This window comes from Crocodylus siamensis, chromosome 9 (assembly GCF_052110815.1).
Source record: "Crocodylus siamensis isolate JL-2025a chromosome 9, ASM5211081v1, whole genome shotgun sequence".
Lineage (NCBI taxonomy): Eukaryota > Metazoa > Chordata > Crocodylia > Crocodylidae > Crocodylus > Crocodylus siamensis.
In genome coordinates, this window is record NC_143403.1 from 57,902,084 (window position 1) to 58,044,346 (window position 142,263).

At 48.8% G+C, this 142,263-nt stretch overlaps 4 protein-coding genes and 1 pseudogene across 6 annotated transcripts; 4 read left to right on the top strand and 1 right to left on the bottom strand.

The window, feature by feature from the left end:
- Positions 1-18,091: 18,091 nt before the first annotated feature.
- On the top strand, positions 18,092-21,944 carry CHCHD10 (coiled-coil-helix-coiled-coil-helix domain containing 10). The gene is made up of 4 exons (XM_090063309.1): positions 18,092-18,251; positions 18,892-19,105; positions 20,945-21,092; positions 21,712-21,944. Exons 1-4 carry the CDS (start codon positions 18,202-18,204, stop codon positions 21,729-21,731), a joined length of 432 nt encoding a protein of 143 aa, XP_089919435.1. The 5' UTR covers positions 18,092-18,201; the 3' UTR covers positions 21,732-21,944.
- Positions 19,116-29,312, bottom strand: C9H22orf15 (chromosome 9 C22orf15 homolog). Of its 3 annotated transcripts, none has more exons than XM_090063305.1 (5): positions 29,178-29,312; positions 27,301-27,387; positions 26,449-26,574; positions 25,257-25,331; positions 19,116-20,377 (listed from the first exon to the last, which is right to left on the bottom strand). In XM_090063305.1, exons 1-5 carry the CDS (start codon positions 29,200-29,202, stop codon positions 20,289-20,291), a joined length of 402 nt encoding a protein of 133 aa, XP_089919431.1. In that variant the 5' UTR covers positions 29,203-29,312; the 3' UTR covers positions 19,116-20,288. The 3 variants fall into 3 exon arrangements, with proteins under 3 accessions (XP_089919431.1, XP_089919430.1, XP_089919432.1); XM_090063304.1 differs by lacking the exon at positions 19,116-20,377 and adding an exon at positions 21,966-24,663; XM_090063306.1 differs by lacking the exons at positions 19,116-20,377; positions 27,301-27,387 and adding an exon at positions 21,966-24,663 and having other exon boundaries at positions 29,178-29,308.
- A 3,976-nt stretch (positions 29,313-33,288) lies between these two features.
- Positions 33,289-40,399, top strand: LOC149857679 (uncharacterized). Its single transcript, XM_090063956.1, has 4 exons — positions 33,289-33,397; positions 34,849-35,229; positions 38,449-38,802; positions 40,311-40,399. The coding sequence occupies exons 1-4, from the start codon at positions 33,337-33,339 to the stop codon at positions 40,397-40,399; spliced, it is 885 nt and encodes a 294-aa protein (XP_089920082.1). The 5' UTR covers positions 33,289-33,336.
- An 11,930-nt stretch (positions 40,400-52,329) lies between these two features.
- LOC149857680 (pre-B lymphocyte protein 3-like) lies at positions 52,330-53,288 on the top strand. Its single transcript, XM_090063200.1, has 2 exons — positions 52,330-52,378; positions 52,634-53,288. Exons 1-2 carry the CDS (start codon positions 52,330-52,332, stop codon positions 52,960-52,962), a joined length of 378 nt encoding a protein of 125 aa, XP_089919326.1. The 3' UTR covers positions 52,963-53,288.
- Positions 53,289-98,291: 45,003 nt separating this feature from the next.
- LOC149857681 (uncharacterized) lies at positions 98,292-104,520 on the top strand (annotated as a pseudogene).
- The last annotated feature ends 37,743 nt before the right edge of the window (positions 104,521-142,263 follow it).

A 142,263-nucleotide genomic window follows, 5' to 3' on the forward strand; every position in this document is an offset into this window, starting at 1 on the left:
ATGCTGGTGGAGGGAAGTGACTTCTGTGTTAACCTTTGGATAAAGAAGAAACTTTTAAGATTTGCATTATACAAAACAAACAATTAAGTTACGAAGATGGAGTTTAAATGGATATGAGATGCCTACAGGGACTTTTTTGGAAGTATTACCCTCTGCAGAGCTTTGGTGATCTCAAGATCCTAGCCAAAGTGCCTGTGGTGGATCTCCTCTGACAGGCTTTAAACTAGGCTTGTTGGGGGAAGGGGAAGACGAGGGAGGAGGAAGCCTTGGATTGCTAAACCAAGCAGCACTCACACGTACAGCCCAGCCTAGACTGATGAGCAGAACATATACACAGGTAAGCAACAGGGACCAGGGCAATGCTGTGATTAGGGGGCCAGTGCACACATCTACAGGAGGCCTCATATGCCTCTACACAAATGCTCATAGTATGGGAAACAAGCAGGAGGAACTTCCCCTCCTGCTAGCCGACACCAACCCAGACATAGTGGGGCTCACTGAAACATGGTGGGACCTGACGCATGACTGGGCGGTGAATATCACGGGCTATAGGCTGTACAGGAGGGACAGGACAGGGAGGAAAGGCAGGAGTATGGCACTCTACATCAAGGAGAAATACACATCCTCACCAGGTAGCACAGGGTCAGAGGAGGGGCACTCTGAAGTGCTCTGGGTTAGACTACAAGGCAGTCGAGGGGAAAGAGACTTAATGGTGGGGTCTGCTACAGACCTCCCAACCAAGGGGAAGAGTTAGACCAGGAATTCTTAAGTCAGCTCACGGAGGTAGTTAGGTTGAAGGATGTGGTCATCATGGGGGACCTGAACTTCCCGGACATCTGCTGGGAAGAGCAGTCAGCCAGGTCTGACTGCTCTTGTAGGTTCCTAGCCCGAATGCAGGACCTCCATCTAACTCAGGTGATGCACAGCCCCACCAGGGGAGACACCTTGTTGGACCTGGTGCTGGCCATGGACGGTAAGGGGGCTGCGGTAAGGGGCTGCGGGTGCTCGACCACCTGGGTGACAGTGATCATCGCCTGCTGGGATTCACCATCCAGTGCAAGGTAGCAAAGGCCTGCAGCAAGGCAGCAGCCCTAGATTTCAGGAGGGCAGACTTCAATGAGCTAAGGAAAATAGTCGGGGAAGCACTGAGGTCCCAGAGGGGAGGGGAGGGGAACCAGATGTCCAGGAAAAGTGGTTGCTCCTTAAGGAGACGATCCTCCAAGCCCAAAGAGAGGTAATCCCAACACAGATCAAAGGGGGCAGGAGGGCACATAAGCCCCCATGGCTCACCAAAAGCATCCGGGAATATCTCCTAGCTAGAAGGGAGCCGCACACCCAATGGCAGAGAGGGGCCATCATCAGGGAGGATTATTCTGCGGTTGCTTGGGGATGCGGGAGGGTCAGGAAGGCCAAGGCGGAGATGGGACTGGAACTAGCTTCCTGGATCAAGAACAACAAGAAGTCCTTTTTTAAATACATAGGGTGCAAAAAGAAGGTACCGGGTAACGTGGGGCCCCTGCAAGACACGCTAGGAAATTTGGTTTCCAGATTTCAAAGATTTCCAGATTTGATACCAGATGACAAAGCTAACATATTTAATGACTTCTTTGCCTCCATTTTCCTGAGCAGGGACCGGGTCACCCCCCAACCAGGTCCCCCTCAGGCCCCAGGGTAGGTGCACCCAGGCCAAGGGTCTAGTCAGGGAACTGCTGGAGGGACTGGACGTATTTAAATCAGCTGGTCCGGATGATCTCCAGCCCCGAGTACTGAGGGAATTGGCTGAGGTGACTGCGGGACCCCTGGCACGGCTTTACGAGCACTCGTGGTGCTCTGGTGTGGTGCCAGAGGACTGGAAGTGGGCCAATATGGTTCCCATCTTCAAAAAAGGGGGGAAGGAGGACCCGAGAAACTATAGGCCAGTTAGTCTTACCTCAATCCTGGGTAAGCTTTTTGAGAGAATTATTCCGGCACATGTCCACGAGGGGCCAGCAGGGAGATTATGCTTAGGGGCAACTAACACGGGTTCATAGAGGCAGGTGACCAGGCCTTCTACGACCAGGTCACCAAATCCTTAGATGCAGGGGGAGCAGTGGACAGAGTCTTTCTGCACTTTCGGAAGGCCTTCGACACTGTCTCTTACCCCGTTCTCATTAAGAAACTGGGGGACTGTGGTGTCAACACCCACACAGTCAAATGGGTTGCCAACTGGCTGAAGGGCCGCACCCAGAGAGCGGTGGTGGATGGGTCATTTTCGACTTGGAGGGACGTGGGCAGTGGGGTCCCCCAGGGCTTGGTCCTCGGGCCTGCACTGTTCAACATTTTCATCAGTGACTTGGACGAGGGGTAAAAAGCACCCTGTTCACATTTGCTGATGACACTAAGATGTGGGGAGAAGTGGGCACGCTAGAAAGGAGGAATAGGCTGCAATCAGACCTAGACAGGTTACAGGGATGGGCGGACGAGAACAGGATGGGTTTCAACACTGACAAGTGCAAGGTGATGCACCTGGGGAGGAAGAACCAGCAGCGTACCTACAGGCTGGGGAACTCCCTTCTCGTCAGTGCAGAGGCAGAAAAGGATCTTGGAGTCATCGCTGATGCCAAGATGAACATGGGCCGGCAGTGTGGGGATGCAGTCAGGAAGGCCAACCGCACCTTGTCATGCATTCACAGACGCATCTCGAGCAGGTCCAAGGAGGTGATCCTCCCCTCTATGCGGCACTGGTCAGGCCGTAGCTGGAGTACTGCATCCAGTTCTGGGCGCCGCACTTCAGGAGGGATGTGGACAACATGGAGAGGGTCCAGAGGAGGCCACTTGCATGATCAGGGGACAACAGGGCAGGCCCTACAAGGAGAGGCTCAGGGACCTGAACCTGTTCAGCCTCCACAAGAGAAGGCTGAAGGGGGATCTAGCGGCCTGTTACAAACTAGTCAGGGGGGAGTAGCAGGCATTGGGGAGCCCCTGTTTCCCCGAGCACTGCCAGGAGTGACTAGAAATAACAGTCACAAGCTGGCTGAGGGGAGAGTCAGACTAGACATCAGGAGGCGCGACTTCACTGTCAGGGCGGCTAGGATCTGGAATCAACTTCCAAGCGAAGTGGTGCTGGCTCCTACCCTGGGGGTCTTTAAGACAAGGCTAGACAATCATCTTGCTGGGGTAGTTTGAACCCCGTATTCTTTGCTGCCATGGCAGGGGGTCAGACTGGATGATCTGCTCAGGTCCCTTCCGACTCGCTATGAAGCTATGAAACTCCCTGCCTGAGACTCTGGCACACAGCCAGCTCTGCACCGCTAAGGGGGAAATGGGTGCAATAATTGCTTCTGCAAGAATGAAATCCCAAAGCCCTTATTTAGATTTTTATCAGTCTAAAATCATGCAACCCCCTACCTGCCCTTCCTGACTTTCCCCTTCATTGACCACAGTGGATGTCAACTTGAGTTAAAAATGAACACCAGAGTTTTGCCACTTCCATTCACAGTGGGGGAAACAATTCACAGTCCAGGACACCAGCTCTGGGTGATCTTCATAACACATTATATAATCAGAAAAATTTCAAATGTCCCTTTCCTAGACTGGCAGCTGATCAGCGAATCTCACAGAGAAACTATGGGAGGAAATCAGCACAGTTCTTTGAACAACAGGCATAGATCTCACTGTGTTGTGTATCATACTATTGCCATATAAAATTATTGCATTGGATTAACTAATCTTAAATACGAAAAGTCCCCCTATCATCACCTGTTAGAGTTATCCATAGTGTCTGTACATGCAGGTCATGGCGAACTCTCAGGCAGAACACTACAGGCCTTCACAAGTCCAAAGGAAAAACTGGTTCTTCCCCACCATTTTGGCTTCTTGTTCCAGAAGCTGGGTAACTGCAATGGGTTTCAGTAGGTTTAATAGATTTTGAATAAGGCCATGGAAAAACCCTTTCAGAAATGCAGTTTTCTCTCTGTAATGCCTCTGGACTTTGCTGAAAAAAACTTTGATTTTGGGAGGGGTAAGGAGGTTTTCAGAAGAAATAGAGTGCTGCTCTGGTCAATGATAGAATCTGAGAATAAAACACAAAGCTGTCTGCTCTGGGAATCAGTTCTTTTGCCTAAATATGAAACAAAGGTCACATATTTCATTTCAAATCAATCACCAAGGGAAAACAATTCTGAGACTTCAAAATGGGTTTACATGAATGGGTTAAAAGCCCTTTCATTTGCTTTATGAAATGTATTGAAAACTGCATTGTTCATCTGCTGAAACTTCCCAGCTGTTGAGTTTGCCCTAAGGGAAAACCACATCCAAGACATGGCATGTAAAACTTGGGAGCACAAGACTTTGAATGCAGAAATGCTGCTCTCCATTTGCTGCCTTCTTACCCACTGCACTCATTCCTTCTCAGTCATGCCCAGTGCCCACCTGTCTGTGTCTGCCTGTTTATCACCCCTTCTTCCTTTCTTGGTAGTTTTCTCTTCATTTTTACTAATATCTCTAATTCCTGTCCTTTTACAGTAAAACCCTCAAATGAGATGCAGTCCAGGTAATGGGTAATTTGTGAGCTGAGAAAGTACATTTCACAGAATCTGTACTACAACTATCACAGGCCTCCATATTATTACCACCATGCCATCTAATGTCAAAAAAACACCTGCTGCTAAATCACTACTTTAAGTGATGTGAAAGAAGAAAGCCAAGCTGCCAATGTCTGTGAGATGAAAGAAACCCATGAAAGAAGGGATACTCCCTGCCCCTCTTCCAAATGTGTTCCAATTCCTCTCTTTCTATGGGCACATGTGCGTAAAGGAAGGGATTTAAGGCCCATCGACACAAACAGTAACTCAGGAATGTACTTTTCTGTATAACTCCATGTGTAAAAACTCGTATTCCAGATTTATTCAGAAATAGCTGCTGTTCCTCAGATTTACACACTAACTTAATCCACATGAGCTCAAGAATAGATAAGCCCTAACACTGAAATTTATGGAGAGAAACCAATTTGACAGAGTGGAGCAAGTGGATGTACACACGAGTAATCCAAATTTGGTCTTTAAAAAAGACCAGTTTCAGGGTAAAAATAAGAACCATATCCTGATCCTGAAATTTGTTAGGTGGTGAACCAGTTTTGCAAGGGAAGTGGTGAAAGCCTCACCATAGGCAGTTAGAATCAAAATCAGTAGGAACTAGGGTAAAAACCCAAGCAGGATTTTTAAATAGTTGTTCAAAGTCAAATAATATGCGGTAGGAGCAACTTTATTTTGGCAGGGCTCTGGAAAGGATGACCAGATCCAGCCAGTTCTATCACTGGGAGTCTATGGATGGGAGAAATATGAGTGCAGTCCTAGCGGTGAGCATGGTTAGCTTGTGTGCGTTAAGAGCTGTATGCTAAGGACTTTTTCACATACTCATAATAAACTGGCTTGCAAGTATCCTGGCAGCAACTCTGCTCCTCGGTACAGGGTTTTTCACTTGTAGCTTCTGGCAGATCCAACTGCCTAGAGTCAATTGAAAACCTTGGCTCCTAATAAATCCAATTAAGGAGTCACACAGCTACACCTTAAAGGGATGCTCCTAGCTTGAAATGCCGTCAATCTTAACAGAAAATGGTTTTTCAGTAGTGTGGGGTGCTGCCCCATCAACCGTTTTGGGTTTTGCCATTACAATTTTTTGGTTTTGCATATTTTTTTCTCTTCTCTACTGTGGGGTAAAACATCGTGGTAAACTCTGAAATGTGAACTTTTGCCTTTTTTGGGGAGGGGTGTATTTAGACTCGCTTAGTGCTTGTGAAAACATAGCAGAAGATGCAGGGTAACAGAGAAGTGGGTTCTCTAGATGGCAGGAAGAGGAACGAAGTGGATGATGTTTCTGGAAATTAATTCCACATGGAAAAGAGAGGCAGAAAGTTAAGAAGGCTGATCCTCTTTGGAGGTGAAGTTCTTGTCCCAAGAAATGTAAGAGCCCCATCTCTTACCCTTTTGTATCAATCCATCCCAGTTTTGCAATTAATGGAGTATTTTGTTTTTATGGACGTTTCTTTCTTTCCCTCACTGAAAAAAAGTCAGCTCTGCAAGGACATTTATGCAATAGTTAATTGCCAAACCAGCACTAGCGTAGCGCTTTAATTCCTGCCAGTCACTGAAGCCAGCCAAAGGAGGAGTTTTCATAAGTTATTGAACACATGAACACAGCCCTGGAGCCATCACATAGTTGAGATTTTTTTTTAGGTTGGGCAACCTTCTAATTCTTGTCCATTTTTTAAAACTGCTTTTGCTCCACAGAGTAGAGGAAGCTAGATACGGGCACTGAAGACAAAATGGGCAATAAACTCTGCCCCTCTGGTTCTCAAGGCAGGCATATCATCACAAGTAAGTTCAGAAATCCAGGTCAGGCTCCTGGAATTGTACACACCTTTCCCACCTCTACTTACAATGATTTTGATTTGACTCAGGCCTTTTTCTGGGTCCTCACATCCAAGCTTTACCCTAGCCTTGCAGACTTTTTCTATATCTCATCTCTACCATCTGGCCTTTCCTGCTAAATCTCAGCCAGGCTTTCACCTTCTTGTATCTCAGCTACTGTAATATCTTTTTCTCTGGTCTTGATTAATATCGTCTTGCCCCACTGATGTCCACCTTGGAGGCTGCAGCAAAGATCATTTTCCTAACTTCTTCCTTTAACCACACACACTTTTTTTATGCATCCTGACACGGCTTTTCCTTTTCTGCCAGTGAAACCCAATCTGCTTGTCTCCAATACCAAAGCCCTTCACTGGGTATCTTGACCTGGCCATTCATTCCCCATTTGGTAGCACAGGGCGGTATGTACAGAGGGGGTCTCCAAATGTATGTGAGGATTCATCGATCTCAGGAATTGTTTCTGCAGGGGGTTGAATGGAAACTGATCAGGGAGGGTGGCTGGCACGGGGAGATTCCTGTCTCTATGCCAGTGAAAAGTGCAAAAGCAAGGGCAAGAGAATGAGCAAAGGACCAAAGAAGGAAAGAGGCACAGCAGAACAGAGGTGCTTACCCTCAGGAGAATCTGCTTAGGAAAACGCTTACTGCAACAGGTAGCTTACAAATAAATAAAGATGTTTCTAAACCCATGTAAATCAAAAGCTGTGTTTTATATATACCTTACATGCATTTCTTTAAAACAAGGGTGGCTGTGATCTCAGACTGCAGAGCCTTGCTTTAAACTAAACTGCTTTTTGAGTAACTATGGGACTGGTGGCAGATGCCCTGGAGACCGAAGTTCTGGATTTAGTCACAGAATAAAGCAGAGCAACACAAGCGGCAGTACCACTAATTACTCATTGCCTTGCCAGTAGGCTTCAGTCTGGATCTGGAAATGTTCCTTACCGTAGAGAGTTGTTGTGAAGATAGACCCATACGTACTGTGGTCAGATCGAAGTGCTGGCTTCTTTAGGCTTTCTGAAGCAGTTCGGAGAGCTTTGGAGCCACTTCAGAGATCCAGCCATAGGGTGTAATGGAGAATCAATGAAATATCTATAACTTTGTTGTTTGTTGTCTGATTTGGATGAAACTTGCTGGAATGGTAGCCTCTGCTGAGAGCATGAAGTCTGCCAAGTTTCAAGAAGTTCGGTGTAGGGGTTTGGGGAGAACTGTACCCCAAATTCTTGAAAGCAAAACTCATGTCATGTGTATGTGGTACCTAGCTACTAGCAGCTACTAGATAATGAGTTAATTAGCAAGGATTAACACACCTACAAACCCACAGACTAAGGAAAGGAAATAATCAATACAAACAATCAACTGCCCCAAGACAGAGACAGTCAGTTGCACAAGCCCCCATGGCACGAGTTTTGCCTGTCAGCAGCTAGAGGTGACCCCCTGAACTGATCTCCTTAACACCTGGCAGGCATCATGGCTGCAGCAAGGGCTACCAGGCCTGCAGCTCTCACCCTGTTGAGCCTTAACACTTACCGTGTCACCCACGTTACGAGTTTTGCTTGTCCGCAGCTTCAGGTGCAGTTTCCACCAACCCCCTGCACTTATCTCCTTGAAACCATCCCTGCAGTTTTCAGCCCACTACGCCTTAACACACACAGGGTCATCTATGTCACGAGTTTTGCCTGTCAGCAGCTTGAGGTGCAGTCCCCCCTAAGCCCCTGCACAAATCTTCTTGAAGCTTGGCAGGCTTTGTGGCCTCATCGGGGCCACCACCCCTGCAAGTTTCTTCCAAATCAGACAAGAAACAACAAAGTTATAGTTATTTCATTGATTCCCCGTTATACCCTATGGTCGGATCTCCGAGGCGGCTCTGAAGCTTCAGAGCCGCTTCAGCTGAATCGAAGCGGGAAACCGATCTGGAGCTCCGGATCGGACCCCTGGCATCCGAAGCAGCCGGATCCAAAGCCAAATTGAATAGCTGCCTATTCACACAGGGCTAATAATTACCATATAGCACATTCATTTCTGGGGTGTTCTGGGATTTGTAACTTGTTATCCAGACACCTGTCCAGTAGGAAGTGAAGCTGCCAACTAATTGTATAACATCTATCAAACAGTAATGAGTTTTGTTTATTACTGCTATGACTGGAACTTCAGCTAATGACCTACAGAAGGAAGTCTAAGTATGCATTAACAATCCCCAGCATCAACCTTCTCCCTGGGAGGTGCTTTTTTACTTTGTAGTGAATTTTAGTTCTCCAGAAAGATGGCTAGCAGTGCTTTGAAACAGCTGTAGTTCAGAAAAGCAATGTTCCCAGCCTATGGAGTTTCCTCCATGCACCTCGTTTCTGACCTCTTGTACTCTTTTTATTCCTGTCCTCAGCTTCTGAACAGATAGGAAATACTATTTGATTCCAGGACACTTTTTTGTGGGGGAAGAAGTAAAAAAAAAAAGTTTTTGAAGATTTTAAGATTATGTTTTGCACTCTAAAAGTTTTGCATTGTCTTTGTCAGGCAGTTCTGTGCTGTAGGTACTGAAGTGCAAATTCAAAACAGACCTCACAGTGCAACCTGCATAGTCATTTGCCTTTCCTTCTTAGAGCTGGCTGCCTAATAAGAAGGTAGAGGCAATTAGTGGAGACAGAGGAAAAGCCATGTCATCTCATGGTTGAATTTTACAACTACTGAGATGCTATTTGAAGTACTTTGTGGCAAGGGGGTCAGATAAGCAAAAGGAGTCCATACGTGTGAAGGAGGTACTCAGGTGGTGGGAAGTGGGGTAGACACAACAAAGTTCCCTTTCTGGTTTCTCTAGCAATGTTTGAAGTTGCAGGTGGCCATGACTAGCTCTGACCCCCTGTTCCTGCTGGTAACAATGTATGCAGTATTTGTGATGTGATCTGAGAAAACCATACTAATTGAGAGATAAGGCACAGGACATTTAAAGAAAAAAACCTGAGAAACACTTCAACATCAGAAGAACTAAGATTCAGAGCCCCTTTCAGCTCAGCCCCCACTGATAAGAACAGGGACCAGCTAATTTGTCACCAGAGGGCAAGTATTCAGTGCCCTGAGAGGAGTTTGTGATTCAACCCAGTTCCCAGTGTGCACATTTTTTGGCATTAGCATTTAGTTTGAGGATGTAATGAGCTACTATATCACCAGGTAACCCAGTGTTGTGGTTTGGTGGTAGACGCCTCCTCTGCCACATGGGAGACCTAGGTTTGATTCCCAGACAAGCATGTCACTACGGACTTTGAGAAGTCTGTCTCAAAGGCCTAAATGGGGGATGGAGGGTCTGGGCAACTTCCACTTCTCTGTGCTCCTGCCTAGGTGTATGTGTCAAAGATCCTACTGACATCTCAGGTATACACCATGATTCAGGACTGATGGTTGCCTGCTACTTACTCTATACATCACCAACTGGGTTGTGAGGCAGGAAAGCTTGCGTGCTCACTGCTGGGGCAATGATACATTTCTTAGCATTAAATTCACCTTGGAGATGTTAGAGACAAAACAGCCACCAAACAATGGGCATCTTACAGGAAAAGTGGTCTGACATAGCAGGGCAATGGGGCACTGTCATTATCATTCTCAGGCATTACAAATCAGGTACAAGATTTGACAAGTACAAGCTTCCATGCTGATCTGAACCCACTTTGCTCTGAGCCATGGATTTGCCAATGTGTCTCCTTTTGATGAATATCAGACACCAGTTTAAGACCTTACGTACACAATAGAGGTTCCTAAAAGACCCTTGAATGTTTTACTACCTTGCCAGGTATCCAGGTTGTAGCTGTATTGGTCTAGAGGCAAAAGGAATCAAAACTTGTAGAAGAGGTGATATCTTTTATTAGCCCAACTAAATATTTGCAAACACATTCTTTTATTTATTTGCAAGCTTTCGGGCACACCTGGCATAGGAGAGCAGAGATTGTAAAAGTTCTCATATATGAATTTTCATTTCTACCTAGGAGAACTTTTACAATCTCTGTTCTCTCCTATGCCTGATGAAGGGTGTGTGCACCCAAACGATTGCAAATAAATAAAAATAATTTGTTTGCAAATATCTAGTTGGTTCACTAACTTGCCTGGCTGTTTGCTATTTGGGCTAACCTGAGGCTGCTTCAGCTGCCTCTCTGTAGACAACTGTAGCTCCTGGGCAAGAAACAACAAAAGCCCTTTGCTAAGATCCTCTCTTAATGGTGCATGCAATGATGGAAAGGGGGGCGGTGATTTCCAGACAATAGGGTAGGGGGTATGGAACTCCTCTAATTGGCTTCCAGCAGATGCTGTCTCTTTTCACCTTTCTCTGTTACCCTTTGAGGCTCCTATACCTGAATAAAGTCAGGCTCTCTGCACTGGCTCTGTGTGCACTCACTGTCATGAACCTGCAGCTGTGCTTACAGTACCACCATTTTTTTGCCGTGGTGAACAAGCTCTCTGGAATTTTGTGGTGGAGGTGGTGAGGTTTCATACAGTCCTTCGGTTCTGGTGCCTTCTTTTCATCCCCTCCCACAATAAAAAGGGTTTTGCTTTCAATAGAAATACCTTGATGTCTGCTGCATTTCACTGTCAAAGAGGATGAAGGTGGTTGCGTGGGCTTTGAGATGAAAAGTGGAACACAAATATGCATGGGGCATATTTCATTGTTATTGACCTCTTTGGTGTGTCAGCTCTTCAGCAAGAAGTTAGGGCAGGAAAGCTGTCTTTCCTCTACAAAATGGATCTGAAGTAATACCTACTTACCACTTCTGGAAACAATAGCTTAATTTCATAGATTTCATAGACATTAGGGCTGGAAGGGACCTCAGGAGATCATCGAGTCCAGCCCCCCGCCCAAAGGGCAGGAAGTCAGCTGGGGTCATAGGATCCCAGCAAGATAAGCATCCAATTTACTCCTGAAGGTGTTCAATGTAGGCGCTTGAACCACCTCCGCTGGCAGACTGTTCCAGACCTTGGGGGCTCGGACAGTAAAGAAATTCTTCCTTATGTCCAGCCTGAAACGGTCTTGCAGGAGTTTGTGACCGTTCGACCTCGTCATCCCTTGGGGCGCTCTGGTGAACAAACGTTCCCCCAGATCCTGGTGGTCACCCTTGATAAATTAATAGGTGGCCATCAGATCACCCCTGAGCCTATGCTTTTCCAGGCTAAAGAGTCCCATGGCTCTCAGCCTGTCATCGTAAGATCTGTTTTCCTGACCTCTGATCATGCGTGTGGCTCTCCTCTGGACTCTCTCAAACTTCTCCACATCCTTTTTGAGTTTTGGAGCCCAAAACGGGACTCAGTACTCCAGCTGTGACCTCACCAAGGCCGAGTACAAGGGGAAAATGACGTCCTGGGATTTGCTCGAGAAGCATCTATGGATGCAAGCCAGCGTTTTGGTCGCTTTACTAGCTGCACCATCGCATTGCAGGCTCATGTTCATCTTGTGGTCAATGATGACCCCCAAGTCTCTTTCTTACAAAAAATATGGAATTTATCGCAAAAAATATGGAATTGAGATAGAAACAGATAGAAGTGCCAAAACAGAGAGGAAAAGGGGGAAGATGCTTTCCAGGAGTTTGTCTCTAGCTATTTAGACATACAAAAAACTAGAACTCTTGGTTCCAAAATGATACCTTTTATTAGACCAACTGGAAAATGACAAGAAAACTGTCCTTTTCTGCAAGCTTTTGGGATCAAAGATAAGGCCTGTGCCCATTCTTGTCATTTGTGAGAGCAAGTTGCATAGGCAAGACTCGTTCCTGTGTGTATTGTTTCTCTTGCACTCATGAGCCTCTCATTTTGGTGGGAGGTCATGAAAATTGTTGTGGGGGGAGAGGGAGCAAGGGCTAATCCCTTGGAAGCGTCAGAGTATGAAAGTAGAAAAGCTGATCCCTCTGTTCACTGGAGAGTTAATACAGAGTAGGGGGCCTCAGAAGGCCTTTGAGGATACATCTGTTGGAGCAGCTGTGTCATCACTGATTCTAGGACAAAGTACCAGCTGTCATAAGGTTTGTCTACATGGAGACACTAAGTATGATGAGCAGATATCTGTACAATTATACTCTCAGAGTAAGGTAACCAGGTTAGGCCATACCTCACAGAAAACCCTGCCCTTATGCCAACCCATTTTACAATAGCGATACCAGGAAGGTTCAGGTGAAACAACTAACAGTGTGAAGTCAAAGCACATGAGCTAAATTGCATGAAAAATGTAGGGAGCTAGTTAATTTGCCATAACTTTCCTGAGTATTGCCGCAGAAGAAAGCCCTAGTACGCGCATAGCTCCTGTTGCTGTGAACAGTTTGCTGTCTCTAATAACTTAACAACATCCCTTTGAGGCAAGACAGTATGGTTACCTTCAATTTACAGGTGAAGTCCTAGGTCAAAGAGCAACTATATGACTTGCTCTAGGGCTCTTGCCCCACATTACGTATGTTGTGCATTGGCTGGTTAATCACAGAACACATTTAGACCAGCCACATGTGCAAAGTAATTATCACATAAAACTTACTATCCAGCTATAAAAAAGTCAATCAGCTATAAAGTTAGTGCTTAAAAATGTGTAACACCCCCAGTCACGCTCCCCCTCAACACACACAACCCCCCCACACACCCACATCCCCCCCACACACCCACATCCCCCCCATAAACCCACCGACTCCCACACATCCCTACAAACACCCCCACAAATCCCACACATACATCCACAGTCCCCCACAAACCCCACAGCTACCCACACATACATCCCTACAAACACCCCCACATACACCCCCACCCCCACACACTGTATACCCCCTCACCCCCACCCCCCACAATATACAAGAGTAAGATGTCATTTTGAGCTGTTATGCAATCACCTCTATGTACCTGAGGCAAACACATGCAAATCAGGACAAAAATATTTTTTGAAATAGAATGTGTTATTGTCGATGTTTGATTTTTAGTATATACTTTGGGTATTTTTCTAGTCTCAAGATGGCAAACTCCCTTCCGAAAAGGAATACTTCTGGGGGCAAGGGGAGGGACTTCTGGGGGCAAAGGCTGGGGGTTAGGGACAGCATGTCTGGTCACAAGATGGCGATCAGGGGCGGGGCACCTGTCAAGGGGCGGGGCTGCCCATGTAGTCCTCAACAGCTCACCAAAACTCATTAAGCCGCCCTCCAATATTTGGTCTAGTTCCATCCTCTTTGGAACCCCCTTCAGACAGCTAAAGGCTGCTATTAAATCCCTATTGTTTTCTCTTCTCCAGACTCAGTAAGCCCAGTGTCTTCAGCCTCTTCCCTTAAGTCGTGTCCCGCAGCTCCCAAACCATTTTTGTTGCCCTCCACTTGACTCTCTCCAATTTACCCACATCCTTTCTGGGGGGCCCAAAACTGAACACAGTACTCTAGATGTGGCCTCACCAGTGCAGAATAGAGGGGAAGAATCACTTCCCTCGATCTGCTGACAACACTCCTACCAGTGCAGCCCAGGATGCTGTTAGCTTTCTTTGCAATGAGGGCACACTTCTGGCTCATATCCAGCTTATTGTCCCCTGTAACCCCCTTGAACTGTGTGAGATGCACACTGATTGTGCACTAAATCTGCACATGACAGATTTAGTTCTTTTAGGAACACCCAGGGCAGACCGAGCTGTGCTAGTGACAGTGTCAAAAAATGGCTTTACTGGATACAAAAAATTATTTATTTTTTGGCATGTTAGAAGAGACAATGGAAAGGTTGCAGCATCCTGGGGGTGGGTGGGTACAGGACACTTTCACTGTACTAAAGCCATGGGCCTGTTGCTAAAAGAGATCTGGCAGCACCCTCTGGTGGGGACTGGGCTGTGGGTCCATGCCTGCCTTCAGTGCCTTTTGAGAGAACTTTTGCTCCTTTATTAGGCAGACATCCAAAGGCACTTTAAGGTGTATCAGGGCCCTGGCCAAGCCCAAAATTGGAGATTACCCTCCCACCATGGGAGCTGATCTGCAGGGGTGGGGAGAAGAAAAGGAGCCTCTTCCCCTCCTAGTGCTGGCGAGGGAGGCTGGGTGGACCCTGCCGGGCTGGGGGGCACATGCTTGCCTCTTCTACCTGTTCCCTGGCCCTGCTATGACCAAATGTACACCACATATACACACACACACGTGTGTGTGTGTGGGGCAGACAAGGTCCTTTGGTTAAATCTGATATCTTTTATTAGATCAACTAAATAGTTGGAAAAATGTGTCTTAGCAAGCTTTTGCGTTTAAAAGCTCATTGTCAGGCTGAGGAAGCATCTGCAGTTGGTGTGTGCACACTCTTCCTGGATGGAATGAATAGTAAAGAAGCCAGAGGCTGGTCTGCATGCAAGACAGGCAGTCAGTGAAGATATAAATTGAGTAGTCAGTGGGTGAGAGAATCAGTGGGTGAGAGTCAGTAGGTTTTGTGGAATCAATCCTTAAACCACTTGTCACCCAAAGAGTGAGTTTTGTCCAAGACACTACAGATTTCCTATGAAAACTTTAAAACACAGACCACCTTCCCAGCAACACCCTCCTAGACACCATGGATGTTATCATCTTATATACCAACATCCCACACCAGGATGGTATCTAAGCCTGCTTTACATACCTACAAGAGTAAGATGACAACTCTGAGTATAGACCCAAAGATATTAGTGACCTTATACACTTCATCCCCACATACAACAACTTCACTTTCAATAACCTACACTTCCTCCAGACCATGGGCACAGCTATGGGCACCAAAATGGCCCCACCTTTTTACCAACCTTTTTACAAGCCACCTGGAAGAAGAATTCCTCAAAGACTCTGCCATCAAACCCTTACTATACTTAAGATATATCAATGACATCTTCATCATTTGGACTGAAAACCTGCAATCTCTGATTGAGTTCCATCAGAAATTCAAAAATCATTACCCCTCCATCTGACTATTTTTTCAGTACTCCAGCACCAACATTTCCTTTTTAGACATGATGATCAGTATCCAGAATGGTAAAATACAGACTGCATTATATGAGAAACCCACAGACCAACAAACATATCTATACAGAACCAGCAATCACCCCAAACACAATCAGTAAAGCTATGATATACAGCCAAGCCCTCAGATACCACTGAATTTAGTAGTGGTGGATGGGTCGTACTCAACCTGGCGAGATGTGAGCAGTAGGGTCCCCCAGGCCTTGGTTCTCGGGCCCACACTGTTTAACATCTCCATCAGTGACTTGGACGAGGGGGTGGAAAGCACATTGTCCAAGTTTGCTGATGACACTAAGATGTGGGGTGAGGTAGACACACTTGTAGGGAGAGAGAGGCTGCAACTAGATTTAGACAGACTACAAAAGTGGGCAGATGAGAATAGGATGGGGTTCAGCGTAGACAAATGCAGGGTGCTGCACCTTGGGAGAAGGAATCCACAACATACATACAGGCTGGGGGAGTTCCCCTCTTGAAAGCACAGAGGTGGAAAGGGATCTTGGAGTCATTATTAACTCCAAGATGAACATGAGCTGCCAATGCCAGACCGCAGCCAGCAAGGCCAGCCATTCCTTGTGGCATATCAAAGTTGCATCTCAAGCCAGTCCAGAGAGGTGATACTCCCCCTCCATGTGACTTTGGTCAGGCTGCAATTGGAGTACTGCGGCCAGTACTGCGCACCGCACTTTAAAAAGGATGTGGCCAGCCTGAAGAGGGTTCAGAGGATGGCCACCCGCTTGGTGAGAGGGCAGCAGGACAGGCCCTATGAGGAGAGACTGAGGGACACAAACCTATTCAGCCTTGGCAAGAGGAGGCTGAGGGGGGACCTGGTGGCTGCCTACAAACTCATCAGGGGAGATCAACAGCAAATAGGAAAAGCCCTTTTCTCCCCAGCACCACTTGGGGTGATGAGGAACAATGGTAATAAGCTGATGGAGAATAGGTTTAGGTTAGAGATCAGAAGGCAATACTTTACAGTTAGGGTGGCCAAAATCTGGAACAAGCTTCCCAGGAAAGTAGTCCTCACCCCTACCTTGGGCAAATTCAAAAAGAGGTTAGATCACCTGTCTGGGGTCTTGTGAACCCAGCATTCATTCCTGCCTATGGTGGGGGGTCAGGCTAGATGATCTGTTCTTGCAAACCTCATCACCAGAAGCAAACTTCCTATGGCCCCAAATACACTGAATGGATCTAGACCATGCCATGACAAGAAATGCAAAACCTGCCAATACACCTCCACCACACCAACAATCACAAGAGAACCATCAGCATTCCTGGATCTTATAGCTGCACCTCCAGAAATGTTATACATCTCATCCAGTGCATCAAATGCCCCAATGGAAAATATGTAGGAGACACCAAACAACAACTAGGTGCCAGATCGAGCACACACTGGAAATCTGTTAAAGACAAGAATACCCAATTACCTGTGTGGCACATTTCTGACAAGAAAACCACTCTTTCCAATCTCTCAGTTCTAATCCTCAGAGGGAATTCACAAAACACTTTTCACAGATGAGCCTATGAACGTTAGTCCATCATCCTCCTGGACACAAAAAATCATGGACTAAATACAGACACCGGATTTATGAAACATTATAACCTGCCTGACATCTGACTCCCCAGGTACCTCTCCACTATTTACCTGCTACATTCATCCTGCTCTCTCCAGCCCCACCCCCCAAGTCTGTCTCACCCACTGAGTCCTCAGTTTACATTTTCACTGACTGACTTGCAAGCAGCCCAGCCTCCAGCTGCTTTACTAGTCAGTCCATCAGGAAGACTGCACACACACCAACTGAAGATGCTTCCTAGGCCTGACAGAGGGTTTTTAAACCTGAAAGCTTGCTAAGAATTTAGCAACTACAGGCAGTCCTCAGACTTAGGACACAATGTTATAAATGGGGGATTAGTTCCTGAACCAAGGGCCGATACCCTATTTTCACCAAAAATAACCCAGAACTTTGTACTCAATCAATTATAGATGAGTAATATAGCTACATTAATGTATTTATATATATAATGTATTTATATGTATAATGTAAATAGCAATCATATTGATTTGGAAGGACTTTGAGGTGACTTGGCTGGACTTTTTGAAGGGCTCCTGGTTGGACTTTCTGAAGGGTTGTTGGCTGGAGTCTTGTCTGCTTTCTTAAAGAAAGCGTCCAAGCAAGCGTTGTAAAGACAAAACTGACGTCACAAAGTTGAAACAGGGTGTCAATTTATAAACGTCGTAAATGTCAAATGTTGCAACTCGAAATGTCTTAAGTCGGGGGCTGCCTGTATTTAGTTGGTCTAATAAAAGATACCACATTTATCCAAATAACCTTGTCTTCCCATGTCCTTAGACCAACACGGTCACAACCTATCCCCCCCCATGCACACACCGGTGCACGCACTCTACTCACACTCTCTGCACAGACCCCGCAAATCTAACGACAAGGTGGAGATTACAAACAACGGGGGAGTTGACTTGGGGGGGCCTCAAGGGGCCCAGCCGTGTCCGCCCCCCGCCGCCCCACGCGCATCAGGCGACGGACGCAGCCGCTCTGTTTCTCCCCGCCCGGGGGAGGGGGGGGAGGCGGAGCGGCGCCCGTTTCCCGTAGCAACGGGCAGAAGCCAGCGCGGCTTCCGGAAAGTGCTCGAAGGGCAAAAGCCGGCGGCTGAGGACGCGGGGCAGCGCCGCGCCTGCGCAGAGAGGCGGCCGACAGCTGGCTTCGCTAAGGGCAGCGGCGTCCGCAGCTGGGACTGAGCAGGCGCGCAACGTTGCGCGTGCTCAGTGGGGCCAGCTGTGCGCCGTGAGGGGTGAGCGTTGGTGAGTTCAAGGAGAGTTCGGGCAACACGGCTCAGCCATGCCGAGGGGCAGCAGGAGCAGGACCGCGGCCCGGCCGGCCGCAGCCAGGTAAGGGCGGGGGGCACGCATGGGGCTTGCCCGTGCCCGTGGGGTCCCCGGCTCAGGAGCCTGTGTCCTGCCCTGGCCTCTGTTGCTCCCTGGCTCCTCAGCGGCTTTGGGGCGGACGATGCTGCTCGCGGCTTGGCGGAGGGCTGCTCCAAGGGGGCGGGGAGTTATCCCTTGAATGCGTCCCGTTGGATCCCCTCGGTGCCCTCCCGTCGTGTGCGCCTCTGCCCTGGATCGTCGGCTGGAAGTGGGAAGACTGCGCTGTCCCCTTCGGGGTCGCTTGTGAAAGCTGCCTTGCGCGCTTAGCCTTGCTCGTAGGCCCATGATGGGATCCATGCCTGGCTTCCTGGGCTGGCAGACTTGCATTGTAATGAAGATGCCCTGGATGGATTTGTGCTAAAACCTGCTTGGCTGGCTGGCTGGATCCTTGCTTCATGAGCTGTTAAACTGGATGCTGCTTTGTCCGAATGCATCTCGCAGCAGCTCTCAATCTAACCCCTACGAGGAATGGGTGTAGGAGGCATGGTGGGAGGGCCGGCTCCTGGGTTGCAGAGTTCCCCTGGTAGCTATGTGAAATGTGATGGTCTTACTTTTTTTATTATCAGCCTCTTTCTTCCCACTCTCTTTCTCTTGTACTTGACAGCGCGGCTCCATCTGCTCAGCCACCCGCTCATGCTCCACCTTCAGCTGTTGGGGCCCCGGCCCAGCCTCAGCAGCCTGGCTTGATGGCCCAGATGGCTACCACTGCTGCAGGGGTTGCTGTTGGATCGGCAGTAGGGCATGTGGTTGGCAGTGCTCTCACCGGGGCATTCAGTGGAGATAGCTCTGAGCCAGCAAAACCGGCTAGTACCACCCAGGTAAGGCTGCTTTGATGTTCCTTAGAAAATTATCTTTAGGGATTTGGTGGGGGGGGAGGTCTATGAGTTAGGGATGGTTGTCTGAGGCTGGGGCAAGCTTTTAAGACCCCGAAATAGTGAAATGAAGGCCCACCTCAAGACTTGTTGATAGTCAGAAGGGCTCCTCAAATTGAGGGGTGTGCAGTGTTTCTGTACATACCAGGGTAAGCCTAGCAAGAGAACACATGATATCAAGTACCCTTGGTGGGAAGGAAAATACAGCACGGCTTAAGTCCTATAAACATGTCCCCTGCAACATTGCTGGACTTGAACCGGGGATCTCCTGAACTCTAGCAGAGTACTGCTTGCAGCTTAATGTGATGCCTGTGTTCCATAGTAGAAATGGTTGTTTCAGACTTAGAAAAAATTAAAATCAGGTGTAGGTATCTTGAAACTAAAATTCCAATTCTGAAAGTTGAACTTTGGCTTTAAAAAGCCATGTAGTATAAAGCAGTTGAAACTAGCTTGTGTTTTCTGTCCCTTATAGCTGGACAAGGTGACCCTTGGCTTGGCTGGGGTACAAGACTAGTTTACTTTTTCATTAGGTTTAACAGAGATTCTCCAACTGCTGCTTAATTGAAGCAAATAACCAGCCTAAGCCCACAGAGTCCCGGGCATGTTCTCTCTTCTCAGGTTCCTGCATTTGGGGGACTGGAATATGCTAGATTTTGGCCCTTGCAGCTTTGAGGAAGGGCAAACAAATGACTTTGCAGGACCCCATATTTACTTGAACTGGCCTCAAATCCAAACTGGGAGGCAAGAGGTCTGTTTCTAATCCTGGCCTCGGCAATGCGCTCTCTGGCATTGTTGAGCTGTGCTGCCTCTATATTGTGTCACGTCTGAATTGGAAGCTATGGTGATACTGATGTCTTGCTGGTGTGTTGAGGTGTATAAAGACCTTGTGGAGATGGAAACACACAAGGAATTTGTTTCTTTTAGCTTAGAAGGAATCTCTTCTATGGGTCATGTAGAGTAGAAATTGTTAATGCAATGCAGCTTGGTGTATGACTATTAGATAAAGCAGAATGTGCCCCGAAGATTAGCTAAATCTTAAGGTGCCGGGAAGGCAGGCTGTAATCCTGTTGCTATATATGTAACCTTGGAATCACCTTTTAAAAGGCTTTACCTGCAATGCTGCATACTCTTAAGGATGTATCAGTCCTGGGGAATATTCAGCTACTTCCTCAGTGGTCCATGATGGCTGTTGTTGGAGATGTTGATGCATAATTTTATCTGTGAAGCAAAGAGGCAATGGCATATTTGACTTCTCTGGAGCCTTTAACAATGCCTTTCTCTTGTGGTAGCAATTAAGTGTTGCAAATAAGGGCAAGTGGGCCATAATCCCTGAAACTGAACAAATAAACAGCAGTCCCTGGCCCAGTTAGATGCAAGCTGCAAGACGAGTCAAATAGCTTTAAAATTCCAACTGTTCCACAGGAAGTTGGTATGACTCAATTTAATGGTAGAGCTGGCATTGTAGGCCTCTGAGCTGTAGGTAACTTAAATTGCTCAGTATTGGTGTTCCTATAGAAAGGATAAGTTGTCAGAACAGCTTGTATAGAGAGGACAGTGACTATGGTATGGGGAAACATTTGTTGTAGGTGTTCCCTTTTGTTTGATTGTCACACTGATGCAGCTTAGGACCAGAACTTGAAAACCATGTAAGACATGTCTCAATTCAGAGTTCATGCATGCTTTTGGCAAGCAAATCAAGACAGTACAAGCAGAATACATTTGCTTGTTGTCTTGGTGGTTTAACTTTCTAAAATGATGGGGTGCTTTTCTTCCTGGTGTTCATAGGAGACACGACAGCCTGCATACCAGCAGCCGCAGTATGGACCTTGCCACTATGAGATGAAGCAGTTCCTGGAATGTGCTACCAATCAGACTGACCTGACCTTGTGTGAAGGCTTCAATGAGGCACTTAAGCAATGCAAATATAACAATGGTAAGTAATGCACTTAAGCAATGTAAATATAACAGGCTTAGCCTTGGGGTGTCAAGATGACTGGAAAAAAGTGTTTAGAGGCAGCAGGGTCTCCTGTGTAGGAGGGGCAGGGAAGCTTGGAACAGCAGTGTGGCTGTTGTTGCTCTGAACAAATGTGACAGTACAGATCTGGAAGAGGCTGCTCTTTCTCTCCCCTCCATAGTGCCCTAGAAGTCTAGTGCCTCTGCTGTTCCCACAGCATAATCTTCTCTTATGGGATCAGGGATTTCGGAGAGGGCAAGCAGGATGCCCTGATTCTGATCTGTGGTGAATGCAATGGCTGATGTAAATGGTGCCCTTGGGGAACCTCTCCAGGGACAGGATTCCCAACTACATGGCTCCTTTGGAGAGCCTACTGCTTTCTCCAGACATACCAGCCACTTCCTTTTGTCCCTTTATTCATTTGCCAAAGGGAGACTTCCCTGTCTTGGAGCCATGTATGAAAATAAAAGAACTGGTGATGCACAGTTAGAATAGCACTATGTGCTTGCATGTTTCTGCCAGCCATGAGGAACTAGTTCTGTTCTTCCTAATGCTGAACTCTGATTTTTTGTGTTGTTTAACCTTCTTCCACTTGTAGGTGTTGCTTCCCTCTTGTGAAGAAATCCAGCACTAATGAAGGGAAAACAAGAAGCTGCAGTAGAGCCATGAACCAGAGGGGATGGAAAGAAGTGCTTGTCTGACCTGTCAGAGGAGCTCTTAGTACTAGTTTGCTTCTAGACTAGTAGAAAAGGAGAACAATGATTAGCATTCTGTGGGACTTTTGGAATGCAGATATTAAAATAAATGCATCCCTTTTATTTTAATCTGTAATGAGTTTGTATGTTTCTTCTTTTTATTTCAACTTTAGCTTCACTTATATAAGGGGGAGGGGTGCTCAAATTAAGTTACCCAAGCTGCTTTTTACCCCAAGTCTTACCTCTGCTTATATGGAATAGACATTTCCCTTGATTCTTGCACCCTTGCAACCACAGCACATGCACTATAACTTTGAAATTAATTTTGCCTGAATGACTCAGCAAAACAAAGCCAAGGCTAGGCCTGGGCTTGCCTGGGTGTATACACTGTCCCTATTTTACTACTGTTGGCTTGGAAGGCTAGAGCAGAGAATTCTGATGATAACTTTGCCCTGCAAGTGCTCCAGCAACCTGGATTCTTGTAAATCTCTATCCTCTCAGTGCACAGACGTAGAGAGGCATGGGAAGAAAATGACCTGCTCAGTGCATGACTTGTAATACCGGAGTCTGTTCTTATTTTAGATCTTACTGGCTTATGTAACATGCTGAAGGTCATTAGCACTGGGTTAAGTTCATTGGTATCATCTGCAGCTTCATCCTTACATTAGGGATAAGAGGCCTCATTTGCAACTTAATGAAATACATTAGACAAACTGGAAACATTGTGCAAAGCCCTGGCTTTAGCAGAAGACCAGCACCTCCACACTTTGTTGGCTTTGGAATAATTGGTTACCTTGCACAATCAAAGCTAACATGGAGGTAACAGCCAGAAGGGTCAGCCAGAGATCTTTTGCTTGCAGCACAGCAGGCAAAGAATAAAAACAAAAAATATTTTTTATGGAAACAAAAGGTCCATTTTAAATTCAGGCTTTTGTTGCCACAGCTCTCAGCTGCTGCTGCTCAATATTAGACAACAGTGTCTTTTCCCATTTCTTGTCTGTATTCGTGAGCAAGGCACTAAAACTCTTCCCCCTTCCCTTTCTGCTTCCCCCTGCCCCACTTCTAGGAAAAAAAAAGAATTCTTCCTAGAAGGAAGGGGGTATTGTAGATCTCTTCAAATTTTCATGTTAATGTTTGGCAGTAGTGTCGTCTCAACTGTGCATGGCTTAGAGCAGGGGTGGCCAAAATGTGGGTTGGATGTGGCCTGCCAGGCCATTGTATCCAGCTCATGGGGCCCCTAAAAAATTATGAAAATTAATATTAATCTGCCCCTGGCTGCCTGTCATGTGGCCCTCGATGGCTTGCCAAAACTCAGTAAGCGGCCCTCCACCCAAAATAATTACCAGCCTCTGGCCTAGAGCCAGGTCATCTTGTGCTATGTCCAGGCAAAGACTGCTAAGGAAAAGCTAGTCACTAAAGGCAGTGTGTCCCATCAGAAAGAGATTCTGATCTTGGCTTCAGCTGTGTTAATTTCAGGTCACTAAGTGTCAGAGCTATGCCAAATTTTTCAAGTATGAACTAGATCAAAATTGGACTAACAGTTTATATGTGGACTAGATCATCTGTGAAAGAAACTACTTTCCTGCCGAGTCAAATTACATATGGCAAAATCTCTTGACAAACTTTGTTTTATGGGGGATAGATGCAGCATTCTATAAAAAGGGGTTTGTTAGTCTGGAAAATTTTTTTTTTTTTTAGAAACTGCTGTGCTTAAACCAGACCAAAAGCAACTGATTATTATAGTCTTGATCACAGCTATACAATGGCAACCTGTTCCTGACTGGTGTTGGGGATGTTGAGAGCCTTTCTGCAAAGGCTGGTCGTAATATAGTCTGCAAAAAAGGCATTGAGTTTCCTGTTTTTTTAGATCCAACCTTCATGGGGGGGGGGACCTTGCAATAGAGAGAGAGAGAGAGAGAGAGAGAACGCATCTTGCAGTTGATTTCAAAAGTTGGGTGGAGTGTCTCCTATATTGTGCATCATCAAGAAATAAGATTTTTTTTTTTTTTTTACTAGAATGTAAATAATACTTTGGATGAATTGGAAGAGAAACCCCTCACTTCCCAGACCCCTAATCAGTTTTGCTCTCTTAGATGTTTACTTGTGATGGTAGCAAAGTAAAATAATGGACTTGGTACCAAACATTGCATTTTAAGAGTTTGATTTGCTCTGATTTGAAAGAGAAGAGCTGGATTTCAGATTACAAGAGAAGTATGTTGGTTTAGTATACATCAGTTCTGTGTACTCTCACAGATCAGAAAGCCTTTATCCCTTTTTACTGGGGGTAGTTAGAATATGCTACTCTTTGTAAAACATGCTTCATTTCAGATTAAATGTCTCTTGTTTCAGTGCATTCTGTAGCAAAGACTATAGATGTGGCCCCTTCTTGCAGAAGGAACCTGCTCCACCATAATACTAAACTTTTTTAGCATTAGTTTCTGTTCCACTGCTGGATGGCAGTTGAGGCTCAAAGTTCAGTGGTTGAGGACAGTGTGATGCTGGACACTTTAAGGAGGTTGCAAAGTGTTTCTGGCTGTGATGAGGATGTTGTGTGGGGTTGATGAGCTTTCACCTCTAACTCCTCAGGCTGACTGTTCACCAACAGTACTCTACTTTCTTCCTGCATAGGGTCTCTTCCAAATGAGATGAGACTTCCCCAGCCCTTGCTCCTGCAGGGGAGATAAGTTATCTGTGTGTCCCTGATACGGCAGAGCCCTTCTTACTCTGTGGGGTGCTTCTGAACCTGGCTGGGGAGGCCACAAGGGGTTCCTTGAGTGGTCGAATCTTTCTCTGTATGGAACTCTTCCTCCCATTGTCTTTCAGCTGAGGGTTCACTGACAACTTGTGCAGTCGTTCTGTGAAGCAGACCAGGAAACACCTCCATTACTTCCTTTTCATTCTCCTCTCCACAAACCAAGGATTCTGCCAGCTAGCCTTCACCCACTTAGGCCTGTAGCCTAAGAGTCTAAGGGCAAAGTATGAAGACGGAAGTTCCTGAGTTTTCTAATCTCACTTTTGACCCTTTCTCCTCCTGTATTTTGGCATAAAACATTTCCTCTTTTCCTCTCTGTTATCCCACACATGCAGTGGGCTTCATGACTCATCCACCTGTAGGTAGTACATGATTGTCTATAGTAATCAATATTGTATCATTACGGAAATACTTTCTGATTTGCACTAGATATATTTTGGCTCATCCTCAGTCCTGCTCAATCTTTCACTGGAATTCTTGTTTTATTATCCAGAATAATTGCCACTTCTACCCAGATCAGATGCTGAAAAGCTGCACTAAATAAACTTAAGAGGAAATTTTACAAAAGCTTTGTGAAAGGCAAAAAGTGGTATAATGGCCAAGACAGAGGGACAGGGACTTTCTTGAAAGAAGGTGATGTTCTAAGCCTCCCTCTTTGGGTCTCTAGGCTCCCATTCCTGTTATCCCAGTTCTGACCTGGTAGCTCAGGGTGGTATTGTCCCAGGTTTTCCAGCAAGGATTCATAGTAGATCGGTTCAGAATGATCTCCTCCTGCCAACAAATCGGGATAATCAAATTAGCCTGTTTCTCATCAGAAAGACAGAGATAGCATTAAAGACTCATTAACTGAGACATGCACCAAATAACTCCAAGGAAGTGCTGTCATCTTGGTATGTAACGTTCAAACTGTGGCATCTGGTCGCTAGGTTGGTATGTCATGAGATGTACCTGCTACATGGGACTCTATCTCCCTCCATTAAACTTTGCTGACTGGACTCAAGATCTTTTTTCCTTTTACCTTCTGTCCCTTGGGAATTCCTTACTGGGATGATTTCTGTGGTTTAACTTTGTTCATGAACCCAAATCCCATGGAATAAAGGGATGAAGATCTCTTCTTAATAGGGGCATGTTGCCTGAATGGAGGCACAGCAGCATTGCTACAGAGGGGCTTGGTTAGTCGCTTACAGCAGGCCTGTGCAAATAGGGAAGTATTTGATTCAGATTTGGATTCAGCTGACAGTGATTTGATTCTGATCACTGTCCTGAATCAATTTGGCCAAATCAGCTTTAGATGATTTGGCACTGATTCAGAGAGATTTGGTGTTTCAGCTGTAGACTATAATGGGGAACTACTGAAATACCTATAACTTCTGTCATTTTTGGCTGATTTGGATAAAGATTGCAGGGATAGTAGCCCTTCTGAAGGCATGAGGCCAGCCAAGTTTTATAAGCTATATCCAATCCTTTCCAAGAACAGAAAGTAGCAGGAGATTGACTAGGTAGGAAGCCAAGCCAGTCCAGTAGCTTTCTGACACTGTTGCTCGGGAAGAAGCAGCTCACATATGGCACAGAAAGCCTCCAGACAGAGGCTTGAATGCTGTTTCTACGTCCATCCCCCAGAGTACTGTGATTGGATGGGGACTCAAGGAAAGATCACAGTCACTAGCTAGTTACAGATGTTATTAGCCTCTCCCCCTACCGCTCCCCCTCCCCCTCCCCTTTCCCCCTGAAAGCTTGCCTTCCAGATCTCTGAATCTTTTTTAATCGATTCGGAGGTTTTTTCCTCCTCCTCCTGATTCGATGCAGATTTGGTGATTCGGCCTTTGAATCAGGCTGAATCTTCTCCAAATCGAATTGTGGACTGAAGCTTTGCAAACCCCTAACTTACGGATTGCTCTGACGAGGATATAGCACTGCCTTTCTCGGAGGTATTTACTGGCCAGTTCAGATGCAGGATTTTCTACCTCACTCAGGTTCATCAGGATCCCTGCTTCATCCAGAAGGTCAATGCAATCTGGAGAGAGAGAGGCTGAATCAAGGGTGTAGCCATGTTGGTCTTCTGGCTCCCTTCCATGCCTACCAGGCTCTGGCATCCTGACTATTCATTTCATCCAGGAAGAGCACACACCAACTGCAGGCGCTTCCTCAGTCTGATGAAGGGTTTTTAAATCAGAAAGCTCTCTCAGAAAAAAATGTCCAACTATTTAGTTGGTCTAATAAATAATATCAGATTTACCCAGACTGAATCAAGAAACTTCCATGTACCTGCAAGTGTAAAATTTATACAGACTTAATTCACACTCTATCTGTGAAGCAAACAACTGTGGCCTGGTGCTGCTTCTATTTCACTGAGCTACTCAGATTGTGTCCCCTGTGGGTCACTTCCCTGAGACAGGTGGAATTGAGTTTCTACCTCTTGCACAGGATGCTTACACCAGCACATGCCATGTCAACTTTTTTTTATTTTAAAAGATTAAAAAGCCCAACAAATCATTACTGTCTAGTTTGTCTATTTATTAGTAAAAGACTTGGGACAACACAAGGTGTTGTCCTTAGAGTGGATTCAAGATGGATGGGGCTTTGAGGGAGATGGAGTGACCTCAGCTGCTCCCTTTTTTGCTACTTCTTTAATCCCCTTTTGACTCATCTTTCACTCTTCTTCCTGCTCCTCTAAGAGCAGTGAAGGCTGCCCCTCAGCAGGTACCCTCTGCTTCTGTGTTGGAGGAGGTAGGCCTAGTACCTTCTTGCCTGCACTGGCACTTCCTCTTCAAGTGCGTGGTGAGGTTCAGGATCCGGCAGTGCAAATTGAAAATTGCTTGGCAATCAGCTGTGAAGAAGGGAAAGGGAGTTGAGACAGGCTGATGGTTGCCCCAAGCCCAGGGAGCTGTTCAGCTGAGCAGAGAGTAGCAGCTGGTAGTTCAAGTATAAAGGAGAGAGAAACATTAACTGGTGAACGGGAGGATTGGGCAAACAAAAGGAAGGGTCATTTTACAGCACAAAGGAATGCACTAGCTGGACTGGGAGCTATAGACATGTGCTTCTTTCTTTGTCTTTAGAGCTCAAAAACACTCCAAACTGGAATGCATCCAAAGTATTTTGGTGGCTTTGGCAGCAGGCTTGCTGCTTCCTAAGAGGCCTATCTATTCTTTTGAAATTTATTTTTAAAAAAGGGAAAAATAAAGAAGGAAATTCAGGTCTCTGATCCTCCTTTTCTGCAAACTTATTTCAACCACAGATGAAGGGAGTTTGGGAGCCTCTGCTTAATCACCAGTGGATATATTGTATTGTAGGCAAATATCACTTTATTTAGTGTGATGGGAAAGGCCCAGGTACATGAACTGCAGGGGCAGTAATACTAGCAGTTGTCTGAGGAAGGGGCCAAGAAATAGGAGGGCAGAAGGAGCCACAGTTTAGGACTCTTTGGCAGAGATAACTGAGGGCTTAAAGAGTTTGAATAGCAGAGCTGCACGTTAATACATTTCCTTAATCTAGAAGATATTTGTGGGAGCCCCTACAGTGTGGGATAGCTAGCTGGGGCAGTCTGTAGTAGCTCTCTACAGTGGAAAATTGTCTCTTACTATTACTTCCAATGAACTGTATTACAGTTTATGGACTGTAGATCCTTGACTTGTGAGTCAAGTTATCAAATAGTGCAGTGGCAGTGCTTGTATAATACCTGCTCAGGATATCTCTGGCACACAGCAGAACTTGTCAGCCCTTCATTTTAAAAACCTTCAAAACATTACATCATCTGAACTATCATTAAATATCACTTTCTAAAGGGAGCCATTCCCATACCATGCCAGCTACTCAGAACAGATGATACCACAGTCAGGGGGTCCAGTCACCCGGCTGCTGGAGCTCAGGGTTTTGGGTTCTGGCTTACAGAAACCTTCCTTATCTGGAGTTGTAGAGGTATGAAGTGGGGAAACAAGACCAAGGTGTTACTATGGAAGTTATCAGATGTGACACTCACAAAGCTATTGCAAACTGGTGCCTGTTCTACATGGCCACTTTTCTGAAGGTCTGGGTCACACTTTCAATAAGCAGAGATCCCTCCACCCCTCTCGATTGAATAGGGTTAGTGAAAAGCATGAAACTGTGGTTTTCACATAGTGCTTTTGTTCCAAATGGTCCACAGCCTGAAAACACATAACAGAGTCTGCAACAAGCACCGTCTCAGAAGGATGGGAGGAAAGGTCTTTAATGAGCAGGTGGGAATGATTGCAATAGACCCCAGTAACAGCCCCACCCGTTGGCTTGTCTCAGGTCTAGCTCTACAAATGATATTAGCTATTAGCTAATTTTTAGATGCGATACAGTAGTTTTTGTTTCTGGTTTATCTCTAGGTTTTTTACAAAGAAATTAAATAGCCTCTCCCTTTCACAGCTGGGGAAACTGAAATGCAGAGAGCTCACGCAGCTAGCCAGGAGTCTGCTGACTTTCCTATTCCCTGCCCAGGAGATGCACTATCTCCCAAAGAGCAATATCCCCTGCTAGGAGAAGGCTGAACAGTGGAAGTGCTGTAAGGTAGTAAGAGAAGTGCACAGTACCTGGCAAGAAAAGCCAGCTGAGAGACTGAACCAGGCAGGCAGAGTCAGGATCCCCCTCACTTACCTCCATATCTCACTGTGAAGAACATGGGCCAGACCTTCACAGATCTCTTTGCCAGGATCTCTGCTCTTCTCTGCAGCTCGAACCCCTTCACTGATTTAAAGTTGAAGTGCTCTGGCTACTTACTGTTTTGGGGCAGACTTGCTGAGTTTTGATGACAGAGAGCCTGTTGTTAAGACGGGTGTAATTCAGTAAGGAGGAGGGGTGTGCAGTTCCCTGGCTCAGGCCCTCATTGGCTTCAACAACCAGATTTCCCAGCAACGGGGAAATAACTCCTGTGGCTTCCCAAGCCTCTCAAAGGAGCTGGGCAGGGGGTGGAGCAAGGTCTGTGCTGAAAGGAACAAACTGAAGCATTTTGTTCCATCATTTTAGCATCACAGCTGGTTTCACGGATGAGCAGCCAGGGCTATTGCTTGGGGTCAAAGGGACCCTGCTATGCTAAGTTAGTGTAAGATGTCCAAGGTGCTGGTAGATGAAGGGAGCAAACCACATCTTTGTCTCTGCTCTCATAAGCCTGATGTTGGTTCTGTTGGCATCATATATCAGTCCTAGGTCTTTGCAGACCACGGCACTGTCCTGTCTGCTCCAGCTCATGCCTAGGTGACCTGACACTGGAAGCCAGCAGTGCCACAGAACCAGGCTGAGTGCAGAAGAGGTATGTCTGGTTTCTGAGCATATCATGAGCGCCTTCCTGACTCCACTGTCTTTGTTTGCTGTTTCACCGGCATTTACTGGCATCAGTAACTCCTTCACCATCAGAGAAGGGGCTGAGCAGCTGACCTGGTGCTGAGGACAGGCTTGTTCAGTGGGGCAGGGAGGTCCAAGAGACACTGCACTGCATGAGAACTTAGTGGGGGGGTCTAATCTGAGCTCTGCTACTGTCATGCTGGGTAACCTTGGGCAAATCACTTGGTACCTCAGTGTCTTTATATGCCTAATGAGGATATTCACACTTATATCCAATGTAAACTGCTTAGAGAACAGTGTATGGAGCATGCTGTATTTGAGCTAGATACTAGTACTGCAAGTTGGGCACATAGGATATTTGAATGGCAGGGAGGGTAAATCTGGCAAAGCAAGATGACTACAGGATGTTAGTTAGTGTGTCAGGTTAATATTTCTCCCCCTCCACTTAAAATGGCAATCATTGCTACCTACATAGCAGGTTGCATCTCCCAAGGAATATCCCACCATCATCAAATGTAGACTTCTTCCCAACCACCTGTGCAGTCCATCGGCAAAGTGTCACCACCCCCATTTTGCTGAAGTGATGCTGAAGCACAGAGTTACTGGCCAGTGGCCACTTAGGGGCTTCATGGGGGAGCACAGATTAGGATGGAGGAATTCCTGCACGCAGATCTGGTTAATTAGGACTTCTCGTCAGGCTCTTTTTAATTCTATCTGTTCACTGATTTATTCCTCTTGTCTCATTTTTTTCCTACTGAAATGCTAGTGGCCCCTCACCACCCCTCCCATGGGCCTAGTCATTGTCTTGCTGTTACTGTGGTGTTGTTGTCATGGCGACACAAAATTGGAAGAAATCTGAACTGGAATATTACCCTACATGCAATATTTTCTGCTGCAAACTGTCTCCATAGAGATGGTTGCCAGGCAAGCTGTGAGGTATTCATAGTTTGGTCCCCTGGAACCTTTTAGACAATGTGTTTCTGGCGTCACCCCCTGGCAGACTCTTGGTCACCGTATACGCAGGCCCATAGGTCTCAGCTTCGGGTTTGAAATGTTTTCAGGTCCATGTGTTAGGGGCAGATTTGGGTATGTCGAGAGCCTGGATGCAAAAACCCATGTTAGGCCAACTCCGCTTGCTTTCAGACTGAGCATCAGTGACGGTGAAACAGGCAGAGATGATGGAGACATCTCATCTTGCCAAGCATCCTCTTAGGGGCTATTACAAGACTTGATATGGTGGGCAACATGCTTGTAAAACAGGAGTGTTGATTAGGTATTTGTGGATATCATAGACCTCCATAACTTATCCTAGGACCAGGAACAAAGGACAGTTAATTTAAGAGAAGAGAATATATCCATAAAATAGTCTCAACCTCAGACATTAAAATCTAAGGAAATCATGAGCTACGATCACATGTAGCACACTTCGATATCAGCGTCCTCATGAACAACTAATTCACACACACTCCATAAAAGACACACATTTTTCAGCAATTATAACCTAAAAAGCCTGAATTCTGCCTCTACGTTTGTATTAACATTTTAGTGAATGAGACAACTCCCTCTGATCACAGTGGTTTTCTCAGATGCAGAAGCATAAACCCCCTGAGCCACCACAGGCAGGTAATATCTGTACATCGCCTCACAGGTGATGTACAGACACTCGAAAAGGAGGCAGAATGGATGTAAATTACGCTATTTCCTCTAAGTGACTTAATGTAGACCAGTAGTGAGCAGAACACACATTAGCCTTTCGCAGGGGGTGCAAATCTAAGACCAGTTTCCTCCATTTTAAACATAGTCTACATGGGCCAGACTTCTGTTCTGTTATGGGTATAGACCAGGTTCTGATCACTTATTCTGGTTGAAGTGTAATGTCTGACCCTAGCGACAGACAGCTGCTTGTGGCGTGATCTGGGCAGTCATCACAGGCAGAGCAGGATTGCTTCTGCGTGGTATTTTAATTTGAGGGAACTGGGAGTGCTTCAAGAAGAGGGATTTGTAACTCTGAAGGGGACATGGTTTCCATAGAGTTAGCACCAAAGCCCTTGTTCCAGCATGGCATCAGCAAGCAGTGACCTGTGAGGAGTGCAGGATCTCTGATTGAGGTCTTTAGCACCTGTGCTATTAGAAAATCTCCCCAGTACTTTTTGTAGGAACAGGATTGCTAATGCCTGAATCAGGGTCAAATTTCAGATGTTTGTATCCTTGCATGTGTGCCCTCTTCCTGGCCTGTTCCCTTCTGCTTGTGTCCACGCTCTGTTGCTCCTAAGCTCTGTTACTGGTGTCTCCCCTCTGTTATCTGGACTGGCCTCCTGTACCTTTGTCTGCTGCCTGTTCTGACTACTTCACCCATTGCTACCCATTATTCTGCTTGTTAGGCTCTTGCATTTATCAAGCACATTTCAACTGTCCACCCAATGATTAATATTCTGACTTATCTAACTGCATTGATTTACTGTCTCTCTGGTGAATCTCCTATGCCAGTGTTAGGCAACCAGAATGACCCACATCAGGTTAGAGGTGGGTAGACAGGTGGGTGCTAGGACCTGGCTGCTGCTGCTACTTCTCCCCACCACCAAAAAACCCATATCCACAGGCTGGATCCAGCTCGTGGGCCATAGGTTCCTGACCTCTGCCCTGTACAGACTGCCTCTTTCTTCTTTTCACCTCCTTGCCCACAGGAGGGTTTGGTCTCTACCTTATCTCCCACCCCACTCAACCTCAGATGCTCGCGGAGGCCTGGCTCTTACTGCTTCCACAGCTCCCAAGTGTAGTGACCTTAGCTACAGCATTATCCCATCATGACGCTCTCGTATACCAAGAAAAGAGGAGAGGGTTAGGTTGGGCTATCACTGTCCAGGCCTGCCACTTCTGTCCTTCTTCTTATCCCACTCCCTCATTTACTTGACAGTGGTAATTCTCCTTCATTAGAGTCTCTTCTGGGTAATTTCAGTATCTCTCTCATTTACTTGACAGATCAAGCCAAGAAGAGCTGGAAAATACTTCCAGGGGAATCTGCCATTTTTAAGAGAGGCATCCAAAATACTTGACGAAAAGGTGATATCTTTTATTAGACCAACTAGATAATTGCAAAAAAAAAAAAAATTTCTTTATTTATTGATTGTTAATAGAGGAATCCTATCTGGGAAACAGGTGATCCCTTTCTGTTTGGGGGAAGCAGGAACAGGAACCTTACATCCAGGTAATTGTTGTTCTTTCTTAAAAGGTCAGGATGCTGGGTTTGCATTGATGTGGGACATGTCTCGTATGAAGCACATGTCGCTTTTCTCTGAGACTAGGGGGCAGAACAGGGTCCTAATTAGGTTATTTAGCACACCCTTTCATACCACATGTCTGGCTGAGGTGTGAGAATCAGACTCTCACATTGGCTGCATCCTCTGGTGTCAATTATTGGTGTTTGCAGACTCTGCTAGCAACGTGAGGCTTTGGAGAAGGAGAACACGAGTTAACCATGGCGGTCTCCATTTTGATGATGATGATTTCCTCTTTACTGGGGGAATTCCTTTCCCTAGGTAAGCAGAGTTATACTATCCAATTATTTTTCTGCTTTAGTCTTCTGGGAATGTTGCTCAGTAAAGGAGGTAGATGGGAACCTGCTGTAATGGAGCTGGGGTGGCAGAGATGGGGAAACTGAGAAAGACAAAATATTGTAGATGGTCCTGCAACAAATTCACAGAAAAAAATCATCTTTGACCCTTGGAGAGGCGCAGAATTCACACAACACATCTGTATGCACCATGAGAGTCAAATACCCCCAGGGCTCTGAGGAGCTTAAAACTGGGTTTGAAATGGCCTTTTTGGCTTGTTTCTGTCTCTGTTCATTAAGAAGGTGCTAGTCACACATTGTTCACACATTGTTTGACTAAATTATTTCTGATGTGCCAATGGAGAGCTTTTAAAATGTTGTTTTCTATGGAATTTTACATACACATTATATCAAATCCAGATTAGGAATAAAATATTTGCTAAAAAAGAACCTGTGCTGAAATTCATGGCAGCAAGGAAGGAAAAATTGCCAATCTGAGGAATAGCAAACTTACTTTTATTCTGCCTTGTACTCATATGAACTGTTTTTGTTAATGGCTATCAAAGTGTGTTTTAGTATCCAAATATAACTAATGCTTGCAGAATTAATTGCGATATTAACATGGAGTATGGATTGGACCTGGTTTCTTTTAAATGTAAAAAAAATCTTTTCTTTTACCAAAAGGAAACAAATTTATTGTCTTTAAGTATTTTTTTCAGTAGCATTTCCTTCTGGGGTTCTCCAGAAAGAAGAAATTACTTCTTGGCCTGCATAATAATAGTAGACTGACTAGTACAATGGATAACTAAATCATATCTAAGTAGCATTCAACATTTGGGTAAGCTGGTTTAATAGCTTGGGAGAGTATTGTATAATAAAATACATTGTACTGATCTCCAGAAATTGAATAAAAATGTTTCCAAGTTATTTGACAGTTCCCCTGAGATGAAATATGTATTATGGTAGATATACTGTTTACTCTATTGTTATGTCTACTGTATATAAAGATATTATATAGAAAACAGAGCTAGCATTAGATGGAGGAGTTTTCAATATACTTCATGATATGACTAACTCTATGGATAAAAATAAAAATCACTCCGTATACTGTAATGCGTTTATGTAATAATGCTGAACTTCCAAAGAACTACTTTTGGGCTATGTGGGGATTAGCTGAAGTCAGGGTTGAGGTACATTGTAAATGGATTTGCTAGAAACTTGTAAGCCTGGAAGTGTGTTTACGCTGTGGCTGCTCTGTTGATGAAGAGACATCTGTTCCCAAGGGTGGTCAGTCTTTTACTAGAGTTTAAATTAATAAACATAACAATATTAAAACCAAATAAAATGAATGTAGAATGCAAGAAGGTCATCCCTTGCACAGTAACAGGGTTCAGAGTTGGTTCAAAGTCTGCTTTTAACTCCTACTTTTTGTTGAAGGTGCTGGAGCTCTCAGATGCCCTGGAGTTGCTCCGATAGTCGCTGTGGCTGAAGGGGAACCTGTCTCCTTTGAATGTCCATTTAATGGACACCCCACTCACAACAATACTTTCCATGAGATAATCTGGCTGCATACCCTGAGCCACACAAACCCGTTCAAAAGGATCCTGAGCATTAGGATGACTCGTCCCAACGACAGTGCCACTGTAACAGTAACTGAAGGCCATTTGAGGGGACAGCTGGATTTTGAAAAGCACATAAGTTTTCTCTCAATCCCTGAGGTACGGGTGAATGACAGCGGTCTGTATTACTGTGAAGTAACAATAGTGCCTCCTCACATTTATTCAAAAACAAATGCAACTAATCTAATTGTCCAGAGAGGTGAGTTTCTCTTGTGGTTTTTCCAGCTCCTTTTTCTCCATAGGGACTCTGCAGTGTGTCTATGAAAAAAATCTTAGCACTCTTGCTTGTTATAAAACAGACAAGCCCTAGGATGCAAGCATATTTATGACTGGGAAGTTTCTTTACCATATTATCTTGCAGTGGTTGCAGCACTGTACCTAGACTCCTGGTAGGCTTCTGGGCAAACTTTTAGTATTGGGCTTGCCCTTCACCAGAGATAACGATAATAATAATTTTAAAAATTACCATTTTCGGGCCCCCTTTCTGTCCTGGATCCCGGGCAGCTGCCCAGTTCGTCCCTGCCCATGTCCAGGCTCTGAGTGGTTGGGATTTCATGTGAAGTATTACATTTAAACTATTTTGAGTAGCTTGTCTATCTCATCCCTTCACTTGAACTATTAACCTGAGCATTACCTCAGATTTAAGGTTTATCACTTAGATTTCACTGTCGGCTCTGCTGTGAAGTTGCAGGTCACTGGAACTGGTCTGATGTGTAGACTAGCTGAAACTCCTGACTATATAGATTTCATTTCACAAGTTTGTATTTTTGTGTTTATATATTCACTCATGCACTTTCTTTCTAAAGAATGACCATACCTGTTTTATAAATTAACTAGTAAATTATGATGAAGTTTGGAAACTGAAGAAGATATTTCCAGCACTGATCATTTTAATGGAAGATTGCCCCCTTCCATAAAGCAGAAATTATAGCTATAAATTTTAGTAATTATTCTTACTGTTTTTATTTCTCTCAATTTATAAAGAAGTTTAATACTACAGTTTAATTTGTTCACAGTCACAGTGTTGGTTGCCTAAATTATTATGCATAACCATAAACTATTCATAAAGCTATCCTACTGATTTGCCAGAACTATACCTAAGTGTGTTTTTTAAACATAAAAAAATCCTATTAAAAAAAAAAAGTCCCTGTTATTTGTTATAATACCATGGGTTATTTTAAGAGAGAGTTTTAAAATAGTAATCAACTTAACAAATCAACATTTACTTTGCAGCAATAGAATTTTAGTTATGTTTTACAAGTGAATGACCATATTAAACTAAGCATCAGCATATATTAAAAAAATATCTAAAAAAGCCTACTGATTTTTCTGTCTAATACAAGTTTCCCTCACTTTATGCAGTACATGCATTCCTGGAGAACTGTGCATAAATCAAATTCACATAAAGGGAACCTAGTTTATAAATTAATAAATAGGGAGATGTTCCCACAGTGGTGAGGGAGGAAGGGAGTGAGGCGGGAGCTAGGGAAGAGGCAGGAGAGGGGGAGGGGGATGGCCTTTGTTGCTGTGTGCAAACCGGGAAGGCTGTGGGCTGTGGGCTGCACTAGGCTCTTTCCTGGTGGGGGGGCATGTGCCCCCAGATCTGCACGTGGGATGGGAGTGGGCTGCCGCTGCAGGCTGGGGCTGGCAGTGGCACCGGCCTCTTCCTAGTGCTTGGTGCGGGGAGCAGCCTGCTCCTGTCCCGCATGCAGGTCCAGAGGAACACGCCCCCTGGGTAGAGCCTGGCGCAGCCCTCCAGCCCACAGCACTCCAAGGGTGCGTGTAGCAGCAAGAGCTGCACCCCCCTCCCCCACCCTGCCCCCACTGACAGTTCCCTCCACAGCTGGCATTGGCTGTTCCCGGGGCTGCTGCAGCAGGGGCTGGGGTGAGTGGGAACAAGCGGAGCCCCAGGGGTCAGGGGTCAGCTTGTCCTCGCTCACCCGAGCCCCTGGCGCAGCAGCCCCGGGAGCAGCCGATGCCAGCTTGCTGCACCACAGCACCGCACAGCTCAGGGGCCGGGTTGAGTGGGGACAAGTGGAGCCCTGCGGGGCTCAGGTCACAGCACTTCAATATGCTATTTACTTTAAATTTCTGTAAACAGCCATTTTACTTAATGTCTTTTTTCTTTCCTTCTTGTTGTCTATGTATACACGTACGTATGGGCACTTTGTTGGCTTGGAAATGTCTTTAAATACAGCGTAAGAGCAACTGTTCCATTTTAAAATACAGAAACATAGTTTCGTGTTGTAAGGAGTGTTGACATTATTGACTTCTTGCCTCAGACTATGGCAAAAGTTACGCGTCTTACTGAGAAAGATATTGCAGAATCCCAGAGGTTGTATCTCATTTCGTCTACACCAATGGAAATCAGGAGTAAGTCTACTAAAAGCAATGCAAGTTATTGGCACTGATGTAGAACGGGGGAAAATGAAAGGAGAGCCCAGTCCTTTGGGGTCAGTGTGTCTGTCTTCCATAAATATATTTGCAATAGTTGCCACATGGTCCAGAGGCCCCAGTAACTGCATTGCTCCATTTGACTAAAGTGTCCTTAGACGTTATAATTAAAAAGGCCATTCTGCTATATTTCAAACTAAAATGACTGGTGTAGTAGGAAATGGATATACTGCATGCAGAGGCAATGTACATGCCCTTTTTATGCCAAGGGGCCCAGTCCAGCAGGAATTAAAGTGCTCAGAAGTCACTGTGAGTTGAGGATGCTAAGCATTTCCTAAGAGCCCCTCAGCCTCTGGAGGACTAGGCTCTGTAGTTATGGATACCTTTGCTGGCACTGTTTCATGAGAGGCTGCTAGTCTCCAACACTAGTCTTCCAGCTAGCTGCTGGGTTTTCTTTGAGAATTAAACCATCTGTTATATGTCAGTTGCTTTTTTTTATAAATTCGAAATATAAGTGAATACAAGAACCAATGGCAAAGAAAGGAGTCGAGAGTGGGAAACAGGGGCCATCCCAGCATATCAGTCAAGTGGCAGAGAGTGTATCTCAAACATGGTACCCGTGGGGATGATTCAGGCTCCCCACAGGTAGTACAAAGTGTACGTTCCTGGGGACTTTCTGTTTTCTCTAAGAAAAGGATTTAAAGGTCCTTTGACTTCACTGGCTTTTGCATCAGGCTCTCCGTGCTGCTCCTGACTCCTTTGAATTTAATGGCAAACTCCACATCCGCTTCAAGTAGAGCTGGACTGGGCTCAGGGAGATGAGGGCTATCCCAGATGTTCTGGATGTTAGTGAGAGGGATTGCCCGGGCTGATGCACCGGGAACGGAGAACTTGCTGCCAGATGCCTGTGCTGCCGCACGAACTATAAAGGGCGACGTAGAGTGGTTCTTTGGTTAATGAAGATGGAAGGAAATATCTTTGATTCCCTAAGGACTGCCCCTCACTACTGCTCTCTTCTTTGTAGGCTGGCCAACCCAAATCACCTCTGAATCTTCCTCAAGTCATTCTGCACCTGAAGGCGGCACTGTTACGCTGACGTGTGGTTTCACTGCAAACACGACTGGCAATTTCACACAGCTTTTTTGGATTCATGAACTATCAGGCCAGGCCCAGTTCAGACTAATAGCTTGGCACGGACTAGCTCAGAGGGATGGCACCTACTGTGGGACTGGCAGTCGCTTCCACAGCCAGTTAGATCTAGACAAACACCAGAGTTGTCTCACTATAACTGGCCTGCAGGTGAACGATAGTGGCTGGTATCATTGCGAGGGCCTGGGGCACCCTGGAAGAGGGAGTAGTTCCAGCCTCATTGTCAAAGGTGAGAGCATCTGGCAGATCTCAAGATACTTCACGTGTGTTCCTGCAGCCTCTCTTTCTTACTTTGTCATATTATCTGTGTAACTCTATTATAATCTTCATATGGATTGCACTGGGCTAGGAACCGAGCGCGTGAAGATTTCATATGATAGATGTTAAAACACGCTCCTGCCACTAGCTTGAGCAGTTTCACACTCTTTACAATTCACTGAGCCCAGGAGCTGCACTTGCTTTACACCTCCCAGGAGCATGAGAGGTGCATCCTTTGCAGCATGCTTGCACATTAGCTTTGTTGATGTCTTTTTGGCTGCACAGAGAAACCCTTTGAAGTGCGGTGATGTTTGGGTTTGCAACCCAGCAATCGTTATCACGAAAAGACTTTGTGGGTAAATCAACAGAAAAAAGTAACACCTCTACAAAACCACAGCACACCACCTGGCAATAAGACACACAGCCTTACATACTGCTTGTTATTAATGAAGTTTATATGAAGCTGCTTAAGGTTCTGACATGATTTTTCGGTGTATTTATGTGGCTGCATAATGGTGATGTAGATCTGTCTTATATTTAGCAATAAGGATAAAACAAATCTTTTAGGTAGCAAAAAAGCAGCATGTGACTAACCAAAAAAGGCCAGGAAGATTGAGCTATGGAAAGTGTGATGGCAATGCAAAAAATGCTGGGTTACCTGAGGGCAGTAGTCGGGTGAATTTATGATGAGGCAGTTCTGCTTCAAAGCTGATTGTACTGATAAATATATAACCAAAGAATGAATGTTATTTTTTTTTCCAAGTTGAGGACTTGCTGGATTTGGTCTTGGTGTAATGTAAAAAAAAAAAAAAAGAAGAAAAAGAAAAGAAAAAGATGGCACTTTTACGTTAAATGAAATTTTTAAAATTGGGTTTGTGCATATTGTTTTTAGCTCCTTTGGGCTTGTCTACATGTAATGCTATGTCACTGCTATGTCGCCAGAGTAGTGCACTCCCCCATTTTAGTGTGCCACTGTAGGGATGTAGTGGCTAAAAATAACCACATGCCACATGTACCGTGCAGTATGGGTGGTTATTGTGCTTTAGTACTTCTTAAAGGCTGCAGGGTGACATGTAGATGTGCCCATCATCCTGTATAAAGAAAGACTCTTGGAAGTCTGCTTATATTTTACTTTAATGCTATTCAGGGTGTTAACCGCAGTATTTCCCAGTTTTGCTGGGAGTTCTGCACATCTCATCCGTATCCTGGAGTTTTCTATTCTGCTCATTACCTTAATATTTGAGCACGTTTCTCTGAATGAAAGAGGAAATACCAAGTGGAAGAAACAGCTAATTTGAAAAAGCCAATGGAAGAAATTCTAGGTTTTTGTTTTTAACATAAGAAATAAGATCTGCCATTTACTGAGTCAGACCATGACCCACTATCCTGTTTCCCGCAGTGGCAGAGAGCGGATGCTGAGGGGGAGGGCAAACAGGGCATGCTCTGAATTTTCTGCGCCCTGTCCCTCACCTTTTGCAGCTTTCAGAGGTTTAGCAAGTTCTGATTCAGAGGCTGCACGTGGACATTTCCGTCAAGAATTGGTCCAGTCCCTTTCTGAACTGGATTAAGCTACCAGCCTGCACAACATCTTGTAGCAATGACTCCCACAAGTTAATTGCACACTGCGAGAAATAGAACTGCTTTTTGTTAATTTTATACCTGCAACTTTACAGTTTCATGCTGCATGCCGTAGTTCTAGTGTGAGAGATTGTAACTAATAAATCCCTATTTACTTTCTCTGCACTGTTTGATATTTCGTAAACCTCTGGCATATCCCTTCTCACACATGTCTTTTCCAAGCTGAAAAGTCCTAGCCCATTTAGTCTTTCTTCACATGGAAGCCCCTTCAAACCCATGACCATCCTTGTTGCCCTTGTTTGTACCATTTTTAGTTCTTCTATATCATTTTTGAGGTGTGGAGACCAATAGTGCACAAGGTATTCAAAGTATTTTTCTTGTTTGTTGTTTACCAATAGTATTTATTTTCTTTTATAGCCCCTACAAATATTATGCTGATCTTCCGTACAGTTGCTGGGCTACTCATGTTCCTCCTGGCTTTGTGTCTGTGTTTTACATGTGAGTAATTGCTGGTAAAGAACAGCAGAGTCCTGCATCCCTTGTTAAGTATCATCTTACACATTACAACAATGGTTTAAATGTTCTTTGTCTCAGGGAGGTACACAGAGAAGTGCCTGGTTCAGGGCATCTTTCCTAGATTCAGGCATTGCTTAGTGCTCATTCTGTCCCTTACCAACCTGTCTGTAACAAATTTTAAGGGTTGAAAGTCAAGAACAGGAATGCAAGAAATGCCTTAACATTGAACATAGGAACAGGGTCATTGAATATAGTTCCCCAGTGTTGTAGGTGGACACAGCATCCTTTCATAGGATGAGGACTGCCAGTGTATGAGTAAAGTGGCCATCTTTGAATACTTAGTACTGTAGGTCCACAAATCACTGCATTTTATGTCAACAGCGCAAGGTCTCACTCAGTGGTGCTCAGTCTTTTTAGGCTTGAATCACCATTTAGCAAATGCTAGGTCTAGTTCTCACTTATTCTTTCACTACAGAAAAATACTAGAATAATTATTCTGTTGCAAAGAACTCAGAAAGACCATAACATGTCGGCATATGCTTATTACTAAGGATTCTATTTGAAATCTCTAGTTTTGTCTTGGGAATCATGTTTGCACAATTCATGGTGCTAATGCTGAGTGGCATCCTTGAAAGGGTCTCAAAGCACCCCAAGGTGCCCCAGCATCCTGGTTGAGAATCACTGGTGTAACATCTCCACTTCCAGATGTAAGGCCAAACACTTCTTTTGAAGCATGGCAGAATTTCAAAAGATATTCAGGCACATGACATGCCTGGATCAAGGGCAGTGCCCTGGCCATTTAGCTATATCAACTGAAGTTAACTGATGTTGATTGCAAAGGGTTTTAGACCAGACCCTTGTCATGCATGATAGATTTCTGGGAAAAATACCCAAAAAAAGAAAAAGCCATAAGCAATCAGTCTATGAGCAGAGACATTAAACAGGCATTAGTCTTTCCCCGCACTTCTGCATTGAAGTTTGTCTATTATTAGTGTTTCCAAGTTGTTCCATAATAAATGTATGTCCTTCTGTATTGCATGTTAGTCAGGTACCAAATCCATGCCAAAAATCAAGAAGTTTCCCTGGAAATGTCACACTTGAATTCTAACACCTCTGCACCTGCTGAGAGAGACCCCCTCCCACAGCTGGTCAGCAGCGAAATAATCTATTCACATCTGCAGTGAAGTGAGCATGATGTAAGTTCTGATTCTGTGCTGGAAGGAGAAATGGGCAAATAATGCATTTTTTTCCTGCTTGGAGGTTAAACCAAAAAATTGGTTAGTAAAACAATATGATTCGGTTCAAACCAAATCACAATTTTTTTCATGGGTTTTGGCACAATAGTGACCCCAAATTTTTCATTTGATCAAATATTACACATTTTTGTTTCATTTTTTTTCTTTAGGTCAGTTTTTAATGAAAAATACTGTCTTTAAAGAAAAAAAGTCCGAACATGTCATTTAGAACATGTCATAGTAAAATGTTTTGGCATTTTCAAAAGGAAGTTTTTTCTGACTGATTTGCCCCTGTGTGGATGCCTTGTGCACCAGTCCTGTGTAGAAACTGAGTATGTTGGTCCACTGTCTGAGTTGTTGTGCCCAGCCCTATACACAAGAAAGTCTTTTAAGTGATTCTGCATAAGCTAATGTAGAAGATAGGGTTTGTGGTAGGACAGAGAAGGGCTGCAGATGAGTCTAGGATATCACACATGTCTGCCATCGGAGGTGGTTCAAGCACCTACACTGAACACCTTCAAGAGGAATTTGGATGCTTATCTTGCTGGGATCCTATGACCCCAGCTGACTTCCTGCCCCTTGGGTGGGGGGCTGGACTCGATGATCTGCCGAGGTCCCTTCAAGCCCTAATGTCTGTGAAATCTATGACATGTAGAGGCTGTATCTTCTCTTTCTGCTCATTACCTGAAAGAGCAGCTATTGCGGGGAACCTGTACAGCAGCCCTACACTCTGGCCACGTTGTTACTCAATCTCTTGAAGGCTGCCCCTTCTCTGCCCATCTTGGCCTCTTCTTTTCTGGTACTGAGGTACATTGCTAAGTGAATGACAAAATCACTGGTGCTACTCCGGTCTAACTATACATGCTGCTTGTCCTCAGGTGGTGTCTTCTCTGGGAAGGAGTCCCCACTCTGAGGATCCAGGGGCCAAGAAGAAGTCCAAAAAAAGGACCGATGGCATCTCAGGGACAAATGGTCTGTATGCTGTAGTTGGGTGCCGCAAACAAATTCCCCTTAATCATATATAATACAAATGTCTCTAGTAAATACCTGTTTTGTTCAATGGTTCGGTTTTGGTGTTTAATAAAACTATGGTTAAGAGCTGTCTGAGTGACACTTGTCAGAGTGGGCATAAGTAAGATGTGATTATACCTTTTGCACACATCCAATATTTCTGTGAAAGGTGGAGTTGACCGTCTATTGTTGTGAGGAATACAGGTTTCCCTTGATTTATGCAGTACATGTGTTCCCGGAGAATGGCACATAAATCAAATTTGCATAAAGCGAACCCACTTTACAATGTAACAATTAAGGATAGGTTCCCATGGTGGTGAGGGAGGGCTGGGACTAGGGAAGAGGTGGGGTGAGGGGTGCCGTTCCCAGGGCTGCACAAGACGGCAAAGCAGAGGGAACAGAGTGACACTTCCCCAGCCCCGGCTGCAGCAGCCCTGGGAGTGGCTGGTGCTAGCTGCCTGCAGCCGCTGGGCTGCACCGTGCTCTGCCTGTTCCCCCTGCCTGGGCTCCACCTGTCTGCGCTCACCTGTGCTCCTGGGCTGTGCTGTGCCCTGGTGCAGGCAGGTGGTGTCGGCTGCTCCCAGGGCTGCTCCAGCATGGGCTGGGGTCAGTGTGGACAAACAGAGCCCTGGGCAGCATGGGGTGCAGCACTCACCCCAGCCCTGGCTGCAATGGCTCTGAGAGAAGCTGACACAAGCTGCCTGCACCAGGACATGGTGCAGCCCAGCGGCTACAGGCAGCTGGCATTGGCCGCTCCCAGGGCAGCTGCAGCAAGAGCTGGGGCAAGTGGGGGCAGGCAGAGCCCCAGGGAGTTCAGGACAAAGTGTAGCCCAGTGGCTACAGGTAGCTGGTGTCGGCCGCTTCCGGGGCTGCTGCAGCAGAGGCTGCGGTGAGTGCTGTGCCCCCGCCGCCCAGGGCTCCACTTGTCCATACTCACCGCAGCTTGTGCTGGAGTGGCCCCAGGAGCAGCCGACATCGGCTCCTGCACCAGAGCATGGCACAGCCCAGAAGCAGAGGTGAGTGTGGACCAGTGGAGCCCAGGTGCAGGTGGACAGGGGGAGCACGGTGCAGCCCATCAGCTGCAGGCAGCTGGCACTGGCCGCTCTCAGCACTGCTGCCACCAGGGCTGGGGTGAGTGGGGCCACGGCCCTTTCCTCTCCCCCCAAAGACTTACCTGCTTGGGTGGGGAGGGGCGTCTATGCTAATCACATAAGAGCGAATTTACCTTGCATATAATGAATTATGGGTCTAAATATGCTCATTGCGTAAGAGCAAATTTGCATATAAAAAACCCACATCTATTGAGGGAAACCTGTATGTCTTGCAGTGAGAAAAGCCTAGTGCCTCCTTCCCCTTAGTCTCTGATTGTAGTGACCCAAACACTATCTTCATTTCCTCTGGAATTCCCCCAAAGATGCTACAGCAGCATTTCTTGGCTGTGATGATCATAACGCTGATTGTGCCAGCTCTTCCCACCCTGGGATAAAGCGGGTCTTCATCACAGGTAGTGTGCAAAGCACGCCCCTCATCACACAGGCAGTGGATCTCACCCCCATGCTCCCAGCAGGTCGGATTATACCCACAGGTTCAACAGCTTGTGGTATGCACCAGATGCTGCTACATCTTCATCACAAGCAGCGGTAGCATTTCACCTTTCACAGCACAAACATTGCACAAAAAAGGAAACCACAGAGGGTCAGGCCTGTATGCTTTTTCAGTGGCCTCTTGCCTGAGAGTCAGGCTCGGGAGCCGGCGTGAGGGGGAGACGTGCTAACAGCTCCACCCCCAGTACTTCCTCTGCAGAGCAAGAGCGTGAAAGCCGCACACGACAGAGACAAAATTACTCTCACCGTCTCCCCAGCAAAAGAAGCCTCATTTGTTCTCACCTTGCCATGTACATCTAGCCTGCTATAGCCCCGTGTGATTCAAAGACCCAGCTAGTTCTCAGACATCAGAATGTTTTAACAGCACCCGTTTCCCAGTCCTTGCCCATTTCTTCATGGGTCAGAACGAAAGTCCATTGAAGGCAACAAGAGTATTTCTGCTCACTGTAATGGACTTTGGATTTGGTCCTATCAGGTCCTTAGCACTTTTAACATAGTCTCTGAGTGAATTTTTACCAGACAGTTTTGGCTACCTACCTATAGAGACCCCCATGGGGGACTCTCACATCAGGCTGAGGCTGTTCGATCTGTATCAGATTATCCTTCTCCTCACCTACCGCCATTACAGCATGGAAAGGTGTTTAATGGTGGCTGTCCGTCCTCATCAAGAGGAAACACATCACTGCTCTGTCAGTGTATGGAGTGAGGCTGCGTAGTCCAAACACTTTTGGTAGGTGAGAAAGTCCTTGCTGGGGAGACAGACTAGCCCAGGGGGTCTATGGCTCCCTGTAGGCCAGGCAGCTGGTGTGGACTGGAGGCTCTGTGCAGGTCAGCAGTGTTGCTACATCCGCTCATAATAAGCAGAATTGGGCTTGCTTTTTTAAAAAGTTGTTTTAATTTTTCGAGAGTCGCAGGTTGATAAGCACCCTCACTCCCCTGTCTTTGAAATGGGTTAGGTTTGCTTTGGGCTTGTTTTTAAAGGTGGTGCTGCTTTTTTCTCTCGCAAGACTTGGTAATGCTGCAGGTCAGATGCTCGTTCTGGGCAGGTTGGGTGTTCATTGTGGTCTGGATGCTCTGCATGGATAGATGCTGGAGGCTGCATGTCTCCCAGTAGGTGGGAGGCATCCCCTTGCCTGGGGTGTTCTGGGCCATGCTTTGCTATGCTATTGTGAGGGTGAATGGGGAGGAAGTGGCAGCACATGCAGCCTAGCAAAAGCCAGGTCCAATACCAGGCTCAGGGGAGCACAATTCCTGTGCTCCTGGATCCTGTCAGCACCAGCTTGAAGAGCTGGCAGAGCGCATGGGGCAGGTGACACAGGGTGGGTGCTGACTGCCCACCTCCTCTGAGGTGGGCACCACAATCCCTGCTTCTGATATGGCAGGGACTGTAGCACAAGAAAGAGTGCAGTGAACCCAGGCTGGGCCTCATGGTGCTGTGTGAGCATATCTACACTTGTGTTTCGATCATAAAGTCTGGCTACTTCAAACCTACCCCTCTGCCCTCCTATTTGCAGGATCCCTTCCTGCCTATAAAGTGAGAGAAGTCACAGAAGGGGGCTGAATTATAACAGATTGCACGTCCCAACAAAGTTTGCTCATTCATTTCACTCCTCAGGGGAACGCCGCATGTACAAACTGGCTGTCTGTGAAGCAGTGGGCAATGCTATAGCTGCCAGTCCCTTCTGGAGGGCATTGCAGCTCAACACCTGATTTCAAATAGCTTTGCTCCTGTCCCTGCCTGTCAAGCTGTATTTAAGGACTGGAGAATATCAATATTGCAATGATCTATTTCAGTCATCTCCAGGGCCCTGGTCAAGATCTGGGCTCACCGTGGGAGGATGTAACCCCTTGACATTTGTTGCTCATGACCCTATGGTGTGGATTTTTCACTATTGCTGCTCCGAGTAGTCTGCGGTCTTCATCAGGCAGTCTCATTCAGCTCTGTCTCTTCCTGGGCAAGCACCACAGGAAAGCAGCCCTCCAGACTGTTGCCTGTCACTCCTTGTTGGGAGTTGTACACCTTCTTTTTCAGGGTCTGGTCCCTATTAAGGACAAGTCACTAGACTGACTGACCTCTGGTCTGACCTGGCCTGGGCATGTCTCCACGGATTGGGCTTGGGATTTATGATTCAGACTAGTGACGTGGAGGCGGTACTTTCCAATCTTCATTTACAAGAGTAAAACTGTGAACGAAGAACAGCATTCATTTAAGGGTGTAGTGTACAGAAAACAAACTATCTCCAAATGACCTTAGATTAATGTTTGACTCTTTTACTGAATTTCTGGCTTTACTCATCCTTTGGGTCCCTTGCTGTGTTTTGTTCACTTCATGCAAACTCCAGACCAGATAGATTATGGCTTCCTGGGATACTGGTTACTGCTGCTGGGGCATAGCAGGGCATCTGGCCTGGCTCAGTGAAGACTCTTTATTTGCATGCGAGGGTTTCAGTGCCTGTTCTGACCCTGGGATGGAAACCAATTCCCCACCCACATTCCCCCAAGTGAGTGACAGATTTGTATGGCCCCCTAAATGCCACAGCAAAGCTCATGTGGTCCGCAGTAGAGCAAGGATAGACAGAAGGACTTTGCAGGGCTCTGTTACTTCTAAAGCCTTCAGTGGAGACCAATCAAGCCAGCCCAGCTTCCTTCGGCACTGGGACTCCTTGTCTTTTTTTGGGCATATAGGTTTTTCAGTGTCTCTCTTTAGTTCTTGTGAGCTTTGTGATGCCAAGTTTCTCTATAACTTTGCTAAGGAAACACTTGAAAGCTCAGAAAGAAGTTACAGCATCTCCTGGCCAGGTTTCTAACCTTGCTGCAACTTTTAATAAAGTTACGGCATTTGGGTCTCCATCAGATTAACAGGCAGGTGCAGGGGTGTAGAGAGTGATTTGGTTAAATGACTTTTGCAAGAACAGCAGGCGACATTGCTTACTCACTGCAAACCTCAGTAATATTGCCTTTGCTTACTGCAGCTGTCCACACCCAGCCTGTCCTGACTCAACAGCCTTCTGTATTTGTTGCCCCTGGAGAATCCATCACTCTGAAATGTGTCATGGCTGAAGCCAAGTTCAAGGATTACTGTGCATCTCAGTACCAGCAAAAATCTGGCTTGCCCCCATTTTCATTTTGAGGTACTGGGTAACAAGTGGTGAAATCAGAAGAATGGCGCGCCAGACAGATTCTCTGGCTCCAGAGACAACAGCCTTGATGAAGGGTATTTGAACATTTCATGTGTGCAATCAGAGGATGAGGCTGATTATTACTGCTCAGTTTTGGATAACACCCATAAAGTGCACAGTGACACAGGCCTACAGGGAACCAGGGCATAAACCTCCTTGGTAGCTCCCATGGCACACACTATGAATGACTGTGCTCAGCCCCTTCAGGCATGGACAGCCACTGCATTTCTACTCCCTACTTCACAGTACTGTACACTTGGCCGTCACTATTCTTCCAGAGCAGACATTTTCTCCGACCCTCTTTTGCACACTTGGGAAAACCTCCATTCCCTTCCCATTCTGGTGGTCCGGCATTGTGATTTCTAGAACTGTGCAAAAGGTGCCATCAATGACTCATTGCCCTTCACTTGAATTCAAGAGTGGAATTCAATGCCATTTTATATCAATAAGATGTTGAGGTCCTGAGGTATTTGGGGTAATTCCTAGAAAAGGCAATAGAAAGGGAAAGAAGCAGATGCACAGACATGTCCTGGAATAAACTCAGAAGGTGGTTAGACAATATATACATCTGAGTGAATATGTATGGTCAGAAGGAAAGCACTGGTGGTGTATTGATGAATCTGTAGCAGGCCTGGGTCTATAATGTGGGTTTATGAGGTTGTGGGTAGTGGACAGAGTGGGCAGGGTTGGGGTTGAGGTTTACAGACTGCCATTAGCAAGAAACACAAGAAAAATCAAAGCAGCAGAAACTAGTAATAGAAGGAGACAACGCTATGAAAATGGTGCAAGAGTTTAATTAAAATGAAGGCACTTTAGGGAGAGAGGAGGAACTGTCTGAGCAAGTTCAGCAGAAGGGAGAGAGGAGGAACTGTCTGAGCAAGTTCAGCAGAAGGGACTAAAAAGAACAGTGTTATCTTCTAAGTCTAAATGCTCAGAGTAAAGCAATGAGAAACCCTTGTGTGTGAACCAGCCTGACGTTCTTCTCTGCATCAGCAACAGCAAAACCCAGGTCAGAATTTCCCTCATATTGGAAACACCACACTCTAGTATTTTTTTCAGTGTTATGCTGTTTTAATTCCCAGTAATTTGCAAAAAGTTGTGCAGATGCCTCCTTCCAGTTGGGATTAGGCATTGGTGATCTAAGACCTAGATGTGGATGCTTATCTGAATCTCCAACTTTATGAGGATCCTTCCTCCCTCTCTCTCCATCAACATAATCTCCCCACTCATGTCCATGAACAGCTCTTCCCTGCCTGAGGGTCTGTTCATCCCCAGTGAAGTCCATGTAGTCAATCCAATCCAGTTCCTCTGTCAACCCTTCTTTGATTCCCCATCCAGATGCATGGCTAGCCAGTGCACTGACTGTTGGGGCCTTAGGTTAAAGGAATTATAAACCAAGTAACCTCTATCAAGAAACAATGGAGAGAATGTGGCACCAACGTGTGAGAGCGTGTCCTTTAAACCACTGAAGGGGGCAGCAGGCAACTCCTTTGAATTACTGCTATGAGCCTTCCTGTATTGAACTCTCCAGTACGATGACCTGACACACAAGCTAAATGCTCAGAGTGAAGGAATGAGAAAATTATTCTGGCGCACATCTATGAAGGACCAGCAGGAGACTGCATGCTTAGGGGCAACCAACACGGGTTCATCAGTGACAGGTCCTGTCAGACCAACCTGGTGGCCTTTTATGGCCAGGTCACCAGATCATTAGATGCAGGGGGAGCAGTGGACATAGTCTTCCTAGACTTCCAGAAGGCCTTCGACACTGTCTCTCACCCTGTCCTCATTAAGAAACTGGGGGACTGTGGTGTTGACCCACACAGTCAAATGGGTCGCCAACTGGCTGGAGGGCCGCACCCAGAGAGTGGTGGTGGATGGGTCCTTCTCAACCTGGAGGGATGTGGGCAGTGGGGTTGCGCAGGGCTCAGTCCTCGGGCACATCTTCGTCAGTGATTTGGACGAGGGGGTAAAAAGCACCCTGTTTAAATTTGCTGATGACACTAAGATGTGGGGGGATGTGGGCACGCTAGAAGGAAGCAACAGGCTACAATCAGACCTAGACAGGTTACAAGGGTGGGTGAATGTGAACAGGATGGGTTTCAACACAGATAAGTGCAAGGTGCTGCACCTGCGGAGGCACAACCGGCACCATACCTACAGGTTGGGGAACTCCCCTCTTGTCAGCACGGAGGCGGAAAAGGATCTTGGAGTCATCATTGACTCCAAGATGAACATGGGCCGGCAGTGTGGGGAGGCAGTCAGGAAGGCCAACCGCACCTTGGCATGCATCCACAGATGCATCTCGAGCAGGTCCAAAGAGGTGATCCTCCCCCTCTATGCGGCACTGGTCAGGCCGCAGCTGGAGTACTGTGTCCAGTTCTGGGTGCCGCACTTCAAGGAGGGATGTCGACAACATGGAGAGGGTCCAGAGGAGGCCACCCGCATGATGAGGGGGCAGCAGGGCAGGCCCTATGAGGAGAGGTGACGGGACCTGAACCTGTTCAGCCTCCACAAGAGAAGGCTGAGGGGGGATCTAGCGGCCTGTTACAAACTAGTCAGGGGGGACCAGCAGGCACTGGGGAAGTCACTGTTCCCCTGAGCACTGCCAGGAGTGACCAGGAATAACGGTCACAAGCTGGCAGAGGGTAGGTTTAGGTTAGCTATCAGGAGGCACTACTTCACTGTCAGGGCGGCTAGGATCTGGAACCAACTTTCAAGAGAAGTGGTGCTGGCTCCTACCCTGGGGGTGTTTAAAAGGAGGTTAGATGAACTTCTTGCTGGGGTCGTCTGACCCCAGTACTATTTCCTGCCATGGCAGGGGGTCAGACTAGATGATCTGCTCAGGTCCCTTCCGACCCTAGAAACTATGAAACTATGAAGCTACGAGGGATGTACATCATCTTGGAATGGGTACCCCATAGAAACTTTATAGGCATGTAGTAGTTCCTGACAGAGCTTGGGGCAGAGAAGAGCCAAGAATGGGAAATGTAACTAAAAAGGATGTTGGAGTTCAGACAGGATTTTTCCTTGTATATTAATGCTGTATATTAATGCTGACTGTAACGAAAAGACTATAAAGAATAAAACAGCATTTGGAACAAAATCGTATTTGGATCATAAATTGATTCAATTTAAATCAAATGGAAGAATAAACAAAAGTGGTTCTGTAACTGGATGTTAAGACCACACAGTGAAGAACTGGATGATTTTGAGGACTGGAGTAATAGAAATGGGATGAAACTCAGTAGTACAAAATTCAAGGTCACGTGCTTTGGAACGAATCCCAAGAACCTCTGTTATAAACTGGAAGCTCATACATTGGAAACAGCAGAGGTGGAGACCAACCTGGCTCTAGCAGCTGATTAAAGTTTGATAACATGAAAAAGGTGTTGTTGGGCACTACTAGTGTCATTGTTGCTGTTATCCTTATTGGCTGTTATTGATGTACTGTCACTGTTGAAGTCACAGGAACTGCGGTGTCCATGAAATCCCAGCCAGGAGATTCCAACACCATCTTGTCCTAAAGAATGACCACAGGCTTGTTTCAATGGCAAAGAATTGGCCAGGTTTATTGTATAGAAGCACAGCCCTAACACTTTTTGGCATAACAGGTACATCAGACCAGGAGTTAAAGCATTTGTATTTGTGACAATGTAGTCAGCACACCACCACGCAGGCTTCCCCAGGCCGCTAGTTTTGTTATAACTTTTTGGATTATTGCCCACGTTTTCCTATTCTCTTCCTTAAACTCATATGGACCACCTTTCTCCATTACCCAGCACAACTATACAAGGCAAATGGGATCCTAGGATGTATCAGAAGAATTTGTAACAGAGCTAGGGAAGTATCAGACCCTAGGTGAGACCTCCCCTAAAATACTGTGTACAACTGGTCATTAATTTTGTTCACTCAGACTGGAGTAGATGAAGATATGGGTTACTACTATGATCAGGTGAATGGAGAGTCTGTCTCATCAGAGCCTACAAGGGCTTGGCTGGTTCAGCCTTGCAAAAAGATGGCTGAGAGCAGATATGATCACTTGTCATAAACACATCAAGTGGGGAAACCAATGAATAAAATGGCAGAACCCTGAATAACATTGGGATGCCATCCCAGAAATGTGATGTTCTTGCTTCTCATTGATTGAAACCCCATGCTTATAATGTGTCTCGACAGACTGTTACAGAAGGCAGCACAGGATCGCCTGATCAGCAGATGGAGTCCCTGAGTCCCAGCACACATTTGCATAGACCTGATTGTTCTGTCCTGGTCCCCCTCATCTCTGCAGCTGCCACAGACTTGAACAAGGTCAGGGGTCTGTCTGTAAAGCAGCTCTACTTTCCTTCCCTTTCTATCCCTCAAAGCCTTCAAGATGGTTCTATGTATCCTGGCTCTCCTCCTTGCAGGGGTTTTGGTGTCCGGTAAGTTCTCGTCTGAGACCGAGCCTCACAGTTATTTCAGAGGGAGATCATCACATGGCGGTGGCCATGTCTAACTTGCTGCACAGAAAGATGGGCTGCGCTTGGGGGAGAGGTTCACGCGGGCTGCCGAGGTGAGGCGCATGGTAAACTGTGGTTGAAAGAAGAGGCAATGCTAGGGAGGATAACTGTAACGTTTCAGGGACCGGGAGTGGGATTGGCACAATATGTTGATAACTCTGTCCTTGTTTCCTGCAGCTTCCAGGTCTCAGCCAGTGCTGACTCAGCCAGACTTCATTTTAGTGTTGCCAGGACAAACTGTGAACCTGTCCTGCTCCCTGAACTCTGGGTACCACATCAAGGATTATGGGATTTCCTGGTACCAGCAGAGACCTGGGTATCCACTGAGGTACCTGCTCTATTACAATTCAGAGGCAGACAAGCACAAGTCCTCTGAGATCCCAGACCGCTTCTCTGCTTTCAAAGACCCCACCATCAATGCCTGCATCTTGACCATCTCTGGGGTCGAGGCTGAGGATCATGGTGAATACTACTGCTCGATATCATACTTCATCTACTATCTGTAGAAATGTGGAACCAAAACTTTGCCTTGCAGTTCTGATGATCCCAATGCAGTGCTTCATGGTTGAAGGATCTTCGCCCTGTAAGGAATGGAAAAAGACACTTCCGAAGTTCTCCATCCTTGAATTAGCTTAGAGGTGATGCGCTTTGTTGGTTATGCTCAGTGAGCTGTGATGCACAGTGGCTTCCTGTTCGACCCATGGCACGTGAGGGAGCACAGAATGGTGCCGCACATGTGGGGCCAGATGCTGCGAGGTGCTTAGCAACATCAACTCCTATTGTGTAGAAAACCTAACCAAGTGATTTCTTTCCTACTTGCAGCCTCTTGTACTTCTAGTCAGACCCTGCCTCTTGTATCTGTGGTTTCTGGTTCAGCTCGACATACACCTCTGAATCCTGAAACATTACTGCTGAAGTTCATGTCCCTTGTAGGGGTCTTTGCTACATGCAATTAGGCTGGGTTGTCCGTTATGCTGCTCCTGTATTTGGGAGGAAAAACAGGGTTGTGGTGGCAACCTAGGTGATTTTGAGATCTTAGGGGAGCTGTTTTGAACGTACTGGCAATATATCCCTGTTCCATGCTGCAGTGACATCATGCTAATGTGCAGCCTGTACCCAGTATGTAGGAGATTTCTTAACTCAGAAACACAGGACTCCAAAGAAGAAACAAAGAGCTCGGGGGGCTGTATTCATGCAGTACCTTCCCTTAATTTGGAAGAGTAATTTGAACAGCTTGTACAATCACCTGGGGGGAGGGTGGAGTGCTCTGTGTCCTAGTTTGGGACTGTATCACATCAAGGCTGGTCTAGCTTGGGGGTCTTCAGTGCATGTATGATACTGCACCCCTTTATTGCCTGGGTGTGTGATGTGAAGGACTGATCAGCTTCCTCTGAGACTGGTGCATGTCATTCAGTGTATTTTCATGCATAAAAAAAGAAAAGAACCCCCCCCCCAAAAGATCTTTTTTGCTGGACCCTTTAAATATAGAAATAAATTCAATGTGCTACTCATGTGAAAACAGGCTTGGCATGTGCTTATAGATTCATAGGCTTGGGGCCGAAATAGGCATATGTTGCCAAAAACCAGTTCAGAAATCTTTGTGGGCTTTTGGATGTGAGCTTTGCTTTGTGCCCTGTTACCCATTATTCAATGTCCTTTTGGGGAATCTGATTTGTGGAGTTCCCAGAAAAAGTGAATTAGCTGTGAGTGTTACTTAGATAACAGAGTCCTGTCCTCCTTGACATTCAACAGTATTGTGCTTATGTAAATCTGTCTGTCTTGGGTTTCACTTGGTATCTACAAGCGGGGGTGGGGGAGCTTGAACTAGATTTTGGCTTTGGTGGGGCTCTACAGTACAGATAATAAAGCTGGATAATTACCTTTGTGACTGTGTCCTGATGAGGGTAGAGTTTGGGAAGCTTTAAAAAGATTTCATTCTGCTCTGTGGTTAAATTAGCCATTTAAAAAATGTGTCATGTCTCTAATCTGCCATCGTGGCAGAGATACAACATGGTGTAGGAATAATAGCATTTTACAGAAGAAGACTATCTCATCTTAGAGAAGCTTATTATACTACAAGGCTATAGAAGTGGCTATACCAGACCACTACAGTGTCCCCCTCTCTGGTCCTGTTGCCTGCCTGACCACAGAATCATTGAATCACTGAAAATTAGGGTTGGAAGGGACCCCAGGAGGTCGTCTAGTCCAACCCCCTGCTCAAAGCAGGAACATGGCCAGTCCACGACGTTTCAGACAAAGGTACAAGAAACCCCATGGTGGATGTTTGTGGAATAAACTATTCACAGGGGAAGTTTACGCCAACTCTAAATTTATCCGCGAAGGGGATTTATGTACTTTTCAGATCCCACCTAATATAGTGTAGATGTTCTCATGATCCATTTAAACATCCAATAGTTTTTGTTTGAACTGCATTGAACTCTTGGTCTCAGCACTATGCTGTGCCAATGAGTCCCAGAGGCACAGAATGCCCTACATGGGCATGTCCACATGAGTGCGCACGTGCCTCTTGATTTGCCTCAAACCCCTTTGAGGCAGGGCAAGAGGTACATGCGGGAATGAAAATATGTTCCCCACGCTGCAAGTTTGCAGCGCAGGGAGAAAATTAGACCCCTGGATATCCAGGGGTCTAAAAAAAATGAAACAAAAAAAGCAGGGCAGGCAACAGGAGGCTGGGTCCCACAACATCTCCATGGTTGGCCTCTTGCCCTGGTGCCTGGCCTGAGGGTGCTGGCCCCAGGCTCTAGCTCCCCCCTGGCTGCAGATCCAGGAGGAGCCAGGCAGGGTTATTTTGCCCCAAGTGGCACAATTTGCTGGCAACAAAGTGCATGTCTGAGCATGTGCACTGAGGCAAAAAGGCCCAGCTCAAATTTGCACTGCTTCTATTTGAGCTGCTGCAAGTGCACATGCTTGCATGTGTGGACATGCCCTATGAAGCATTGCCTTATGCTAGTTTTCAGCTTGTGGCTTTTCAGGGTCATTGACCTGCAAAATGGATCTCCTGAGTCTCCTTCTGTATAACACTTCCCGAAGGGGCATCTTCTGCCATTGTCCTTTGCTCTCAGGAGTCAGAGAGGTGCCAGGGAGGCATCCAGATCAAGATCTCCCTGGTCACTGCCGGAGACACAACACTGGTTTACATGGAGCAATTCTCTAAGCCATTCTGGCAGTTCCTTTAATGAATGTGCCCTCATCAAGAAAATGTCTGGTGATTCCCAAGAGCTATCTCAATTCTACACTGCACATATAATTTGCATACTGGGCTGCTCTGGCTGGATTTCTGGGACTCACAAGACATAGCCCTGGGACTCATTTGCATGTTGAGCTCCTTCACTTTGCCTGTAAAGGTGCTAAAAGCAGCTCCAGGGTTTCACACATTTGGGTAGTTGCTATAAAGCAGCAGATCATCAGCTCCAGGGCCCAACTCCTGCTGTCTTCTCTCCATCTCCCTGCACCATGGCCCAGCTTGTTCTGACTTTCTGTCTCCTGGGACTATTTTTGTCAGGTAATTGGTACAGAATATTGGTGGTGAACTAATTTCAGAGCCTTAAAACTGTGTTCAGACAAAACTGTAGAGAAAATCATGATATCCAACCCCTGCTCTCTGCTCTCTGCAGGTTGCTGTGCACAGGTGACTCAGCCACCCACGGCATCCGTGTCTCCAGGAGGGACGGTCCAGCTCTCCTGCACATTAGGGGGCAGTTACACTGTCAGTAACAACCGTGTGGCTTGGATACAGCAGAAGCAGGGGAATGCCCCCAGGTTCCTCCTGTATTTTTTCACTGAGTCTAATAAAGGCATGGGCTCTGGGGTTCCCAGCCGGTTTTCTGGCTCTCGCTCTGGTTCTGACAAGGAAGGTTATCTGACCATCACGGGGGCCTTGGAAGAGGACGATGCTGTGTATTACTGTGCTACCTGGACTGGGAGTGCTTGCACAATGCTGCAGGCCTGCGGGGAAGTGAGACAAAAACAGCCCACTACCTGCTATCCTGATACAAAGCTGTAGCCTCACAGATCAGTAGGGTGCATGCCAGACTGTGCATTAGGGCTCTTGATTTTGGTGCTATGGACACATCCCCAGCCCTGAAATGCCCTGTGAACTCAGGCCTGCCCTCTCCTCACACAGTTGTTTTGTCACCTGACTGCTAAGAGAGCTGATCTCAGTGCCAGAGTCCCCATTTTTCCTGCACCATGTCCAGAGGAGTTTTATCAGGGGCTGCCCCAGGTACAACATGAGGTGTGAGAAGGATTGTGTGTCCCTGGAGGAGCCAGCTCAAGGGCGTCATCCCCCATAGATGGCAGCAGACCATTTCTGATGCAGCAGTTCCCTGACTTGTGATGAGATGGGGCAGGTGATGGAAGAGGGCATTGGCCAAGCCCCTGATAAACTGCATCCCAAAAGGGCTCTGGATGCATGGGAGGCAGTGGCAAGCTCTAGCACATCTCAACCCTCTCTGTGTCCTCTGTCTCTCCCCTCACCCCCACAATCATCAAGTTTTGTATCATCCTTCTCCCAGAAAGAGTCCAGACTCGTTGCACAGTGAGCAGCTTCAGCTGCCAAACACACCCAGAATCCTTTGTGCTGGCTGTAGTGGTGCTTCATGGAGCTGCAAGGCAGGAGTGCTAAGGATTCAGGAGGAAGGGAGCTTGGGCAGCAATATTTCCCTTGGTGTTGAGAAATGGCTGGTAGGGCCTCCAGAGGTGGAGAAAGGCAGTTCAGGCTGAGGCTGTTGGTGAGTGGCTGCAGCCTGCCCAGAGCTGACATGATGCCATGCAGGAAGGTAACTGGGACCATGCAACATTTCAGGCACTGTGGAAGGGATTGCCACACTCTTTCAGAAACTCCAGCCTTTTCCTTGCGGCTTCCAGGTTTCAGTTGGTGCTGACTCAGCCACGCTTTTGTTTAAAGATTTGTTAGGAAAAATGGTGCAGTGCTCTGGTGCCCTGAATCCTGGTTACAGTATCAAGGATTATGGATTGCCTGGTACCAGCAGAGACCTGGGCATCCCTTGAGATACCTGCTCTATTACAATACAGAGGCGGAGAAGCCCTTATGAGTTTCCAGATTGCTTCTCTGCCTTCAAAGACCCCACCACCAGTGCTTGAATCTTCATCACCTCTGGGGTCAAGGCTGAGGATGAGGCTAGCTACTACTGCTCAGTGTCATACGCCATCTACTATCTGTAGAAATGTGGAACCAAAGCATCTGCCTTTCTTCTGTGGTTTTCATGATCCCAATGCAGCACTTTGTGGTTGAAGAACCTCAGCCCTGTCAGCAATGGAAAAAGACACTTCTGAAATTTTGTACCCTTTACTTAGCTGGGAGGTGATGTGCCCTGTCAGGTGTGCTCAGTGAGCTGTAACACTCAGTGGCTTCCTGTTCAACTGGTGTCACGCGATGGAGCAGAGCATGCTGTTGGACACATGGGGCCAGATGCTGCGAGGTGCTGAGTACTAACAACTCCCACTACATCACAAATTCATCAAGATTCATCTTAAAATGAGTTAGCTTTCCCCCCTCAACTAATCTCATGGGAAGGCAGTTCCAGAATGTCTCTCCTCTGATGCTTAGAAACCATCTCATTTCCAGCCTAAACTTATTTATAGCCAGGTCACATCCATTGTCTTTCACGTCAACAATGTACTTTAACTTAAAAAATTATTTTCCTTCCTCAGTCTTACCCCTACAGTGTGGTTATATATAGAGCAATCAGATGCCCTCATGGGCTTCATTTCTGGCTATCGTAAGAAAGCCAAGATGCATCTTTCTCCTTTGCTACATTAGGATCTCTGTTCCCCTGATCCTCCCAATTATTCTTCCTTGCACTGATCCACTTTGCACATGACCAATGGGGTATTCAAGATAAGGCTTCATCAATTTCTTGTTCAATGGAGCAAACTCTTCCCTACCTCTTCAGAAAGGATCTCACCTGATACATGCTAGAATCCCATTTTTATTTTTCATGGCCGTATCCTATTGCTAGTTGACACAGTCACCCTGGAGTGGGCTAGTAGGCCTCTGCCTTCCTCTCCCCTGCCATTTCCATCTGCTAAGCTTCCAGTTTCTAGCTGGAATTCTTGTTATTTGACCCAAAATCCATGACTTTGCACTTTCTACCATTAGATTTCACTCCATTTCTATTACCCTAGTCTCATTCCTTCCTACTTACCACCTCCTCTCCACCTACTTCCATTTCCATCCACTGCATTTGTGGCATCCAGTGCAGGTTCACTCTGAGTCATCTGACATTACTGTTGATACTCAGTTCTAGTTTATCAACCTTTACTGTGTTCCTGTAGCTGGTTTTTCAGGTACTGTGCTCCTAAGCTCTGGAACAGGAACAAAGTACTGTGGATTGTATATAAGAAACATTAAACTGTCAGTACACTTCTTGTATTCAAGGGCTTCTATAGGACTTCACTCAGTCCTTACTATAAGTCAGAGCAGCAGCCTCAAGTATGCATTTCTACATGCATTTTGCTTCTTTGTGACCCTAGCACTTGGCCCCACTGATTCTTTACCTGGCTACAAATAGGAGAGAATGCTTTTTCTTTTTCACATGGGAAAACAAAGTAATGGATTTCCCAGCCCTCATCCATGCCAGCTGCAAGGACATTCATCCATGGAGCACAGGCCTCTGGTAGGCGTGTTGTTGGGCTTAAAGTCTTAAAGAAGCTGACAGCACACCATTGTCCTTGTGTACATTCTCAATAACACCATGGTTGCTAGTGGGCAGTGCACGTTTGGTGCGTGGGATGGATTCACCAGTTCTAAATTCAGAAACTCAAGACTCAAGGGAAGAACAAAGAGCTCCTCCATGGTTCTTGTTCAACCAGCACATGCCAAGAGTTTAAGCGAGAAATTCAAGCAGCCTGTATGAAGGTCTGTGCTGAGTGCCCCTCTATGGGACTGCAGAAAAAGATGTATAAGTTAACGACAATAGTACTACAGCTGGTCTGGCCCTGAAACCCTCTGGGAAGGGGATGTGTGCAGGACCATTCCTGAGTCATCCTCTGTCTCTGTTTAGGCATATAATGTATTTACACTTCATTTGTGCGCTGGCCTGCCCCAGCCTGACCCCACAGGAATTATGTGCATACTGAGTTGCCCCAGTTCTGCCCTTAAAGGGTTTCACATGTTTGGGTAGTGGCGACAAAGCAGCAGATCTTCAGCTTCAGGGTCCAGCTCCTGCTGTCCTCTCTTCATCTCCTTTCGGCACCATGGCCCAGGCCATTGTGACTCTCTGCCTCCTGGGGCTATTCCTGGAAGGTAATTGGTACAAGAGGCTAGCAGAAGAAAGATTTCACACCCTTAAAACCAAGCGATAATTGTGATACCTAATCCCTGCTCTCTGCCCTCTGCAGGTTGCTGTGCTCAGGTGACTCAGCCACCCACGGCATCCATGTCTCCAGGAGGGACGGTCCAGCTCTCCTGCACATTAGGGGGCAGTTACACTGTCAGTAACAACCGTGTGGTTTGGATACAGCAGAAGCAGGGGAATGCTCTCAGGTTCCTCCTGTATTTTTTCACTGAGTCTAATAAAGGCATGGGCTCCTGAGTGCCCAGCTGGTTCTCTGACTCTCGCTCTGGTTCAGACAAGGAGGGATATTTAACCATCTCTGGAGCCTTGGAAGAGGATGATGCTGTGTATTACTGTGTTACCTGGACTGGGAGTGCTTGCACAATGCTGCAGGCCTGCAGGGAAGTGGGACAAGAACCACCACCACCTGCACCTCTCAGATCACTAGAGCGTGTGCCAGACAGTGCACACAGGCTCTTGAACCTAGTGCTGTGGATGCACCACCACCACTGAAATCCTGACAGATTCAGAGCTGGCTCATGCTTACGTGTCTCTGCCTCCCTGGGAAATGTCTTGTCACCACACAGCTTGAGTACGGAGAGCTGTGCTCTGTGCCAAGGTGACTCACAAGGTGGCCCATGCCCCTTAAAGGCTAAGTGCACTAGATCGGAGGCTACTGTGAGATCCCAGAGGCCCTGTAGGAATTTTCTGCCTTCAAGTCATGCTGACACAGCTCACGCTGAGAGCAAGGGGAAGGGCTGGTGGGTAGAGTCTAGTTTTGCTGAGGTCTGAAAGAGCTTGATGTAGTACCACTGGAGTTGGTAGGTGATTGGCCATTGATTTCAAAGGGACGAGGACAAATACTCCACCCAGTGCACGATTTGTCTTTTGTTGGATCTCTGCTCTTTCTTGTCCTTGTGATTCATTTGACACATTTAACCATTCTCCAGCATGATTTTCCCTAGCAGAACCAAGTGAACAATCACTAATAGTGATTAACATTGATACAGTTATTTTCTGCCTGGCCTTTCTCTTCCTTTCCTTCCCTATTTCCTGCTGAAAGAAAGCATGTAAACGTCAAGTTACCAGTACAAGTGCTGTGTATGTGCAGGGGCAGTGTTGTAGATGCCACAGTCTACATACTGTTTTATGCAACCTCATTGCAGGTATAAGTGACTGTATTTCCTCATGAAAACCCACCCAGACGAACAATATGAAAAGTGGGTTTGTAATGGGATAGTATACAAACTGTTCACCCCCAGGGCTAATACTTACATAGGATACAGCAGGCTGAAGTTGCCTTAGTTTCTGATTTCGAAAAATAAATTCAGAAGTTCTGAAGCAGGTTAACTTCTGCCTGTCTGTGACTAAGTGCATGGCAGCTGGAAACACAAGTGCATTATATCTTCTGGTTCCCTGGGGACTCCTGTGGTACAAGGAGAGGAAACCTGTGCATACTGCCACTTGCAGATAAAGAACAGGTGCACAAAGGAGGAAGTGCTGTCAAACACTGCCTGCAGCCACTAGATGTGGGGACTGGCCTGGCCTTGGGATAAGACCTGAAAGGCCACAGGGCTGAGCATTTTAGGTGTGGAGGGAGAACCCATGGCATTCCCTTCTGCGTCACAGCTGGAGGCCAGGCCACGCGTGACGTTCAGCTCTCTCCCATCTGTTATGATCCTTCAGTACACAATGGTTGGACTTTAGAAGATAAATCTAATGCCCTGGTACTGCTTGACTCTTTTTTCCCATGCATATCTTCTACCTGTGGTGTAAAGAAGGGATGGCAGAGGGAATACTGGGCAGGAGAAAGGGTCCTAATGCATGTTACAAAGCATCTCCCAGCAGTCAGCAGAGTCCTCAAGTCTCACAGTTCATTGCATTACTGCAGCGGCTCCCCCAGCATCAACCATACACCTGGAGCTCTTTGCCCTGTGACTTATCCCATCCTGGGTGACTGAGGGCTTATTTACATGCTAGCTTATCTCAACCTGGCCCCCCACAGGGCTCATTTACATAGCACCTTGCCCCCACAGACTCTAAAGGCTGCTACAGGGATTACCAAAGGCAGAAATCAGCTGCAACCCAAGGGCAGGGGCAGGGGCAGGGGCAGGGGCAGGGGCAGGGGCAGGTGACTTTTTCCATCTCCTCCCTGTACTATGGCCAACAGTGCCCTGTCTCTGCCTCCTGGGGCTTTTCCTGGCAGGTAATTTCTGTCTCTGGTGACTTGGATCCAATATATTGAAATAATTGGGAGTTTTTGCAACCTCTGCAGCACTAACATCTGTATCTTGTCTCTGCCAGGGTCTGGTGCTAAGAAGATGGTGACACAGCAGGCCTTGGTATCAGGGTCTCTGGGGCAGTTTGTGAAACTCTCTTGCAGTGTAAGTGGAGGCTACAGTATCAGTAGCTATGGAATAGGGTGGTTCCAGCAGACCCCTGGAAACCCTCCCAGATCCCTGCTCTACTACTACAGTGATTCGAGAACATGCAGAGGCTCTGGGGTCCCAGACCGGTTCTCAGGCTCTGCCTCTAGCAGTGTTGGTTATTTAACCATTTCTGGGCTCCAAGCAGAGGATGATGCTGATTACTATTGTGTGATTTGGGACTATAGTTGTGTGCCCAGTGGTTTGATCGGAGTCGGAACTGAAGCAAAAACCGTTCACATTCCACTGCCCAATGCTGAGCTCAGCTCAGAGAAAGAGCCTTGCCTCGACTGCTGTTTTAAAAGGATGATTCTTTCCCCAAACCAAATCCCCATCCACTCAGACAAATAGCTGGCCCTACATCAAGTATGGATAGGAGGGGTGAACTGAGTGCTGGCGCTGTTGTATATTATGGCACTTACAGAGTCTATGGCTGGGTTGGTCCTGTTCTGATTACCCTGGGTATCTCTTCCCCATGGCTATAGGTATTTATTTTTCTCCTCCTCTATCACATTAGAAGTGATGCAGTAGTGTTCCCTGCTGCAGAAGAGCTGTGAAATCTTGGTGTCTTGTTGCCGGCACAAGGTGCCCAAGGGAGGCAACAATTGGGTTTGTTGCCCGGTGTGCGTTGCGCCAATAAACACACTGGGGGGAGAAGTAGACAGTTTATTTGAGCTCAAGTAAAAGGCGCAGGGAGACTGTATTGTCTCAAATCCTGCGCCCCTAGCCCTGCAACAGTGTATATTTATACCCTGGTCGCTTTCTGCAGTAGTTTTCCACTAGCTGGACCCCCCTCATTCCCCTTTCCCTCCTCCCTTCTGTCTCTGAGCAGTGTCCTTGCATTCCACAGATAACAGTTTTTAGGGAGTTTCAGCTTGCCTGCTACTCATCCTGTTTTCCAGTATTACAGGAGGTTACAAAAAGTTCAAAGAAAGGGTTACAAAGGTTCGGGGGGGGGGCCTGGCTCGCCTGGGCCTAGAGCAGAGGGGCTTCATTGACACTCGTGGTCTTCCATCCCTCTGAGTTACCTAGGGTTATGAACAGTGACACCAACAACTCCCCCCTTTGAGAATACTCAACAAAGTTTTGGCTGAGTTTTCTTATATTCTGAAGATAAAAGACGATTAAGTGTTTGGGAACTGGGATCTTCAATGCAGGGGTATAGTGAAGCACTCGGGGAGGAGGATACACAGACTTTGCGCAGGAGGGCATTACAGCACGCAAATAAGAGGAGGGTAATTAAACACAACACAACACCGGTGTCCAGGAGGTGAAGGATGCCCGTTCCTAGGCCTCCGGGGTTGGGCAACCAGCTCCAGAGGGAATCGAAAACAGTGGGTTTACGTTCCTGACTTTTCAACTGCTTAAAAGCCTATTCGGCCGACAAAATGTGTTTGTTAATATCTTGGGAATTTTCTGGAATATAAATACAACATTTGTTCTCAATTAGAGCACATACCACCCCCGAGATGCTAAAACATAATCTAGAGCCTGACGGTTTTGAAGAGATAATAAACGAAGTTGATAAATCTTGGAGTTAAGGCTCTTTTCAATAGCTAAAGTGTCATTGGCAAATTTTGTAAGAAACGCAGAAAGTTGACGATACAGCTTGGCTAACCGGCCCACTCCATATGACGAGAGAAAGATCATGCCAAATCTGTCTCCGTCACTAATAGGTGGCGGAGTTGCATAGAGGGATCTTTGTCGTCTTGGGCGGCCAGGTGGGAGGTGGGTTAGAACTTGAAGGGGAGGGGCAAGAAACCCTGTGTAGCAACTTCCATACCAGCCATCAGGTAGCCTTTTGTAGGCCGAGGTACCACAAATCCAAAAAGTTTCCCCATTTCCCGCCATTCCATTAAGCCCCTCTCGCATTTGACTGGATAGATCTGGAGTAAAGAAAAGCAAGCCTTCACCGGTGTCATGACCAGAGCTATTATACAAAGGCATGGATATGTTTTGATTAGGAGAGAGATAATATTGGCATGAACTATTGCCGGCCAACCAGGTATGGTTCATGGTTTCATTTTGAGCATAACAAAGCAGCCCGGGGGAACTGAACGTAAGCGGATAGGCTGGGGGATATAGGAGTCATTCCACTCTGGCTCCCATGAGGAACTAGAGAGACTGAAGGGAGCTTCTTTGGTACAGTTGTCGGCTAAATGTGGCCACCCAGGAGCGATTCCAGGTATGGAGGGGTATGCTGAGGGGTTAAAGATAGAGTCATGATATTTCGTAGTATTAATAGCTATTTCTTCCTGACAGGTATCTGACCAGTTACTAGGAATGGCTCGCCATGGGAGTCCTGCAGCGTGATAAGGGATTTGGGAACATATCCAACAGTTAGATAGGTTAAACTCATGGGCAAAAGTAACCTTCAATGCTTCGTAGGTGTTTGTAATGAGGTCTGCTGGGTCTCCTCCCCACCCTGCATGTAAGGAGAATGTAGTAAAAGGTAACAGGAAAAGAAAGCCTACAGTAAAAAAGAAAAATGTTACAGTAGTTTTGAAACTTAAACTAGAATTCATACTGTTAATTCTAAACTTTTCCCCTTTTAAACAGCAACTTTAGTCCAAGGTCATCAGTGGGCTGGACGGTCCACTGTTCCGCGGGTGGAGTAGGCACCAGTTTCAGACGAGAGTGATGAAGCCAGTTCTTGTGTCCGTCGACCTTTGCCACTGTGTGGGAAACTAGTAGGACAGTGTGAGGTCCTTTCCACTTCTCTTGGAGGGGCTCATCCTTCCAGGTACGAATGAGCACGGCTGTAACGAGTGGACTGGAGCATCCAGCGGAAAAGGCTGCAAGGCTTTAGTGTACCTGTGGAGAGAAGAAAGAACAGCAGACAGAGAGCACATATACCATGACAAAATATTACATCCTATTTCCCACTCCCCTGCTAGAACCGGCATCCCGTTCATAGGCCATGCCCTTCCAAACATAATCTCAAAGGGGCTAAGCCCTAATCTTCCCTTGGGGAGGGCACGGATGCGAAGCAGAGCAAGGGGCAAAGCATCGAGCCATTGCAGAGAGGCCTCCTGGCAGATCTTTGATAGATGACGCTTGAGGGTTTGATTTGTACGAGTACTGGGGATCCAGGAGCTCCCCCACTGATGGAATGAGGGCATGCATATGGGTGTCAGCAGGTCTCGGTGTCCTCAGGGTGGCAGCATTTTTAGCTTCTCTGTCCGCCTGGGCGTTACCCCTGGCTACGTCTTGATCCTCTTTCTGATGCGCCCTACAGTGCATTACTGCCACTGCTGAGGGAAGTTGAACAGCTTCCAGGAGTTGGAGAATTTGGGGTCCATACTTCACTGGGGAGCCTTGGGCTGTCAGCAGTCCCCTTTGTTTCCATAGGCCAGCATGGGCATGCAGTACTCCAAAAGCATACCTAGAGTCGGTATAGATGTTGACCCGTTTCCCTTTTGACAGTTCTAGCGCCTGGGTCAGGGCCACCAGTTCAGCAAGTTGAGCAGATGTTCCAGCGGGCAAACCCCTGGCCTCAACAACATCACAGAGGGTCACAACAGCATAACCTGCCCTCCTTTGCCCTTCTACAACAATGCTACTGCCATCAATGTACCACTCACAATCAGCATTCAGAAGTGGCTGATCCTGTAGGTCTGGACGGCTGGAGTACTGTGCATCTATGATGTCTAAACAATCATGCTCTTGTTCTTCCATTTCAGGTAAGAGAGTAGCCGGGTTGAGGGAGGGGCAGGTTTGCAGAGTCACTTCAGGGTTCTCCAACAGCTTAGCTTGGTACTGAGCCACCTGAGCCTGGGTGAGCCAGAGACCCCGCTTCGCAAATGGACCATATGAGGGGTATACACCTGCACGACTCCTCCCAGCGTTAACTTTTCAGCTTCCTCAAGTACTAGGGCAGTTGCCGCAACTGCTCGTAAACACGCTGGCCATCCCTTGGCAACTGGATCAAGCTGTTTGGAGAAATAAGCAATGGGACGCTTCCACACCCCCAACAATTGAGTAAACACTCCCAGAGCCATCCCTTTTCGTTCATACACATACAATTGGAAAGGTTTAGAAAGGTCCAGTAAACCCAGGGCAGGGGCTTCCATTAGTTTCCTTTTTAGTATTTTAAATGCCTTGTCGGCTTCTGAAGCCCAATAAAAGGGGTCATGGTCTGCCCCTTTTACACAGTCATATAGTGGTTTTGCCCATAGTCCAAATTCAGGGATCCATATTCTGCAAAAACCTGCCATGCTGAGAAACGCCCTGAGCCGCTTACGGTTGCTTGGGGTGGGAACCTGGCATATAGCCTCCTTTTGCTCACTTGAAAGCTGGCGCTCCCCCTGTCTTATGTGAAATCCCAGGTATCGTACTTCAGGGAGAGCAATTTGAGATTTATTTCGAGCCACCCGATATCCTCAAAGTCCAATAAAGTTCAGGAGACTTACAGTGGCGTTAAGGCAAGAGTTTAAATCTACAGCAGCAATTAATAAATCATCCACATATTGTAACGAGAACTTCACGCTCATTATTCCATTCCAAGTCTTTAGCTAAGGACTGGCCGAAATGGGTAGGAGAGTTCTTAAATCCCTGGCTAACGCTGTCCAACAAAGTTGTTTCTTAACCCTTTTCTGTCCTCCCATTCAAAAGAGAATATCTCCTGAGAGGGGGTGTCAACTGGAATCATAAAGAAAGTGTCTTTCAAATCAAGAACTGAGAAATGAGTATACTGCCCCCCTATGGAGGCCAGCAAGTTATACGGGTTTGGGACGAGGGGATGAATAGTTTTAACCCATTTGTTAACTGCCCTTAGGTCCTGCACCAGTCGATATGTGCTATCAGGCTTTAGTACAGGCAAGATAGGAGTGTTCCAGGCTGACTGACACTCTCGCAGTATGCCATACTTTAGGAAACGGTCTATAGTCTCCTGTAGTCCCTCTCTGGCTTCCTTTTTGATTGGGTACTGCTTGATTCATACCGGACCTTTTCTCAGCAGTAGTTGGATATTAATGGGGGTTTGATGTGTAGCCTTTCCAGGGACCCCCCTTGCCCAGACCAAAGGGTATACCTGGTCTTCCCACTGGTTCCACTCCGGGGGGGCGTTCATAGCCAAGGGTTCAATCGCGAGGGTCATTATCCATGCATTTTCAGGGGACAATGTGAGGGTTATTTCATCCTGGGTAAAATGCAGTGATGCACCTAATCGACAAAGCAGGTCTCGTCCTAGCAGGGGTGTTGGTAGACCAATTTGTGAGAGAGAGCCTGGTTTCCCAGAGCACATTCTGCAGGAGCATACACTGGGCACTGAGTCTTTTTTTTTTTTTTTCCCGTGGCACTTACCATGGTGAGAGAGTCTGCTACGCAAAGTTGAAGAGGTTGATTTACAGCGGTCCGTGCTGCCCCGGAGTCTACCAAAAAATCAATTCCTGAATTCCCCACCTGCATTTTTACTCGGGGTTCCGGGGGTGGGGTGGTCCGTTTCCCCTGACACCCCTACTCCTGTCCTTCCACTGCCATTACAGGAGTACAGTCTCTCCCTTTCTCTGGGCATTCATTCTTTCAGTGTTCCTCTTGCCGGCATAAGGCACGCTGGTTCCGTCCCAGGCGTCTTTCTTGTGGGCCAGGGCGCCCGCGTCCACGACCCCTTATACTTCTGCCTCTCCCACCTTCTTGTGGCCTTTCTCTGACTCCAGCCTGTACTGCTGCTACTAGCATTCTAACTTGTCTCTTCTTCTTTTTCCTTTCTGAGGGTATACGCCCTGTTTGCAGTCTCCAGGATTTGTGCTACAGACATACCCATTAAGTCTTCCTTTTTTTTTTTGTAAGAGGTAAGACGGGTATGATGCGCACAGGGCTTGTTAGGGTCCCATCTAGGGTCTGCTAGGGGAACTACATCTGCCGGACCAGGAGCATTGACGGGATCCCTTTCATGCCTCCGCTGTGCTTCCTCGCTTGCTTTGGAAATAACTTGATTCCACTCTACTTCAGATAATAAGGTTCACATAAGGATATTACAGTCGTCCCAATCAGGCTTGTGACTAGCTAAATGTCCCTGAAAGACAGAGATAAACTTACTCGGGTTAGTTGAAAATGCTCCAGCCTGTGCCTTAAAAGCTGCCAGGTCCACCGGATTGAAAGGTACATGGGTGTATACTTGCATGGTCTGGGCTGCATGCCCATCTGCCCCAGGCTGGGCTATTACAGTTTTAGTAAGTAAAGGGTAAAATCCCACTGAGGGAGGAATCTCTGGAACCGGGGGCATCTGATCTTTATATGGTGGAGGTGTTAAAGCCGAAGGGGACGCCAACTCTGGCATTACAGTGGTTGGGGGGGAATGCTGAGATTCAACACTGACAACTACCGATCCTGTCGGAGTCAAATTACACTTCTGCAAAATATCTGTCTTATTTCGTAAAGCCATAAACAATTGCGCATACAAATGTTCATTCCACTTACCCGTCCGCTGACAAAACAGGAGTAATTGGAGGATTGTATTATAGTTAATTGACCCTTCCGGAGGCCACCTTTCCTGATCCTCCAGTTGATATTGAGGCCATTCCACTGTACAGAACCTTTTAAGATTATTTTTAGTTATTAGATCTGACTTAAACAGTTTCCAATTAGTCAGAATGCATTCTAAGGGTGTACACTGTGCCCTGCCAACTGTACTCTGTCCCTGCCCCATACTCCAGGGAGACACTGGGTGTCCCCAGGCCCTAACAGGGAGACACTGGGCGTCCCCAGGTCTTAATGGGCAATGCTCAGACTGCTGAGCTTATCCTACCTTGTCTGAGGGACTGGTTCCACACCGTCGCCCACGATCGCTTCTCCACTATTTGAGCGTGTTGCGCCGTTGTGCCCTCCGGGGTCGATCAAACCACGTCTCCGCCGAGGCCCCCGATGAAACCACCGGTGCGCGCTGGGCGTTGGTCGTTGCCGCAAGTCGTCGACCCCAGGAGGGATCCGGGCAAGGCAAAATGTTAGCCTCGAGCCCCATGTTGGGCACCAAAAACTGTTGCCGGCACAAGGTGCCCGAGGGAGGCAACAATTGGGTTTGTAGCCCGGTGTGCGTCGCGCCAATAAACACACTGGGGGGAGAAGTAGACAGAGTTTATTTGAGCTCAAGTAAAAGGTGCAGGGAGACTGTATGGTCTCAAATCCTGCGCCCCTAGCCCTGCAACAGTGTATATTTATATCCTGGTCATTTCCGGCAGTAGTTTTCCACTAGCTGACCCCCCCCCCCTTCCCTCCTCCCTTCTCTCTCTGAGCAGTGCCCTTGCATTCCACAGATAACAGTTTTTAGGGAGTTTCAGCTTGCTTGCTACTCATCCTGTTTTCCAGTATTACAGGAGGTTACAAAAATTCAAAGAAAGGGTTACAAAGGTTCGGGGGGGGGGGGCCCTGGCTCGCCTGGGCCTAGAGCAGAGGGGCTTCATCGACACTCGTGGTCTTCCATCCCTCTGAGTTACCTAGGGTTATGCCCAGTGACACCAACAATACTTTCAGTCAGAATCTCTTTATAACAGTTGGAAACAGCTATCATGGCATAGGCAGTGAGGAAGAAAGGAGAGGAGTCTAGGCCCTTGCTTGTGTGTGTTTGTGCGCATGTGTATTGAGGCAGCCTCAATCCAGATCCATCCCTGTGGAATTGTATCTAAATCCATTATATTACTGGTTTCACTGGGCAGCGCAAACCCCTAGTTATTACTATTAGTGGTACTTCTTTGTTCTAGTTGTAACTCCTCACCCCTATGGGACAGAACTAGCCATGTCATCACCTATCTGACGAGTCTCTGCTCAACCTGTTAATGAGCCCCAAAGCTTCTTCCATCCTAAAGCAATGTATGACATGGGACCTAGGAAGGGGAATCTAGGATAGCTAGTTAATCAGTGATCTTTACTCTGGCCTTCTTGGATATCATCACAGGGTACCTTGCCCCTTCTTAAATGCTCTCCTATATTAGTGTGGTCACAAGGCTGGTAGTGATAAATTCATGTCTACAGATGTTAACAGAAGGTTACAACAGGATTGCTGCATCATTTCAATGCAGTGCCAAGGGCCAATGGCTTTGATCCAGCATGTAGTGGTGCTTGAATTCAAAACCATCTGCTCTTGGACTAGACAGCTGAAAAGGCTGACTCCTAAGCCAGTCATTCCCCTATCTCTGTTTATCCTGAAATTGGCATCCAGTGGTTTCCAGACAGTGGTCCTGGACATCGTCGACTCCATTGTGGGGTAGGACAGCATTGCAGTGTGTACTTTGGAGACAACTGGACTGATTATAATAAGGACTGTGTTATACTATGGTCTTAAAAAGGGGCATAAAATCCTGTTTTTCTCTAACAGACGGTAGCTAATCAGTGTGAGGTATATGAAAAGTTGTTGTTTAGTCTCAAAGGACCTTGATAGTGCATGCAGAGGGGGGAAATGTTGGGTAAGGCCTGAGAGGCAATCCTGTATTCTGAGGAAAATGTCAGGGGATCATTATTGTTCAGGCAGAGCTGGTGACAGATTAGTTGTTAAGATGCAGAGGAGACTGCAGCAAAATTTCTGGGTCTAATTCCACGCTAACAGCACGGCAGACCCTGCTTCCTGAACTGTGCTCTGAGAAGTATTATTGCTCTGAATAGCCATTTAAAGTGACAACCCATACAAAGTCAGAAGCTTACTAAATCCATCTCTGAGCAGGGCTCATTTGCATCCTAGATTTCTCCAGCCCTGCCTTTAAGGCTCTAAAAGGTGCTATAGAGCAGCTTGAGGCAGGGGCAGAAGGAAATCTGCAGCAGTTCAACAGCAGGGACAGACTCCTTCCTTTGTCTCTCTCCTCCAGGTGCCATGACCCAGCCTAGTTTGACTTGCTGCCTTCTGGGGTTTTTCCTGGCAGGTAAGATAATCCTCTTGATTCAAAAAACCTCAACTCAGGAGCCTGGAGCAGGAGCTGTGAATTCATGGTTGCATGTGATTTCTCTCTCAGTCAGCGGCACAAAGGCAGAACTAACCCAGCCGAGCTCTGTGCAGGTGTCCCCAGGAGGCACTGCTAGCTTGGGCTGCACCACGACTGAGGACATCACTGGCTACACCGTATCTTGGCTTCAGCAGAAATTTCAGAATCCTCCCAAGTACCTGCTGTATTATAAAGATGAAGCTAAACAAGGCAAAGTCTCTGGGGTCCCCTCTCGTTTCTCTGCTTCCAAAGACACCTCGTTTCTCTGCTTCCAAAGACACCTCCAGCAACACCTGCTATTTAACCATTTCGGGGGCCTTGGCAGAAGATGATGCTGATTATTACTGTCTAATATCAAGTCAGGGGGAGTAACACTGCACTACAGCTGTATGGGGAACTACAACCAAAACTCCCACTGGATGTTCATGGTAGCACGCATGCAGTGCTGGTGTTTCCTTGGGGCACCTCCACTCCTTGCTTTCTTATGGTAAGAGCTGTGTTCTGTTTTCATCAGCCTGATGGACAACTCTGGAAGCCTCACACAATGGTGATGTTGAAGACCTCCCCTCTGCCAATTTCTGCTGCTTAAAGGAGCCTGATTTCTGTAGGAGCATCTCCAAAGAACACAATTGCAGTTAGGGTATGCTCTGTTTCTTCACTAGGTCAGGATATTTTCATTAAACCTCTCAGCACTGGATACCTGAGCATGGAAACTGTGCTGTCCCTTGGATCTTTGCAGCTACACCCTGTTGAGTCTTGGTGGCCAAAATCCAGCTGAGTGAGAGCAGTACTTGGCAGATATGAATCAAAGGCTCTTTCACTGGTTCATGAAAGAGGCTTCTGGCATACTTCACACAGCTGCAGCCTGTGCTCACCCCCCGCCCCACCTTGTGCACATATCTAGGGTCCCCCCTGTCCCCTTAGGAGTGTGTGCTGCAGGAGGGAGCCAACCTGCTCCCACCCAAGCCCACAGCAGGGGGGAAGCCTGGCTCTGCTCCGCTGCAGCGGTCGCCTCCCACTGGGGGCAAGCAGCTGTGGACCCAGGTCCCTGGGTCCATAGCCCTGGCAGATGGGGGCTCCCTTTGTCAGGGCTGGAGGGGCAAGGGGCTGTGGGAGGGGGAGTGAGGGGCACCAGCAGGGTGAGGGGCAGTAGCCAGTAGTGAGGTGCCTTTCATTTTAATCATGCATTTTGGTGTTTTTATCAGACAATCTGTGATTTTATCAGGGAAAACCAGGATCCCTGTTGATAACACAGGATTGCAGCAGCTGGGGCTTGAGGGGAAACATCAGCTCTCAGGAGACTCACTACACCATCCCCAGACTTGGCAGCACTATTTTACCTTCCAGGCTTCTGTGTTTATGGAAACGTTCATGACAAGTCTACCCTCCTCTCAAGGCAGTGCCTATAAAACTAGGGCTGAACACTGTGTCATGAACACGGGCCACCAATGTGAAGATGCAGTCAAAAAAGCTAACTGCACCTTGCCATGCATCCACAGATGCATCATGAGCAGGTCCAAGGAGGTGATCCTCCCCCTCTATGCGGCACTGGTCAGGCTGTAGCTGGAGTACTGCATCCAGTTCTGGGCGCTGCACTTCAGGAAGGATGTGGACAGCATGGAGAGGGTCCAGAGGAGGCCACTCGCATGATCAGGGGGCACCAGGGCAGGTCCTATGAGGAGAGGCTACAGGATCTGAACCTGTTCTGCCTCCACAAGAGGAGGCTAAGAGGGGATCTGGTGGCCATCTATAAATTGGTCAAGGGAGACTAGCAGGCAATGGGAGAGAACTTGTTTCCCTGAGCACTACCAGGAGTAACAAGGAACAACGGCCATAAGCTGACAGAGAGCTGATTCAGGCTGGATATCAGGAGGTGCTACTTCACGGTCAGGGCGGCTAGGATCTGGAACCAACTTCCAAGAGAAGTAATCCTTGTTCCTACCCTAGGGGTCTTTAAGAGGTGGCTAGATAGACACCTTGCTGGGGTCGTCTGACCCCAGCTTTCTTTCCTGCCATGGCAGGGGGTCGGACTTGATGATCTGCTCAGGTCCCTTCTGACCCTACTAACTATGAAACTATGGGTGTACCATGCAACTGCATGGCATATCAATTAAATATACTATTGGCTTCGGTGCAATTAAAGATGAGTTTTGAAGGATGGTCTGAAGATCAATGGATGTGACCTACTTTAGATGTGATTGTTGCACTCCCTGAGAGCCATGGAACCACCTCATATAGATGGGGGAGAGGGGAGCCATATCACATGAAGAGAAGAATAGCTACAGCAAGAATCAAGTTACTAAGGAAATTAAAAGTTCCCCCCTTGAGATCCACCAGGAGCCCAGACACCTGTAGGCAATCACATCTAGCTTATGCTAGGTCAGTGAGAGAATTCAGCAGGATGTCCAAGGGGAACTGAAAGGAAAACTTGAGCCCTGTGTGCGAGAGCACCACGTCAAAACTGCCCTGCAGCACTACTGCTATGTGGTCTGGGTACAAGAAAGAAGGACATGATTCAGGGCAATGGTGTCAAACCTACGTCTGCAGACCTAATCTAGCCCATGGAACCATTCAGTTTGCTCCACAGGTTGCTGGACTGACCCCATGCATCAGCCCCAGCCCCAGCCCCTTATGCTACATCCAATGAGGGGTCTAGATCTCGCGCTATGTGAGCTGCATAAGGGGCCAGTCTAGAATAAAACATGCAGATGGTACCCCAGCCCCCTGTGCCACGTGCTGGGGCACAGGCTGTGTGTTGTATCCTAGACAAACCCCATGCTGCCCACAGCTCTGGGCCTAGCTCCCATGCTTACCTCTGATTCAGGGTTAGAGTGGGGGTGGAAAGAACAGAATGAGAAAGAACAGTAAGAAGTCCTCTATCCCTGGAAGGCTACAAAAAGCCTGTTCTGTTCCTTTCTTGATGCCCAGGCATTAACAACCTTATTGCTAGAAATACCCTTTTGGTTCAAGAACGCTTTAGAGCCGAGTAATAACGCACTTCCTGCCTCCCCTCCTCATCTTCATGTGTAAAATAAATAATCATGATCTTCGTTGCTTTGTGGCTCCAAGATGTTTTTCATGATAAACAGATTTCCCCTGCAGCCTTCCATCCATTCCACAGGAGAGAATGGTCCCAGTAATTATGCATGCAAATACAGGCAATAATGGGAAAAAAACCTGCTTTACAGCTTCCTACTAGGCTAAGCCATCCAACATGATTTCCCAGGCAATTCATGCACATCAGTAATCATTGCTTCTTGATTGGCTGTGTGGTCCAGGAGGCAGCAGAACAATAACACACCTGGCTCCAAGACAGAAAGCCCCATTTCCTATCGACCAGGTAATCCTCCTAGATGCCATGCCAGCCTACCGAGAATGAATCCAGCTTTCCCAAGAGCTAGTGGAGTTATCACATTTGTACAGTGATTGCAATACCATGTCTCCAGGATACTGGGGTTTAGGGCACACTCTCCTCTGCTTCACAGAAATGCATAATAAGATGGCAGAAGCTCTCAGAACAAGCTGAAGAAATTACTTTCCTTTATCATATTGCCTTCTAGCCACACATCCATGCAAGCCATGCATGGAGGGAAAATACCAGGGAGAAGCAACAAGCAGAAGGCATTTCCTTCTCATGCAGAGGAAGATCTAGCAGGTCAGGTGTCACCTACTACCTACATGGGGCCAATCAGATTTTCTGCACTTCAACCCACAGTGGTTTCTAAACACAAGCCTTGGACAACTTACCAAGAACTTTTTTGGAGTCTCTTGAAGCAACTTCTTGACTATTCCCTGCAGCTGTTGCAGACAGACAGAAGGTACCTCCTGGCTGCACTGCTGCTGTGCTCCAAGTCCTCACCATCTAGAAGAACAATCAACCACGTCCAAACACAGGCATCCCCTGTGGTTGTCTGCAGGTCTCATACAGCAGGCCAAGGACTTCAATAGCGTGGGGGTTTGAAATGACTGGGTTGCAGATGGAGGCAGATAGCATTCTTTAGAGCAATACTCAGCAATGAGTACAGTTCTTGGTGCCCAAGTTCAGTAGAGAATTCATGATAGAATTCACCATTCAAAATCTCAGCCCTTCCCTCTAGTGGGATGGCCCTTTTCTGCCCCTTGCTGCTTCTCTCTGTGCAGGCATGGCTCTTGCCTATTTTTCTCCACAGTCCGTGTCCTGTGGGTCTGGCCAGGCAGGTCGCTGCCCAAGCTGCATGTTCTAAGCGCCTTCTACACTTGCTTACCCTGGCATCATACTGTGATCTCCACTTCCCAGCCCCAGGATTGAACTATCTTACACTAAGTGCCAAATTCACAGATAACACATATGGCAGCGTAAGCTTTTCTATTCATATGTTATAACATAGACAGGAAAGTGTAATAGCTGGGAGCAGGGCCGTGTACCTTCTGCAGTTACAGATTGCAGCATCTTTCTTTTTCAGAGGAAGATAGTTTTTCTCCTCACTCAGATCTTACATTGCAAGAATACGCACAATCTCTCTGGCTGTACAGTCAAGTTTGTTTCTTGGCAGACAATGGGACAGATTCCCATCTCGGCTCAACTGATATAATAAGAGTCCATAAAACATTCACTTCACAGTTATACTGGTGCTGAACTGAGATCAGTTTGCACCTGACGCTTTGGGAGGGGGGTCACACACTACCCAGCGTATAAACGGAGAGCCACATCCGTCAAACTTTGACAGAGGCCTCCAAGTTCACAGGCTTGTCCCTTCTAATTATGCTGCAGTGGTCCACATTGACAAGGATCTCCTGTGCAGTGCGTCTCCTAGGAGGGGCTCTCTCATCATCACGGGGTGTCTGAGGTCAGGATCTTGCCTGCCCTTTACTGGCATAACTCTCAGATGGGGTGGGCTTTTTGAGGACAGAATTGTACCCTTAAATGTCCTTGTATTGGTATGGTTATAAGTGGGGCACAGGTGCTTTATGCCAGTGCAGCTCATTTCAGTTCTGAATCAGTAAAAGCTATTTTAGCATAAGCAGCTCCACTGGGCATAACTGCACCTGCGCTTGGGTAGGGGAGAAGAGTTCTTGGATTAACCATGCTGGGGCAGTTCAAGCCCTAAAAGAGGAAACTTTGTTCCTGCTGTCTCTCCTAGGTAGAGGCATAAGAAAAGCTAAGGGACGACTGTACTCAGTGAGCAGGGGGCAGATTTGCATGAAGGGGCCAGCCTGAGCTGTGGAGGTTTAAAAGAGACTTAGAGGGTCCCAGACAGAGACCTGTTTCCTCCAGAAAGCCAAGCTGGTCTGGATCTCTGCCATTGGCTGGGCTCCACTCCTCCCCGTGCTGCTCATTCATTACATTGGTAGGGAATTTTGTCTTATTTATGAAAATAAACCAGAATTTTCCTTTAAAGATCACAAGCCCTGCTCCCTATCCTGTCTGCAAATGAGCCTGCTGCTGCTCAGTAACTGTTATAAGAAGCTGTTTTGTAATGATGTTCCAGGTCCCAGTTTCCAGCAACTCCTTTCCATACAGAGCTCTGCTTCAGTGTCTCTTGGAGGGACCGTAACTCTCTCCTGCAGCCAGAGCAGTGGAGCCATTACCGCCGTGAGCCATGCACACTGGATTCAGCAGAGACTGGGGCATGCACCTCGTCGACTGATATATGGTGCCAGTGATAGAGGGCCTGGAGTCCCAGAGAGGTTCACAGCTTCCATCTCTGCTAGCACAATGTCCTTGACCATTGCTGGGGCCCAAGCAGAAGATGAGGGTGCTTATTATTGTGCTGTGTGGAATACAGGGGCTCGGCACAATGGTGCGCTCAGATGGGGAACTGAGAGAAAAGCATTGAGGCTGGGTCCTACTGGGGGTGGCAGGAGCAGGGGGTCCAGCTGGAGCCCAGCAGACAGCAGCTTACTGTCTGCAGGAAGAGCTGTTTCCTCCTCACTCCTCCTGCTGGTGAACTGGCCCTGCTCCTCCCAGGGATTTCTCTCTTCTCATTTTCTCCTCATCTTTCTCTGTTCAGCCCCCTGGCACTTCCTGACATGCCTCTTACAACCCCATGCTACCAACACATTGAGACACAGCAGCAAGCACTCCATGCCAGCTTTTAGGCCAAGTTCCCACCAATGGCTTGGAAGAAAACACAGCCCAGGCTCAGTAGCATCCCCGAGTGTTCATTCCTGTATCGAGCCAAGAGCTGTTTAGAATCTAGGACTCCCTGGGCACGTCTACATGAGATATTTTACTGTGCAGTTGAGCAAATTATAGTGCAGTAAATATTCATATATTTATGTGCAGACACTTACTGTGCAGTAAATTGCTCTACTCAAAAGTAAATTTTCTACTTGTAAATACAAGTAGCAAATTTACTAGTGATTACTTACTGTGCAGTAATGCATGTCTAGACACTGACCGGCAGCAAATTTGCTCCCAAGGCCCCTGGCTCTTCGCCTGCCCTAGGTCCTGCCCCTTAAAAGCTTGTGGGGATGCTGGGGTTCAGGGCCATGTGCAGCCAGCTTCAGGCCACTGCATGTCCATGCAGAGGCACCAGGCCCACCGCAGCAGCCTGCCCAGGCCCTGGCGCTGGTCCCTGGCACTGCAGTGCCATGCAGCTGCCAGGCCCACACCATTATGCTGTGCTAGCAGCACTCTGGGGCCCTTGCAGCCAGCCTATGGCCCCCGAGTCCTGCTCCAGCAGTCCCCAGGCCAGCCACAGCAGCCTGCCTGGACCCCGCCGCTGGTGTCCAGCACACTCTCCATACATGCCTGCCTGTCCCACACTGTGCCCCTGTGCTGGGTGCTGCAGGCAGCTGCCCATGCCTGTCATCAGTACTGCTGCACAGAGGCCCAGCGAGCCATCCAGGTAGCTGCATCAGTGTCCTTCCCGATGCCGCAGCTGCTCCCAGGAGGAGACATGGTGCTGTGGGGTGAGGCCAAGGTCCTCAACCAGTTTGCACAGTGGGTGCTCCAGTCTGGACATCTATGAGGAGCTGTCAGGCTGCATGTGAGAGCATGGGCATGACCAGTTTGTCATGCCCTACATGTGGCAGCTGGATGAGATCCTTATACCCTGAGACCCTGGAGCGCAGGAGGCCTGCCTGAGCCTCTGCTGTGGTCTGGCACCTGCCTTGGCACATTGCTTGAGGAGGGCCCTTCAGGCTACCAGGAGCATGTCCCACCAAATTCCCTGCCCCTGGCTTCCTCCAGCAGCTTTGGGAGCTTCAGCCAGCACCTGCTTCACTAGCTCCACATGCTCAGCTCTGTGCATGAGGCCAGGCTGGCCATGGCACCGCTGGCCTCTAGCAATTCCAGCTCCTCCCTGGAGAGACCCTCTGCCTGGGCAGCTAGACACCATGCTGCTGTGCCCCAGGAAGCTGCCAGGAGCTGCATGTCCTTGCTGCCAGTGGGCACTGACTCAGAACACTGGGCATGCCTGCTATGGCCATCTAGTAAGCCCTGAACTATGGGGAGGGCTCTCCCCATCCATGCCCTGGCTGCTGCCTTCCTTCCCTGCCTGGTCTCACCCACGCTCACCCAAGCCCCTGGAGTTCCCCCCACCGTGGCATCAAGGGAGGCAGGAGACAGTGCAGGACTTTACTGAGCAGCCTGTGTCACCACAGGTAGGTGGGCATGGGCCTTGCACATACCAAGGAATGCATCGCAATGTCCTCATCAGCTGTGGGGGGAGGGACATGTAGCTCAGCCACAGGTAGCCCTCCAGGGGGTGGCAGAGGTTGCAGGGCAGGGTGGGTTTGTCCTCTGCACCCAACCCAGCCAGGGGGTTGTGCATGCAGGGCACAGTGTGCCTCAGTAAGTCCTGGAGGGTGCCACACACCTCCTGGATGGCCTCCCTGGCAGTTGCCTTGCCCACGCCAAAGAGGTGGCCAACATAGCGGAGGCTGGCAGACACGACCAGCTTGAGCAGGGCAATGGCCAGGCAGGTGTTTGAAGATATAGCCCATCTGTAACACTGCCCCCGCCCTGGCCCTGACTTACAAGCTGTTCCCACATTACAGGATCTCACTTTATAAAGCTCTTCACCAATGGGGAGGCTTATCACAAAGGTTTGAGGGCAACCTGAATGCCCATGAATAAAAACGAAAGTTCCTTCAAACAGCTGAGAAGTATAATACATTTCTCTTAGCTCCTGGCTGAATGGAGAATATAACCAGATTGAGATGCAGTTGGATTTTGCTCCAGTTTGGGTGAGGTGATCAATGTGCAGTTCATGACTCTGGGCAGCAGAGAGAGCTGTGATCTTGAGCAAAAGTGACAGATCATCTGCAATGGTGTGAACAAGCTGTTCAACACACAATTTCAACTGTGCATAGTTGTAGCCATAGGTGTCATGTAGGGTGGGCACGGGGAGGGGGGGCACATGCCCCCCCTGAGATTCGACTTCACTGGCCAGGAAGTGGGGGCACAGGCTGGTGACCCCTTGAGATTGAGGGGGGCGCTGAGAGAAATGCTGGTGGCACTTCCAGGTTTGCTGCCAGCACCTCTGGTTTTGCTGCCAGCACTTCTGCTGGCGCTGGGGACCCCCCACCCCCAGGCAGCAATTGGCTGCTGGTGCCCCTCCAGTATCAGGAGGCACCAGTCGCCCATGGTTGTAGCCAAGAGTTTGTTATCAGCTTCCTCATGCAGATAAAACAGACATGCAAAGTGTGAGATAGACATATCCCAAATGTGTGTAGATTATTTTATAGATTAATAGATTGTTCTGCATGGTAGCTGCTAGAATTTCATGCTGGTTCCCTCAGGGAAATGTTCCCCAGGGGTGCCTGTGGAAGGGTCTGTTTTGCAGCAGGGAGGAAAGGGCTTTCTCTTGATCCAAACCTCTGAATAAAGGAAATATCTTGGCCCCTTCCACACCAAGCCCCATCTGCCCAAAAGTTTGGACAGACTGAGCCAATGTGGCTGAGGGAGCAAAGTTTTCAGAGCCTTCCTTTCTCCCTGCATGAGGGAAATAGGTCTTTTCCCTTGCATGAGCGGCTGGACCTGAGGAAAGCGGAGCAGAATTAGAGATGCTGTCAGGGGATGAAGAGGCTCAGGCTTCCCCGAAGAACTGGCGGCAAGTCCCCTGGTCAGCCAGAGTTTGTCCAGGACGGTCTCTGGGGTCAGCAGAGCGGGGCTGGCTGTGGACAGGCGGAGTGGGGTTGTGGATCTGTGCGGGCTCACTCCCAACCTCCCAGTACAACCAGCTGGGCCCTATAACCTCTCTGCCATCTGCTCTGGCATCGCACTTCTCTGAGCTCCCCTGGACAGTGTCCCAACTTCAGTCCGCACCAACTGCCCTAACACCTTCCACCTTTCTTGGACTGGGGGCAGCTGAGAAATGTAACAAATTTGCCTTCAAACACCAGGGACAAGAGAGAATGCAGTGGGACATGGGTCCGACCCTGTGCTCTCCCAGCTCCTGGGCAGCAGTGCTCTTCTGGTGTAAGTGGTGGAGGACTTGCACACCTGAACTGAGGAAGAAAGAAATCCTGAGCACAGGGAACCCCATAAATAAAATTGGCAGGTACTGCAGTCATGCTGCAAGGCACAGGGGAGTTTTCTTATCAAGACTTGGGATAAATATTTAAATCAAATATAGAAACAGTTCAATTCTTCAATTTTGGGGAAGTGTTGGTTAGCACAAGCCTCTAATGATGATGACCACTCTGATGTGTATTTTTTGATCACTCACCGTCAAAGTCCAGGCCCATCACCCCCATCACACAAAGGAGCTCCCTTTGCAATGATCCCAGAGCTTTAAGTGGCATGGATCAGCTTTCAATGCGAGTAGTTTCAGGACAGCTCCCGTCGCCCCTCACCATGAGCCCCAAAGCCTTCTCCACTCTCAAGGTGACGGGGTGACACTGGGGCTAGGAAAAAGAATCTAGAAGAGCTAGATAGACAGAAAGCCAGTGCTATTTATTGTGTGCACCTTGGATTTCACTGCATAGCATCATATCCCTTCTTAGCTGCTCCTCTAGTCTAGAGTGGGCCACCCGGGTACCAGTGACAAATTCCTGCTTACGTGTGTTAACTAAGGATCAAAACAGGCTTGTTTCATAGGTGCAATGCAATGACAAGGGGCCATCACTGTAAGTGTGTGGGGACCGTGACAGCTGAAAAGGCTGCCTCTTAAACAGATCATTGTATCCATTTATCTTGAAATGTGCATCCACACTATAGGAACACAGTGCAGAGCTGGGCAGGTTTCCCGTGTCAAGCTGCTTTGGTACTGAGCCTACCATCAAGACCCCCGGGCGTGAGGCGCGTTCAGGGGAGGGAGAAGCCGTGTGGGACTGGATCACATGGCTTCAGGGTTGGCCATGGAGCAGGACAGGACCATGGGCACTCAACTGGGGGTGTGGCGGTGGGGCTGGCTCCCTGCCTTTGCGTGCACTCCTGCAGGAGCAGAGGGGAAAGTGCTCCCCCGACCTGTCTGTGGGGTGCGGGTGGGTGCGGGCTGCCTGCTGCAGGCTTGAGTTTTCTGCCCTGCTGCCCTCCCCCGGGGCCTCTGCAGCCTAGCGGGCAGGACCCGGTGTGGCAGGGCAGGACGGGGATGGGCAGGGGAGCTCCTTGCTTCTGTGAGCCTTGCGCTGTCCTGGTGAGGCATCCGCTGCCCGCTCAGCAGTAGTAAGGCAGAGGCGTGCAGTTGTGCCCCTCACTGCTGCTGGCTAGGCAGGGGCTGCCTCGCTAGGGCAATGCAGGGGCTCGCAACAGCAGGGAGCTTTCCTGCCCGGCCCTGCTCTGCTGGGTCCTTCCTGATGGGTGGTGGAGGCCCTGGGAAGTGGGCAGCAGGGGGGAGCCCAAACGTGGAGGGGGTGGCCTGACCCCCCTGCCCTCACCCCAAGGGCTCTGCTGTAGCCATGCCTCCCGTCAGCTGCTGTGGGGACAGGGCATGCGGACTCCGGTCCCTGGGCCCATAGTCCTGGAAGCTGTTGGCGTCCTCCGGCAGGACTTGGTGGTGGGGGGGGGCTGTGAGAGGCACCGGCTGGGCCGAGGGCTGTGTCTTGGGAGTGAGGGGCCTGGACCTGTGTTCAGTGAGCTAAAGAGGCAGGGGGAAGCTCTGATTTTCCATGATAAAAAAGCCAAAATCAAATGCCAAAATGTATAAGTATTTAGAATTGATTTTATTAAAGTGATTGAGGCAGTGGTAGGCTTCCAAATTGCTTTAAAATTGTAAATAGAGCAACAAAACATTGTGTTCAGTTGATACATGTATATATATAGTGGCATTTCATTTTAATCACGGCGTTCAGGATATTATCAGATAATTTGCTATTTTTATCAGAGAATTTGTGATTTTTGAACAGAGAAAACCAGGATCCCTGGATATGAGTAATTACTTGTATTCCTTTAATGTCTAGGAGCCCTAATAAGGGACCAGCAGCCCATGAGAACTGAGACAGAAACCAGAGGTTTAGGAAGATAATGATAGAAATTGGCCACTTATTCCACTGGGAATTAGCACCACTTCTGACATGCAAAAAACTCTGCGGCTTTCCCCACAAGAGGAGCTCACCGGATTGCACTACTGCGCTCCCTGCCCTGCTGCAAGGGGGATGTCCAGAGGCTTGTGATACTCTGCTCTAGAAGGACTTCAAGGGTTAAACCCTCTGTATAACTGGAGAGGTTTCAGCAGGTGTCTGGCTCCATTGCAGGGAGTGCGGGAGATTAGGACCTGGCTGGATTCAGCTGGAGCTAATTGGGGGAAGCAGGCAGTATAAGAAGGGAGAGCAAGGGCTGTTCTGTTTCTGTCGGTTGGGGTTAGGATAAGTTAGGAGCTTCACCCCTTCCATAGGAAGGAAAATCAAGCTTCTTGACAGCAAAGACCACTTAGGACTTCATTAAGAAGCAGAATCAGCAATGACTAGAAAATCAATAGAGAAATATGGGCTGTCTTGTTCTGGGTGCTCCTTCACAGGAAGCTACACTCTTTCCATGCTGAGCTGTTACCCCCATGCTCTGGTCTGCCTTTCACGGCAGATGACCTTAATGGATGGGGAGAGACTGCTACAGGGATCTCCAGGCAGGGATTAGTGTGTTGATTAGACCAAAGGGATCTGGGCAGTGGTGAACCCCTGTTCTCTGTTGCACAGCTTATACATGCACACACATACTCACTTACTCAAAATTGATTTTTTTTTCTTGTCTTAAAAAGAAGCCTCCTTTTGTTCAGGAGAGCAGTCAACTGTGATGAGAAACAGAGTTCAGGGTAGAAGGGGAGACTTCCTGGAGACAACCTCCTATGGTCAAAAACTATAATTAGGGCAACTGGCAAGAAGAGGATTTGTCCCCCCTGGCTGTAGGATCTGCTTTTGGTTTCAGCAGCGAAAAAGACTCTCTCTCTCTCTTTTTTTTTTTTTTTTTTTTTTTATCAACCCTAAGCAATAGAGAGAAAAAGCGGGGTGGGGGGAGAACTTAGAGTAATGCTGTATATAGGTCAGCAAACTTTGCTGCCTTCCTGGTGGCCAGTAGATGCTGTGAAAGATAAGTGGGTTTCTATTATCCATGCTCTTAGGGCTCTGTAGCAAATAAGCAGTTTTCCCAAAACAGCTGAATGGAGAAGAGAGAATGCAAAGAGATGCCAGAGCAAAGGAGTTTGGGGGAAAGGGTCTTGGAGCAAACTGCAGGCAGACCATTACCCCTTACAGCCCCCCGGCCTCTTTCCCTGAGCGGGTTCTCTTCTCACTGAGGTTACTGAAAGCCTGTGGGAGTAAGTGCTTTTTGGATGAGTTAATGTGGCAGGATTGAGCAATACTTAAACTGAAAAGAGTGTATTTATGGAGGTCCGAAAATAAAAAAAAATCCATTGTCTGTAGTACTGGGAACACAAGACACTTCCCCAGATGAGAAGTACTGTTATTAAATTACTCAGAAATGCTGCATTTGATCAAACAACTTGAGACAGTGTTAGCATAAACCTTTCTGCAGGTGGACTGTTAGAAACCATGCACTCATCCTCACATAACCCCGTGTGTGTGCGCGCTAAACTAATAATTTGCTTCCCCTGTTGAGATGGGGGGAACCAGCTTGTGTGAATGCACAGATTTAAGATAAACCCCTTCTCTCTGCAATAAGCATGCCCTGAACTGAAACACCTGGGTCTCTTGAGAAATGCCCCAGACAGTATGGGTAGAGTCAAGGATAAAAAGGGCCTCAGGAGGTCACTTTGGTTTGCTTTTTCTGGAACCAGCCCAGGGTTCATGAGCAAAGGCATCCTCAAGGATTTCAATACAAGAGGCACAAAAGGTCCTGAGGCCAATAATAACCAAGGCCATTTGTCAGGGAGAAGCCAAACAGTGGCTTGTGATTTTTGTTTGGCTGGGGTAGGGGAGACTTCCTCCACTGCTCCCTGCTAGCGAAACTGTTCACCACTGACCCAGTCAGCTCACCCGAGTTCACAGGATGACTTTTGACCACTATGTTGACAGGGACAGCATCTTCCCCAGTGAAAAGGACACCACCTTCCCCAGTCCTCCCAGCACCTATCTCTTCACCATGTTGTGCTGGTGCAAGGAGCTGGGCTGTCTGCACCTTCCTTCTTGTGTGCAGCAGCTCATCTCTCCCGCAGGGACCAGGGCCATAGATCAACCTATCAATAAATGCAACAGCCAGCACCACAACAGATCACTGGTGCTCTTGGTTGAGTGTCCTGTCCTCAGCAGTGGCTTCTGCCTAGTGTCTTTCATCAAGTGAACCCCCTCCCTAGCGTTAATTCGCAACAACTGAATAGAGCAGCTGTGGCGAGTTTAATAGGCAAAGGTTTGAAAGTTGATGAGAGCATTAATTAAGGCCACCAGCAGCTACTGCCACTTCTGTGCAAGCCTGGGTTGCATGTGGGGTAGGTGTGATGAACTGTGGGGTTAGCTGGCCACAACCAGAGCCCTCCAGATTTGCATTCAGGACATCTCCTCCCATCACAGGTTTTTATAAAGGGAGCTGAGAGTGTGCAGTTCAGTCCACAGTCCCCTCTTGCTGTGTCTGCTGCTGCTTCTAGGATGGCCAGGGTCACTGCAGTGCTGGTGCTGGTAGCCTGTTGGGCAGGTAAATAGAACAGCATGATTGAATGGCATGTGATGTGAGTGTGCATCACATGCATGTGTACAGACACATGCACGCACACACACACACACACACACACAGAGCTTTCCAAGTCAGTCATGAGCTGTGGTTCTGTTTGGTTTTCAGGTTCCACCTACCAGTTCATTTTGACTCAGCCATCCAGCGTGTCTGTATCTCCAGGACAAACTGTCAAACTGGCATGCGTTACAAGCAGTGGAAGCAGCATCACTGATCGCGTTGTACGCTGGTACCAGCAGAAGCCGGGGGAGAAGCCACGATACCTGCTGTATTACAGGGATGAGTCTACAAATCACAAAGGCTCTGGGGTCCCTGATCGGTTTTCAGCTTCTAAAAGCACTTCCATGAACACCTGCTTCCTAACCATTGCCCAGGTCCAAGCAGAGGATGAGGCTGAGTACTATTGCTCTGACTGGAATGGTCCCTCTAAACAATACACAGTAGAAGAGTTGCATGAAGTGGAGGAACAAAAACTCATCCTCACCCTGGCTGACAGTGCCTGAAGCCCATCTGCATTGCCCCTGTCATGGGCTGTGAGCTGGTCACACTGTTATGGCTCAAACAAACCAGTCCCTTATGTAGGGTTTTCATTTAATACACACAAGTTCAGGTCCCTCTGCCCACTCTGCCTAACAAAATAAATAAAAATAATATTGCCTCTTTGGTTTAGTCCACAGATGTTCTCCAGCCTCTCCCAGCAGCAACAACCTCCTTCAGCCTCCCTTTCTCTCTCAGCTTAGAGACCTGTCTGAAACATGCCACCTGAGAGCGTGCCCAGGGATCTGTCATTGCCAAGCAGGGCTCACAGCCCCTTCTGGATCCTTAAAGGATCTCTTCCCCTGTCACGCAGCTGTGCTATAGCGCTACTAGTTTCAGGCTCAGCACGGTCTCCAGAGCCTGGCAGCTCTCACAGCCTGGCAGCTGCTTGCTCGTCTGGCTGCAGATGTCACCCGCCTTCCGACTGAAACCCACCACCCCAGTGCACAGGCCGAGGCCCCAGATGTCCGTGTGTCTGTACCACTAGTGACAGGGTCTCAGCTTACTGCCCCTGGAGTGCCCATGGGCCCGTTCTGCTGTCAGCATTACAGTGTGAGAGGAGATCAACAGGAGATTGTGACTGAAGGGTCTTTGGTGCATTTAGGGAATTTCCAGCTCCAGACCATAGTTCCCTTGATTTTTGTGCAGAATGGACCTTTCTGTTCATCCTGTCTGACATCCTGAGTAACACGAGACCTAGCATTTCACCCAGGAATTCCTGCATGTGGCTGAACTAGGCCATTTCTTTCAGAGACCCCCAGTCCTGATTGAAACACTGCAAGCGGGGAAGAATTTATGTTGCACTTGTTAATCCCTTGCAGAGACCTTTTCTTCCTGGTTAATGATAACAGTATTTCCAGTCTGAATTTTCCCCACCTTGCCTTGCAGCCAGTTCCTCCTGGTAGCCTTGATCTGTTCAGTGAGAGAGCCCTGATTGTCAGCTGGGATCCAGTGATCTCTTGGTCCTTGCTCTGATAAGCCAAACACATTGGGCTTCTTTTATCATTCTCTGCAAGGTGTGTTTGCTAGAGCTGTACATGCTTAGCACTTCTCAGGATCTGGCTCATTGGGTGCCCAGACTCCATGCACTCCTTATTTCAAAAGGAAACAAGTACAACCAAGGAAAAGCATTGTAAAGTTGCTGCCCTTTGCCAAGGTTTGGGTTTTTTCCCTCTGAGCAGCTAAACTGTAGCTTAAGGGAACATTGCCAAGGCTGGCAGGGCTGGCCCTTTCTTGTTTCTTTTTAAAGCTTCTTTTTACAAATCATGTAATGCTTTGTTGCACTTCTTCTAACAGTCTTGCAATGTGCTTTGAAAACTCTCTTTCTTAAGCAGACATCATTTCCAGACAGTGCTACAGGAGCAGTGCCCTTCAAACGTCTGCTATGATGGTCCTACACTGCTCTTTAAGTTGCCCCTGGGGTTGTGGAATGAATCGGATGTTGGTCAGAGCACAGCCATGTGGTCACCAGTTGGGGATTTGGCCCAAAGACACTTGTGACTCTAAGTCATAGGGCACTAACAGGAGATCACCCCAAGACAAGAAAGGCAATGCAGACCTTTGCCAGCATCCTTACAAGTATCAACAGGGCCCAGGCGAGAGCCAGGTCTCTGCTATGGCTGATGGAATAACAGTTTTAAGCAAGTGTGAGCAGTGTCAGCCAGGCTGAGAGCTAAAGGGATGTTCAGAAAAGCAAAAAGTCAGTACCTCAAAAGATCCAGGACTCAGAGATTGAATGGCAGCACCTCTTTCAGCAGGCAGCACAGAGGCTGTGTTGGGACTAGTGACAAGGACTCCTTGTTAGAGAATGGAGATGTGATGAGACCACCACCACCTCCAGTGGGTTCATATTTGCCTGAAGTCTTCTGTCTTGGATTGTCAGCAGTTTGGGGCAGGGGCTGGGGCTGATATGGACCATGGCATTCTGGTCTCTCCCTTCCTGAAGCATCAGGAATAGCTTTTCCATAATGCCTCTGAATGCACCCAGGAGCATAGCAAAATGCCATGGGCCTGAGCCTGGGAGGAATCTCAGGCAAAGGGAGAGCATTCACCCCCTTGAAGGTTTTGGTAAGAGAGGTCACCACTGCCATGGAAATCTCCTTGATTCTGGGCACTCTGCGGGACTGTTGGACTAGAGACAGCACTGGTGTGCAGCATGGCTCTCTGGTGACTCTGAACACTGCTGTGATAGTCTCTGCAGGAACGATTCTTCCCTGCCTGTTGTAAAGCCAAGGGCAGTGTCCAGGCCATCCAAATCCCTCTCTGCCTCAGAAAATCAACATGGACAGTACATGGGGAAGCACTACACAAAGCAGTGGGTGTTACAGTTAGTATTATGAATTCAGGGAGCTGTGCAGAACAGTTGAAGAACTTCTAAATACTTTTCAAATTGCATTCCTGTAGGGAACTGAATAATGCCCTCAGTTGCAGTACCAAGGTCCTATAATTGGCTAGAAGTGTGTGGAATACATGTGATTCCCCATATGATATCTCCCCTTCTTCAGGCTTGACCTGACCTTGGTGACTTTCTTTTAATACACCCCTTCTTTTTAATTTACCTGTTCAACAACATACCTTGCATCCACTGAGAAGGAAGCAGATTTGCATGAAGGGGCCATTCTCCAGCTCCAGGCATTTAAGAGAGTCTTGGAGGGTCCCAGCCAGGCCTGTTTGCCTGAACAAGCTCTGATCTAGTCTGGATTCAAACCACGGCCTGGGTCCCGCTTCTCCTTTCACTGCTCACGTACTGCTCAGGTGAGTAGGGAGGGTTCGTGCTGTGGCTTTCCTGGAGGTTACTTCCGGGCAGGCGGGGGAGAAACCAATGGTTAATAACGGGCCTGTATTGTAACATTGATTTCAGGGGTCAGGTTGCAGCCTGTGATAACTCAGGAGTCATCAGTGTCAGAGGGACTGTCACTCTGTCCTTGTCCTGCAGCCTGAACACTGGAGCCATCACCATTGGCAATTATCCTGGTTGGTTCCAGCAGAAACCTGGCTCTCTCTCTCTCGGCAGCTTATATACAACACCAACAGCAGGCCCTTTGGGATCCCCGCCTGGTTCTGTGGGTCCATATCTAGTCAGAATGCCACCTTAACCATCACTGCAGATGAGGCTGACTACTACTGTATTGTATAGACTGGCAGCAGTAATGCATAATGCATAGTGATAAACCCCAGTGGGGAACTAAAATTCTGTCTTCATTTTGCACTCGTGCCTTCCTGGGAACATACTGCTAAGCCAGTAGAATTTTGCTTGTACCTAGTACAAGTCTGACTTCCGATCATATGCAATGAAAGCTTCCATCTGTTCCCGACATAAAACAGCACTTCTGCATCCTTCCCACATTCCTTCTCAGAGGCAATGCTTTTTCAGAGGTGTGATGAGATGTACTCCCCATGGGTGTGTCCATATCTGCACATATATTAGATTGTGTGCTCTTCAAGAGTAGGTTCAGCATTTTTGTTCTGTTTCCTTGCACCGCTGAATACCTGGGTCCCAAGTCATGACTCGGCCTTAGTGGCACATACATGAGAGATACTAGGCATGGAGAAGGCCTCTTGCTTCCTGAAGTGTTGGGGTAGCTTTTTGATAGTATCCCTGAGAGTATACCCCACTACAGCCCCGGTGCTCTGGAGCTGAATCTGTAAGCTGTCCTGTGAGGAGTCTGTGCAAAAAGAAAGCATTTTCCCCTTTAACAGATCTGCATCTGGCCAGAGGTTGTGTAACAAAGGGGGCCATTCTGGGGCCAGTCTAGATGTTGGCCTATGCACTTGTCTAAGGCAGGCTGCCTGCCTGCCTCACCTGCCATGCCTTTGATGTATCTTTATGTTGTTCCCAGGTGGGAGGCTTACCCTGATGCCACGGGCACGTACATGGCTCCAAATCTTCCTTTATACTGTGTCCCTTGCCTTGCAGCTGGCGTCCATGTCCACAAATTCTCCCAGCCCCTTAGCGGAGCTGCGCTTGGCTTCACCCAGCCTAAACTTACTTGGCCTCACCCAGCCTATCATACCACCCATAATGGAGCCTCAATTCACACCAACTCTGGGCTCCTAGCCCTGCACTCATTCTTGGGCCCCCTGCTCTACTTTGAACTCCCTGGGTCCCTTCATGCCCGGACAGTGGGGCCTCATCCCACAGTCCCTGGAGCCTGAACACTCAGCTCCTTCTGGGGCTCCCAAACCTACCATCCTGGAGCCTCAATACCCAGCTCCCTCATGAGCCTCAGGCCCCACTTAGTGGACTTGGGCCCTGTCTTACGCCCCCTTCTCATGGCCTGGACTCTGCCTCAGGCTCAACTCAAGGGGACTTGGCCCTGTGCTTTTCTGTCAGGGTGTGCTCCCCTAGTTTTTTCCCTCCATGGGGTCACCTGCAAGGCAGCAGGGGCTGAGGCCTTTTGGCACCCCATACTCACCCTTCACTGGGGAAGCACAGGTGTGGCATTTCCTGGAAGCTTCCCTGCCACAAGCAGCCCCACCACACCATCCTCCCCAGCAGGATGTAGTTTTAGGTCATGCCCCAGGACCAGGGATCTCCACCACCCCCATAGCTCCTGCCCCTACCTCCAAGCTGTTCTGGGAGCAACAGCTGGCTGGGTGATGCTGCTTCTTCTCCCCCTACAGCAATTGCCCGCTCTGCTCTGGGGCCTAGCATTGTGCCCAGGCTCCCAGCTTCTCCACCAATCAGGCGGCCTCCTGCCTAACATATATGACAACCTGATTGGACCTGCTTCCACCTGTAGGCTGCTTACTGCCTGCTCATACCCCTTTGAGTGACAGGCACAACCTGTGCTCCGTCACAGAGGTCACCAGTGCTATAGCAATCACCTTGACTCTGGCTGCTCTGGGGGGATTATTCAATGCAAGAGGCATCTTCTGACCAGAAAGAGCACTGAGGTATGTCCTAGCTCTTGGGTTTTTCTTCACATGGCCATGCTTTTTGTGAGGATGGCTGAGAATAACCCAGGCTCCTCCTAGCTGATTGCCACGGTTTGAACAGGCCAATAGTTGGAGGGAAATGACGAGACATGGAAAACTACAGAAAGAAGGAGTAAAGAGAGAGTTCATTTCCACATGAATGAGTGTGTGTGCTGCAAGGAAGCAGGTCATGAGACACCAAGATTGTTAAGGGTCCTCTGGGTCCCCTCCTAGCTATCAATGCTCAGGGAGGCTCATCTTACACCCTGTCATTGCTTCATGTGGAGTAATCTTGTGAAAGGCTGTAGTACTTTGGATAGCCATTAGGACAAGGGGCAGTGCTTCATCCACTCGTTTCCGTGCTGCTGTATGACTTTCTTCAACATCAGTTTTCATGGTTCTGTTGTTTTTATTCTCCAACCCAGAATGCTGAGGATGACCTGGGATGCGCCATTTCTTCTTTATGCCTACGGCCTAGCACACAGAGTCAGTTTCTTTAGGCAAACCAAACCTGCTTAATGTGCTCCACCAGGACCTGTGCTGTGGTCCGAGCAACATTTCTTCAAGTTGGCACAGCCTCAATCCATTTGGTGAAGTGATCCACTGCTACTAAACAATATGTGAACCCTTTTTTACTGTGGGGCAGGTCGATGTAATCTTGCAGTTTACTCCATGGGCCTTCAATCTGCTGAGGACTCTTAAGTCTTGGTGTCTGGACTGTAAGCAATGCAGTGAAGGCAGTTGTTAACACACTGCTCCATGTCGTCTCACATCTTGGGCCACCAACCTACTGCCTGTGCCCACATCAGTGTTTTATAGATTCCTGGGTGTCCTTGGTTGTGTACCATCAGGATCAGTTCATCCCAGATGCCTGCAGAGACCATCCATACAGATGCCTCTTCACCATTCACTTTCTGGGCCAGGGCTAGCCCATCTGGGTTTTTTCCAGGCCTTCCAGCCTCGGGATTCTGTTTGCTGCACCAGCTCTGTAATAGAAGGATCTCCTTGCTTCAGAGTTATTAAATCTATGTCAGGGAACACCTTTGGTTTAATGGGGGCTACAGGGGTGGCTGTTGCCTTTCTGGGTTCTCTGACTTCCCCAGTTGACCTTTGACTATCTCTCTCTTTGCTTCTGCATCAGGCATCTGGTTTCACTCGACATACAGCCCCTCCCTTGCATGTGCCTTCACTTTCCCCAACAATATTGGGGTGTCCCATCACTGGTCATTCCTTAAGTGTACCTCAATACCTCTGCATGCACCGCAGGCTTATCATCTACCGTTTTCATTCCTTTTTTCCCAGACTGGCAATCAATCTTACATGCTTTGATAACCCAATCAGAATCAGATAAAATTACCACTGAGTGCTCAATTGCTGACAACTCCAGAGCCCGTGCCATTGCTACAACTTTGGCTATCTGTGCTGATAGTTGCTGACACTTTCCTGTTGTAACCTGAACAGTTTTGCATCTTAACCAGCAGGTGGCACTCGTACCATTGCAAATCCAGGCTGTGGTTCCCATCCTTCATAATAACTTGATCCATCAATAGCTCACACCTGCTGTTGCTCTCAAATCACTTCCTCAAGAGCTATGACCTTGAAAGGAAACTTATCAGGCCTATATTCTTCTGGAAGGGGGCACAGGTGTTCAGCTCCCTCTGTGACCAAGGCGTATAGCACAGGGGACAGGCTGGGTGCTTTCTCCACCTTTTAAGTTGTGATTCAGTAGTGCTAGAGTCCACTTAGCCAACTGGGGGTTGACACTCGCCCTTCTTTTGCCTTTCCAGGCAGCACATACTTCACTGGTGTATGTGTTGTTTTAAAAACCACTGGGGACATCCCAATCAAATACTCCCAGTGCTGGAGTGCCCATACCAGGGCAAGCACTTCTCTCACAGGAGGAGAACTCCTGTTCCACCAGGGTGAAGACCCTGGAGGCATATGCCACTGGTCGCAAACCTGTAGCGTGTTTTTCCATCAGGACTGCTTCTATGCCTTGGGAAGTTGCTCCCAACTGGAGCACAAATGGGTGGCCATATCAAGGGTATGCCAGAGCTGGGGCTTGGGCCAGTGCCTCCTTCAGTGCTGCTACTGCTGAGTCTTGCTCTGGTCCCCAGCTCCAAGGTTCCCCCTTTTGAAGCAGACTGTACAATGACTCTGACTTTGAAGCATAATCCTTGATGAATTCTCTGGAAGAACCAGTCAAGCCTAGAAAAGATCTCAGAGTGGTAACATCCGTAGTTCTTGGCAACTGTACAATTAGCTTGACTGTATCTTGATCAGGGGACCATCCTTTTTCCCCTAGCTGTATCTTCAAGTATTTATAGCAGGTCACAACCAGCTGTGCCTTTCTAGGGTTCACCTTGAATCCTATCTCTTGGATAATCTGCAGCACTCTTTCAGTATAGTCCAATCACTCCTGCTCCTCCCTACCAAGCACCAGAATATTATCTACATAGTACAACACATACCTCTGGTTTTCAGCTGTCAGCCTTGTCCACATCCTATCCAAATACTGATGGCATATGGCAGGGGCGTTACTGAATTCCTGTGGAACCTGAGTGAAGGTGTACTGTGTACTTTGGAAGGTAAAAATAAACTTTATACCAACAATCAGGGTGCAGAGGGATTGCAAAGAATGCAGTAGACAAGTCCAGTATTGAGAACCACTTTGTTCCTTCACTGATGGATGCTATGATCTCTGGAAACTTGACTACCACAGGTGCTTGGGGTGGCATCACTTTATTGAGAGCCCAATAGTTCACTGTCAGGTTTTCCCATCACTTTTCCACACTGGTCAGATGGGACTTTTATTACTCTTGGCTTTTCAACCAACACTCCTTGCTCCTCCAGATCATCAGTGACTTTCCTGATACCACTGACTGCTTCCTCTGGGAACTTCTACTGCTGCTGAGAGGCTGGATCCCCTCCTCCTACCTTTTCCAATGCCTGAATCTTACCAAACTCACTCTTACTCTATGCCCAGACTGATTGGACCCGCTGCGCCAGATCCTGTACAGCAGGACTCCAGTCCTCTGGCACTTCCAGAGGCTCAAATGCCTTCAGGGCAGCACACTGATGTGCTGCTTCAATCACTAATCCTGCATGAGAGTCAGGGCTTTTCACTTGCCTAAGCTCCTAGTTCTCCTAGTTAACTAAGTTTATTCTCACAGGCAACTTCTGTAGCGCAGCAACACCTAGGATCCCTGCTCTAATCAATTCTGCTAGAGCAAATCTCTCTTTTCCACACAAGAGACTCTCCTGAATATTCTTCTTCCCATTAAAGCCTCCCAACATCCTGCATTCAGCATTTGGCTTTGATGTTTCAAATTCCAAACTCAAAAATGACACTGAGGCACCTGTATCCTCCAGCACTGGCTGAGTCCCTGTAGCCCTGTTGTCGTTTTCCCACCAGATTGTAACCACTGGCCATTCCCACTGGTGCCACAATTTCAGGGAGGGCATGAGACTGGGGCTCTGGGGCACCCCTATTGGGAATCCCCATGGCAGGGGCATTTCACTTCCCCTTTCCCTCCCTTCTCCTTGTCCCTGTGAACTGCCAGCCTGTGCACTATTCTTCAACAACTGCCTCCACACTTCCAACCTCTTGGGGTCATCTTCCTGGAGATTTTCCTTGCTGACCTCTACTATAACCACCTGCTATGGCTGCAACCTTTCCTCCCTGCCTTGACTTCCCAAAAACCTGGGACACAAGATTACAAGCATCTGCTAACTGGTGTTTTGTTTGGTCCAATGGAAGCTGGGCATGAAATCCTTGTGCAGCCAGCTGCAACTCTAGCACAATACCCCTCAATAATAGTTCCTTGAAAGCAGGCACAGAATAATTATATGGTGGCTGTCCTGCTTTTCCAGCTGCCACATACAGAATCTTCTTCCTCCCCCATATACTCCAGAAACCTCAGGTCTGTCTTCTTTCTGCATCTTGTTATGGAACCTAGCTAGCAAGCTTTTGACTGGGAAGTACACCCTCAACACATCCCTGTACAGATCAGCCATATTTCTCCATTTCCCACACTTGACATCACTTGGAAGGGTCCCCAAATCATCCTTGGCTATGCATTCCCTGAGCAAAGCAATCAGGTCTTCACTCCAGTTGGTAGGCAGGGGTGCTACTGCAGCCAGCCACCCAACTATAGTTTTCTTATTGACTGGACTCAGAGATTTCCCCATTGCCTGGAGCAGCTTTGGTGAATAGGGCTTTACTTCCATTCGTGGGATAGTGGGACGTTTCTGCCTCCCTGGGGTGATGGTAGTGGTATACGATGTTACCACTGGTGCTACGGGCTCTGGCAGAGCAGATGGGATCAGTACTGCTTTGTGACATCCCTTACCCATGGGACTGTCACTATTCAGATCACAGTTGTCCCAATACCCTAAGGAGGAGAGATCACAGGGCGGGGGAAACAACTCAGGATCATCTTTAGGGAATCCTCCATTCTTCACAGCAGCCACAATTCCCTGAGCTCCCAACAACTGCTTCCTGAGTGTCCCTATTTTCTGGTAGCACTTCAGGTGGCTCACCTTTTCATGAGCTATCACCTGAGTCTCCTTAAGGACCTGTCGTATCCCTGCCTTGGACTCCTCTGCTCTGGCCGTCCCAAGCCTGCACCTCCTCCTTCAGCTGGCGACATTCCAGATCTTCCTCATCTATTTTTCTCATAGCAGCCTGAACCTCTGCTGTCGTGTCTGGAGTCTGACTCTCTGTAGATTGACCCTGTGCCTGCCACCTCTTCACATCCTGGACTCAATGTGGCATTAACACTCTTTTCCTAATCCAATTCTCCCATGCAGCCTGGACACCTTCATGCAAAGCTTTACACACCAGCAAACGCCCATGCAGTGCAGCTCCCTTGCGCTTGCTCTTATCAAGCTTGGGTTTTACACTATCAGGCATATACCAAGTTGACTGCAGCTTGCTCCATTCACTCAAACCTTTAAGCTTGTCAGAGGTCCACAATTGCTCATAACCAACCTCCTGCACAAAAGACTGTAACGCTGACATAGTTACTCAAGTTAATATCCTGGCTGGAACTACTACATAGTTTTACCTTTCCAACAGGTCTCCACTGGCAGTTCCACAGCTTTACTCCACTGGAGTCTTGGCTGACCCCTCTAGAGAGGTTCATTCTGTATCAACAAATTCCCTGATTAATCAGGTTACTTCCCTTCAGTCCTGCAAGAGTTTCCAATTGTTGGCACTGGATTTACAACCCAGCCTTGATACCTTTGCTCTGGGTGAGCACAACCCTCAGATTGACCAGAACCCCTGCCGATTGATGATAGGCAAATTTTATTGATACACAGTGATAGGAAATAAAAGTCATGCAGGCAAAGGAAGTACAACATACATCACCCAAATGTCCCAGTCCCAGAATATACCCAAGGCGAGTGGTCCATCGGGCTGGTATGTAAATGCCACCTTGAGGTTCTTTGCTTGAGTATCTGATGTCAGCAAACTTGGAGGTTGGGGCTGATGCCAGCTGTCCCCTGGCACTGTTTTGAAAACTCTTCCTTTTGTATCCTTTCTTCTCCTGGTGACTCCTGATGATTCTTAAGCCATGGCTGTTGCTGGTTGGTCTCTCTGTGTTCGTCACACGGCCCATGTCCTGTGTTGTCAGCCAAAACCCCATTTTCCCAAACATATCACATGCCCACATCCTAATTTGGGGCTTTACTGGTGTCCTAATTTGGTCTGTGCTCCCTAGACCAGAAAGCTTAAGGCTTTTTGCAAGCAGGCACTATGGCCCTGAAGCCCTGGAGCCAGGCCTATCTCTCTTATGAAAATAAAGTTTGGATGTTTTCAAGTATACAGGATGTGTGGCCTTGCTGTTTTCCTGCCTGGGTTAGACACCCTGTCTGCTTCTGAAGGCTAGGAAACCTGTGTATGAGACTCAGTCTTTCAAAAATCAATTAACCCTTGCTGCTATAACCATTATTCTAATACATATATATTGCCTATAAGCTGATTCCCCAAAAGCAAACCTTTAAATACCATTCTTAAGCCAACACTCATGACTACCGGGTGTCAATCTTGTTATACAGGTATGCCATGAGAAGGCTCTGAGAGACAGCTGGCCTTCAGGGAAATATGCAAACAAGGGTTTCCCCTTATCAATGGTCTAACTGCCAATTCACTCCATGCCAGACAGTTTCTGCAATGGCCCTTTCTGAAACAATGCCTTTTCATGCCATCTTTGGGTCCTTGGGTTCTTGACCCAAATCCAGGAGGGGGAGGGAGGTCTTGGGACTGAAGTCCTGGCGCACGACTCAAGTGCTCAGTATTCACTACTTTTGCCTGTGAATTGGGGATCTCAGCAAGACTCCTTCTTCCCTTCCTCTGTTTTGCCAGCTTGGAAGGTAACCTTTTCAGAGCCGGGAGCATCTTACTGAGTTTGCCTGGTGTTGAGAGGCCCTGGCTCCATGTGGAGCCTTCTGGAGACTAGTGCAATACAAACAGATGAACTGCATAAATGATTGCATATTTTTCACGAAACAAGTGTGTAAAAAAACTGTATATGTCCAAAAGAGTCCCTTGCCCTGGCCTTCCTCCTCTCCAGTACTCTTCCAGGCTAGGGCAATTTTCTTACATGGCACAGTTCAGCACCCAGCATTTTCAGACCTTTATCTGCATGAAATGGGACATTGAGGGTAGTGCTAAGAAGAAGTGTCCTGATCATGAGATCCCAAACCCTGCTAGTGTTACCTGGATCATGGAAGAGAAGCATCTCTCAGAAGGTCTACAAAGCACAATGTAGGCCATGCTCCAGTGCCAGGAGTTAGGACAGATATACAGGGTGTAGCTGTATTGGCCTAGAGGAAAAAGGCAATCAGGACTTGCAGTAGAGATGATACCTTTTATTAGACCAACAAGATTTTTGCAAAAAAAATTATTTAATTGCAAGCTTCCAGGCACAAACACCCTTCATCAGGTGTTGGAGAAAAGATTGTAAAAGTTCTCCTGGATAGAAATGGAAGTTCATATTTCATACAATTTCACAGAGGAGTCAATAGATGGAAAACTCCTCTGGGAAGTCAGTTCATAGCTGGTATGGAGCATCTCACCTCCTCTGAGGATCTGCGATGATGCAAATTGCCTAGAAACAAAGGCAGGAGCCAGATCTCAAATTTCTGGTGGTCATAGTTGCTTGGGATAATATGAAGATTTCATTTAAAAAAAGGAGTTAGGAAACAAATATAATATTGGTGCCCGACCTGTGAAGCAGTGTGCTTTAGGCAGTTCAGAGCAGAGGCTGGAGTTAATTATGGAGGTGGAGAAATTACAATTCAGAACATCTTCCTTAGGAAAGATTTAACAGGGGGAGTGGGACATGCACAGGGTAATCATACTTCCCACCTCTATTCCCATGACAATCAAGCAGGAAGAATGGGATGTTGAACCACGGGTATGAACGGGAATGTACAGTACAGCACTTCCCCTCCGCGCACTGGGCGCTGGGCTCTGCTCTGCCCGGTCTCCGAGCGGTGGAAGCAGAAGCAATAAACACACGTCCCAGACAGGGCGATGCACCTGCAGCAGCCAGTGACGGGGGCAGATTTGCATGAAGGGGCCGGTCTCAGTGCTGGGGCTTTATGAGAGACTCGGAGGGTCCCAGCCAGGGACACGTTTGTGTCAGGAAGCTGAACTGGTCAGGATTCGTTGCCATGGCCTGCGCCCTGCTCCTCCCGGTGCTGATCACGTGCTGCTCAGGTCAGCAGAAGGGATCAGGCTGGGACTATCATGGGGGCAGTTGCTTTCCTGTCAGTGTGGTCAGTGAATGGTTAATCATGGGTTTGTGATGTTGATTTCAGGGGTCTGGTCACAGGCTGTGGTGACTCAGGAGCCTGCGGTGTCGGTGCCCCCAGGAGGGACTGTCACTCTGTCCTGCAGCCTCAGCACCGGAGCCATCACCACCAGCAACTATCCTGGCTGGCTCCAGCAGAAACCTGGCTCTGCCCCTCAGCAGCTCATTTATGAAACTAATAAGAGACCCTCTGGGGTCCCCACCCGGTTCTCAGGGGCCATATCTGGGCAGAAGGCCACCTTGACCATCACCGGGGTCCAAGCCGAGGATGAGGCCGACTACTACTGTGCTGTGTATACTAACAGTGCTCCGTGGTACACAGTGATAGAGCCAAATGGGGAAATGAGACATAAACATCCTTCTCCCCCTTTCCACCTGTGCTCTGCTGGGATCTCCCTGCTCAGGCTACAGAGTTTAGTTTTGCCAATTCCATTTTCATTAGAAACCCTCGACCTTCCCTAGCCTCTGTCTCCACTGCCCACGTCCTTCAGGTCAGCTCAGCCAGAGCCTTGCAGATCAGCTCTGTGTTTTAGATGCTCTCTGAACATAATTTGCCAATCACAGTATTTCATACTGTCCATGAAGCAAGCCTTGATGTTGAGCCCCGAATGGTTGCAATTTTGTGAATTCCCATTTTCCCCTGCATTTATCTTGTGAATCTTGTGTGCTCACTTAAAAGTACGAGCACTGTGTGGCAGCCCATGACACCCCTGAAAGGATCTCCAGGTTCCCATGGGGGTCATGACTCCCTGGTTGAGAATCACTGTCCTGAGCTGTCATGCTGTGCCCCGTACTGCCATCCCCAGCAGGCCTTTGGGATGCCGGGCTGGGCCATGAGCCTGACCAGTGCTGTGCTACCTGTGTGTCAGCCAAGGGCGGCTCCAGTAGTCAGACCGCTCCCGCACTGCCCAGTGCCTCCCCCAGCCTCCCCTCCACGATCTCTGTCTGGGGCTGGGCTGTGGCCCACTTCCTCAGTGTTGGGGTTTTGCTTCTTTAGGAGCCAGTTCTCCCGGCCTCCCTCCACACGGTGCAGAGACCTGAGGGGCTGTGCACACCAGCAGGCTGCAGTGCCGGGAGGCGGGGAGCAGGCAGCCTGCACAGATCCTTTCCCCAGTCTGGGCAGGGAAGGAGCAGCAGCTGCAGAGGGGCAGTGGAGCAGCACTGCTCTCCGCTCATGGGGGCCGCGGTGGTGAGAGCTCCTTGTCCCTCCTCCACATGGGACAGGTACTCAGGGGGTTGCAGGGACCAGCCGTGTGGGAATGCAGCTGCAGGTGGGGCCAGGCTGCAGCCTTCCCACCTGGGTCTTGGCACTGCATGTCACACACCTTCCAGGGTCACCCCCTGCTTGGTGTCGTGCCAGGGCATCCAGAACCCAACAGGGACAACAAAAGGGGTATCGCAACACAAAGCAGTAGCACTGACAGGTGGCATTATGAATTTCAGAGGCTGGGCAGCACAGGCAGACACGCCGGTGTGTTTTCTTGATGCGTGGAATCCAACAGCATTCCCATTAGCAACTGAGTCATGCTTCTAGCAGCTTTGTCTGTCTGGGACGCCTGTGTTTAGGCAGAAGTCTGAGGAATATGTGCGTTTTCCCCTTCTACAATTTTGCCCCACCTCAGGCTTGTCTTGTGTTTGGGGATTTTATCTTGACCCACCCCCTCTTTTCTTTTAATTTACCTTCTCTAGGGCATGCTCTGCATCCACTGAACAGGAAGTCTGTTTGCATAAAGGAGCTCTTCTCCAGCTGTGGGTATTTAAGAGAGGCTTGGAGGGTCCCAGCCAGGCCTGTTTGCCTGAAGAAGCTGAGCTGGTCTGGATTCCTACCATGGCCTGGGCCCCGCTCCTCCTTGCACTGCTCACATACTGCTCAGGTGAGCAAGGAGCATTCATGCTGTGGCTTTCCTGGAAAAGGTTACTTTCCAGGGGGAAAGTAAATGAATGTTTAATAATAGGTCTGTAATGTTGATTTCAGGGGTCTGGTCGCAGCCTGTGGTGACCCAGCAGTCCTTGGCATCTTTGGTGTCCCCAGGCGGGACTGTCACTCTGTCCTGCAGTCTGAGCACCGATCACCAGCAGCAACTATCCTTCCTGGTACTAGCAGAAACTTGGCTCTGTCCTCTGGCAAATTATATATAGCACTAACAGCAGACCTTCTGGGATCCCCACCCAGTTCTTGGGGTCCATTTTTGGTCAGAAGGCCGCCTTGACCATCACCGGGGTCCAAGCTGAAGATGAAGCCGACTACTACTGTGCTGTGTTTACTGGCAGTAGCACGCAGGACACAGTCACGGAATCATAGAAGTCGGGTCGAAGGGACCTTGTAGATCTTCAAGTCTGATCCCCCGCCAGGGCAGGAGAAAAAAAACTGGGCTCAAATGATCCCAGCTAGGTAGGCATCTAGCCTCCTCTTAAAGACCCCCAGGGTAGGAGCCAGCATCACTTCTCTTGGAAGTTGGTTCCAAATCCTAGCCGCCCTGATTGTGAAGTTGTTCTTATGGATGTCTAATCTAAACCTCCTCTCCAACAACTTGTGGTCGTTATTCCTTGTTATGCCAGAGGACACTCGGGGAGAAGAGGTCTCTCCCAAACCCTTCTGGTCCCCCCTAGTGAGTTTATAGATGGTCACCAGATCCGCCTCTCAGCCTTTTCAGGTTCAGGTCCCACAGTTTCTCATTGTAGGGCCTGCCTTGTTGTCCCCGGATCAGGCGGGTGGCCTCCTCTGGACCCTCTCCACGTTGTCCACATCCCTCTTGAAGTGGGGCGCACAGAACTGGATGCAGTACTCCAGCTGCAGCCTGACCAGTGCTGCATAGAGGGGGAGGATCGCCTCCTTGGACCTGCTTGAGATACACCTGTGGATGCAGGACAAGGTGCGGTCAGCCCTGCCAACCGTGACCTCGCATTGTCGGCCCATGTTCATCTTGGAGTTGATAATGACTCCAAGATCCCTTTCTGCCTCCGTGCCCTTACCATGAAGATGTTCTTCCTAATGTCCAAACAACAGATAGACCCTGTTGGGGAACTGAATCATAAACCTCCCTTCTGTTTTTTCTGCACCTGTGCCCTGCTGGGAAATCACTGCTGAGGCTACAGTGTCTGGTTTCTACCTGATACAACTCCAAAAGCTAAATATGTTGCAATGAAGAACAGCAGCCTTTCCTGTCCAGAGGGAAATAGTGCTTCCTTGCCCTCTTCAGCTTTCTACGGCAGAAGGAACAACTCTTCTAGTTTTCTGTTACCTGCCCAGAGCCTTCACGTCAGCTCAGGCAAGGCCCTGCTGCCATAAGATGAAGAGCCATGTTTTAAATGCTTTCTGAGTGTTTCTCCAGTCACACTGCTCCATGGTTGCACAAATAGCAAACCCTGACATGGAAATCTCTCACAGGTGGAGCCAAGTTCAGAACTGATGCTTGTGCCAGCGCAAGCTTAATTCATTTGTACATGCTCTGGTGGTTACAGCCCAGCGACAAGTGCCTGTGATTTGATCAGTTTAAGCTGGGATTTGTGTCTATACTGGGTCCTTCTGAAGCGACTTGCAGCACCTGGGATTTTTCAGAGGAAGATATTGTTGCCTTTTCATCTAATCTTACATTGTGAGAACACCTCGTCTCTCTGCCTCCTATAGAACGTGTCATTCGTGGGATACAACAGGTAAGAGAAACCAGTGACTGTGCAGTGCCAGTCCATAGGAGTTTAAAGTTTAAACGATAAAGTTTAATTCCTGCATAGGTGGGGGAGCAAACAAAGTCTGGGTTTTGGCCTTCAGGCTTTGGAGAAGGACCATGGCCTGGGTTTGCAGGCTACTGTAAGAGTAGCCAATGTTACACACTCCCTGCCTCACTCCACCTGGTGCAGAGACACACTCCTGCTGTTGGGTTACCAAGTGAAGGTCTATAGTTTCTAAAATTATTGGCTCAGCTGTCCTGGCTGGGAATTCATAGATTCATAGATGTTAGGGTAGGAAGGGACCTCAGTAGGTCATTGAGTCCGACCCCCTACCCTGGGCAGGAAAGACCGCTGGGGTCAGACGACCCCAGCCAGGTGCTTGTCCAGCCTCCTTTTGAAGACCCCCAGGGTAGGGGAGAGGACCACCTCCCTTGGGAGCCCATTCCAGATTGTGGCAACCCTTGCTGTGAAGAAGGTCTTCCTAATGTCCACACTAAATCTGCTCTCCATCAATCTGTGGCCATTGTTCCTAGTTACTCCAGGGGGTGCCCTAGTAAATAGAGCATCTCCTATTCCCTGCTGCCCTCTCCTGATGAATTTATAGGCAGCCACAAAATCACCTCTCAGCCTTTTCTTGCCAAGGCTGAAGAGATCCAGGTCCCTCAGTGTCTCCTTCTAGGCCCTCGCCTGCAGGCCTCTGACCATACAAGTGGCCTCCTCTGAACCCTGTCACGATTCTCCGCATCCCTCTTGAAGTGCGGTGCCCAAAATTGGTTGTGCTATTCCAACTGTGGCCTGACCAGTGCCACATAGAAGGGAAGCATCACCTCCCTGGACCTGTTCATCACGCATCTGCTAATGCATGATAAAGTGCAGTTTAGCCTTAGGAAAGGCTATGCCAATGACATGCTTGCATGAGTCAGCTCCGTAGGGCCCATGCAGTTATCCTGGTGCACAGGTACCCTGAACTGGGTTCCCAAGAATAGCTGTACATCCAGTAAGAGCACTAGCATGTGGCATAAGCATGCACAACCTTGGGAATGAAGTGAGGTTTTAACCCTGCTGGAGCAGTTCAAGTGGGAAGAGTTTTAAGGGTAGAAAAGTGCTCCAGAGATGAGTTCTCTGTTTCTTTCTGCTGTTCTCAGGTGGGAATGAACCTGAGCAGGAGGCTGACAGCAGCCAGGGAGCAGGGGCCACATTTATATAAGAAGAAGTGGTGTCTTGAGCACAAGAGCCCAAACCCTCTTAGTCACCTGGATCATTGTGGAGAAATGCCTCTCGGAAGGTCTAGGTAGAACCAATGTCATCTAGGTGCCATGAGTTTGAATATCAGCATCATCTTGGTGCCCTACCAGTGAAGCAGTGTGCTTTAGACAGGGCAGAGCAGAGGGCAGAGTTTATCACAGAGGTGGACAAACTACAATTTGAAACATCTTCATCAGGAAAGATATAATAGAGTCAAGGGACATGAACATGGGAAGCATCCCTCACACCTGCCCTCTTTCCCCATGATGATTGCAGAGAAAAAGTGCTAAATTTAACCCCTGGTATGCATGGGAATTTGTAGGAAAGCACTTTTCCTCTGAGCGCTGTGCACTGGGCTCTGCTCTGCCCGGTCTCGGAGCGGTGGAAGCAGAAGCAATAAACACACGTCCCAGACAGGGCGATGCACCCGCAGCAGCCAGTGACGGGGGCAGATTTGCATGAAGGGGCCGGTCTTAGCTCTGGGGCTTTATGAGAGACTCAGAGGGTGTCGCAGGACACGTTTGCCTCAGTGCAGTCAATGAATACTTAATCATGGGTTTGTGATGTTGCTTTCAGGGGTCTGGTCACAGCCTGTGGTGACTCAGGAGCCTGCGGTGTCGGTGTCCCCAGGAGGGACTGTCACTCTGTCCTGCAGCCTCAGCACCGGAGCCATCACCACAACCAGCAACCATCTTGGTGGGCTCCAGAAGAAACCTGGCTGTCCTCCTTGGCAACTTATATACTTCACCAGCAGCAGGCTTTCTGGAATTCCCACCTGGTTCTCAGGGACCATATCTGGTCAGAAGACAGCTCTAACTATCACGGGGGTCCAAGCTGAGGATAAGGCCAACTACTACGGCATTGTGCGTACTGGCAGTGGTGAATGGTACACAATTGTAAAGCATGATGGGAACTGAGCCATAAACCTTCCTCTCCACCTGTGCCCTGCTGGGATCTGCCTGCTCAGGCTGTAGAGTTTGGATCTGCTGTTTCCATTTTCATTAGACCCCCCTGACCTTCCCTAGCCTCTGCCTCCACTGCACATGACCTGCAGATCATCTCTGACAGAGCCCTGCAGACCAGATGTGTGTTTTAAATGCTCTCTGAACTTAGTTTGCCAATCACAATATTTCATGGTCTCCATGAAGCAAGCCCTGATGTTGAGCCCAGAATAGTTTTAACTTGGTGGATTCCCATTTATCCCTGGGTTTATCTTGTGAATCCTGTTTGCACACCTTACCGTGCTAGCACTGTGGCACCTAATGGCACCCCTGAAAGGATCTCTAGGCCCCGCAGGGAGCCACATTCCCTGGTTGAGAATCACTGGCCTGGGCTGTCATGCTGTGCTCCTTATTGCAATCCCTAAGCATGGCCTATGTGTTGCAGGGCTGGGCCACAATCCTGACCAGTGCTGTGCTCCCTGCTTGTCAGTTAAGGCCAGCTCCAGTATTCAGATTGCTGCAGCACTGTCCAGTGCCCTCCCCCCACCTTCCCTCCATGATCTCTGTCTGGGGCTGGGCTGTGACTTAGGTGCCCCACTTCCTTAGTGTTGGGGTTGTGCTTCTTTAGGAGCCAGTTCTCCCTGCCTCGCTCCACAGGGTTCAGAGACTGGAGGGGCTGTGCACCATCAGCAGGCACTTGCGCTGGCAGGCAGGGAGCAGGGGACAGTGGAGCAGCACTGTTCTCCTTGCATGGGGGCTGCGATGGTGAGAGCTCCTTGTCCCTCCTCCACATGGGTCAGGTGCTCAGGTGGTTTGCAGGGACCAGCCATGTGGGAATGCAGCTGTAGCTGGAGTCAGGCTGGATCCACCCCAACTGGATGTTGGCAGTGAGGGCGCTGACAGATGTTCAGGTCGCTGCTCTGTTCCTCGGTACTTTGCTTACAGTGCCATGAGTTAGAGCAACACTCTTTACCCATCAGACATTCACCTTTACCTATGTATTAGAAGGTTCTTTATATAATGACATAAGGAGAACCTATTTATTACCTTACTTGCAGAAATTGATACACTTCTCCAACAGAGAGAAATTAATCTGGGTTTTATAGTAACGAGATCCAAATGTAATAAACCATCTCACAATTTTCACTTGCAAGGCTGAGGCCATTAGAGCTAAATATCCTTTATTATATTATTATATGAGTGATACAATTTAACATTAGACTTTATTTTATTGTCTTAGTTCTGGATTTACATACAACAATATTATAGATTCATGTCTTGATTTACTACTATATATTAATAATGTTTTTATGTTGGTGGGCTCTATTGTTAGCATAATATTTGCTGTTTGGTTACTTTATTCAAACTTATTTATATTATGGGTGTCTGTATATTATGTCTTTTTCGGGAGCATGACATTTAGCCAGAATCCTTAATAAATAAATAAACCCAAGCCCACAGCTCCCTCTCCCTCTTTTTCTCCTTGCTCCTTTCCTGCAGACAACACCAGTGGCAGGGTGGACTGCATCAACCCAGCCCTGATCATGCTGATAGATTGGCCTTGGAGAACAGTAGTTCCCTAGACACTCCACGTGGGAGCTTCTTCATCTGATCCATGATTGATGAGGGTTAATTTGTTGCATAATTGGCCATTTTTAAAGTGCTCTGCAGCTGGGCATGAGTCACGGCATGGCTGTAGCGTGCTTTCAGGGGGCTGGTCGTGCAACAGCTATAACTTCTGTCCAAGCGCTGAATGTTACACACCCTTCAAGGACACCCCCATGTCAACCGTCCCTGCCTGTTACCATGCTAGGGTTAAGCCCAGGGCACCCATGGGGTAGCATGAGACAGAACAGGAGCAGTGACACCTGGTGTTATGAACGTGGGCAGCTGGGCAGCACAGAGGCAGAACACGGCAATGTGTTTCCTTGAGACCTGGAATCCAATGGATTTCCATTAGGAACTGAGTCACACTTCCAGTAGCTGTATCAGTCTGGGAGTCTTGTGCTTGGCCAGAAGAAGTATGAAAGGGATGCAGGGATGAAATCAGGAAGGCCAAAGTTGAATTGGAGTTGTGGCTAGCAAAGTACATGAAGGGTAATAAGAAGGGTTTCTACAAATATGTCAGCAATGAAAGGAAGGTCAGGGAGAGTGTGGGTCCCTTATTGAATCGGGGAGGGAACTTAGTGACAGATGATGAGTGTCACAGGGCTCTCAGGCACTCTGCGACTGGGAGGAGAAGCGGCTCAGGAGAGACCCCTAGTGTTGGGAAGAGGGAAGCGCAGCTGCCAGTCATCAGGACTGCACAGGTGCTGGTTGCCCTAGCAACCAGGGAAACCTAGGGACAGGAAGGGGTGGAGCTTAGCCCTTCTTAAGCCCAAGCAGAAGGCTAGGAGGGCAGTTCCCCTCTGGCTGCTGAGGGAGGAGGAACTCAGCCAGAACAAAGGGGAGAACTCTGATAGCCGGAAGAGCCCTGGGCTCTTGCTGGGGGTTGATGCGCGCTTGCGCTCGCCCTCTCTCTGGTAGGGTGAGATGTATACCCTGGCCCGAACGGTCAAGCTGCTATGTTGTGGCTTGGGGTTTTGTGTTTTGGGTTATAGCCGGTTGGCTTATGGTTTGTGTTTATTTGTATGGTACCAGAGGACCGGGTGAGGCTGTAGGGGTGAGAGGAGGCCTCACGGGAGTGCCCCAGTAATCTGGGGGTTCCTGGTGCCCTGTGGGGCACAGTGAGCGGTGCTGGGTAGGCATAGCTGTTCACACTGGTGTGGTGCGGTGTTGAGGGGTATTGACCCCAGCCCTGTGGGGCAGCTGCACGGAGAGAAGCCACAGGAAGGGGCAGGGCGCATTGGCCCAGCTCCGGAGCTAGGAGGCAACAAGGAGTCCCGGAGTTAGGGGGCAGTGAGGGGCCCCAAGAGTGAGAAGGGGCGGTGAGGAGCCCCAAGGACAAATGAAGGGCTGAGACATATAATAACATGGCCCAAGTTAGATCATACAGGTACCATCTGTGAGGCTTGGGCTGCGGTGCAGGGGAGGAAAAGGAGCTGCAGGCAGTGCCCCCTGCCATCGGGGTGCACAAAAATGGGCAGCCTCCCGCTAATTCCAATCAACCATCAATTACAAGTAAGATCAAGTCATGGCAGGCTTGAGTGGGCGGGCGATTGGCCCATTGCAGGAGGACAGAGCTGTGCGTCTGGAAAGGCTCCAGAAGTGGCACTCCTGTTACAATGATGAAAAGGCTGAAATGCTCAATGACTTTTTCACTTCAATCTTCACAAGCAAGGTCAGTTCCCAGACTATTGCACCTGGCAGTACAGTCTGGGGAGAAGGTGAGCAGAAAACAGTGGTGAAAGAACAGGTTAGGGACTATTTAGAAAACTTGGACGAGTCCATGGGGCTGAATGTGATGCACCTGAGGGTGCTGATGGAGCGGGTAAATGTAATTGTAAATCCTTTGGCCATTTTCTTTGAAAACTTGTGGTGACTGGGGGAGGTCCTGAATAACAGGGAAAAAGGCCAATATAGTGCCTGTCTTTAAGAAAGAGGAGAAGAAGGATCTGGGAAACTACAGAGTGGTTAACCTCACCTCAGTCCCCGGGAAAAATCATGGAGCAGGTCCTCAAGGAATGCACTTCTAAGCACTTGGAGTAGAAGAAAATGACCATCAGCTTGGATTCACCAAGGGCAAATTGTGCCTAAGCAACCTGATTGCCTTCTATGATGAGATGACTGGCTCTGGCAATGTGGAGAGAGCAGTGGACGTGATATACCTTGACTTCAGCAAGGGTTTTGATATAGTCTCCTGCAGTATGCTTGTAATCAAGCTAAGGAAGACACTGTGAAGATGGTGTTGGACCAGGTGGTTTATTGTACCTGGCAGGGGAAATTCCATGGATTTATGAATATCTGAATCCTCAGGCTAAAAAGTCTGGGAGGCAGGATTTGTGCCAGTGGCAGCACCACATAGACTTGAATGACTGAGCTTGGCTTAGTTGCTAGAATTCAGAACTCATTTAGCTAATTTGGCCTGAGACATGAAATTAAAAAAATAAAATAAAAGGAAGTATGGGTTGGATGAATGGACTAGGTAAGGTGGATAGAAAACTGGCTGGATTGTCAGGCTGTAAGGGTAGTGATCAAAGCTCAAGGACTAGTTGGCAGCTGGTATCAAGTGGAACGCTGCAGGGAGCAATGGTTTCAAGTTTCAGCAATGGAAGGTTAGGTTAGGTATTAGGAATACCTTTCTCACTAGGAGGGTGGTAAAGTACTGGAACAGGTTACCCAGAGAGGTGGTGCAATCCCCACCCTTGCTGCAGCTGCCCAGAGCCCAGGCTGGCTGCGCCGGGCTCCGGAGCCCAGTCACTAGCTCTGTGCCGACAGCGGGAGGAGACCAGGGTTGTGCTGCCTCAGGCCTCACCCCCACTGCCCGTGTCTAGGTGTGCATGCATGCACCGGTACAGAGCTGATGCCGGGGCTCCGAAGCCTGGAGCAGCTGTTTGCAGCCTACCGGCTGCAGCCAGCCCCGGCTCTCTGTAGCTGCTGCCAATCATGGAAACCGGGCTGCTTGCAGCCTCCCAGCCACCGCCTGGGAGCAGCTGGGCTCCATCACTGGCAGTAGCTACCCAGAGCTGGGGCTGGCCGTGGCGTGCCGAGCAAGATGGCTTCGCATGCCATGCTTGGCACGTGTGCCAGGGGTTGCGGACCCCTGCCCTAAGGTCTGCTGAAGTGAGTAACAAGGACATTATAGGGTCCCCTCACAAATTGCCTTCTTGCCCGCATCAGGATCTACAAATTTCAGTTAACTCTTCCTGATTCCTCTTATCTCTTACAGTGCTGTGCTCTGGCATGTCAGCTCCAGCAGCCTCCCTGAAGTAATCCAGAAGGCCACTATTGCGCATCCTCATAATCCTTCCTTGTCTCCTCCTGTACTGCCTCTGTAGGGCTTTTGTCACCTTCTATTGTTGATACTTTCAAGAAGGGGCCATGTCCTTAGTTGTATTTGTGCAATGCCAAATGCGGTCTGGCCCCTCTCAGGATCAGGGCCCCTGTGCACAAGAGACATGGGCCCACTAAATATTGGTGCCATTGGGAGGAGTATTCTGAGCAAGCGAAAAGCATACATAGCAGGGCAAACTTCAGTACTGAAAGCAGGACAGTTGTGTTAGTACTGTGCTACACCTGGGGTATTTCTTCTACTAAGAAACTGGGTACAGTGGCTTACACAGAGCAGACCCCAGAGTTTCTCACAGGGGTGGAGAAGTTGTAATGCAGAACATAGTCAGTGAGAAAGATAAGCAGAATGAGGGGACCACAGTCCTTATAATCACATGCCCCCCATATCTGCCTCTATCCCACTGCTCCATGTGGGAAGTGAGATGTTAACAACTGGCACAGACAGGCTGAAGTACTCTCCCTCCCAGCTCTGAGTAGCAGGCACTGACCTGCCAAATTCACCGCACAAGAAGCAGAAGGAATAAGATCACACCCAGACCATGTGATGCACCAGCAGCAGCAGGAGCAGATTTGCATGAAGGGGCTGTTCTCAGCGCTGGGCATTTAAGAGAGACTTGGATGATCCCGGTTACAGCCTGTTCACTTCAGGAAGCGGAGCTGGTCTGGATTCCCACCATGGCCTGTGCCCTGCTCCTCCTTGTTCTGCTCTCATACTGCTCAGGTAAGCAGGGAGGGTTCATGATGTCTTGGAGGATGTTACTTTTTTAGCAGATGCAAAAAATGAATGGTAAATAATGGGTCTGTACTGTTAATCCCAGGGGTCTGGTCGCAGCCTGTGGTGACTCAGGAGCCTTCGGTGTCTTCGGTGTCCCCAGGAGGGACTGTCACTCTGTCCTGCAGCCTGAGCACTGGAGCCATCACCACCAGCAACTATCCCTCCTGGTACCAGCAGAAACCTGGCTCTCCTCCTCAGCTGCTTATTTATGAAACTAATAAGAGACCCTCTGGGGTCCCCACCCGGTTCTCCGGGTCCATATCTGGGCAGAAGGCCGCCTTGACCATCACCGGGGCCCAAGCTGAGGATGAGGCCGACTACTACTGTGGTGTGTATACTGGCAGCAGTACATACTACACTGTGTTTCATCCTGATGAGGAACTGAGACACAAACCTCCCTCTTCTCATCTCTTCATGGGCTGTTCGGGCTTTGACTGCTTGGGCTGCAGACTTTGGCCTTGGCCAGGAACAGGTCTAACTGCTTTGGCTTGTTTCTTTCAGAAGCCCAGCCCTTGTGTACAGTGGGGATGGCCCTTTCCTGCTCCCACCTGTCTGAAATCAGGCAGCTTCTTTTCCAGGTTCACCATTGCTGCAAACTTTTTTCAGGTCACCTTAGCCAACCCACTCTGTGGTTTTTTTTTCCCCCCTTGATGGCATAGTTTCATGGTCTCCATGCTACCAAACCCTAATATAGAAGTATTGCACACTGAGACCCAATATGAGGTGAAGCCTATGGTGTATTAGTTAAACTCCCTTACTCACGCTTACATGGCAACATGGAGACATACAGTGAGATAAGTGTTACATGTGTGAGTGCTCTGGATCCTTTCTCCAAGGCAGCATCATGGCATTACTGTATTCACTGTCTACTGGCCAATCAACTTCATGTACTTGGCCTCTTACCTTCCCCACCCAGCTGAATGGGAAACAGCTCTAGCTGTTGCTTCAGTGTCAAGTTCCTAAATCAAATCCTGGAGCACTTGTACAAATGACAGGGGTTTAATCCCCACAGTTTTATTTTATGCCCCCTAGATTGAAGCAGTGAGTATTTAATTAAAACCCACTGTTTCAATTTTTCCATTATGTTACGGTGAGGAGCGTGATCCTTTTTTTTCTGTCACAGCCGGAGCCTGCCCGTGGCTGTGGGGCGAGCTGTCAGCAGGCTGAGCACCCCTGAGCTGAAGAGAGTCCCATTCCTTCCCTCTGCCATGGCAGCACCCCCATGGGGGTGCCCAGATGGGCTGCTAGCAGGCTGGGTGCTGTCCTGGCTTGGAGGCAGCACCCAGCCTGATCCAACTGTTCCCTGAGCCTGCCCGCTGGAACGGTTAGTTTGCAACAATGCAAAGTCATTTAAACCCCCAAACTGGTGCACCTGTAATGTGTGATGCCATTGAGCCATACAAATGACATTTTTATCACGTGTACATCGGGACAACCATCACGTCTACAAGTGCCTGGGCCACAAGTGCACCCAGTCCTGTGGAAATAATGACTGACATAGATTTTCAGAGTTCTTCTGTTCAGTGAAAAGCAGCCTGGGATTTTCCCCCCACAGGGTGGATGATAGTTACCAAGGGCGTTATCAGAAAAGAGTCTTTATCAGAGTAACTGTATTGGTTGGGAACGGGATTTTGGATGTCACAGCTGTGCTGGTTAGCACTTGCAGCTGAAGCACTCCAAAGAAGCGGTGTCCCGGTATGATTCATGTCAGGACCTGAGACTGAAGAAACATTCATAGGAGAAACCTCTTACAGGCAATGCAGCATCCATGCCAGGGGGCTTTTGTTGGTGTAACTATGCCAGCATAGGTACAGTGGGGAAATGCTTAAGTCCACAGAACTCCTTTTCAGAGCACAGCCCTGTCCCTTGTATGTCTCTTCTCTGTAGGACAATGAGGAAAGTCAAGCTGACAGCATTCGTAGTGAGCTGACAGCATTAGGTAGGGAAAATCCTTTCTTGAAGGATATGAAGAAAGCAGCAGCCGGTGAGCAAGGGGCAGAGGCGCATGAAGGGGGTTGTTTCAGGACTGGGGGTTTGAGAGAGCCTTGGAGGGACCCAGCCAGGGACCTGTTTGCCTCAGCAGCATCAATGCCACCGTGCTCCGGAGGCACTGGGAAGTTGAGCTGGTCTGGATCCCTACCATGGCCTGGGCCCCACTCCTCCCCACACTCCTCTCATGTGTATTCAGACATCTTTCAGTATTGCTGAGAAGAGCCGTTCCTGTGCATTCATCTTCCTCTCTTACTCCTGGCTCTACTGAAAGCCTCCAACACTGTGATCTCTTTCTTGTTGATTGGGTTCCAGGTTGTGATGCTGGGACTGTGCTGACTCAGCCACCCTTGGTATCAGCTTCTCCTGGAGGAATGATTAAAATCTCCTGTACCATGAGTGGGGCCAGCACTGGTCACTGCTATGTGTCCTGGGGCCAGCAGAAGCCTGCAGTTGCTCCAGTCATGCTCATATATGAGGATAACAAAAGGCCTTCAGACATTGCAGCCCGATTCTCTGGTGCTGTTGACAGCTCTGCTGACACGACCGCTTCAACAGTCACTGGAGCCCAAGCTGAAGATGAGGGTGATTATTACCGCTACACAGCAGCTCACAATGATTCAGACCTATGAGGAGCAGAGACTAAAACCTCCTTGCCCCCCCTGAGCCTGAGCTGAACTCTTCATGGGGGATGGACTTCTATCCTTCCATCATTGATCTTGACTGGGAGGGAGGATGTCGTGTGGCAGGGAGATGAGAGAGTTGTGTGGTCTGATTGAATGGGGAGGTTGGAAAGGGCATGAGGCATCCTGTGGGGCAGAGTTTGATTCCAGGTGCAGGTTTCGGTGACTTCCCAAGCTACGGTGGGGAGGAAGTGCCTGGCAGTGTTAACGGGCAGCAATCTGGAAATAAGTGTGGGATACATAAAACAATTGTAAGAGACATTGAAGGAGGCTTGTCTCTTTGGAGACACTGTACTAGGGCAAAGGAAATTTATCCCAATGGGGACCCTGTACTCAGCAGAAGCAAGCCCTGGGTAGTGCGTGTGTATTTCAAGCAAGGGACGCGTGGCTGCAGGAGCCTGGCCCGGCACCTTCAGTGCTTGGACTCGGGGAGCTAGCTTCAGCTCCTGGGAGAGCTAAGTGAGGCTTATACTACTCCCTCTGCAATTCTAGCGCTCGGATATGGCATGTGGGTAGCGCTGTGCACCAGGGATACACAATCCTTTTGCCTGTAGGAAAAGACCCCCCTGCATGGGAGATCTAAGATTATCCTAAACCACGATTTCCTGGGCTGGAAAAGATGCCACGCCACAGTTGTGCCTCCCAGCCCCATTGCTCAGGATTTTTTTGTGGGACAAGAGCAAGAGAAAATGGAGGTTTGGGAGACAGATAAACTGTGGGTTCCTCCTTGTGGGGATTCAGTCCCTGACAAGGAAGACCCCCTCTAAGCCCCCGCCTTCACTTGGGCTGTCCCAGGTTATGTTCTGTGTCTGCCTGCTGGTCTGCTAGAGGCTGACCTCCCCACTGCCACAGCGCGACCCTCTGGCAGCACCGGGACTGCACTGCAGAGCCTGGTCATCCCGTCAGTTTGGGGGTCTGTGCGGCCCGGTCCCCACTCCTGATGTGACAATCAGGGCCCAGGACCTGCCGCATGCCCCAATCCATGGTGCTTCCAGTGACAGACCTGTGGGTCTGCTCATGCCTCTAGAGGGCGAATCTGATGTTCATAGAGCTGATGATACAATTTTGTACAGCATCTTGCCCAAAGTTGCCCCAGGCCTGACCAGAGGCTTGGGAACTCTGATGTGCATCTTTGTGTAATGTCTGTGTGATATCATCGCACATACTGAGGAGGATCTACAAATGGCCATTTAGCTGCTTCTCTCACGCACACCAGTGCCTGGGACTGACCTTTAACATTGGAAAAACAAATGTTCTTCACCAGCCGGGTCCAGACCTGTTAACTCCCCTGGCAAAGCTCCTCAGCGAGAGACAGGATCTCGTGACTGTTGAACACTCGGCAGCCATCTCTCAAAGAAGGCCAACATCAGTGAGGAAATCCAGTGTAGGAGCTGACGTGCCAGCTCTGCTTTCAGAAGGCTGTATCATCGTGTGTTCAATGAACACATCAGGACTTGAATAAAGCTCCTGTTAGATAAGGTTGTGGTAATCCCAACTCTTCTCTATGGCTGTGAATCGTAGGTGACCTACAGGGACTGTCTGAAAAGCCCGAAATGCCCCCATCAGTGCTGCCTCCGGAAGATCCTTGGCATAAAGTGGGAAGATAGTTGCAGAAATGTCAGCATCCTTAGTGATGCTAACACCACCAGCATGGAAAAATTGGGCTTCTATACACATGCAGGGAGGCTGCTTCAACATGCTGGTAATTCCTGCTTTCCAGCACACTCCACCATCATGTATATCAGTGTCCCTGTGCAGAGAAATGGTGGTGGGGCCTCTTTAAGCTAAACCTGGTTCGATGAGCTTTAGTCCAAAGCACCCCGCCATCATTTTTTAGCACGGGGACACTGATAAACTTGACGCTCCGGATGCTTTTTATTAGTGCAGCTCTTGGAGCCGCGCGAATTAAAGTGCCTCCCTGCCTCTCAGAGCACCTCTATAAATGCCCATTGACTATTCAGAATCAGCTGCTGTGGACAGGGCATTGTGCGTGCGTGGCTGATGTACATTTACCAGAACAACTGCTATACTCTCAACTCAGCCAAGGAGAAAGGACATGCAGGAGCCAGAGGTAAAGGCTTGAAGGACAAGCAACAGGACAGGGCTGCATGCCTTGTGAGAGGAGGTGCATCTTACTTTGAGGAAAAGTGTCTCACCCTGGAGGCAGAAAAACAGCAGGAACAAAAGGAAAGGAAACAAGACCAAGAAATCTGTGGTTCGACCCTAACCGCCAGCTGTGGTGTCTGCCAGAGAGGCTGTGCCTCTAGGATTGGCCATCTAAGCCATGAGTGGACTGACTCATCTACAACCCCTTACTTGACCCTTGGGAATGATCATCCTCGACAGTAAGGGATTGTCGCTGCTGCTGCAGATCTGTGTAATAATAATGTGGTGCGTTTCTTCTACCTTTGGAAAGTGGAGGTAAAACCCTGACTTGGGTCACAAGAGAATCACTGTGGTGCTTCCACCCCTGCCTCCAGATGAACACAGCACAACCCCAGAGCAGGATTCGCACCCAGCTGACACACTGCCCTAAGAGGGAGAGCAGAGATGCTTTAGATCCTGCAGCAAATTGGAATCAGCCTGGAGCAGAGTAGGAAAAACTTGTACCAACCCCCCTATGTGATCTGCCTGAATCCTGCCAGTTATTAGCTGTGAAAGAGCGAGCTCAGTTTTAGAAATGCTGAAAGGAGGACAGGACCTTTATGAACGGTGCGGTGCTGGCCAAGGGGATGTGTCCTGTGGAGCTGCTGTGGGTGCCGGCTACGAGCTTGTGACCCCAAACACTCCTCAAAGAGGCAATTCCCAAAGCTGCTGGAGTGGAACCAAAAGTGTTGTGCTCAGGGCAGGATTTGGCCTCTTTCCATTCACAGCACTGGGAACGGTCTCTCCGGCCCTGCCTTTGATGAGTGAAATGGGGAAGAGAGCAGGGAAGAGATGGCAGAGTCTGAATGAGCATCAGATTTGCATGAAGTGGGCGTTCTCAGCTGTGAGGGTTTAAGAGAGACGTGGCGGCTTCCAGCCAGGGACCCCCTTTCCTGAGGAAGCGAGCGGGTCTGGATTCCCACCATGGCCTGGGTGCCTCTGCTCCTTGCACTGCTCACGTGCTCTGTTGGTAAGGGAGGGGTCTTTTCCCATACAAAAAGGTGAAAAGCGACTGTTGAAACCCTGCAGCGCTGTTCTCCCTGCCCAGGGCACTGAGGACGGGTGTCCTGCCCGGTGCTCTGCCACGGTCCTCATGGGCTTGTTTCCTTCTTTCCAGGTTTCAGTTCCCAGCAGCTGCAGTCCCTGAAGCCATCAGAGCAGGTGTCTCCCGGAGGGACTGTGACCATCACGTGCAGCCTGAGCAGTGGAGCAGTTGGTGATGACAACTACCCACACTGGGTGCAGCAGAAACCGGGCCGTGCTCCTCGGCTGCTGATGTACAGCACCAGTGCCCGGCCCTCTGGTGTGCCCGCGCGCTTCTCTGGGTCCCGATCAGGGAACACCATGTCCTTGACCATCACTGGGGCCCAGCCCGAGGATGACGCTGATTATTACTGCACAGCATGGGCTGGGAGTGCTCACCACAGCAATGCTTTCAGATGGGGAAGTAAGACAAGAACCTCCTTCCCTCCCCTGCCTGTGCCCTGCGGGGTGCCACCTTGGCTCTACAGCTTGAGTTCTCCATGCAGGAAATGTGATAGCTGGTCCTCCTTTCCCGGGGACCCCAGCTCTGCACACTCTGGACTGAAGCGGGGCATGGGGGGGCATCCTTCCTTCTCTCTGTGCCCACTGTTACCTCCTCACATGCCCTCACACCCCCATGCTGCCAATGCACCACCCACTGAGAGAGCAGCAGGCCCCCCGTGCCAGCTCTCAGCCCCACAAGTTCCCACCCATGGCTTGGAAGAAAACACAGCCCAGGCTCAGTAGCATCCCCAAGTGTGAATTGCTGTATTGAGCCAAGAGCTGTTTAGGATCAGGACTCCCTGTTTGGAAATGGAAATCGGATGAGACAGGCTTCCCCATTGTGGACAGGATCTTTTAATAGTCGGGCTTACGCAGATCATGCTTGCTTTAAAGGTCAGGCTTAATTTTATTAATAAGGTTTAAACAAAACAAAACCAACTATGCTGGGTGCACCAGTGAGCACCCACTCACACTGGTGTTGCATCTCCGGGAAGGGTCGCCGGGATCAGGCGGGTCTGGCGTCCTCCCCTCCGACTGGCCAGGCCGAAGGTCGCTCCGTGTCCATTCGAGCCGTAAGGTACATTCCGTCGGGCGCGCAAAGACCCCAAAGCTCACGGCGCGATGTTTTTTATACTCTCTGTGATGCAGGGCGGTCTAATTACGTGTGGCGCTTTCTCATTGGCCCGAAGCGGCGACTGTCACATTATTGACAGGCCCTGGACTTCCCCTTGAGAGACCCCGTGCGGAAAATTCCAGCCGCATGCTGCTTCCACGCTGCAGCCCCAGTGCCTCCCATCCACCCAGCACTTGTTACATAAACACTGAACACATGCAAACATGGCCACCTATAGCACGTAGCAAGTGCAAGATAATTACAACACCCATCAGTAACCCAAATTCACCAGGACCCAACTGCACTGCGATTGTCAGCTCCTGGGGACGTAAATCAGGACTTTGTTCTGTGCCTGTACAGTAACTTGTACCAATAATGGAGTGAAGGCCTCTCCTTTCCTGAAGTTTCCAGGGTCGGTGTTTGACGCTTCCCCCGGAGGCAGCCCAGGGTGCAGCCCTAGAGCCTGTAACACGCACAGTGAGGGATCTCAGGCAAAGGGGCAGCATCAATCCCTCTGTCCGTGCCTCTCCTATAACGCTGGCTGGAAGAGGTCACCAGTGCCGTAGGAATTGCCTTGGCTCTGGTTGCTCTGGGGCTGCTTGGTTGGGAGAGGCCCCATCTGATCAGGGGGCACCGGGGCGGGTTACAGCTCTCATGTGACTGAACATGACTCTGGTTCCTACAAAGACTGAGGTTCCCCTGATTAGTGAGGGGAGACCAAAAGCCCAAGCCCTTCTTAATTTTACAGTGTAGTTTACTGTGCTGATATAGGTTTACTGTAAGCACTTCTAATTTATGAAAAAAGAGTAGAACAGAGATTTAGGATTTGTATTATCCTGTACTATCCCAGGTGGTATGAACAAAGTCTGTACTTAACAGCTTCCACAGGCTTGTTTGAATTGTATTGTAGTCGGACCTAACAAATGCTTGGAAGCAAGAAGTAGTTACCCAATGCCACTGTCTGCTCTCCATGGCATACGGCCCTAACGCACGGGGAAAGATTGCTGTGGTGTTCTCCAGAGGAGGATTAGTGCTTGGACAGAGGGGATTTGGGGTCTCATGTTATGTTTGGTTGAAGTAGTTTGAGAGGTTTCTTCTTCCTTGCAGCAATTTGGGCTGGAGCCTTCCTTTCTATGAGAATTTCAACTTTCATCTTTGAATGAGAGATGACACCGGACTGGGGTGAAGAAGATCAGCAATAGCAAGATCCTTTTTTAAGTTTCCAGTGTTGGCAACTGCAAAATTAGGCTGCTAATGGGATTGTGTGCTTATGTGACTTTTCCACACACCCAATGGTTGTCTAAGACTGAATATGAACGCTGAGGAATAAATATCAACTGGTTCTGTCACAGTCAAATTTGCTTAAATCAAGGACTGATGTGTCATGTCAAAGTGGGCACATGAGTGCTCTTCAGGTATAAATCATGAAGGAATTGCACACCTGACCTGGGAAAGAACGAAATCCTGAACACAGGAAGCCCCGCATGGGAAACAGGCAGGTACCGCTGGAATGCGCCGGGGAGCACTCCCTTACCAAGACTTGCTCCAAATAATGGACTTGAACCGATTGTACATTGGCCATCTTTTTATAACCAGGGATGATCACAGAACAAAATAGTCGGAGGAACACAATCCTGGGAAAATTATTTTTATTTATAGTGAAACTAAAAGGCCTTTTGGATATCAGTCAGAAAATACCACGAGTATCTGGCAGCAGCAGGCAGGGAACGGCTTTGCAAGACGGAGCTGATCTCCTGCGTGGCGGCTTGAGAGACTCATGAGGGCCCAAGCCAGAGAGCCATTTCCTCCCTCTTCTCCTCATGGCACTCACACGCCCGGCTGGGTCTCGGGGAAGGGGCTCGGGCTCTTTGATTAGGCTTCAGGATGTTTTGTAGGAGCTTGTGCTTGTTCCCAGTCGTCCTGGTTCTCGCCTCTGCGGCGTGTGCCCGCCTCTCGGCTCCCTGCCCTGAGAGGAGGGCAGGGGCCCTCGGTGTCCGTGCACCCACAGGGCACGATTCAAGTGTCCTGGACAGCTGGCAACGAGCACATCCGAGAGGGTGAAATCTGCCTCAGTGGACGGCTGTCCTTGATGCCTCCTGGGGCCTGCCCCCGAGTCTCCGGCCACTGTCGCTTCCCCTTCTCGTTCCTGAGAGCATAAAGCTGATCCGATACAGCCGTCCAGCAGCACTATTCCCCCACATCGGTACTCTGGCTTCTTCCCAAGAGGGAGATTCGGCTTCTGCCCCAGCAGGAGCTTTTTGGTCCCCACAGGCCCCTCATCTATTTGCCAAGCACGGGGATCGCTTTGTCCTCCCCCACCTCCTGCCTTGGCGGTGCCGGCCGCGGGCTCTTGTGCAGGCAGATTGCTCTGCGCCATTTCCTTTCTCTGGGGCTGCGATCCGCCCCCCTCGGGCTGCGGCGGCGCCTCTCTCCGCTGCTCGTTCTGCCTCGTTTCCCCCGTGCCGTTCCCGTGTGGTGTCTCTCGTGACCACGAGGCTGTCAAGGAGCTCCTCGCTGCAGTCGGAAGTCCTTGTCCTCAGAGAGGGCCTGGCAGCTTGGGGCCTTTTATAGAGTAGCCGCTGATGAGCCGGGCCCCACATCATCACACCCCTGGGGCCAAGCAGACCGGGCTTGTCTATATATGGCCATCAGGTTGGTCCCTGTCCATGCCCATATAGGTCAAATGCCCATATAGGGAAACACACAGCTATTATGACCAGGGGCTTTGCCCTTACATGGGCATGGGATTTTTCATGGCCGTGTACGGTTATGACATCTGTGTGTTTCCCTGTATTGAATTTTGGCTGGAGAGGATGCAATTTGATGGCCATATATAGACCAAGCCAATTTCCTTTGTGAAGACAGTAGGTCACTGACTGGGTAGAAGGTAGAATAATATTTTGGACAAATATTGTGGTGAGGAGGATACGTTGGGTTGAAGGACTACTGCATTCGATGTCCTGGTTTGGAGAGCAGCGAGGAGACCGTGGGTTTCCAGAGCTGTCGGCGTCTGTTCAAGCATCACCTCTCCGCTCTGACTTCAGCAAATCCTGAAGCCTTCTGAGACCCTGCTCTGCAATGAGTTCACATCTTGCAAGGAGCCTGCGGCCATTTGAATGGTTGATGTCACTAAAGGCCTGAAATGTCATTTCTTTTTGTCACTGAATCTTTGTGTTTTCAATTTAGCTTTTGTTTCTTGGCTGCATTTGGACAGGTTGTTCTTCCTTCCTTCCACTGGCACTTGATGTCTGGCACTTCTGGAAGCATAGAAGTTCCTCCGCACACACGTGGCAGTATCAGACCCCCTGCACATTCACAGTACTGCCCTCTGCTTACCCCAAATTCTTTTTAGAGAAGCCATGTTGTGTCATTGTGGGAGCAGGAAATCTTGCTTATGTTAGCATTTGGCCAAGTGTCTCTTTAAAGAACAAATACTAAAAGGGATTGTGAAGGAAAAGCCGTGGAGCAAAGTCACGGCAGAGGCCTGTGTGAGGTTGCTGCTTAAGTAGCTTTACTCAGCTGGGCCGCTTATGGCAGCACAGCAGCCTTGCGAGGTCTGTAACGGAGCCGTTCTGTCTTGCTCGACTGCTGTGAAGACACAAGTGTGATGAGGTCCCCGGCTCAGCACCGTGAGTTCGTGAGACGGACCTCCCAACAGGGGAGTGAGACGCGACTTCCTTGGACTTGCCTGACTGCCTGGCTTCTTTGTGATGTGAAAGCACAGCCTGTAGTGACGACAGGGGCTTGGGTGGGAAAGGGCTGTAGTTTTGCTTGGTTGACTTTAAGCAGAAGCCCTCAGGCATGCTTATGAGCCATTCAACAGATTAGACTGGTAGCAGGTCTTCGGCCACTCCAAAGTCACCAGTTGAGTGTCTTTTTATGATTTCAGGGCTTGGATTTCTTGTACATCCGTTGTGCGTTTCAGCCACGTGTGCAAGCCAGCACTGGCCCTTGTGCTGGTCCTGCTCACTCTGGTTCCCCGTGCTGAGCACTGCTGCCTTGGCAGGCTGGCATCTCTGAGGCACCTGGTTCAGTCCAGAGACTCTGAATAGATAAAAATGAATCAGATCCTGCTCCTGCTCCCCTTCCTCATAACTTTTATCATGCTGATGTTCCAATGTTATTAATATGCTACAAATAAGTGCGATACCTGGGACTTCCTGGCCCTTTCCTACTAAAACCCTTCTCTTCCAGCTTCTTCCCCAGAAACTTTCTTTTATGGCCCCGCTGAAGATATAGCCCACCTCTACCACTGACCCTGCCCCTCCTCTGACTTGCGAGATCTTCCCACTTTACAGCATCTCACTTTGCAAAGTTTTTCACCAGCGAGGAGGCTTATCACAAAGGTTTGAAGGCCACAGGAATACCCAAGAAAAGAAACAAAAGTTCCTGGATACAGGTGAGAAGTGTAATCCCTGTCTCAACACAAAGTGTCTGCCTGTGAACTTCCTGCCCTGATGTCAATGCAGAGGTGTCTCTGTTTCCAGAGTTGCTTTACATCGTTTTAGCCAAATCCCCAAGGAGCACAACTAAAACCTCCTGCACAGCTCGATAATGAGTACATCTTAGGTAGAAGCAATTTGCAGATAATGGAACAAGCTCTCGATTCCTTCAGAAGCCTGTGAGCATTGTCTCGTCCTTTGCCCGTTGTCTCCACCAGCTTCGATCTGTCTGCCAGACGTGGGGATCCAGTGTTTCCTGCAGTTAGAAGTAACCTTCTGGACACAAAAAATCCTGGACTACAAATAGACATTGGATTTATGACACATTATAACCTGCCTGACATCTGACTCCCCAGGTACTTCTCTACTATTTAACTGCTAAGTTCACCCCCCTTTTCTCCACCCTGCCCTCCTCCCCCTCCCCCCAGCTTGTCTCTCACCCACTGACTCCTCAGTTTACATCTTTGCTGACTGCCTGTCTTGCATGCAGACCAGCCCAGCCTCTGGCATCTTTACTATTCATCCCATGCAGGAAGAGCACACACCAACTGCTCAAACTTCCTCAGCCTGACTGAGGGTTTTTAAACTCGAATGCTTGCGAAAAATGTTTTTCCAACTATTTAAGTTGGTCTAATATCAGATTCACCCAAAGAACCCTGTCTGCCTATGTCCTTAGAGCAACACAGCTACAACCTACAGCCCTGCCTGCTGACCGGAACCCGTGACCCCAATGGTCAGACTGAGGCTCCAGCTGTATATGTGTCTGTACCCCAAGTGAAAGAGTCCCAGTTTACCTCCCCGGGAATATCCATGGGCCCAATCTGCTGTCAGCATTACAGTGTGATAGGAGATCAAAAGAAGATTGTGAATGAAGGGTGTCTGGTGCATTTACAAGATTTGCAGCTCCAGAACATAGTTCCCCTGATTATTTTGTGCAGAATAGACCTTTCTGTTCATCCTATCCTGACATCCTGAGTAACAAAAAACCTAGCATTTCACCCAGGAGTTGGTGCATTTGGTTGAACTAGGTCATTTCTTTCAGAGAGAACCAGTCTTGGTTCAAAGACTTCCAGTGGGGGAGACTTTATTCTTCCCTTGTGTCACGGTGCGCGGTCCTAGGGGTGGCTGTGATCTCCCCTAGCGCCCCCTATTGTGCCAAATTTACTTTAAAGCACCCTTGTTCTTGCCCACCACATCTTGACCTCCTTGGGGTCTCAAACCCCCCTGCAGGATTCAGGCAGCCTTGGCCTTACCTGGCCTCCAGCTTTCCATTCCCCTTCTCTGGGGCTGGGGGCAGTGCACCCCAAAATGCTGCGCCCTCTGGCACCGGGGTCCCCTATGAGACCTCCTCCAACCCCTAATAGCCTCACCCAGCCCTTCGGTGGTCAACAGTAAACAGAAAAGCTCAAGCCCCTAGGCAGTCTATCCTCTCCTCTTTGTTCAGTCCGGCAGAGCTCCTTCCCCTACAGCTGCTGAAGGGGACTCCCTGCTTGGCCTCAGTCTGGGAGTTATATAGGGGCCAGGCCCTGCCCCTTCCTGTCAGCTGACTTCTACTGGTTGCCCTGGCAACCCGCAGCTGGGCTCCTTACTTACTGCTCCATAAGTAGCAGTCGTCTCAGTGCCCTGCTACACCTTGTTAATCCGTTGCAGAGAGAACTTCTTCATGGTTAATGATAACAGTATTTCCAGTCTGAACCTTCCCCACCTTGCCTTGCAGCCAGTGCATCCTGGTGGCCTTGGTCTGTTCAGTGAAAGAGCCCTGAGTGTCAGCTGGGATCCAGTGATCTCTTGGTCCTCGCTCTAATAAGCCAAGCACGTTGGGCTTCTTTTATCATTCTCTGTAAGGTGTGCTTGCTAGAGCTGTATGAGTTCAGCACTTCTCAGGATCTGTCCCACTGGGTGCCCGGTTCCTTGTGTTTCTCATTTCCAAAGCAAACATGTACAACCCAGGAAAAGTGATGTGAAGCTGCCGCCACTTGCCATGGTCTCAGTTTTTTCCCTTTGAGCCTTTTTTGACTCAGTCTTCACAGGCAAGGTCAGCTCCTAGACTACTGGACAAGGCAGCACAGTCTGGGGAGTGGTGAAAGAAAAGACTACTTAGAAAAGCAAAATGTGTACAAGTCCATGGGGCCGGATGGGATGCACCTGCGGGTGCTGAGGGAGTTGGCTGAGCCACTGGTCATGATCTTTGGAAACTTATGGTTATCAGGAGAGGTCCTGGATGATTGGAAAAGGGCAAACGTAATGCCCATATTTAAGAAAGGGAAAAAGGAAGATCCAGAGAACTACAGACCAGTCAGCCTCACCTCAGTCCCTGGAAAAATCATAGAGCAAATCCTCAAGGAATCCATTTCTAAGCATTAGGAAGAGAAAATGGTGATTAGGAACAGTCAGCATGGCTTCATCAGGGGCAAGAGATGCCTGACCAACCTGATTGCCGTCTATGATGACGTGACTGGCTCTGTGGATGCAAGGAGACCAGTGGATCTGGTATACTTTGATTTTTAGCAAGGCCTTTGATACGGTCTTCTACAACATTCTTGCATGCAAGCTAAGGCTGTCTGGGTTGGATGAATGGACTGTAAGGTGAAAGGAAAACTGGCTGGAGAATTGGGCTCAGAGAGTAATAATCAATGGCTCAATGTCTAGTTGGCATCCGGTATCAAGTGGAGTGCCCCAGGGGTTGGTCCTGGGGCAGGTTTTGTTCAGTGTCTTCATCAGTGACCTGGAAAGGTGGCATAGAGTACAGGCTGAGCAAGTCTGCAGATGACACCAAGCTGCAGGGAGTAGTAGATATGCTGGAGGGTAGGGCTAGGATTGAGAGTGACCTGGAAAAGTTGGAGTCTTGAGCCAAAAGATGGCTCATGGGGTTCAAGAAGGACAAGTGCAAAGTCCTGCATTTAGGCCAGAACAATCCCATGCACCAGGGCAGGCTGGGGGCTGACTGGCCGGGGAGCAGCTCTGTGGAAAAGGACCTGCGAGTTACAGTGGACAAGCAGCTGAAGAGAAACCAGCAGTGTGGCCTTGTTGCCCAGAAGGCTAATGGCATTGGTAGGTGTGTTGGGCAAAGGAAGTGATTATTTCCTTGTGTTCAGCACTGCACTGTGAGGTCACGTTTGGAGTCCTGAGTTCAGTTTTGGGTGGCCCACTACTGAGAGCACGTGGACAAATTGGAGAGAGTGCAGGGCAACAAAAATGGTAAGGGGGCTGGGGGACATGACTTCTGAGGAAAGACTGAAGGAACTGAAGAGAAACCAGCAGTGTGGCCTTGTTGATCATGGAGTCCAGAAGGCTAATGGCATTGGTAGGTGTGTTGCCAGCAGGGATGGCTCTGAGCAGGCGGTTGGACAAGATGACCTCCTGAGGTCCGTTCCAACCCTCACTTTCTATGATTCTGATTCTATGGTTTTCTAATCACATTCCTATAGGGAACTGAATAATGCCCTCAGCTGCAGTACCAAGGTCCTGTGATTGGCTAGAAGTGGTTGGAATACTTGCCATTTCTCATTTATTATCTCCCCATCTTCCGGCTTGCCTTGACCAGGCGATTTACTTTTGACCCTCCCTGTCTTTCTAATTTATCTTTTCTACCACATATTCTGAATCTGCCGAGCAGGAAACAGATTTGCATGAAGGGGCCATTCTCCAGCCGTGGGCATTTAAGTGAGACTTGGAGGGTCCCAGCCAGGCCTCTTGGCCTGAAGGAGCTGAGCTGGTCTGGATTCCCACCATGCCCTGGGCCCTGCTGCTCCTCTTACTGCTTTGATACCGTCTCCCACAGCATTCTCACAGGCAAGCAGGGGGTGTACGGGTTGGATGAATGGGCTGTAAGGTGGATAGAAAACTGGGTCTCCTCACATGTACTGCCCAGGTGAACAGGGAGGGGTCATGCTGTGGCTCTCCTGGAGGAGGTTGATTTCCAGGTGGGAAGTAAATGCATGGTTAAAAATGGGTCTGTAATGTTGCTATCAGGGGTCAGGTCACAGCCTGTGGTTACTCAGGAGCCATCGGTGCTGGTGTCCCCAGGAGGGACTGTCACTCTGTCCTGCAGCCTGAGCACTGGGGCTGAGCACCGCCACTGGCAACTACCTTGGCTGGTTCTGGCAGAAACCTGGATCTCCCCCTCAGCATCTTATGTAGAGCATCAGCCGCAGGCGCTCTGGGATCCCCACCCAGTTCTTGGGTCCATTTCTGGTCAGAAGGCCGCCTTAACCATCACTGGGGTCAAAGCCGAGAATGAGGGCGACTGCTCCTGTGTTGTGTACGCTGGCAGCAGTAATGCATGGTGCACAGCCATAAAGTCCACTGGGGAACTGAGATGTAAACGTCCCTCTTTTTTCTCCACCTGTGCCTTGCTGGGAGCATGCTGATAAGACAGCAGAGTTTTGCTTATACCTGGTATAAGTATGACCAGAAGTCAGCTGCAGTGAAAGCTTCCAGTTTTTCCTGACATGCAGGGAATGGCACACTCTTGTCCTTCCAGCCTTCCTCTATAGAGGCAACAGCTTTTTCAGAGGGGTGGTGAGATGCACTGCTGGTGGCTGTGTCCATATCTGCACACATCTCAGGTTGTGAGCTCTTCAAGAACAGGGACAGCATTTTTGTCCTGTTTCTGTGCTGTGCTAAATACCTGCTTCCTGAGTCATGACCAGGGATCCCGGTTTTGTGTTTCCCAAGGAAAAATGGGGTAAAGCATGGATTTTACTTTTTACTGGGGACTTAATGCGGATATTTTCGTTTTACCAGAGAAACCTGCAGATTTTGCAGTTTTGCCATGAGCCCCCTCCAGGCTGGCAGAGTCCTAGCCTTCAGGGGCCTGGGAGGGAGGTAGAGGAGGGCAGCTAGGCGGGGTGGGGGCATGGCCCCAGGCAGCCTGGAGAGCAGCTCTTGCAGGGAGGTGGGTGGGGGGTGGGGAGCGAGGCCTTCCTAGATAGGAAGGGGGGAGTTGGGGAGGGCTGGCCCGGTGGGGGTGGGATGGGGCCATGGGCGCCAGGAGTGGGTGGGGCTAGCTCCCTGCCCCTGCGTGCACTCCCGGGTGGCAGGGAGGACCCCCCCCAGATCTGTGCGCAAGCTGGGGCACTGCCTACTTCAGGCTCGGGCTCCAGCCCTGCTGCCCTTCCAGGGAGCCTCCACGGCCCAGTGTGTGAGACCCAGTCATGCAGGGAGCAGCAAAGCCATGCAGGAAGACGCTTGCTGCTGCAAGCTCCGTGCTGCCTGTGTCCCCTGCACACAACCCTGTGCTGCCTTCCCTGCTGCAGCTGCATGGGCACACCTTACAATGCCGTGTGTGTGTGGCTGGGCACCAAGAGCACCTCCCCAACTGCTCCTCTGAGTAGAGGCACAGGGGATGCATGTGCAGACCCCCTGAGTGTGGGAGTGCAGGAGGGAATCCTTAGCCATGGCACATCAGTCACGCAGACATGTCCCCTTGCACCAACTGAACCCTGAGAGGTACCGAACAAGCTGAGCTCTTGTGTTGCTCTGAACGAAAGGTCTGAATCAAACATAGCTGAATCCATCCTCAGCTTCTCCTCTGGCTGGACCATGCTGCAAACCCATGACCCTGCTTGAGGTGTGCGATAAAATCTTCAACTTTTGTGAAACGAACTAGTCTCTTGCGTCTATGCATGAGCAGAGGAATTGCTCTGACGTGCTGCGCTGCCAGCGCATTGCAGCCCATGCCATTAACGGAGTCTGCTGGGACATGGTAATTACCACGCTCCAGCAGCTGCCGGCATCTCATGTGTCAGTGGCCTTGCACTTCAAACTGGTGGCGGGGGCACTTGAATTAAAGCTGGTTCAATGAGCTTTACATAAAGCTGTCCTGTGGCCATTTGGAAGTGTGGGGACAGTGATGCATGAGACTCTCCAGGTAATTTAATTAAATTGCCTCCCACTCGTCCCACCCCCCTAGTCCATGTGTACGAACGCCCCGTACCGCTGCACTTCAGGTGGTTGCAGAACGAATGGGAGCGTATTGTAGTGTTGAGAAGTCCCACAAGGAAGGAACAATATGCCCATGTGCCCTGCACAGAGGCTGGGCAGTGACCCTCGATATCTGAATTCATGGGGCTGGGCTGGATGCATGTGGAAATGGTCTTGTCCTTCTCTCCTCAGACGACTCCTCTTCTTCAGGCCTCTGTGTCTATGCGGCTCTTCTGGATCCCCCCCTTCCCTTTTCTAGATGTGTCCTCTCTTGAGCGCACTCTGCATCCCCCAAGCAGGGGGTGGATTTGCATGAAGGGGCTGCTCTCCCGCGCTAGGGGTTTTAAGAGACAGTAGGATGGTCCCAGCCAGAGACCTGTTTGTCTCAGGAAGCCGAGCTGCTCTGGATTCCCACCATGGCCCAGGGCCCTCTCGTTCCCATGCTTGTCCTGTTCTGCTTCGGTAAGGGAGGGGAGGGTTTCCTTCAAGAGCATCCGGAGAGATGGGGCTGATGTCTCCCTCTGCTCTGGGGTCTTGCTCTCCGCGTTGGTAAGAAGCATTTCTTGGGGGTGGAGCAGGTTGTGACAGGGTGTCTGCATTGCTCTTTGCAGGGCAGAGCTCTCAGACCGCGCTGACACAAGCAGATCCCACATTGTCGGTGGCACCGGGGCAAACGGCAACTCTGCGGTGCACACTGCAGGGCGTGGAGTTCATTAGCAGCACCAAGCCTGCCTGGTATCAACAGCGTCCGGGGAGCAGTCCTCGGCTACTGTTCTATCAGTCCAGGAGCAGAGCCTCAGGTGTCCCCGAACGCTTTTCTGCTGATACCTCTGGTAATATGGCATTGTTGACCATCACTGGGGTTCAGGCCGAAGATGAAGCAGATTATTATTGTTCTGTGTGGCACTCTGACTCTCCTCACAGTGATACGGTCATATGGGGAACTGCAACAAAAACTCTGCCTTCCCTGCCAACCTGGGTTTCATTAGCACCTGGTTGGGTACAAAGCTTGGTCCGCAGCACAAGGCAAACACACATACATGCATGCACACATGCACATGCACAGGTGGCCACACACACAGAAAGAAAAACACACCCACACTCAAGCATATGCATGTGCACACACAGAGGCACACCACGGTCATACTCCGGCAGGATAATCCAGCCCGTACCGGAGGATCCAGGAAGCCATCGCCAATGTCCGTGTACAGAACGCATCAAAAGCCACGATACAGATCTGCTCCTCTTTCAATATAATTCCTGTGTAAGTTTGACACTTGCATGAAAATAGCTACAGCTGTAGAGTAGGAGACTGAGTAGAGAAATCCACGGGGTGTCAGGAAATGGAGTGAGAACTGTTGTTCTCTCGCAGACTTTTCCCCGTGTTTTCTGTGAAGGAGAGGCCTTGAACAGCAGTGAACTGGTCACATGCAGTCTGTCCGCGCTGCTTCCCTTTGTGGCCCCTGATCCTAAAGTAGGGAGATTATCCCCGACACTGCTTGCCTAGTTGCCCCGCTCTTTTGTTCTCAGGGATGTGTCTGGGGAGGGTACTCATGACCACTAGGTGTCAATCTTGCTGTACAGATGTGCCATGAAATGACTGAGCAAAGGTGGCCTCCAGGGAAGCACGCAAACAAGGGTTTCAGATCCTGTATGGTCTAACTGCAGATTGGCTGCATGTCGCACAGTTTGGGAATTGGCTCTTTCTGAAACAGCGTCCTTTTCCTCCCATCTTCGGGTCCTTGCGTTCCTGACCCGAAGAGATGAAGGGGAGGGAGGTCTTGCAACTGAGACCCTAGTGCACTATCAGGTGGTCGATATGCGGTGCTCTTGCCTGTGAATGGGAGATGTCAGCAAGGCTCCTCCTGATTTTCCTCTTCCTTCCCTGCTTTGAGCGTGAGGTCCTCAGAGCAGGCAGCGTCTCACTGAGTTTGCCTGGTGCTGAGAGGCCCTGGCTCCATGCGGCGCCTTCTGGGGATTAGTGCAATTCAGACAGATGTCTGCCAGCCATTGTTTGGGGAACCCAGAGGTCTTGAGGGGCTTGCCCCAGAACATGCTTAGTCCTGCTTTTTCCACCAGCGGGAGCAGCGGAAAGAGCACGAGAGAATGGAGAAACGAGTCAGAAGAGTAACAAGGCAAGTGGCAGTGTCTCCTCTCCCAGGGCAGGTAAATTCTGTCCTCATCAAACTGCCTCCTCGTCCTCCCCGTCAAGGCTTTCACAGTTAGATCAAGTCTTCCTGGCTGCTCTTGATTTTCCTGTGCATCTGTCAGCCCAGTCCTGTGCCTGTAACCAGCCTCCCTGCAGGGACACAGAGGTGCTGCCTGCTCCTCGGCACCCTTTTGTCAGTCGTCTTTCTACTGCTGGCCCGAGGACACCGGCTGCATACAACGTTCAGGGAAAGAGGCGGAAGGGGACCCGAACTGCATAAATGATTGCCTTTTTCACAGAATAAGTGTGTACAAAGCTGCATGCATCCAAAAGAGTCCCTTGTCCTGGCCTTCCTTCTCTCCAGAGCTCTTTGTGGCTGAGGCCAACTTCTTGCACGCCACAGTTCAGCACCCAGGATTTTTGGACCTTTATCAGCGTCAGGCCCTGCGTCCGTGACAATGACATGGACATGTGATGCTAGGGACAGTAATCAAAAAAGGTGTCCTGTATATGAGCCCCGAAACCCTGATATCACCATCTGGATCATGGAATAGAAGTGCCTCTTGGAAGGTGGATTTGACACCACGCGGGCCACGCTGCAGTGTCAGGAGTCAGGACACCAATGTCAGCTTGAAGCCCCACCCGTGAAGCAGCGTTGTTCAGCTGAGGCAGAGGAGAGGCCAGAGTTGATCAAGAAGGTGGAGAAATTACATTTCAGAACATCTGCCTTAGGAAAGCTAAGTTGTAACAGAGCAAGGGGGACATGCAAATAGTAATCATGCCCCCCACACTTCTTTCCCTATAACGGTCAAGGAGAAACACTGCAAAGTTTAACTGCTGACATTAATGGGGATTTCCAGTAAAGCACTTTCCCTCCCAGCTCTGCACATTATAGTCAGACTCCCTACGTCTGCCTTCTAATCCTATGAAGATCAAACAGGAAAAGTGCTAAACTGAACCCCTGGTATGAATGGGAACCTAAAGTATAGCAGTTCCCCTCCGAGCGCTGGGCGCTGGGCTCTGCTCTGCCCGGTCTCCGAGCGGTGGAAGCAGAAGCAATAAACACACGTCCCAGACAGGGCGATGCACCCGCAGCAGCCAGTGACGGGGGCAGATTTGCATGAAGGGGCTGGTCTCAGCACTGGGGCTTTATGAGAGACTCGGAGGGTCCCAGCCAGGGACATGTTTGTGTCAGGAAGTTGAACTGATCACAATTGTCACCATGGCCTGTGCCCTGCACTTCCTTGCACTGGTCACATACTGCTCAGGTCAGCAGAAGGGTTCGGGCTGGGACTGTCACGGGGGCAGTTGCTTTCCTGTCAGCGCGGTCAATGAATGGTTAATCATGGGTTTGTGATGTTGATTTCAGGGGTCTGGTCACAGCCTGTGGTGACTCAGGAGCCTGCGGTGTCGGTGTCCCCAGGAGGGACTGTCACTCTGTCCTGCAGCCTCAGCACCGGCGCCATCACCACCAGCAACTATCCTTACTGGTTCCAGCAGAAACCTGGCTCTGCCCCTCGGCTGCTTATATATGACACCAGCAGCAGGCCCTCGGGGATCCCCACCCGGTTCTCAGGGGCCATATCTGGGCAGAAGGCTGCCTTGACCATCACGGGGGTCCTAGCCGAGGATGAGGCCGACTACTACTGTTTTGTGTATACTGGCAGCAATGTGTGGTACACAGTGATAGAGCCCGATGGGGAACTGAGACATAAACCTTTCTCTTAAGCAGTGCCCTGCTGGGATCTCCCTGCTCAGGCTGCAGAGTTTGATTGTGCTGACTGCATTTTCATTGAACCCCCCAGACCTTCCCTAGGCTCTGTTCCCACTGTCCATGTCCTGCCAGTTAGCTGAGACCTCTCCTGTAGATAGGGCTGTGCAAAGCTTCAGGTACTGATCCTATTTGGAGGAGATTTGGCCCAGTTCGGTGGCCGAATCTCCAAATCCAGATCGAATCAGGGGACCAATTAAAAGGTCCAAATTGATCCTAAGCTGTCTGAATGTTTGGAAAAAATTCAGAGAGCTTCTACGATTCGGGCAGTCCCTGGGGCGGGTAAGTAGTGGGCAGGGGAGTGGGGTCTGCAGGGTGGGGAGGGGGCCATTGGGTTACCCCTGCCAGGCCCCACACTGGAGCTTTTCCACTTGCATCTTGGCATGGCATGTCACATGCCCTTCAAGGACACCCTCGTGATACCTGTTTGATGTCATGCCAGGGTTGTGCCCAGGGCATCCAGAGCCCAACATGGACAGCACTCTGCGTAGCACAACACAGCAGTAGCACTTACACTTGGTGTAATGAATTGCAGAGGCTTGACAGCCAGAGGCAGAACATGCCAATGTGTTTGCTTGATACCTGGAATCCAATGGCATTTCCATTAGTAAGTGAGTCATGCTCCTAGTAGCTGTACCAGATGTTGAGGTCTGTGCTTGGTGAGAAGTCTGAAGAATTCATCTGTTTTCACCTTCTCCAATTTCACTCCACTTCAGGCTTGCCTTGTGCCTGGAGATTTTATCTTGGCCCTCCCCCTCTTCTGTTCAAATTTATCTTTTCTACAACATGTTCTGTATCCACTGAGCAGGAAGTCTTTTTGCATAAAGGAGCCATTCTCCAGCTGTGGGTATTGAAGAGAAACCTGGAGGGTCTCAGGAAGGCCTTTTTGTATGAAGAAGCTGAGCTGGTCTGGATTCCTGCCATGGCCTGGGTCCAGTTTCTCACTGTGTTCACATGCTGCTCGGGTGAGCAGGGAGCATTTATGTTGTGGCTGTCCTGGAGGAGGTTACTTTTCAGGGGGGAAGTAAATAAATGGTTAATAATGGGTCTGTAATGTTGATTTCAGGGCTCAGGTCACAGCCTGTGGTGACTCAGGAGCCATCCCTGTTGGTGTACCCACGAGGGATTGTCACTCTGTCCTGCAGCCTGAGCACCAGTGTCATCACTACCAGCAACTATCTCTCCTGGCATCACCAGAAACCTGGCTCTGCCCCACAGCAAATGATAGAATATGAACAACAGACCGTCTGGAATCGCCACCTGGCTCTCAGGGTCCAATTCTGGTCAGAAAACGGCCTTAACCATCCCGGGGGTCCAAGCTGAGGATGAGGCCGACTACTCCTGTGCTGTGTATCCTGGCACCAGTGGTGCACAGGACATAGTGATACAGCTTGTTGGGGAACTGAGACATAAAGCTCCTTCCTGTTTTTTCTGCCCCTGTGCCCCACGTGTACTCACTACTCAGGCTCCAGTGTCTGGTTTCTACCTGCCGTGTGAATACCTTGAAGAGTGTTGGGTAAAAATTGTCACATTTCCCCAGGAATTGCAGGAGGGAACAGCAGTCCTGTAGGCAAAGTACTGCTCTCTGAATAAACGCATGTTATCATTCTGTAACGGGGCGGGCAATCATTTTGGACAGAGGGCCACGTACCAAGTTCTGGCAAGCTGTCGAGGGCTGCATTAGTAGCCCTGCCCCTTGACAGTTCCCCCGCCCCTAGTCACCATCTTGTGGCTAGAAGTCCCGCCCCTTCACCCCTGACCTTTGCCACCAGAAGTCCCTCCCCTTGCCCCTAGAAGTACTCCTTTCAGCGAGGGTTTTCCCATCTTGGAACCAGAAAAACACCAAATTATATTCTAAAAATCAAACATCTAAAATATCCATTCATTTGATTTTAAAAATAGCTTTGTCCTGGTTTACATGTTTGTGTAGTGAACATCGAGGTGATTGTACATAATAGCTGAAAATGAAGTCTTACTCTTGTATATTTTGGGGGGTGGGTATCGGTTCATGGGGGGATGTGCGTGTGTGGGTATGTGGAATGCGAGAGCATGCGGGGGTGTGGATATGTGGGGTGTGGGTGTGTATGGGGTATGTGGGGGCGTGGGTGCCTGGGGTGGGTGAGGGCATATGGGAGGTCTGCGTGTATGGCAGTGCAAGGCGGGTATGAATAGTTGTCTGAACAATCAGCTCTGGGACAGTGATAGCTGAAAAGGTTGCCTCTGAAGAAGATCATTGTATCCATTTATTTTTAACCCTGCACCCACGCTATAGGAACACAGTCCAGAGCTAGGTATGTTTCCCATGTCAAGCTGCTTTGGTACTGAGCCTACCATCAAGACCCCTGGACTTGAGGCACATTTCAGGGGTGACAGAAGTCACATCCTGCATCTTGGCCTTCAAAATTGCTCACTCCATGGTGGGACAGGCCAGTGTTTCAGGGTGCATTTTGGAGGCAACTGGTTGGTAATTCTGTAATGTGGTACTTAATAGAGTCAAAAAAATCTAGTTTTTATCTAAAAGTTTCTACTGTTTAGGGTGCCTGATTTTATTGGGAAAGACTCCAACTAGCAGACTGGCAATTGAGGCATGTTTTCTCCCCCCGCCTTTCTCTTTCTCACTCCATCTTTACCCAGCAACATAGTATCTGAGTAAAGTGATGCAGGAACAAACTACCTGTTCTATAATTAGGCTTCATCAATTTGTTGGGATACGTTTGAGCTCACAGAAACCATTTTAGAAGGGGAAGAAGGAAAAGCAGAGACCAGTAGCTTAGACTGCTCTGTGGGAACACAATATGCCTGTGCGACTGGAGAAGGATGTTTGCAAAGGCAGAGCAATATAAAGAAGATGGATGGAGGACTTGCTGCTGTGTGACAATGCAGACATCATGTGTGTCTTGTGTGTGCTGAGCCTTTTTAAGTACAGACTCTGCGCCTGCTACAATGGTGGCTGGGCACCAACAACTCAATGTCAGGCCAGTGGCAGTGCCCGATGTCACTTGCAGTGCCCAGTGCAGCTCACTTATGTGGAGATATTGCCTTTGACCATTGTATTTACCTTGGGGCCAGTCCCCTAGCCCAACATACAGGATTGCTTTGTGGGCATCACAGCTCCACATTTAGAGACCATATGGGCAGAATTGAACACAATCACCCAGAGAGACTGGCCAGGACTCCAACAGCTGCTAGATCTACTGGATTAGCAAATGGCACCATTATACCTGTGCATCCTATGGACAATGGTCCCCCTTTGGAGCTGAGCAGTTCACAGGGCTGAGGTGAGAAAGGAAACTCATGGATGCATTTAATAGCTCAGCATAAGGCTGCATGAAGATGCATATGAGCAGGGATCTGGGTTTTTCGTTTCCCATGGAAAAATGGGGAAAAGTGGATTTTCTTGTTTAACTGAGAAAAAAGATGTCTCATTTTAACAAAGAAACACATAGATTTTCTACTTGTGCAAGATGCTCTCTGCAGCCTGGCAGAGTTCCAGCCTGCAGCAGGTTGGGAGGTAGCAGGAGGAGGGTGGTCATGCTGGGGGCACCTGGAGAGCAGCTCCTGCAGGTAAGTCTGGTGGCGGAGGGAGGTGGGGAGTGGAGATTGAGGCCTCTATAGCGGGGAAGGAGTTTGGCAGGCTGCGCAGTGCATGGGGTGAAACACAGGCCTCAGAGCCTGGGCAGGGAGTGGGACAGTGCCATGGGCGCTTGTCCGAGGGTAATTACCATGCTCCAGTAGTCTCCAGTGTTTTACACAGGTTACAGAATGAATGGGAACGTATTGTAGTTTTGAGAAGTCCCACAGGAACAATATGCCCATGTGCCCTTCACGGAGGCTGGGCAATGACCCTTGATATCTGAATTCATGGGACTGGGCTGGACGGATGAGGAAATGGTCTTGTCCTTCTCAGATGACTCCTCTTCTTTAGGCCCACTGTGTCTGCGCAGCTTTTCTGGATCTTCCCCTTCCCTTTCGTAAATCTGTCATCTCTTGATTGCACTCTGCATCCCCTGAACAGGGGGCCGATTTGCATGAAGGGACTGTTCTCCAGCTCCAAGGGTTTTTTTAACAACAGTTGGATGCCTCAGGAAGCTGAGCTGCTCTGGATTCCCACCATGGCCGGGGCCCTCTCGTCCTCATGCTCGTCCTGTTCTGCTTTGGTAAGGGAGGGGAGGGTTTCCTCCAAGGGAGTCTGGAGAGATGGGGCTGATGTCTCCCTCTGCTCTGGGGTCTTGCTCTCCGCGTTGGTAAGAAGCATTTCTCGGGGGTGGAACAGGTTGTGACGGGGTGACTGCATTGCTTTTTGCAGCGCAGAGCTCAGAGTGTGCTGACACAAGCAGATCCCACATTGTCGGTGGTGCTGGGGCAAACGGCAACTCTGTGGTGCACACTGCAGGGCATGGAGTTCATTAGCAGCACCAATCCTGCCTGGTATCAATAGCGCTCAGGGTGCAGTCTTTGGCTACTGATCTGTAAGTCCAGGAGCAGAGCCTCAGGTATCCCTGAACTCTTCTTTGATGATCTCTCTGGTAACACTGCATGGTTCACCATCACTGGTTCTAACAGCTGAAAATTATGGCTGTGTGATAAAGGTGCTTGCTGAAGGCTCTATGAAGATTAGACTAAGTGTTTTTCTGCATTTGTTTAGATATTAAGCTATATGTTGTTGCTAAAACCTAATTAAAGTTTAAGATGTAGTAAGGCCTTGTATAAAATAAGGCGTAGTAAATTTAGGAAAGCCTTGAAGTAGTAAGGCCCCGTGGCGTAGTTAAAATTATCTTATCAAAGGAATGTAAGGTTTGTACTGTTATTGGTCAGTCTAAGGACAGTTGAAGTAAAAAGAATCTGAATGGTTGTACATTATCAGTACCGTTAAGAAGCTATAAATTAGCTGGAATATCCGGAAATCATTTTGAAGGAAGATACAGCTCTGTGAAAAGGCTTAGTTATCTCTTGGCCTGGATCATTGGGCCCGTGGACCTCGAGGAGCCCAAGAACTGAATTCCAGGGTCCTTCCTGGTACCTCTCAGACAGTGGTGATTGAGGACATCTGATTTCGCTGAACTGTCTGGAAAGAAAAACTTGCTGTACATCAGGCATCAGAAAGGACTGCCAATAAGTTGCCGAGGTGAATTGTTTTTGTTTGTCATTGTTTGTCTTGTTACTACGCACAGTTGTGTTTTTGTTAAGTCAATAAACACTCTCTATCCTGAACCCACCGCAGGCAGTTGCGACAACTGGGGTCCAGGCTGTGATAAGGTGGGTTATTACTGTGCTGTGTGGCACTCTGACTCTCCTCACAGGGACCCAGTCACATGGGGAACTGCAACAACAACTTTCTCTTCCCTCCCCGCCTTAGCCTCACTAGCAACTGCTCTGGTGTGGAGCTGGGTCTCTGGAGCAAGACATGTCTCCGTTTTTTCCCTCCAAGGGAGTCCAGGAGAATGGACCTTCCCCGCACCAGATGGGTTCCAGGGAACCTGCATGCCTGGCCTTGGCACAGTGTGTTTCATGATATAGTTCAGAAACAATTTATACAATCACAACCTATTTGACGGTACACTGGGGAAGGACCTGGTCTCAGCCCTGGTGCATGAAGCCCCACATGTTTCCAGAGGTGCATTTTAAAGGTACCTTTACATAAATGCAGACACATACATGTTAGACTATCCTGCCAGGGCAGTCCATGGTGTACGGTGTACATCGGTATGTGCGCACATGCATATGGATGAGTGTGTGCGCATGTGCATGTACGTGTAAGGGAGGATCCAGCAAGCCATCACCAGTGCCCACCTACAGAACTCACCTGAAGCCATGGTGCAAATCTGCTCGTCTTACAACGTAATTTCTGTGTATGCTTGATATTTGGCTCTTGTCATTACATGTTTCCTGTGAAGGACGAGCTTTGAACACCAGCGAATTGGTCACATGTGGCCTGTCCCTACTGCTTCCTTTTTTTGGTCCTTGTTCCTAAAGCAAGGCAGATTGTCTCTGACTATACTTGCCTAGTTCCCCCAGTTTTCCCAAGGTGATGTGTCAGGTGAGGGTACTCATGACCACTAGGTGTCAATCTTGCTGTACACATGGGCCAAAAGTTAACTCGGAGTGACAGGCGGCCTCCAGGGAAATATGCAAACAAGCATTTCCTCTTGTGTATGGTGTAACTGTCCATTCACTGCGTGTCACAGTTTTTGAATTGGTCCTTTCTGAAAAACATCCTTTTCCTGCCATCTTTGGGTGTTGGGTTCTTAGCCCAAAGAGATGAGGGGGAGGGAGGTTTTGGGACTGAGGCCCCAGTGCACTACTCGAGCAGTTGGCACTCGGACCTCTTGCCTCCGAATTGGGGATGTCAGCCAGACTCCTTCCTGCCCTTCCTCTGTCATGTCTGCTTGGATCGTAACCTTTACCTGGTGTGCAGGGGCCCTGGCTCCATGTGGAGCCTTCTGGGGATCACTGCGGTACAAGGAGATCTCTGCCAGCCGTTCTGTAGGGAACCCAGAGGTCTTCGGGGGCTTGCACCAGAGCCTGCGCAGTCCTGCTTTTTCCACCAGCAGGAACAGCAGAAAGGCCAGGAGAGACTAGTCAGAAGAATAAGGATGCAGATGGCAGTGTCTCCTGTCCTCTCCATCACGGCTTTCAAAGTCTGACCCAGTCCTCCTGGCTGCTCTTGATTTTCCTGTGTATCCCTGTCAGCCCACTCCTCTGACTGTACCAGCCTCCCTGCAGGGATCCAGAGAGCATCTGCCTGCTTCTCAGGACGCTCTCATGAGTTATTTCTACTGCTGGGCCCAGGGACATTGGCTGCCTACGAATGTTCAGGGGGAAAGGCAGAAGAGGAGACCTGAAATACATACCTGAAAGCATATTTTTCACAAAACAAGTGTGCACAATTCTGTATATATTCAAAAGAGTCCCTTGCCTCAGCTTTCCTCCTCTCTAGTGCTCCTCCAGGCTGGAGCCATCTTCTTGAATGCCCCAGTTCAGCACCCAGCATTTTCAGGCCTTTACCTGTGTCAGGCACTGAGCCCACAGCAATGCCATGAACATGGGACACTGGGGACAGTACTCAGAAGAGGTGCCCAGAGCATGAAACCCTAAAACCTGTTAGAGTCACTTGAATCATGGAAAAAAAGTTTCTCTTGAAAAATGGTCTATGTGGCACAATGTAGATCAGGCTTCACTGCTGGGAGTTAGGATGCAAAAATAATCTTGGTGTGAAACCCGTGAAGCAGTGAGTTTTAGGCAGGGCAGAGCAGAGCAGAGCAGAGTCCAGAGTTAATCATGGAGGTAGAGAAACTACAATTCAGAATATCTTCCTCAGTAAAGAGGTAACAGGATGAGGGGACATGCACATTGGTAATCTACCTCCAATGTCTGTTTTTCCATAGCAGTCAAGCAGGAAGAAAGGCATGCTGAACCATGGGTATGAACGGGAATGTACAGTACAGCACTCCCCCTCCGAGCGCTGGGTGCTGGGCTCTGCTCTGCCCGGTCTCCGAGCGGTGGAAGCAGAAGCAATAAACACACGTCCCAGACAGGGCGATGCACCCGCAGCAGCCAGTGACGGGGGCAGATTTGCATGAAGGGGCCGGTCTCAGCACTGGGGCTTTATGAGAGACCTGGAGGGTCCCAGCCAGGGACACGTTTGTGTCAGGAAGTTGAACTGATCACGATTGTCACCATTGCCTGTGCCCTGCTCTTCCTTGCACTGGCCACATACTGCTCAGGTCAGCAGAAGGGTTCAGGCTGGGACTGTCATGGGGGCAGTTGTTTTCCTGTTAGTGCAGTCAATGAATGGTGAATAATGGGTTTGTGATGTTGATTTCAGGGGTCTGGTCACAGGCTGTGGTGACTCAGGAGCCTGCGGTGTCGGTGCCCCCAGGAGGGACTGTCACTCTGTCCTGCAGCCTCAGCACCGGCGCCATCACCACCAGCAACTATCCTGGCTGGTTCCAGCAGAAACCTGGCTCTGCCCCTCGGCAGCTTATATACAGCACCAACATCAGGCCCTCGGGGATCCCCACCTGGTTCTCAGGGGCCATATCTGGGCAGAAGGCTGTTTTGACCATCACGGGGGTCCTAGCCGAGGATGAGGCCGACTACTACTGTGCTGTGTATACTAACAGTGCTCTGTGGTACACAGTGATAGAGCCCGATGGAGAACTGAGACATAAAACTTTCTCTTCAGCGGTGCTCTACTGGGATCTCCCTGCTCAGGCTGCCCAATTTGGTTGTGCTAATTGCATTTTCACTGAATCCCTCTAACCGTCCCTAGCTTCTATCCCCACTGCCCATGTCTGCCTGTCAGCTCTGACAGCCCCTGTAGACAAGACGAATGTTTTAAATGTTTTGCAAAATTAGTTTGGCAATCCCAATACTTCATGGCCTCCAGGAAGCAATCCCTGTTTCTGTGCCGTGCTAAATACCTGCTTCCCCCCTAACTCCTGCACTTATCTCCTTGAAACTTGGCAGGCTTTTTGGCCTCACCAGGAGATAGCACCCCTGCAGTTTTGGCCACCCCTCATCCCCCCGTGTTGTTATACATACACGACATGAGTTTTGCTTTCAAGAATTTGGGGTGCAGTTCCTCTCAAGCCCCTGCACTGATCCTCTTGCAGCTTGGCAGGCCTCATACTCTCTGTAGAGTCTATGACTTCTGAAAATGTCATCCAAATAGGACAAAAGACGAGAAAGTTATAGATATTTAATTGATTCCCCATTATACCCTATGACCAGATGTCTGAACCGGCTCGAGCTCTGGAGCTGCTTCGGCCGGATCGAGGTGAAAACCCGGTCCGGAGCGCCGACTTGGATTGCGGCTATCTGAAGCGGCTGTATCCGAAGCTGGATCAGTTTGCTGCCGACTCGCACAGGCCTACTGGGCATCTATGCATGAGCAGAGGAATTGCTCTGATGTGCTGCGCTGCCAGCGCATTGCAGCCCACGCCATTAACGGAGTCTGCTGGGACATGGTAATTACCACGCTCCAGCAGCTGCCGGCATCTCATGTGTCAGTGGCCTTGCACTTCAAACTGGTGGCAGGGGCACTTGAATTAAAGCTGGTTCAATGAGCTTTACATAAAGCTGTCCTGTGGCCATTTGGAAGTGTGGGGACAGTGATGCATGAGACTCTCCAGGTAATTTAATTAAATTGCCTCCCACTCCCCCACCCCCCTAGACCACGTGTACAAACGCCCCGTACCGCTGCACTTCAGGTGGTTGCAGAACGAATGGGAGCGTATTGTAGTGTTGAGAAGTCCCACAAGGAAGGAACAATATGCCCATGTGCCCTGCACAGAGGCTGGGCAGTGACCCTCGATATCTGAATTCATGGGGCTGGGCTGGACGGATGTGGAAATTGTCTTGTCCTTCTCTCAGACAACTCCTCTTCTTCAGGCCTCTGTGTCTATGCGGCTCTTCTGGATCCCCCCCTTCCCTTTTCTAGATGTGTCCTCTCTTGAGCGCACTCTGCATCCCCCAAGCAGGGGGTAGATTTGCATGAAGGGGCTGCTCTCCCGCTCCAGGGGTTTTAAGAGACATTTGGAAGGTCCCAGCCAGAGACCTGTGTGTCTCAGGAAGCCGAGCTGCTCTGGATTCCCACCATGGCCCGGGGCCCTCTCGTTCCCATGCTTGTCCTGTTCTGCTTCGGTAAGGGAGGGGAGGGTTTCCTTCAAGAGCATCCGGAGAGATGGGGCTGATGTCTCCCTCTGCTCTGGGGTCTTGCTCTCCGTGTTGGTAAGAAGCGTTTCTCAGGGGTGGAGCAGGTTGTGACAGGGTGTCTGCGTTGCTCTTTGCAGGGCAGAGCTCTCAGACCGCGCTGACACAAGCAGATCCCACATTGTCGGTGGTGCTGGGGCAAACAGCAACTCTGCGGTGCACACTGCAGGGCGTGGAGTTCATTAGCAGCACCAAGCCTGCCTGGTATCAACAGCGTCCGGGGAGCAATCCTCAGCTACTGATCTATCAGTCCAGGAGCAGAGCCTCAGGTGTCCCTGAACGCTTTTCTGCTGATACCTCTGGTAATACAGCATTGTTGACCATCACTGGGGTTCAGGCCGAAGATGAAGCGGATTATTACTGTGCTGCATGGGACTCTCGTCACAGTGACACAGTCATATGGGGAACTGCAGCAAAAACTCAGTCTTCCCTGCCAATCTGGGTTTCACTTAATACAAAGCTTGGTCCCCAGCACAAGGCACGTCTTATTCTTTTCCCTTCAGGAGAGTCCAGGAGAATGGACCGTTCTTGCAGCAGATGGGTCCTCTCACCATGGGTGCAAAGTGCAGGGATCCTGTGTGCCTGGCCTGGGTGCAAAGTGTTTCCTGAGATCGTTGAGAAATAGTTTGCACATAATCACAACCTATTTCACTATACATTGGGGATGGACCTGGTCTCTTGGCTCTGGTGCATGAAGACCTACATGTTTCCAGAAATAAATGTTAGAGTTCCCTATCCAAAAAACACATGCATGCGTGCAAGCATACAATGCACAGGTGGCCACACACACAAACACACACACTCAAGCATATGCATGTGCACACACAGAGGCACACCACGGTCATACCCCGGCAGGATAATCCAGCCCGTACCGGAGGATCCAGGAAGCCATCGCCAATGTCCGTGTACAGAACGCATCAAAAGCCACGATACAGATCTGCTCCTCTTTCAATATAATTCCTGTGTAAGTTTGACACTTGCATGAAAATAGCTACAGCTGTAGAGTAGGAGACTGAGTAGAGAAATCCACGGGGTGTCAGGAAATGGAGTGAGAACTGTTGTTCTCTCGCAGACTTTTCCCCGTGTTTTCTGTGAAGGAGAGGCCTTGAACAGCAGTGAACTGGTCACATGCAGTCTGTCCGCGCTGCTTCCCTTTGTGGCCCCTGATCCTAAAGTAGGGAGATTATCCCCGACACTGCTTGCCTAGTTGCCCCGCTCTTTTGTTCTCAGGGATGTGTCTGGGGAGGGTACTCATGACCACTAGGTGTCAATCTTGCTGTACAGATGTGCCATG

Bases quoted from the DNA above. Each gene is read 5' to 3' on its own strand.
- LOC149857680 (XM_090063200.1), top strand. From the start codon at position 52,330: ATGGTTCTATGTATCCTGGCTCTCCTCCTTGCAGGGGTTTTGGTGTCC. The intron at 52,379-52,633 runs GTAAGTTCTCGT...TGTTTCCTGCAG, and splicing joins TGCAGGGGTTTTGGTGTCCG to CTTCCAGGTCTCAGCCAGTG.
- LOC149857679 (XM_090063956.1), top strand. From the start codon at position 33,337: ATGGCGGTCTCCATTTTGATGATGATGATTTCCTCTTTACTGGGGGAA. The intron at 33,398-34,848 runs GTAAGCAGAGTT...TTTTTGTTGAAG, and splicing joins GGGGGAATTCCTTTCCCTAG to GTGCTGGAGCTCTCAGATGC. The intron at 35,230-38,448 runs GTGAGTTTCTCT...TCTTCTTTGTAG, and splicing joins TAATCTAATTGTCCAGAGAG to GCTGGCCAACCCAAATCACC.
- C9H22orf15 (XM_090063304.1), bottom strand. From the start codon at position 29,202: ATGTTCTTCACAGTGAGATATGGAG. The intron at 27,388-29,177 runs GTAAGTGAGGGG...CCTTCTTCACAG, and splicing joins CTTCACAGTGAGATATGGAG to CTGATTGCCAAGCAATTTTC. The intron at 24,664-25,256 runs GTCAGAACTGGG...TCTGCTTCACAG, and splicing joins ATACCACCCTGAGCTACCAG to AACGACTGCACAAGTTGTCA.
- CHCHD10 (XM_090063309.1), top strand. From the start codon at position 18,202: ATGCCGAGGGGCAGCAGGAGCAGGACCGCGGCCCGGCCGGCCGCAGCC. The intron at 18,252-18,891 runs GTAAGGGCGGGG...TGTACTTGACAG, and splicing joins GCCCGGCCGGCCGCAGCCAG to CGCGGCTCCATCTGCTCAGC. The intron at 19,106-20,944 runs GTAAGGCTGCTT...TGGTGTTCATAG, and splicing joins AACCGGCTAGTACCACCCAG to GAGACACGACAGCCTGCATA.